This window comes from Bos indicus, chromosome 2, assembly GCF_029378745.1.
Source record: "Bos indicus isolate NIAB-ARS_2022 breed Sahiwal x Tharparkar chromosome 2, NIAB-ARS_B.indTharparkar_mat_pri_1.0, whole genome shotgun sequence".
NCBI lineage: Eukaryota > Metazoa > Chordata > Mammalia > Artiodactyla > Bovidae > Bos > Bos indicus.
Genome location: NC_091761.1, coordinates 5266282 through 5409131, shown reverse-complemented (window position 1 = coordinate 5409131; position 142850 = coordinate 5266282). Strand labels below are relative to the sequence as shown.

Below are 142850 nucleotides of genomic sequence, written 5' to 3'. Positions count from 1 at the left end.
GAGTCCTTACAAACGGCCACCACTCGGCCCCACCAGCCCCACCAGCAACTCTTACTGTCCCTGCCTCAATCTCCACTGCAGCCACCTGGCTGCCTCACTGCTCCTGGGACACCCAGGAACACGCCCACCTCCACGTCTCTGCACCAGCTGCTCTCGATCTGGAACATTCTTCCTCCAGAAAATTCCTCAATGAGGCCTGCCCCAATTGCCAAGTTGGATCGTGCACCCTGTCATCTCCTTGCTGTGCCAGGATCTTCCCTTGCATGGGAGATCTTTAGTTTTGACACAGGATATAGCTCCCCAGGGATGGAACCCGGGTCCCCTGCATTGGGAGTGCGGAGTCTTAGCCACTGGGAAGTCCCTCGCTCTCCTTATTCCTATCACTTTTAACACTTTTGAAAGAAACTGACTACAGTTACTGTCTACCGCCCTCTGCTGGAACCTGGGCGCCTGGACAAGACTCTGCACCTGATTTTTGTTCCCTGGTTGAACGCCAGCCCGGAGAACAGTAAAAGGCCTGCAGTAGGCACCCAGTAAATATTTGTTGCATGAATGAATGAATGAGATGATATTGCTTCCTCTGTTCACTGTGAGGTGTAGACACGAAGGCTGAAACGCGCTCCCAGCCTGAAAGGAGCTCCCAGGCTTGCCAGAAGGCAGAGCCAAGACAACAGTGGAGACAAGCTGAGCCCGACGCTGGACAAGTCACCCCGTTGCGCTGGGGAAACCGCTGGAGATGGGAGTTTCGCTACTAGCAACTACGACCCTTCTGTGACAGGAGGGGAAAGCAGTTGTCCATGAAGGCTGCAAGAAATCGCTCCAGAGGCGTATGGAATTATTATTAAAGTTGTGATTGACAGCTGGTGGGTGGGGCTGAGTTGCCTACCACATCCGCCTGTGGGGCCCCCAAGGTTTACTTTCTCCTGCTGACTTCTCTCATCCTCCACACTGCGGGCTCCCACGCAGGATTTGTTCTGATAACATCCTGTGTAAACAACAGCCCTCCTTGGCCTCCATCCCAATTAACAGGCAGGCAGCTGAAAGTAACCCCCACACCTGCCGTTCAGGAAGTGCAGCCCAGAGGACTCAGGTCCGCAGCGGATGGGGACACAGGCAGGCAGTTCCTGGAGGGCGCTTCACGCGTGCGGGCATGGGCTCCTCGTGAAAGCCCTCCACACGGCTTCTCTCCTCTTCATCCCACGGGCCAAGCTGGTGACCCTTCCCCACGTCCTCCAGCCTCTCAGCCTGCACACTGCCCCCACTCCCACCCTGGCAGAGGCCTCCTACCAGCCCCCAGCCTCAGGGTAGGTCATCCGGATCTCACACACTCCTCACCCCGCAGCTCAGCGCTCAGAGACCCTGGTCCCTAGTTCTGACTCCTCCCTCTCCTCCTGGCTGATCTGAGGTAAGCCCAAGCCCTTCTGTGGACCTCCCTTTCTCTCCTGTGACATGGACATGAGCTGAGATTACCTCGGCAGTCTGTTAGTGCCTGGTCTCCGCGTGGCAAACCTAGAACTGATTGGACAGTTTGATCATTCTGCTCCATCAGCTGCGCTTCCAGTCTAAGCTCCTCTGCCACATTTTGAGCCACCCCTGACTTGGCCCTCCCTGCCGCCCAAGATGGGCACACACACGCATCCTCCCCACACTCAGCCCAGGTCCCACCACTGCCTGCAAGCTATCTCTCTCCCTTCGACCAGGCCTGGCCCCTCCCAGAACACTCACCCCTCCTTTCTTCCTCCCCAAACACCAACCGTCTTTCTCCCTTCAGGGTTCCCCTCATGCCCTGCTTCCTCCAGAAGGCCCTCTGCTCTGGGCTCAGCCTGAGCTCTCCTTTCTCCCTATTAGACTCAGGCCCATCCCCCCATATCTAGATCACTGTCGATGACAGCATAAACCCTCCACTTACGTCAACTAGTGATGTGCCTGCAGCTTTCAGAAGTTTGCCAGTGGAGGGGTGGGGCCCGCACAGAGGGAAGGAGAAAAAAAAAAAAAGAAGTTTGCCAGTAAGGCGGAGCAGTGTCGTGACCAGAACAGAGGCTGTGTGATCTTGAGGCAATTAGTCAACGTCTCTGAGTCTCAGTTTAGTTGTCAAGAAAAACTAGAATAACATGGGCTTTGGGGGACGTTATGAGAATTAGATGAGACTATATATATGAAGTACCCAGTACAGTTTCTGGAACCCATAATAAATGGAAATTAATGTTCTAGCGACCATTGAAAGGGGCTTCTTAGCTGTGTCACAAAAAACTATATTCCAAGTGTTTTTCCTGGGCTGTGCTAACAGATTCTTTGGATAAAAAAAATATTCCAGCATCTACAAAACTGCCTCTTTTTATGATAATTCCAACTATACAAGGATGTCATAGAGAGAGCACAGCCCCCACCTCCGCCCATCGTCACACTCTACTGAGCCTGAATCTAGCCTCGGAAACTTTCTCGGCACAGTTTTAGAAGCAGCCGCTAACGCATCAGAATGGGCACACGTTGAAAGAAAGTTGGTTGATCATTGTCTTAGGTGTCTGGGAAGTGACATCCTCGGGATTTTCTGAGAAGTAAGAGCATCTTGGTTATTCATGCTGAGTCCAGTAGTTTATGCTAACAAGGTTAGTCATGTGGGCCCTGAGATACCTCAAGTTGAGGGAAAGACCAACCCTGTGATTAGGCTTTGAGCCTTGTGTGATTAAGGGGCCATGTGCAGCAAGTTCAGCCTTGACTCGGGTTTGGCCGTGACTCAGTCAGCTGTGCCTACGTAATGAAATCTCAGTAAAAACTTACTGCGTGGTGAACACACTGATGTGCCAGGAGGGTGGCTCAGCCCGGGGGAGCAGAGGCTTCACATGTGAGGCCCTCCCAGACCTGACCCTACATGTGTCTTCATTTGGCTGAATTGTACCACTGAAAACAAAACTATATTGATAAATCTAGTACTTTCTTGAATTCTGTGGGCCATTCTAGTGAGCTTTTGACCCTGAGGTAGTCACGAGAGCTCCTGAATTTGCAGCTGGTTGGTCAGAAGCACAAGTGGCCTGGTAGCCCCAGAGCCTATGGCTGGTGTCTGAAGAAGGGGGAGTCTCATGGAAGAGGTGCCCTCAGCCTGTGAGGCCTGTGCTGAGTCCAAGTGGTTAGTGCCAGGACTGCATCACACTTCAATCAACCAAAGGCAGATCCTGTGGGCCTGGTGTGGGCCAAGCTACAGCCAGACCAGGGACCTACAGTGGAGTCAGAGGAAGACGATGGGGAGTCCCATTGTCCTGCCCAGAGGTGCTCAAGTACAAAATCCACCCTCAGTCACAATGCTCCACGTGCAGAGTGGGTACCAGGCCTGAGCCTACAGGAGAAGCCTGCATGTCTGACTCTCTTTGCCCAGGTTCTTAATGGTCCCAGGGACCACCCCAGCCCACGGGGGACGAGGGTAGTCAATACTTCAGCTCCTGACCTCCCAATGGACCATCCTTGGCAGTGATCCCATTGCTCACAAAATCCTATCTGATGTGGGCTTTCTCTGCTTCCCAATCTTGGTTTGCCTCATCCCTCTCTCCTGCTTCCCTTTGGGGTCACCTCCCAAATAAAATCCCTGCAGAGTCTATTTCCAGGACCACACACATCACAGCTGGGGGCAACTCTGCAACGCCGTGCTTGGGAACATGTCAGGGCAGCCCAAAGCCTGGCCCCACCTCCATGCCATGAGAGTCTGGATGGACAGAGAATGGCAGTGTGGCCTTCCTGGGGACAAGACAGTCCTGGGCATGGGGAGCAGGGCTCCCAGAGCCAAGAGGGGAGTTCTGGAGACCCATGGAGCAGCTGTAGAGAGAGCCACAAACACAGTGGGAGCAGTCTCAGCCCCTTCTGGTGGACATGCGGGGCTGGACAGTCAGTCCCTGGGGGGTGGCTGGGGAAGGACACAGGGACAAGCAGGCCCTGCATCCTGGCCCCCACCCCTGGCAGGCTGCTTTGTCCTGGGGCCCATTGGGTTGGGCGCCACCCCAGGCTTGAGTTTTGACCTGCTGACCTAATGTCCTGGGACCCTTGCTTGACCCATCTGCAGGACACTGTCCAGCCCAGGTCAGTACAGACCACACTCTGCCCGAAGGTGCTATTACCTGAAAACTGGGCTGGCCTCTTGATGGGTGTCAAACCAATAGGTACAACCAAGCCAAAGATTGGGAGAAGGAAGGATGGAAGGATTTTTTTTTACTTGCAGCAAATTAGGAGAATGCTGGGGATCTTTTCCAAAGCAGTGTCTTCTTAACAGCAAAATCGAGGACGTTTTAAGCTAAGGGTCCTGGCATATTCATGGAGGGGCTCGAGCAGAGGATAATTCAGCATAGAATTGGGGCAAAGGTCAACAGAGTCCAAGCTTTAGTTGATTTAAGCCAGGAGGGTCAACACCATCATTCCATCCTCCAGCTGGGTGGGGGTTTTGCCGGGAGCCGGCATATTGCATATTGAGTGCATATTGCATATTGCATATTGAGTGCATATTGCATATTGCGTGCATATTGCATATTGAGTGCAGCACTTTCCACAGCATCATCTTTCAGGATCTGGAATAGCTCAACTGGAATTCTATCACTGCCGGTAGCCAGCAGGAGGAACTCCGCCCATGACAAAGGTCATGAGGAAGGAGGCTTGGCATATGCAAAGGCGGGATCAAGCCTCAGGAGTCTCCCTGGAAATTCTCGAGCATCTACCCCCAAAACCAGAGTCTGCCTACTTTCTGCTTTGTGCTTTCACCTACACCTCTGACTTTACGGGGGGCTGTCCCCCACTACCTCTCTCTGAAAAAAAAAGAGTTAGCTTACAGTTCCAGTTAATAACTCCTGGGTGTGACAGTGTTTAACCTACAAACTCCTTTGGAAGTCCTCTAGCCTGCCTGAATAGGTTTTTCCGGCCACATGTGATTGTTCAGAGCCTCCCAACTGTGAGAGGCATGAGATGTTCTAAACTGTCTAAATACAGATTCCTTTGAGCAGTTAAAAGATTGATTAGAAATTGTATTGGTGAAGGGATTTTCACTTGTTGGGCCAATGTTTGCTGCTAAGTTTCCATATCCCTTATCTGCTGTGTCCCTGGCAGTGTATTGATTAATATAATTGGTGTAAGTAGTAGCTTTAATGTTTGTAACCTGGGACCCTTGAGTTAATTCTTTTTCTTGTTATAGCCCACCACACCTTTGCTCTGTAGGAATGCAACTTTATCTAATGCTTTTTGGAGGCTGGCGCCTGACTTTAGAATAATCACCTTTAGAGAAAAAGGCCTCCGAGCCAGAAGATGATGCAAATCACCTAAACTTTTGCATATGATAAGTTTGCAGGAAGAAAGCCTGGCATACTGCATGACTCTACCCCTTCCCCCATTATCCTCTATGCATAACTTAAGGTATAAAAACTACTTTGGAAAATAAAGTGCGGGGCCTTGTTCACCGAAACTTGGTCTTACCATGTCGTTCTTTCTCTTACCTTCTGGCTGAATTATTCAGCCTCTTTTCTCCACTGAATTTCCTCACTGAGCTATCCTTATTTCAGCCTCTTTTCTCCACTGAATTTCCTCACTGAGCTATCCTCATTCTATTACTCTTTATATCCTTAATTAACGTTTTAAGCAATTGTTTCCTGATCTTCGCCTACGCCGTCTCTCCTTCGAATACCCTGGATCAGCCGGGGCTGGACTCCGGCAGGGCTTTGATTCCCCCACAAAAATATATCATTATGTATAGTCAAAGAGTCGGACACAACTGAGCGACTGAACTGAACTGAACTGAACTGAACTGAATCCTAAAGGAAATCAACCCTGAATATCCACTGGAAGGACTAATGCTGAAGCTGAAGCTCCAATACTTTGGCCACCTGATGCAAAGAGCCGACTCATTGGAAAAGACTCTGATGCTGGGAAAGATTGAGGGGAGGAGGACAACAGAGGATAAGATGGTTGGATGGCATCATCAACTCAATGGATATGAATTTGAGCAAACTCCAGGAGATAGTGAAGGACAGGAAGCCTAACGTGCTGCAGTCCATAGAATTGCAAATAGCCAGACATGACTTAGCGACTGAACAACAAAATTAGTCCCTAAGGAGGAACTAGGACACTGCTTTATCTTTGCATTATTGTTTGACTACCTTTTCTCTGTTCCTGCATTCCTTTGTTGCCTTAAGAGAGTTGATTACTAGGATCTGTTCCAGGTCAAGCACCGTGGCCAGGCTTAGATTCCAAAATGGCTTCTCTTACGTCAAGAAAGCCATGCCTTGTTCTTTCTCCCAGGACCCCCTAACTTACCTGCTTACAGTGCTTTCCGAGGGGTGGGGGCCGGCCCCACCCTGTCCACGTCAGTCAGCGTGCAGGGTGCTCTCCCCTCGCCCTCCTCTTCAGGGCACCTCATTCCAACTCACAGAGCAAGTGTGCCAGGAGAGGTCCTGACTCTCCCCACCCCAGAGGGGAAGACCGCCAGGTGAAGAGGCCCTGGAGAGTGAGGCCTGGGTCGGGGCCTGTCCAGCATTCGCGGCAGACTCAGGCCCGGGTAAAGTTCCAGCACGGGTTTTAGTGCTTGAGAGGGTGTAAGTGAGGGGACAGCTCTGTATGCCCCCGAGGGGGCAGTGGAGTGGGAGTCTCCCCAGACCCTGCCTCCCCAGCTGGCCTGGGGGCTCTTGTTCTCTGCGTGTGGGCACTCCCAGGGAGGGTGGGCAACCCAGCAAACACCTCGAGGCCTCAGTCTCCACGCTCACTGTGAGAAATCCAAGTTGCTGCGCAGGCGACCTGCAGTCTTTCTTCTTACACGGCCCAGACGGCGCTCCTCCATCTACATCTGCCCTGTCTCCTGTCTCAGGCTCCATTTCCAGCTTGCCCCCTGAGCACTGTCTTGGCCTTGCTTTCCTTCTGGACTTTACGGCACGAAATGAGCGCAGCCTTCCACTGAGACACTTCCAATAGTAAGGGGAGGGAGGAGGGGCTCTGTGGTGTTTCAGCTCTAAAGAGGCCCCTCATCCTGTGACAGAGTTAATGCAAAACAATAACAAACAAACAAAAAAATCCATGATACACAAAATATAAAAATTTCCATTAAAGACAGGATCAATATTACTGATTTTCCTTTTTGCCTCAGCAACAATATGATTTGGCACTAATGTTGTCTTTATTTAACACTTCAATATTTTTTTAGTTCATCTTGGAAATTTGACCTTAATTTTTATTATTTTTAACATTGCGTTAAAATAATACATTTCTTGGTTCCTGAGTTTTGGAGTGCCGTTTTAAATTTTGCACCCAAGGCAACTCCCCATTGCCTCACCCTAGTGCCAGCCCTGCCCCCAAACTAACATGGACCTTCCGATGAAAGGGGCTCTAGACCAAGCCATTCCCTGCCACGTTTTGTGTAAGAGGGATAACAAATCAACCTGAACCATGAACAATTAAGACAGTTTTGGGAGAGGAGATCAGAGAGAGAGAGAGAGAGAGAGAGAAAGTCACCGAGGGAAGTGGAGAAGATGCAAATATTAAAGAGAAGAGCAAGGACTGGGGCCAAGCCTATGACTTCAGAAGCTCATGCAAAGGACTCCCGGCCCGCGGTACAGCCTTGCCCTGATCTGAAAGCTTTCCCTTCAGACTGGTAATACTTGTAATCAGCCAGACACAATAACAGGAACATTTGTTGTTCTTGTTGTTTAGTCACCAAGTCATGTCCGACTCCTTGCAACACCATGGACTGTAGCCCACCAGGCTCTTCTGTCAATGGGATTTTCCAGGCAAGAATACTGGAGTGGCTTGCCATTTCCTACACCAGGGGATCTTTCCAACCCAGGGATCGAACCCTCATCTTCTGCAATGGCAGGCATAGTGAGTAATTTAATAGCTTCCAAAAACAAACCCCCTGTTTATCTTGGATGCCCTAAGGAATGGAAATGATCTCCATGGGGGCCAAGAGCACGTAGAAAACTTTTAAATACAAACTCATTCTGAGGACGGAAGCCTTGCTCACCTTCCCCACTGTCATCAGCTGGGAGAACAAAAGCCATAGTGTACAAAAAGGTCGCCTTCTGTGCTCAGGGTCACCAAGTGTCCCAGCTTCCACAGCATTGTCCCATTTGGATGTACTGTCCCTCTGTAATTATAAATATCATACCCTGTCACTCTTAAATCTGGCCCAGCTTGGACCAATGACCTATGTGAGTTACCTTATCCACACATAATGGCTGCATGAGTTGTGTGAGCCTCAAAGCAACCCTTCGAGGCAAACAGAACAAGTAAAATTATCTGTTTTATAGAGGAAGAGACTGAGGGTCAGTGAGGTTATGATCCTATTCACAGGACTCTTAAGCAGAGGAGCCGGTATCTGAACATTGGTCCACTGCACCAGGTAACCAGTACTCAGGTTCAAGGGACAACTTAAAGCCAAGAAACTTCAAAACCAGGTCAGAACTGCCACAAATGTCAATCCAGAAATACACCCTAAGGTACCAATGACATGTATGGCTCCTGAGATTTGCAAATAAGAAAAATGAGGCAATGGTAGCTCAGTTCAGTTCAGTCACTCAGTTCAGTTCAGTCGCTCTTTGCAACCCCATGAATTGCAGCACGCCAGGCCTCCCTGTCCATCACCAACTCCCGGAGTTCACTCAAACTCATGTCCATTGAGTCGATGATGCCATCCAGCCATCTCATCCTCTGTCATCCCCTTCTCCTTCTGCCCCCAATACCTCCCAGCATCAGAGTCTTTTCCAATGAGTCAACTCTTTGCATGAGGTGGCCAAAGTATTGGAATTTCAGTTTTAGCAACAGTCCTTCCAAAGAACACCCAGGACTGATCTCCTTTAGAATATACTGGTTGGATCTCCTTGCAATCCAAGGGACTCTCAAGAGTCTTCTCCAACACCACAGTTCAAAAGCATCAGTTCTTTGGCACTCAGCTTTCTTCACAGTCCAAATCTCACATACATACATGACCACTGGAAAAACCATAGCCTTGACTAGACAGACCTTTGTTGGCAAAGTAATGTCTCTGCTTTTGAATATGTTATCTAGGTTGGTCATAACTTTCCTTCCAAGGAGTAAGCGTCTTTTAATTTCATGGTTGCAATCACCATCTGCAGTGATTTTGGAGCCCCCCAAAATAAAGTCTGATGTGAATTTAGTTTGTCAGAATCCCATGGTCCCACAAATGGCAACCATCCTGTTTTCCAAGAGTTAGTTTGGTGATAATCAACCAGACACGCTCTCTTTCTCCTAAAGTTTGTATTCTAGGCTGGTACTAATTAACTCCCTTCTTGGCCAAGCCTGTTTTCCTCAGTGGAATAGAGTTAGTGCAGAGAATAAGACAAGATAAGGCAGGAGCAGTGGGCAAGTGTCAGACCACAACAGACCTTGAAGGACTTGATAGAAGCTATAGTTCCTAAAGGTGAGAGCAATGGACAGCTACTGAGGAACTGTTCCCAGAGGGGTGATGTAAAGAGATCTGTGGCTTTGGAAGTCTGTAGCAGACAGAAATGGAACAAAAGGGCAGGCTGGAAATAGAGCAGAAACTGATCAGACTTGGTTATGATTGACTCTGGGAGGGAGGAGAAGGAAAGAGAAGGAGGTAAAAATATTTTTAGACTCCCCCTTCTGGATGGAGAGGATGTCCGTCACTGAAGGAGGAGCAGGTTTTGGGGGGGCCTCAAGCTCTGTATTTTGTCATATGTGCTGGGTCCGATCTGAGGTGCATTTGAGAGATCCGTAACAGCAGATCAGGTGGGCACATTTATGTGTAAAGCTCAGAAGAGAAGTCTGGGCTGGAGGTGAAAAGGAATGGCTACTCAATAGTCACTGCACCTGTAGCAGCTCCCAGGATGCAAGTTCACTCAAGGCCATGGCCTCCAGTGGGGCTGGAGTGAGACTAGAGTCATGCTGATTCCTTTGCCCAAAGAATTGTGTAATGTTGCTTGGAATTTAAAGAAGTTATTACCCACCAAAATGTAAATTGGTGCAGCCACTATGGAAAACAGTATGGAGGTTCCTCAAAAAACTAAAAATAGAATTGCTGTATGATCTAGCAATCCCACTCCTGGGCCTGTATCTGGAGAAAATTACAATTCAAAGATACATGCACCCCAATTGTTCATAGCAGCATTATTTACAATAGTCTAGACATGAAAGTGAAAGTCACTCAGTTGTGTCCGACTCTTTGTGATCCCATGGACTATATAGTCCATGGAATTCTCCAAGCCAGAATACTAGAGTAGGTAGCCATTTCCTTCTCCAAGGATCTTCCTGACCCAGGGATTGAACCCAGATCTCCTGCATTGCAGGCAGATTCTTTACCAGCTGAGCCACCAGGGAAGCCCAGACAAGGCATGGAAGCAACCTAAATAGCCATTAACAGATGAATGGATAAAGAAGGTGTGGTACATATACAGTGGAATACTATTTGGTCATTAAAAAGAATGAAATAATGCCATTTGCAGCTACATGGGCAGTCCTAGAAATGATAATAGTAAGTGAAGGGAGAAAGACAAATACCATATGATACCACTTATATATCGAATCTAAAATCTGACACAAGTGAATTTACAGACAGACTCACAGACATAGAGAACAGACTGCTGGCGGTGGGGAAGAGGGTGAAGGAGGGAGGGACCGGGATTTTGGGGTTAGCAGATGCAAAGTATCACATACAGAATGGATCAACAACAACATCCTACTGTGTGGCACAGGGAGCTGTATTCAGCACCCTGTGATGAACCACAAGGGAAAGGAAGATGAAAACGAATGTGTCTATGTGTAACTGAGTCACTTTGCTGTGCAACAGAAATTAACACGTTGTAAATCAACTATAGTCAATAAAATTAATTTTTTGAAAAAATTTACCCACCAAAACAAGCACTTCAGATACCCTCTCTTTGCTCAAACTGTTTAGTCTTTCTGGGCTATAGTAACTATTTCCACAACACCTCTCAGAGCTGTCCAGACCCCTCCAGCCCTACTTTCTCTCTTTTGGAAATTCCTTCAGTAGAGTTTGTTTTATAAGTACTTTCAATGAAGCTGGGAGCTTGAGGAAGTTCTGGAAGCAGGGTACACACCCAGCCTGTCTCATTCAGGGTAGAGTCTTCACCCAGGGCCTCTCAGGGCCAGCTTACAACTGCTTTGGGTTTGCAGCATCAGTTCATTTACTCCTTGCTATCTCCTGGGAGACCACTAATCCCCCATTTGACAGATAGGAAGTCAAGGCACTTCCCTGGGACACAGCTGGCAAGGAAACAGCTCACACTGGGACCCAGCACCTGGGACAGGAGATGAGTGAATCTTGGAGAAACGGCCCTTTGTAGCCACTTGGCAGTGGCCAGGAAGCAAAAATGTAGGACTTTGGCTTTGTTTTCAAAAGGAATTTTTCCACTTTCATTTTCAAAGGGAATTTTTTAGAATTCTTACATGTAAAGTCGTGAGCACTCAAGCTGTTACTCAAAAATACTGACACCAAAAGGAAAAAAAGTCCACTAAAAGTGAACTTGCTTAAAACAGAAACTAAAATTTAGAGGAAATATTAGGAAAAAAGTCTTCTAGTTAGATTTAATTTGAAAAAATAAAGCTAAAAATTATAAAAATAAAATTATTTCATTTTATCTCAAATAAAACCTAGTTTACAATCACAATGACTCCTTCTGAGGATTTTTTTTTTTTTTTTTTACTTTTTATTCTGAAAAATTTCAAGCAGAACAGTAAACAGACTGGAATAACAAAACTCCATGTATCCATTACCTAGACTGAATCATGGTTGACATTATTTTATGTTTACTTTTATTGGCAAAGGTATTTTGAGGTCAGTTACAGGTATTGTAACATTTTGATGTGAATCTTTTTAAACAATGACATCTACCTACATAGACACAAAGCCATCATCACACCTAAGAAAATCAACAAAAATTTCCTAGTATCATCTTATAACCAGAACACGTTTAAAGACCTCCCTTTTATACCTCCCCCAAACGTCTTGCAGTTGGTTTGTTGAAATAAAGATCCAATCAAGAACCACTTGTGGACAGGAGAACAAGGTGGAGGAGGAGTCGGTGCACGTGGAGCACATCTCTCTCCACGGATACATCAGGAATACAGCTTCAGACTCAGAAGTGCTGCAGAACACCAGCTGAGAGCAGACAGGAGTGCCTGAACAGTGGAAAAGAATATATAGAACTACACCAAACTCAGGAGGATGAAAGAACTAGGGGGAAACCAGGAGTGTTAGTAGGACTGACCTGCCCTTGGCGGGTGCGGGAACTGAAGCTGGCATCGGATCCCACATCAGGGCAATTGTCTGAGGCAGAGGAGAAACATATAAGGCTGAGAGTGAAACAGCTGCTCCGTGGCAGCCTAAATGGAAGGAAAATAAGATATTCCTTGCCACAGCCGGGGATAGGGATGCAGTTCCCCTAGAAGGCGCAGCAGCTGGGAACTGGAATTTATATTAAAAAGCAGAGACATTACTTTGCCAACAAAGGTCCGTCTAGTCCAGGCTATGGTTTTTCCAGTAGTCATGTATGGATGTGAGAGTTGGACTATAAAGAAGGCTGAGCACCAAAGAATTGATGCTTTTGAACTGTGGTGTTGGAGAAGACTCTTGAGAGTCCCTTGGACTGCAAGGAGATCCAACCAGTCCATCCTAAAGGAAATCAGTGCTGAATATTCATTGGAAGGACTGATGTTGAAGCCGAAACTCCAATAATTTGGCCACCTGATGTGCAGAACTGACTCATTGGAAAAGACCCTGATGCTGGGAAAGATTGAGGGCAGGAGGAGAAGGGGATGACAGAGGATGAGATGGTTGGATGGCATCACCGATTCAATGGACATGAGTTTGAGTAAGCTGTGGGAGTTGGTGATGGACAGGAGAGCCTGGTGTGCTGTAGTGAATGGGGTCGCAAAGAGTCGGACATGACTGAGCAACAGAACTGAACTACCCAGGAAAATGGAATATCACTCCATCTCTTTATGTCATCTTTGATTTCTTTCATTAGTGTCTTAAAATTTTCTGTGTACAGTTCTTTTGTCTCCTTAGATAAGTTTATTTCTAGATATTTAATTTTTTTTGTTGCCATGGTAAATGGGATTGATTCCTTAATTTCTCTTTCTGATTTTTCATTGTTAGTATATAGAAATGCAAGTGATTTCTGTGTATTAATTTCATATCCTGCAACTTTGCTAAATTCACTGATTAGCTCTAGTGACTTTCTGATACTATCTTTAGGGTTTTCTTCATACAGTATCACATCATCTGCAAACAGTGAGAGCTTTACTTCTTTTCCGATCTGGATTCCTTTATTTCTTTTTCTTCTCAGATTGCTGTAGCTAGGACTTCCAGAACTATGTTGAATAATAGTGGTGAAAGTGGACACCCTTGTCTTGTTCCTGATCTTAGGGGGAATGCTTTCATATTTTCAGCATTGAGAATAATGTTTGCTGTAGGCTTAACATATCTGGCCTTTACTATGTTGAGGTAGGTTCCTTCTATGCCCATTTTTTTATGAGTTTTAATCATAAATGGGAGCTGAATTTTGTCAAAGGCTTTTTCTGCATCTATTGAGACTATCATATGGTTTTTATCTTTCAATTTGCTAATATGGTATATCACATTAATTCAGTTCATTTCAGTCGCTCAGTTGTGTCCAAATCTTTGCAACCCCATGGACTGCAGCATGCCAAGCTCCCCTGTCCATCACCAACTCCAGGAGCTTATTCAAACTCATGTCCATTGACTGGGTGATTCCATGCATCCTCTGTCATCCCCTTTTCCTCCCGCCTTCAATCTTTCCCAGCATTAAGGTCTTTTCAAATGAGTCAGCTCTTCCCATCTGGTGGCCAAAGTATTGGAGTTTCAGCTTCAGCATCAGTCCTTCCATTGAATATTCAGGGATTGATTCAATTCAGTGTGAATCAATCACATTGATTGATTTGTATATTTTGAAGAATCCTTGCATCCCTGGATTATACCAAACTTGATCATGGTGTATGAGCTTTATGATGTGTGCTGAATTCTGTTTGCTAAAATTTTGTTGAGGATTTCTGCATCCATGTTCATCAGTGATATTGGCCTGTAGTCTTCTTTTTTTGTGTTGTCTTTCTCTGTTTTTGTTTCAGGGGATGGTGGCCTCATAGAATGAGTTTGGAAGTGTTCCTTCCTCTGCAATTTTTTGAAAGAGTTTTAGAAGGATAAGCATTAGCGCTTCTCTAAATGTTTGACAGAATTCTCCTGTGAAGCCATCTGGTCCTGGGCTTTTGGGGGTTTTTTTGCAAGATTTTTTATCACAGCTTCAATTTCAGTGCTTGTAATTGGGTTGTTCATAATTTCTGTTTCTTCCTGGTTTAGCCTTGGAAGATTGAACTTTTCTAAGAAGCTGTCCATCTCTTCCAGGTTATTGATTTTATTGCCATATATTTTGAATGAGATCCTTGCTGGGTACAGTAATCTTTCCCTTTCAGGACTTTAAATATATCCTGCCATTCCTTCTGGCCTGCAGAGTTTCTGCTGAAAGATCAGCTGTTAAACGTATGGAGTTTCCCTTGGATGTTATTGTTGCTTTTCCCTTTCTGCTTTTAATATTCTGTTTTTGTGTGTTTGGTCTTTGTTAGTTTGATTAGTATGTGTCTTGGCGTGTTTCTCCTTGGGTTTATCCTGAATGGGACTCTTTGCGCCTCTTGAACTTGACTATTTCCTTTTCCATGTTGGGGAAATTTTTAACTATAATCTCTTCAAATTTTTTCTCATACCTTTTCTTTTTCTCTTCTTCCGGGACCCCTATAATTCAAATGTTGGTGCATTTGATATTGTCCCAGAGGTCTCTGAGACTACCCTCAGTTTTTTTTATTCTTTTTAGTTCATTCTGCTCTTCAGAAGTTATTTCCACCATTTTATCTTCCAGCTTACTGATTCATTCTTCTGCTTCAGATATTCTGCTGTTGATTCCTTGTAGAGTATTTTTAATTTCAGTAATTGTGTTGTTTGTATGTTTATTTTTTATTTCTTCTAGGTCTTTGTTAATTGATTCTTGCATTTTCTCCATTCTGTTTGCATGGTTTTTGATAATCTTTACTATTATTATTCTGAATTCTTTTTCAGTTAGTTTGCCTATTTCCTCTACATTTATTTGAATTTCTGTGTTTCTAGTTTGTTCCTTCATTTGTCTAGTATTTCTCTGCCTTTTCATTATTCATTTTCAACTTATTCTGTTTGAGATCTCCTTTTCCCATGCTTCAGGGTTGAATTCTTCCTTCCTTTTGGTTTCTACCCTCCTAAGGTTGGTCCAGTGGTTTGTGTAAGCTTCGTATAGGGTGAGATTTGTGCTGAGTTTTTTTGTTTTGCTTTGTTTTTCCTCTGATGGTCAAGGCTAAGTGAGGTGGTAATCCTATCTGGTGATGATTTGGTTTGTATTTTTGTTTTGTTTGTTGTTTAGATGAGATGTCCTGCACAGGGTGCTACTGGTGGTTGGGTGATGTTGGGTCTTGTATTCAAGTGGTTTCCAAAACAATCCAACAAAAATAAAGTACAGTAGATTGACCCAGCAAACAAAGGAAATAAAAAATTATATCTACCAGTTAAGAACAAAACTAACTAAAGCACAAACTGGAAAACAAAACTAAAGCAAGGTGCCAAGTGGGAAATAAAGCAATGAACACAAAACCAACAAATATTTTGAGAGGAAAGGAAAGAAAGAATTAATATGCAAAGTTAAATAGAGGTAGATAAAGAAGATTTGTATACATCAAAGATTAATTGCAAGGGCAAAGAACAGTAGGAAAAGCAAAAAAAAATAAATGTAGAAAAAAATATAAGTTTAAAAAATTAAAATTAAGAGGGGAAAAAAAGGAAGAATTTAAAAAAAAGAAAAAGGAAAACTCCACAGAACTGCAAAAGCCCAACATAGAGGCAGAAGTTTATAACAACAATAAAAAATGTGGCTGAGAAAAGAAAAAGCTCAGAAGCTTAAGTAGATTTCATAGTGCCAATAAAATCGACAACTACAACGGGGGGGGGGGGGGGGGGGGGGAATCCAAATGAATCTACAGAACAAGTCAAAACATAAGAATAATGAATGTTTTTCTTGAGTCACTGCTGTCAGAGTCCTTTCCCTCGCTGGGAGTCACAGTCCAGCTCACCTCCCTAAGACGCCCTCCAACACTGTGCTGCTGTGGGGGCAGCTCAGAGTCTAATCTGGTCCTACTCCTGTGTGTTCTTGCCTCCAATGTCACAGCTATCAGAACTAGTGTATTTTCTTTTGTGGGAGCTCTCAATGACCTTTTATATAGTCCACAGACATAGAGTTTGCCTAGTTGATCGTGTGGATTTAATCTGCAGTTTGTACAGCTGATGGGAAGGTTTTGGGTCTTCTTCCTTAGCCACACTGCCCCTGGGTTTCAACTGTGGTTTTACTTCCACCTCTGCATGTGGGTTGTCCACTGGGATTTGCTTCTGAGGCTGCCCTGAAGGACTTGGGTCTGCCCCAGTGAGGATCAGATGTGGAGGTGGTGCAGCAGCTTGGGTAGCAGGGATTTTGGCAGCTCTCAGGAGAGTTGGCAGCTAGGGCAGCAGGAAATATAGTGCTCTAGAAGGGTATGGCAACCAGTATTGGCCAATACACTCCAGGATTCTTGCCTGGAGAAGCCCCCTGATGGAAAAGCCTGGCAGGCCACAGTTCACAGGGTTGGACATGACCAAAGTGACCCTATCTGCATAGATGCAAGACTTTTTTTTTTTGGCCTGTGGCAGCTCTGCCCCAGTGAGAGTTGAGTGTGAAGGTGGCTCAGCTGCTTGGCTTGTGAGGATCCTGGCAATGCCAAGTGTGCAGGCACACGGACTGCCTCCACTGCAGGAGTTATGGCCCCATCAGAGTCTTTTCAAGCCTCTTGTAGCTGGTGATCAGAAGGCCTCTTTGGCTACTCTTTCTCTGTAGCTGCTCCCATTCAGGCACTTGGAGGGCTCCCTTGCCTGGGGTCCTTCGCTGTTGTTCGATGCATCAGGCACATAGAGGGGCACCCCCTGGCTGGGGTCTTCTCTGTAGATTGGCAGGTCAGGGACTTAAATGGGGCACCCTGGGTGGGGGTCCTACTCTGTAGTTCAGTGCCTCAGGCATTTTATGGGCCAGCCTTTCTATTGTTCAGCTTCCCATTCTGGCCTGTGGGGAGAGAGAGACTATGGTGATGGCTCCACCCCCTATGCATTGTCGTTTTTCTTCCAAGGAGCAAGTGTCTTTTAATTTCATGGCTCTAGTCACCATCTGCAGTGATTTTGGAGCCCCCCAAAATAAAGTTTCTCACTGTTTCCATTTATTCCCCATCTATTTGTCATGAAGTGATGGGACTAGATGCAATGATCTTAGTTAATCAAGCTGATCACATGGACCACAGCCTTGTCTAATTCAATGAAACTATGAACCATGCCATGTAGGCCCACCCAGAATGGACAGGTCATGGTGGAGTGTTCTGACAAAACGTGGTCCACTGGAGAAGGGAATGGCAAGCCACTTCAGTATTTTTGCCTTGAGAACCCCATGAACAATATGAAAAGGCAAAGAGATAGGATACTGAAAGATGAACTCACCAGGTCAGTAGGTGCCCAATATGCTACTGGAGAAGAGTGGAGAAATAACTCCAGAAAGGATGAAAAGACAGAGCCAAAGCAAAAACAACACCCAGTTTTGGATGTGACTGATGATGGAAGTAAAGTCAATGCTGTAAAGAACAATATTGCATAGGAAGCTGGAATGTTGGGTCCATGAATCAAGGTAAATTGAAAGTGGTTTAACAGGAGATAGCAAGAGTGAACATCAACATTTTAGGAATCAGTGAACTAAAATGGAGTGGAATGGGTGAATTTAACTCAGATGACGATTATATCTACTACTGTGGGTAAAAATCCCTTAGAAGAAATGGAGTAGCCATCATAGTCAACAAAAGAGTCCAAAATGCAGTACTTGTATGCAGTTTCAAAAACAACAGAATGATCTCTGTTCATTTCCAAGGCAAACCATTCAATATTACAGCAATCCAAGTCTATGCCCAGATCAGTAATGCTGAAGAAGCTGAACTTGAGTGGTTCTATGAAGACCTACAAGACCTTCTAGAACTAGTACCCAAAAAAGATGTCCTTTTCATCATAGGGGACTGGAATGCAAAAGCAGGAAGTCAAGAGACCCTGGAGTAATGGACAAATTTGGCCTTGGAGTACAAAATGAAGCAGGGCAAAGGCTAGTAGAGTTTTGCCAAGAGAACACACTGGTCATAGCAAACACCCTCCTCCAACAACATAGGAGAAGACTCTACACATGGACATCACCAGATGGTCAACACTGAAATCAGATTGTTCCTACGTAGGAAGAATCAATATTGTGTAAATGACTATACTACCAAATGCAATCTACAGATTCAATGTGATCCCGACCAAATTCAGTTCAGTTGCTCAATCATGTCTGACTCTTTGTGACCCCATGAACCACAGCACGCCAGGCCTCCTGTCCATCACCAATGCCCAGAGTCCATCCAAACCCATGTCCATTGTGTTGGTGATGCCATCCGACCATCCATCCTCTGTCATCCCCATCTCCTGCCCTCAATCTTTCCCAGCATCAGGGTCTTTTCAAATGAGTCAGCTCTTCACATCAGGTGGCCAAAGTACTGGAGTTTCAGCTTCAACATCAGTCCTTCCAATGAACACCCAGGACTGGTCTCCTTTAGGATGGACTGGTTGGGTCTCCTTGCAGGCCAAGGGACTCTCAAGAGTCTTCTCCAAAACCACAGTTCAGAAGGATCAATTCTTCAGCACTCAGCTTTCTTTATAGTCCAATTTGCACATCCATACATGACCACTGGAAAAACCATAGCCTTGACTAGACGGACCTTTGTTGGCAAAGTAATGTCTCTACTTTTTAATATGCTGCCTAGGTTGGTCATAACTTTCCTTCCAAGAAGTAAGCGTCTTTTAATTTAATGGCTGCAATCACTATCTGCAGTGATTTTGGAGTCCAGAAAAATAAAGTCTGACACTGTTTCCACTGTTTCCCCATCTATTTTCCATGAAGTGATGGGACCAGATGCCATGATCTTAGTTTTCTGAACGTTGATCTTTAAAGTCAACCTTTTCACTCTCCTCTTTCACTTTCCTCAAGAGGCTTTTTAGTTCCTCTTCACTTTCTGCCATAAGGGTGGTGTCATTTGCATACCTGAGGTGATTGATATTTCTCCCAGCAATCTTGATTCCAGCTTGTGCTTCTTCCAGTCCAGCATTTCTCATGATGTACTTTGCATAGAAGTTAAATAAGCAGGGTGACAATATACAGCCTTGACGTACTCCTTTTCCTATTTGGAACCAGTCTGTTGTTCCATGTCCAGTTCTAACTGTTGCTTCCTGACCTGCATACAGGTTTCTCAAGAGGCAGGTCAGGTGGTCTGGTATTCCCATCTCTTTCAGAATTTTCCACAGTTTATTGTGATCCACATAGTCAAAGGCTTTGGCAGAGTCAATAAAGCAGAAATAGATGTTTTTCTGGAACTCTCTTTCTTTTTCCATGATCCAGCAGATGTTGGCAATTTGATTTCTGGTTCCTCTGCCTTTTCTAAAACTAGCTTGAATATCTGGAAGTTCACGGTTCACATATTGTTGAAGCCTGGCTTGGAGAATTTGGGGCACTACTTTACTAGCGTGTGAGATGAGTGTAATTGTGCAGTAGTTTGAGCATTCTTTGGCATTGCCTTTCTTTGGGATTGGAATGAAAACTGACCTTTTCCAGTCCTGTGGCCACTGCTGACTTTTCCAAATTTGCTGGCATATTGAGTGTAGCACTTTCACAGCATCATCTTTCAGGATTTGAAACAGCTCAACTGGAATTCCATCACCTCCACTAGCTTTGTTCATAGTGATACTTCCTAGTGAAGTGAAGTTGCTCAGTTGCATCCGACAATTTGCAACCCCATGGACTGTAGCCTACCAGGCTTCTCCATCCATGGGATTCTCCAGGCAAGAATACTGGAGTGGGCTGCCATTTCCTTCTCCAGGAGATCTTCCTGACCCAGGAATTGAACCCAGGTCTCCCGCACTGTAGGCAGACGCTTTACCGTCTGAGCCACCAGGGATGCTTCCTAAGGCCCTAACTCCCTATCAAATTACCAATGGCATTTTTCACAGAACTAGAACAAAAAATTTCACAATTCATGTGGAAACACAAAAGACCCTGAAGAGCCAAATCAGTCTTAAGAAAGAGGAGTGGAGCTAGAGGAATCAACCTTCCTGACTTTATATTATAGTACAAAGCTATAGTCATCAAGACAGTGTGGTACTGGCACAAAAACAGAAATATAGACCCATTGTTCCATTGAACAAGATAGAAAGCCCAGAAATAAACCCATGCACAGTTTGGTACCTTATTTTTGATAAAGAAGGCAGTAATACACTATGGGGCAAATTCAATAAGCCTCTTCAATGAGTGGTGCTGGGAAAACTGGACAGCTACATGTAAAAGAATGAAATCAGAGCACTTCTTAAGACCATACACAAAGATAAACTCAAAATGGATTAAAGACCTAAATGTAAGACCAGAAACTATAAAACTCTTAGAGGAAAACATAGGCAGAATGCTCGATGACATAAATCAAAGCAAGATCCTCTATGACCCACCTCCTAGAGTAATGGAAATAAAAACAGAAGTAAACAAGTGGGACCCGATTAAACGTAAAAGCTTTTGCACAGCAGAGGAAACTATAAGCAAGGTGAAAAGGCAACCCTCAGAATAGGAGAAAATAATAGCAAATGAAACAACTGACAAAAGATTAATTTCCAAAATATACAAGCAGCTCATACAACTCAATGCCAGAAAAACAAACAACCCAATCAAAAAGTGGGGAAAAGACCTAAACAAACTTTTAGGTCTGTATGTTTTCCAAAGAAGACATACAGATGGTTAACAAATGCATGAAAAGATGATCAACGTCACTCATTATTAGAGAAATGCAAATCAAAACTACAATGAGATATCACCTCACACCAGTCAGAATGGCCATCACCCAAAAGTCCACAAACAATAAATGCTGGAGAGGATGTGGAGAAAAGTGAACGCTCTTGCACTGTTGATAGGAATGTAAATGGATACAGCCACTATGGAAGACGGTATGGACATTCCTTAACAAACTAGGAATAAAACCACCATATGACCCAGCAATCCCACTCCTAGGCATATACCCTGAGGAAACCAAAATTGAAAAAGACACAGGTATCCCATTGTTCATTGCAACACTATTTACAATAGCTAGAACGTGGAAGCAACTTAGATATCCATCAACAGATGAATGGATAAAGAAGTTGTGGTTCATATACACAATGGAACATTACTCAGCCATAAAAAGGAACACCTTTGAGGGAGTTCTGATGAGGTGGATGAACCTAAAGCCTATTATACAGAGTGAAGTAAGTCAGAAAGAGAAAGATAAATATCGTATTCTAACACATATATATGGAATCTAGAAAAATGGTACTGAAGAATTTATTTACAGGGCAGCAATGGAGAAACAGACATAAAGAATAGACTTATGGACATGGGAAGAGGGGAGGAGAGGGTGAGATGTATGGAAAGAGTAACATGGAAACTTACATTACCATATGTAAAATAGATAGCCAACGGGAATGTGCTGTATGACTCAGGAAACTCAAACAGGGGCTCTGTATCAACCTAGAGGGGTGGGATGGGGTGGGAGATGTGAGAGAGGTTCAAAAGGGAGGGGATATATGTATACCTATGGCTGATTCATGTTGGGAATTGACAGAAAACAACAAAATTCTATAAAGCAATTATCCTTCAATTCAAAAATAAATAAATTAAAAAAAAGAAGAACCACTCATCACATGCAGCTGCAATGACTTCTAGGTATCTTGTAATCTAGATGTTGCCCTGTCCAAAATGGTAAACACTGGCCACATGTGGCTCTCTGAATTAATTGAAAATAAATAATAACAATGAAATAATATTTTAAAAGAAGCTCCTCAGTCCAGTGCTTAATAGTCGCATTTATATGAGAGAACATTCCCATCACCACAGAAATTTCTACTGGGCACTGCTAGTCTACTGCTCACTCTGTTATCTTTTTATATGTTATATTGACCTATATTGGGACATAGATGACCCTCGTTTCAGAGTTGTCTGTTGCTTTGTGGTGTCGTTTAATTTGTTCCTCTGCCCCCCGTTTTGCCTATAAACTACCAATTAGAGCTAAGAGCTCAGTTAAATTTAATTCTTAGAATCAGTAGGGTGGAGATGGGGGTGATTTGCCTACAAAGTGTGTGCTGACAGTATTGTCATGTGACTAGGCACACTTACCTTCATTCTGAACTTGTCCAGTACAATCATACACGATCCTAGAGTCATGCTTTTGATATTCAAATATTCAAATTGTTCTACTTACCATACATAGGAACTTTCCAAAGTCACATTTATAAAATTTTCCAGAGTCACATCTATAAAATTTGTATCTTCTGCACGTGTACATGCTCAACTGCTTCAGTTGCATCCGACTCTTTGGGACCCCATGGACTGTAGACTGCCAGGCTCATCTGTCCAGGGGATTCTCTAAGCAAAAATATTGGAGTGGGCTGCCATTTCCTTCTCCAGGGGATCTTCCTGACCCAGGGATTGAACTGTGTCTCCTACCCTGGCAGGTGAATCCTCTACTATGCACCACGTGGGGAGCCTAAATGGCAGGGGGCAGAAGCGAAACTTCTCAAACGGCTTTAGAAGCCTGACTCAGTGTCTTTTTGTGTGTTTTTCTGTCTGCGTGCTCTTCAGGGAAGACTACCTATCCCAAAGAAAGTGAACCTCAAGAAGGATGGCAAGACCAAGACTGCCTCCGTAACTCCACCTGGAAGCAATGAACTCCACTCCCCAAAAATCAGTCACCTCCACTTTTTTTAATTGCCTCCATTTGCATTACATATGGTACAATGGTATTGGTGAGGTCATGGTATCATATATGGGATTTTTTTTTTTTTCTGTGCAAATCATCAAGTACAAGAAGAAACTATGGGACTCTTCTTGGCTTTAGAGAATTTACAGTGGGCTAATAATTATCATCAAACCAGTTTTTAATCATTCTGACTCAAGTGAAAGTGCTCAGAATTTCACACTGTGAATACACAGTTACAACTCTTACAGGCACTATTTTCTTGCTCTATTTACACAGCGAAATACCTATCCTTTTTTTTTTTTTAATGGTTATCTATTTGGGAAAAAAAGAAACAAAGTAAAGGGAAAATAAAGATATTATTTGCTCGGCTCCAAAACCACTGCAGACAGCGACTTCAGCCACAAGATTAAAAGACGCTTACTCCTGGGAAGAAAAAATATGACAAACACAGACAACCTATTAAAAAGCAGATAACACGTTGCCGAAAAAAAGTCCATATAATGAAAGCTATGGTTTTTCCAGTAGTCATGTGCAGATGTGAGAATTGGACCATAAGGAAGACTGAGCATTGAAGAATTGATGCTTTCAAACTGTGGTGCTGGAGAAGACTCTTGAGAGTCCTTTGGCCTGTAAGGAGATCAAACTAGTCAATCCTAAAGGAAATCAACACTGAATATTCATTGGGAAGACTGATGCTAAAGCTGAAGCTCCAATACTTTGGCCACCTGATGAAAAGAGCTGCCTCATTGGAAAAGACCCTGATGGTGGAAAAGATTGAGGACAGGAGGAGAAGGGGATGACAGAGAATGAGATGGTTGCATGGTATCACCAACTCAATCAACATGAGTTTGAGCAAGCTCCAGGAGATGGTGAACGACAGGAAAGCCTGGCGTGCTCGGGGTGGAAAAGAATCAGAAACGACTTAGTGATCAGAAACGACTGAACAAAAACAATGGAAGCAAGACTTCTGTGAGTGCAGCTTGTTAAATAGTTTTTTCTTTGAACTTTAAATATTCTATATAATTTTTAAAATTGTAGTCACAAAAGAAAATTTCTCTTAAAATTTGAAAGTAAACCAAAATGAATTAGACTGACTGCATATGAAGTGTGGCTTAACCACATAAAGAAAACAGTTACTTGAAGTGGCTTTAAAACACAGCATTTTTGCTATATATCCCAAGAAGGAAATATTCTATGGATAATAAAAAGGAAAATTATGGGCTTTATTCAATAGTATTAATGTTTTTATTAAGTGATTATTTTGCTATAATTAGGAACCATAATTTTCACCATAAAAATCATACAGTATAAAATCAAGGAAGCTAGGCAAAAATCCCAGGCACCCAAAGCAAGTGCTCTGGGACAACCCAGGGATAGGGTGGGGAGGGAAGTGGGAGGGGCTTCAGGATGGGGGGACACTTGTATACCTGTGGTCAATTCATGTTGGTGTATGGCAAAAATCATCACAATATTGTAAAGCATTTATTCTACAATTAAAATAAATTAATTAAGAAATAAATCAGAAACAGCAGTATGAAATCATAGAGTATTTTTCTTTTAAAAAGTATCTGTTTCCTAGCTCCATCCACTAAAAAGGTCTAGAAGAAATGCCCATACACTATTAGTGAGTGCACTTATGGGGCTTCCCTTGTAGCTCAGCTGGTAACGAATCTGCCTGCAATGTAGGAGACTCCGATTCGATTCCTGGGTCAGGAAGATCCCCTGGAAAAGGGATAGGCTACCCACCCCAGTACTCTTGGACTCCTCTGGTGGCTCAGTCAGTAAAGAATCTGCCTGCCATGCGGGAGACCCCGCTTCGATTCCTGGGTCAGGAAGATCCCCTGGAGAAGGGGTAGGCTACCCGCCCCAGTACTCTTGGACTCCTCTGGTGGCTCAATCAGTAAAGAATCTGCTTGCAATGCGGGAGCCCTGGGTTCGATCTCTGGGAAGATCCCCTGGAGTAGGACACTGCACGGAGCACACTTATACCGAGGTCGTGGTCTCCAGACAGCATTTACTAGGGGTACTGACCAATTACAGGTCCAGGACTCAACATGTAAAAAGTGAGACTGAGTCATCTTGTAACGGAAAACAAGGGAAAAACTAAAAAATAGAACTACTGTATGATCCAGCAACCCCACTCCTGGGCCTATACCTGGAGAAAACTCTAATTTGAATAGATGCATGCACCCTAGTGTTCATAGCAGCAGTACTCACAATAGCCAAGACACAGAAGCAACTTAAATGGCCATCAATAGATGAATGGATAAAGAAGATGTGGTACATATATATAATGGAATATTACTCAGCCATAAAATAGAATGAAAAATGCCATTTGCAGCAATAAGGATGGGACTAGAGATGATCACACTAAGTGAAATAAATCAGAAAGAGAAGGACAAATATCATATGCTATCACTTACATGTGGAATCTTATAAATGATACAAATGAACTTATTAAGAAAACACAAATAGACTCACAGACATAGAAAAGAAACATGGCTATCAAAGGGGACAGGGGTTGGGGGAGATAAATTAGGCATTTGGGATTAGCAGATGCCAGCTACTATATATAAAACAAACAAGATCCTACTGTATACCACAGGAAACTATATTTAATATCTTTGTAATAAACTACTGTGCTGTTCAGTCGTTCAGTCGTGTCCAACTCTTTGCGATCCCATGGACTGCAGCACACCAGGCTTCGCTGTCCTTCACCGTCTCCTGGAGCTTGCTCAAACTCATGCCCATTGAGTCGGTGATGCCATTCAACCATCTCATCCCTGTCGTCCCCTTCTCTGTCTGCCTTCAACCTTTCCCAGCATTAGAGTCTTTTCCAATGAATTGGCTCTTCGCATCAGGGGGCCAAAGTATCAGAGCTTCAGCTTCAGCATCAGTCCTTCTAAAATGAATATTCAGGGTTGATTTCTTAAGATTGATTGGTTTAATCTCCTTGCAGTCCAAGGGACTCTCAAGAGTCTTCTCCAACACCACAGTTCAAGAGCATCAGTTCTTCGGTGCTCAGCTTTATGGTCCAACTCTCACACTCATACATGACCACTGGAAAAAACATAGCTTGGACTATACTGACTGTTGTTGGCAAAGTAACATCTAGGCTTTTTAATATGCTGTCTAGGTTTTTATAGCTTTTCTTCCAAGGAGCAAGTGTCTTTTAATTTCATGGTTGCAGTCACCATCTGCAGTGATTTTGGAGCCCAAGATAATAAAGTCTGTCACTGTTTCCATTGTTTCTCCATCTATCTGCCAGGAAGTGATGGGACCAGAGGCCATAATCTTCATTTTTTGAATGTTGAGTTTTAAGCCAACTTTTTCACTCTCTTCTTTCACCTTCATCAAGAGGCTTTTTAGTTCCTCTTTAGTTTCTGCCATAAGGGTGGTGTCATCTGTGCATCTGAGGTTATTGATATTTCTCCCAGCAATCTTGATTCCAGCTTGTGCTTCATCCAGCCTGGCATTTCGCATGATGCACTCTGCATATAAGTTAAACAAGCAGGGTAACAACATACAGACTGATGTACTCCTTTCCCAATTTGGAACCAGTTCCTTGTTCCATGTCCAGTTCTAACTGTTGCTTCTTGACCTGCTTACAGGTTTCATAGGAGGCAGGTAACATAGTTTGGTATTCCCATCTCTTTAAGAATTTTCCAGTTTGTTGTGATCCACATAGTTAAAATTTTTAGCATAGGCAGTGAGGCAGAAGTAGTTGTTTTTCTGGAATTCTCTTGCTTTTTCTATGATCCAGTGAATATTGGCAATTTGATCTCTGGTTCCTCTACCTTTTCTAAATCCAGCTTGAACATTTGGTAGTTCATGGTTCATATACTATTGAAACCTAGCTTGGAGAATTTTGAGCACTACTCTGCTAGTGTGTGAAATGAGTACAGTTGTATGGTAGTTTGAACATTCTTTGGCATTGCCTTTCTTCGGGACTGGAATAAAAACTGACCTTTTCCAGTCCTGTGGCCATTGCTGAGTTTTCCAAATTTGCTGGCGTATTGAGTGCAGCACTTCCACAGCATCATCTTTCAGGATTTGAAAGAGCTCAACTGGAATTCCATCACCTCCACTAGCTTTGCTCTTAATGATGCTTTCAAGGCCTACTTGACTTCACACTCCAGGATGTCTGGCTCTAAGTGAGTGATCACACCATTGTGGTTATCTGGGTCATGAAGATCTTTTTTGTATAGTTCTTCTGTGTATTGTTGCCACTTCTTCTTAATATCTTCTGCTTCTGTTAGGCCCATACCATTTCTGTCCTTTATTGTGCCCATCTTTGCATGAAATGTTCCCTTGGTATGTCTAATTTTCTTAAAGAGATCTCTAGATCCCATTCTACTGTTTTCCTCTATTTCTTTGCATTGTTCACTTAGAAAGGTTTTCTCATCTCTCCTTGCTATTCTTTGGAACTCTGCATTCAGATGGGTATATCTTTCCTTTTCTCCTTTGCCTTTTGCTTTTCTTTTCTCAGCTATTTGTAAGACCTCCTCAACAACCATTTTGCCTTTTTGCACTTTTTTTCCTTGGGGATGGTTTTGATCACCGCCTCCTGTACAATGTTACAAACCTCTGTCCATAGAACTTCAAGGACTCTGTTTATCAGATCCAATCCCTTGAATCTATTTGGCACTTTCATTGTATAATTGTAAGGGATTTGATTTAGGTGATACCTGAATGGGCTAGTATATTTCCCTACTTTCTTCAATTTAAGTCTCAATTTTGCAATAAGGAGTTCATGATCTGAGCCACAGTCAGCTTCCAGTGCTGACCGTATTCTCCATGTTCGGCTGCAAAGAACATAATCAATCTGATTTTGGTATTGACTGTCTGGTGATTTCCATGTGTAGAGTTGTCTCTTGTGTTGTTGGAAGAGGGTGTTTGCTATATCCAGTGTGTTCTCTCGACGAAACTCTTTAGCCTTTACCCTGCCTCATTTTGTACTCCAAGGCCAAACTTGCGCATTACTCCAGGTATCTCTTGACTTCCTACTTTTGCATTCAAGTCCCCTGTGATGAAAAGGACATCTTTCTTGGGTGTTAGTTCTAGACGGTCTTGTAGGTCATCACAGAACCATTCAGCTTCAGCTTCTTCAGCATTAGTGGTTGGGGCATAGGGTTGGATTTCTGTTATACTGAATGGCTTGCCTTGGAAACGAATCGAGATCGTTCTGTCATTTTTGAGATTGCATCCAAGTACTTAATTTTGGATGCTTTTGTTGACTATGAGGGCTAGTCCATTTCCTCTAAGGGATTCTTGCCCACAGTAGTAGATATAATGGTCATCTGAATTAAATTCACCCAATCCAGTCTATTCTAGTTCACTGATTCCTAAAATGTCGATGTTCACTCTTGCCATCTGCTGTTCAACCACTTCCAATTTGCCTTGATTCATGGATGCAACATTCCAGGTTCCTATGCAATATTGTTCCTTACCGCATTGGACTTTACCTTCACCACCAGACACATCCACAACTGGGTGTTGTTTCTGCTTTGGCTCAGCCCCTTCATTCTTTCTGGAGCTATTTCTCTGCTCTTCTCGAATAACATATCAGGCACCTACTGACCTGGTGAGTTCATCTTTCAGTGTCCTAACTTTTTGCCTTTTCATACTGTTCATGGGGTTCTCAAGGCAAGAATACTGAAGTGGTTTGCCATTCCCTTCTCCAGTGGATCATGTTTTGTCAGAACTCTCCACCATGACCCATCCGACTTGTGTGGCCCTACACGGCATGGCTCATAGTTTCACTGAGTTAGACAAAGCTGTGGTCCATGTGACTAACCAAACTAACCACAGTTTGGTTAGTTTCCTGTGGTTTTAGAATACGACTCAGTCATAAAAAAGAGTGAAATAATGCAACTTGTAGCAACAAGGATGGAGCTAGACAGGAAGCAAGTCAGGAGAAAGACAAATATGATATCCCTTATACATGGAATCTGAAATACAATGCAGTAAACTTATCTGTGAAACGGAAACAGACTCATAGACACAGAGAACAGACTGGTGGTTGCCAAGGGGGAGAGGTATGGGGAGGGATGAGTTAGAGGTTTGGGGTTAGCAGATGCAAACAGTTATACATAGAATGGACAAAGAACAAGGTCCTATGGTAGAGCACAGGGAACTATACTCAATATCCTGTGATAAACCACAATGGCAAAATAATACCAAAAAGCATGGATGAACGTATACCTGATCACTCTGCTGTACAACAGCAATTAGCACAACATTATAAATCAACTATACTTCAATGAAAAAAAAAATCCAGGCTGAGACTCATTGTGAAGACTTCCCACGGAAGCTAATTCCAGGGCCTTGGTGATGGCACAGGACAAACTTACGGAGGCCTGTAAATTAACAAACTTTCTTATTGCGCCTACATAAATAATCAGGTCAACCTGAATGAGGCCATAGTTTTGTGATCAAGGGGAGTTGGGGTTGATGATTATGGTCCTGGAGGAGAAGATAAGACTGTTTAAAAAATTGCCAGAAACTTTATTGCACAAATAAATACTTACTGATGGAATTATGGGTGTCACCCAGGGGGTTGTCTGATTATAAGGGGTGCATGCCCGTGACTAACCGTGGCTGCTGTTCTGGGGAGATTGAGTTAGCTTGTACAGGACAAACAGAGATACATGTGATTCCTGGTCCCAGGGCATGAGAATTTTGTCCAGGAGAGACTGAATCTCTGTGAATCTAGTGCCCACTGAAGCTACCTGGTAGCATCTCACCAGTTCCTTATTAACTGATTACATAAACTGTGTTGCTTTTTATTTGTCCGATATGCAAATATATATGTATATATGATTTTACCTCTTAAAAATATTCTATAGAATATAGAAGTGTTATAACACTTCTTATTTCATGCAACAACCCTGCCAATTAAGGACTGTCATCGCTATTTCACAGGAAACAATCTGAGGCTCAAGGCAATGTCCTTCCATCAAGGCCACAGGCTTGGAGTCCGGAGCCAGGCTGGGAGCAGCCTGGCACCAGCTTGTGGGGGCCTGAAGGCCACCCAAACATCTGCCTTGTCAATGCCCTGGGCCCCTGCCCCTTCTGGGACCACCCTTTCCTTTGCTCCCAAGTGGAATGGCCCTCTGTTCCTTCCTACCTATTTTGAACATTTCAGACCCTGCCTCATCTTCACAGGGCTGAGGACTTGAGGGGAGACGGCCCTTTCCTCCAAGCTCTGTTCTCGGGACCTCCTGCTCCTGGATTTCCTCAAAGCAGACTTGACACACAAAAGGTTCAGAATGAAAGGCAGGATTTTCAGCCCAGCGCACAGAACTAGAAGGGCTTCCAAGCTAGCTCAGTGCTAAAGAATCCGCCTGCCAATGCAGGAGACAAAGGAGATGTGGGTTTGATCCCTGGATCAGGAAGACCCCCTAAAGGAGGAAATGTCAACCCATTTCAGTATTCTTGCCTGGAAAATTCCATGGACCGAGGAGCCTGGCATACTGCAGTCCGTTGGGGTGGCAAAGAGCAGACGTGACTGAGCACGCACACACAGAATTAGAAACTAATTGAATGCTAGTTGTCAGTGTCTCACAGATGCAGGATTCGCTGCCAAGAATGTTCTTGCCGCTGGTTCTTGGGCCTGACTTCCCTCCGTCCTCGGGCCCCTCTCCCTGCAGACCCCTCCCCGCCTCTGTCCACCATCCCCTCCTGAAGGCTTGCCCCCCCATCCTCCTCCCCCACAGCAGAGGGAAAGCACTTCCTTGTGCAGAACAATTCACCTCTTTGTTTCTTTCCTTCAGCCTGTGAGTGAGGGGAGAAACCATGGTTAGACCCAAGCAAACCAAACATGATCTAAAGATGCTTTTTCCAACAAAGGACCTTTTTCCTCATTCAGAGGAATTTTTTGCTTTCTCTTAGTTTAATCATTTCCAACTGCTAACTGTAGACAAATTTTCTGATGGAAATTGTTTTCTTCCTATCACACAAAAACTGCAATTCCCCAAAAGAGGATAATCTTCCAACACAGAAAACTTCCACTCATGTTTCTGTGGTCTGAACATGCTCCCCGAGAGGAAATCCCAGAACATGCTGAACAAGTATAGTCTTTTTTTTTCATTGCAGTATGGTTGATCCACAATGTGTGTTAGTTTCTACTGTATAGCAGTGGTTCATTATACATACATACATTCTTTTTTATATTATTTTCCTTCCTGTTTTATCACAGAATACTGAATATAGTTCCCTGTGCTCCACAGTAGGACCTTGTTGATCTTTTCTATATATCAGAGCCTGCATCTGCTAATCCCAAACTCCCAATCCATCCTTCCTCCCCCTCCCCCCTGGCAAAACCACAAATCTGTTCTCCACATCCGTGAGTCTGATTCTGCAAAACACACTATTTTCAAAGATAAATGTTCACTTGGATGAACTGTTGGCTGAAAAAATTATGGACACACATCTTAAAATTCAATCTTTGCCTTAGGATCTCATGAGCTCTCAAGAAATCCTTGTGAACAAAATAGAGAAAGATTAGCAGATGAATGGGGGTGTCAAAGAGGAGAAGCCAGCCTTTCGGAGGAGACCATCTGAGGAGCGTGGAGCTCTGCAGGCAGCTGGCTTTGTTTTTGCTGTTGGTCATTTGCTAAGTTGGTCTGACTTTCTGTGACATCATGGACTGCAGCATGCCAGACTTCCCTGTCCTTCACCAACTTCTGGAGCTCACTCAAACTCATGTCCATTGAGTAGGTGATGCCATCCAACCATCTCATCCTCTATCGTCCCCTTCTCCTCCTGCCTTCAATCTTTCCCAGCATTCAGGGTCTTTTCCAGTGAGTCAGTTCTTTATATCAGGTGGCCAAAGTATTGGAGCTTCAGCTTCAGCATCAGTCCTTCCAATGAATATTCAGGGTTGATTTCCTTTAGGATTGACTGGTGGGGTTCAGAAGTTTTATCACAACCTCCTGACTTAAATATGGAGGAGCTGGCTTCAAAGCCTCTAAGCAGAGGAGAGGAGGTCCCCTGAGGGTTCTGAGCAGATCGGAAGTTGCTTCCATCGCCCTGTCTGTCCATCGCCCTGGGTGCCAGGCATCACTCATGTTAGGACACAGGCTGACATGGACAGAAGTCAGCCGCGGCAGGATCAGAGTCCACCAAGAGCTGAGACATCTCAGATGTGGTGACCAAGGCCACGAGGAATATGTGGCCAAGAGAATCACCAGTCTGCTCTGGAGTTTTGAAAACCACAGATCAAAACAGGCAAAAATTGAAACAGGTGGCCAGGCTAGGGGGGTGAGAGTATGACTCATTTATTCCAGGTTTACTAAACAATGAGCTGTGGCTTCTGCAATAGAAGATGTGGCAGTTGCTTGGCAGGCACTGAGCGGAGAGTGGGGAAGCCCAGCACTCTGAACGCCCCAGCCTAGACCTCGAGGTGAAGCCTCAGGCAGAGAAGCGGACAGTTCCACCCCCTACACATGGTGCAAGCGCCAAGGGCCCTGACGGACAGATGGGCAGGTGGGGTGGGGGCCGAAGCTCAGAGGAGGCAGTCAGCACCTAGGACTAGACACGCAGATGCTACAGGCTCAGCATCGGTGGAGGGGGGTGGGAGAGCACATCTCTGCAGGGCACTGGGGCACAGCAGCGTGGAGCGGAGTTAACAGCCAGAGAGGCCAGGCACTTTGCCTGTGTTCCAGGGACAGCAAATTCAAAGCAGGGAGCTGAAGAAGATGGGGTGGAGAGATGGTCAGGAATCAGACCCTAAGGGACTGGGTGAGGGATTGGGTTTGTGGGAAAAATGGAGACCACCAGGGACTTTAAACAGGAGAGTGATTTGACCAGAAACGAACTCCTGAAAAATCGCACTGGCAGCCCTGGTCTGCTTCAGGCATCAACTAGAGACAGCAAGGTGGGCCAGGATGCTACCTGTCACGTTCCTGCAGCAGGAGGTGGCAGGCCTGAACTGGGGGCAGGGTAGGGAGGAAAGGGGTTTAGAGCTGTTTAAGAGGCCTGCAGGGGACTTGGTGACAGACACAGGAGCACCAAGCCACCAGAACCATCCTGGTAACAGAAGCCCCACCAACGCAATGGGCTTGCTTCATTACAAGCAAGGAGAGAGGCAAGGGCCCTTCTCTAATTTTTCTTTTTTTTTTTTTTCGGGTGTGCCTGTAGCCTGCAGGACCCTAGTTCCCTGACCAGGGATTGAGCCCGGTAAGATTGCCAAGTTCTAACCACTGGCCCACCAGGGAATTCCCAAGGGCCCTTCTCTTAAGAAGGCTTTGACTTTGGAGAGAAAAGATGCCCTCCCTCATCTCGTTGGCCAAAAGTATGTTGAAAGGCCACCCATAGCTGTGAGGAAGGCTGAGTGACTTCAGGGGAGTTGACTGGTACCCTGAACACAATCAGAGTTCAGTTGGGGAGGAAGAGCAGCTGAGTATCGGGTGAGGACCCTTCAGCGTCTGGGACTGGACCGACCCGGTTTAGAGATGCATAGCCATCGCGAAGGTGGGCAGTTAGACATCCGCACCTGAAGCTTGGGTACGGACACTGGCCTGAAGCCACAGAGTTGGGTTTGCCAGCTCACAGTGAAGGATGACCTGTAAGTTTCCCAGCCCATTCTGCCCTGTAGACCCACTAGAGTAAGAATGGGGCATCCTATCAGGCTTCCAAAGGAGTAATTCCACTGCCTTGGCTCTCGGATGGTCTGTGTGTGTGAACCTTGACCCACCACGGGCTTATCACCTCCTCGTGGGAAGAGCTGGACCTTCTTCCTGGTCACCCCGGCAGTTCACACAAGGCAAGGCACAGGGATGTGAGTTGACAGAGCCTTTGCCCACCCTGAGATTCCAAGGCCTGGCATCCATATCTGCCCAGGGTGAGCTGACCTTGGCTGTCTGGGTACCAGAGAGGTCTCTTCCCCACTTCTCCCCACCAGCAGTCAGGATGCTCATCTGTAATCAGGGGTGTCCAGGAAGGCGGCTTCCTGGCTCACTGTTAGTTACCCTTGTCAGTTATACTGAGAAGGGCCTTCCTCAGTGATTTGTCCGTCTGCACAGCCAGAGCCAGGCCTGGACAGGCAGCAGTGGCCCGCCTGTGCTCTCAGGCAGGCTCACAGCGGTGGCTCCCCGGACCCCCAGGGATGCAAGGGCAGGCCAGGCCAGGCCAGGCTCTCTTGCCTGCTCTTTCCATCCTCTCTGGCCTCACTGGCCACAAACGTTCTTTTTTTTTAACTGGAGTAAAATTGTTTTACAATGTTGCATTAGTTTCTGCTGCACAAGGAAGTGAATTGGCCAGATGTATACACATACCGGCTCCCTCTAGCACCTCCCTCCCCTTCATCCCCCTCATCTAGGTCATCCCAGAGCACCAAGCTGTGCTACACACCAGCTTCCCACTGTCTGTTTTACAGATAGCAGTGTATATATATGGAGAAGGCAATGGCACCCCACTCCAGTACTCTTGCCATGGACGGAGGAGCCTGGTAGGCTGCAGTCCATGGGGTCGCTAAGAGTCAGACACGACTGAGCGACTTCACTTTCACTTTTCACTTTCATGCATTGGAGAAGGAAATGGCAACCCACTCCAGTGTTCTTGCCTGGAGAATCCCAGGGATGGGGGAGCCTGGTGGGCTGCCGTCTATGGGGTCACACAGAGTTGGACACGACTGAAGTGACTTAGCACAATCCCTCAATTCACCTCACCCCCTCTTCCCCCCACCACAAGTCCACAGGCCCACTCTCTACATCTGCGTCTCTATTTCTGCCCTGCTAATAGGGATCTAATTAAATTTAAGAGCTTCTGCACAGCAGAGGAAACCATAAACAAGACAAAAAGACAACCCTCAGAATGGGAGAAAATATTTGCAAATGAAGCAACTGACAAAGGATTAGTCTCTAAAATATACAAACAGCTCATGCAGCTCAATATCAAAACAATAAATATCCCCATCAAAAAAAAAAAAAAAAAAAATGGGCATAAGACCTAAACAGACATTTCTTCTTACAGGAAGGCATTTCCCAACTCCTCAGCATCCCATTCCCACAACACCTCCTCATCCCCCTCCACTGGATGCTATGGTTGGACTGCCCCGCCCCAGGGCTCTCCCCTCTCCCAAGTGCCCTCTTCTTGTCCCTGGCCCATCTCCACCCCCCTGCCCCTCAGTCTGGCCTCTCTCCTGAGCTCCAGGCCCCTCCAATCCCACTGATCTGACCCCCAGACTCACCCACGCTTCCGCCTGCTTCCGTCTGAAGTGGGCCTCGAGTGCCTCAGCTCCCAGGGACCTCCAGCAAAGATGCCCCCTCCCATGTGAAGCCAGGTGGTGCAGACCCCCAGCCTCAAGTCTCCAAATGGCTGGCGAAGGTCACAGTATGCACTGTCTCCAGTGGCAGGACAGACAGGTCCTATCTCTGGGGCTGCAGGGGAGGGTCAGGTGAACATTACTCCTTGAATACGAACAGCCTTTCATGGGTTGTGTTTGCCAGTCACATGCTGACCTCATTGAGATCAGCCCGAGATAGACTGGATGGGGTGAATAAAAGCCAGGATCTCGCAAGTGTCAACTACTCTCTCTCTCTCACACACACACACACATTCACACACACACACACATTCACACAGTCACAGATTCACACACATATTCACAACACTCACACACACTTACACATTCATACACACACACACACACATTCACATTCACACACACATTCACACACACACACCTGTGGTCTCCATCCAGGCACGTTTCCTGGGTCTCATGGGAAGCCACCACAGAGCGCACAGTCAGGGCTTTGAGCTCCCAAAATCCATCCCTCTTCTTGGAAGCTATATCCAGATTTTTTATTCGAGTGTCCTGTCTCCCCTAGCCCAGCCCCACTTCCATGTCCAGGCCATGGAAGTGGTCCACCCCAGAGGTCCCACCCCTGGTTCAGCACTGGGGACCTGACCCAGTTCAGGCCAATGAGACAAAGGAGATTTGCTGGGGGCTTCAGGGAAGGAAGTTCCCCCAAAAGCATCTCAGAGGGCCTGAGCTGCAGCCCAAGTGCCCAGCCACCTCGGACACTGAAGACAGCCAGTCGAGGCTTGCTGAGCCAACGAACCCGAAGTTCGGTCACAACATCCCTGCATAGTGAGAGCCTGGTGTTAGTGGTGGGGGAGGCTAGAGGTGTGAATACTTAAAAGTTCCAGAGGCAGGCCAAGGCTCTGCAGGCCAGTGGAACCAAGGGGAGTAAGTCCAGCGTGGTTACCAAATCCAGCCAAGAATGAAGAGAAGGGGGCCAGCAGGCTGGACAGTGTCCAAGTCACTGTGGAAGGCCTGGGAGCTGGCTGGAGGGAAGTGTGGCTAGGGGAGGCCCTGAGATGGACCAGGGGCATCTGTGGCCTTGAGAATGGGGAGAGAACTCCAACAAGTGTGACCTGCCCACCTCTTAGCTCTCTTGGACTGACACACACCTGGAGATGTACCAGCTCCCACACTCGGTGCAGCTCAGACCTCTAGCCTGCTAGTTACTCAGTTGGGTAGGATCACCACACCAGGTCCTACCCCTGGAGCTCTCTCTGTAGAGCCGGCTCCCACCCCCCTCCCACAAGATGCTCCCTGCAAGCCCCACCTGTGACAGAGCAGGGCTCTCCCGGCATAGTACCCCACCAGCTGATACATCTTTGAATCTCATCTTGTAAGAAACCTAATGTGAATATTTGCTACTGAATAAAAATTCCTCATCATGACATAAAAGTGAAGACTCTCATGTTGGCACCTTGGAGGCAGATCCCCCACATACCCTGGGGCATGGCGCCCCAGGTTTGGAAGCTCAGTGGAGATTGCTAGGTCTGGGCTTCAAGCTTGATTCCACCACCAATGAGCTATGTGGCTTTGGGCAAGAAAATTAACCTGTCAACGTGGAAAGAAGGAAGGAAAGGAGGGAGGGAGGGAGGGAGGGAGGGAAAAGCTAAGTTTTCTAACAGGGACACCTAGAAATGAGCTCCCCACGCCCCCTTTCCTAACTGCTCTGCTCACAGGAATCCTGGCTGTCAGAGCCAACACTGTCGGCCACAGGACAAGGCAGAGCTCCAGCAGTAACAATGCTGCCACCTGAAACAAAGCTCAGGATAAATAAAACCAAGACTCTGACAGGCATCCCCTTCACCTGCTTTTCCCATAGAACAGATTTATGCAGACATAAATCCCTGCCACTGGAAGCCCAGGCTGGCCCCCGGGCCCAAGAGCACAACTCCATGACCCCCAGAAAGGACGCAGGCCGCTGCTGTGTGTGCAGCCCAGGCACCCCGATGGCGCTGGAGACCCGGGATGCATGCTGGGAAGGGAGGCAGGTGGGGAGACAGGGAAGCTCGCCCATCATGCCCAGGCCTTCTTGCGCCTGGGGGCCAACTGTCCAGGTTTATCCCCGCCCCTCCTTGGGCCTGATGCCACATCTGTGAAATGCAGTCCTGGGACTGCCTCCTGAGTTCTCCCTGTTAAATAATGTTACTGAGGACAGCACCCAACAGCCTCCTTGGCACCCTTATCTGCCCTTCCTGTCACCTGGTCCCCATGCCCTGCACCCCAGCCAACCACCAGCGAAAACATCAGTGAATGGGGCTGAAGCCCAGGGGAACTCAAAAGGAAGTGGAGGTCACACGCCGGTGGGGGGCTGTCCAAGACATAGGGCCTGCCGGGTGGGCCGTCCCAGGACAAAAGCGCAGATAACCACAGCTCCACTGCGTGGCAGGCGGAAAGTGGAAGTTGCTCAGTCGTGTCCCACTCTTTGCGACCCCATGGACTGTATAGTCCATGGAATTCTCTAGGCCAGAATACTGGAGTGGGCAGCCTTTCCCTTCTCCAGAGGATCTTCCCAACCCAGCGATCAAACCCAGGTCTCCTGCACTGCAGGCGGATTCTTTACCAGCTGAGCCACAAGGGAAGCCCACGTGGCAGACGGAAATGGAGGGGAAAGAAAATAAACACACACCTTCTGAGCGCGTCTGTCAGCTTTTGTTGGTTTCGTTTTGTTTCGAACACTAAGATTTATTTTCAAACAGCACACAGACTCCTGCGGGGCTGGGCCAGGCCAGGCTAGGCTGGTGACTGGGCCCGAAGTCTCTGGAGACCCTGGACCCCACCCACGGCGGCTGCCAGGAAAGGAGAGCCTGGCCCAGGCGGCACGGCCCAAGCTTCAGGCAAGCGTGGTGGCTCGGTGGCCCCCAGGCCCCGTCCCATGGCCGGCGGCGGTGACACCAGTGGGCGAGGGTGGGGGAGGCGGCCGGGAGCTCAACTAGGGAACACAGCAGCTTTAGGAACACTGGCGACTCTGCCGGACTCGCCGAAACCAGGCTCTTTGGAAAACAACCTCATCTTTGGGAGAACACCTCCTGGCTTAGGTCTCTCCTCTCAATTTCCCTTTTACTTCTCAAAAGTTTAAAAACAAAAACAAAAACAAAAAAGAAAGAAAGAAACACACATTTTTCGGGAGAAGGTGCTGTTCTTCACGCGCCCAGAGCTCCGCCAGCTGCACTCTCACTGTACTCGCTCGGTAAAGTTCTCAGGGAAGACGCCCCGGCATTTCTCCAGCTCCTTGTGCTGGTTCCAGTCACTCTCCTTCACGCCCATGAGCCAGCCTTCATCCTAAGGGGAAGTGAGCAAGGTTGCAGGGGGAGGAGGGCATTCACACCTACGGGCTGGGCCCTCCTTCTGCAGGCTGTTTCTCCTAGGCTGTCAGACTTAAAGACTCAAACTGACACCTCCTACCCCAGGAGCCATCCCGGCCTTCAGCAGGCAGATTTAACTCTTTGTTGTTTGGTGAGTCCTCCTCACTGCAGAAAGACAGCTTGACTGCCGCACTGGTCCAAACGCCTCTAAACAACTCCCTCAGTCCCCACCACAGAGCTCCTCACTGGCTGGTGCCCACCGAGGACATCACCAAGGAGCATATCAGCTGTCCTTCCGGCCTACAAACAATGCACTGACCACTTAAAAGCTTCTAGAGTGACCTGAGGTGTTCCACCAAGCCCTCCAAGCCGAACCTGACCTTTGCTTTAATATTGACCCCTCACAGGGATCATCCATTCAAGCCCTGACAAGCCTCGACCCTGGGCCTGCGGTGACCACACACCCTGCCTGAAGCCAAGGCCATTGCTGCCCCTGCAGCTGGGCCATCCCTGGGACCTACCCACATGATTTCCTGCCTTGTCTGACACCCTATGTGGGTCCTACGTGAGCCGCGTCTACCATCACAGACGGCTCCCGCTGTGTGCTAGGGGACCAAGACTCTGCTCCTGAGAACCCCACCCAGCCCAGGGCTGGCCCATCAGGGAGATCAGCGGAGACCTGGGGCTTTAGGAGAAGTAACTAATTCAGCACCAGGCCCAGGAAAGCCTTCTTATTCAAACCTCCCAGCCCACGGTGGGCTCAAAAAGTACCTAGTAGCCTCAAGTTCCAGCCCAGGACGCCCCAGCCAGACTGGCCTCAATCCACACCCGGCCCTCCTCCCCGACTCAGTCACTCTGATAATTAGATCACACAGACGTGTTGACGACTAAAAGCTTAGGAATCCCGCCAGGTCTGCTCCGCACCATCGTTGCCACCTGGATATCCACATGGGCACCCGCACGGCACCATCAATGCCCCACAATCAAGAGCTCCTGCTGAGGGGCCACGGCAATCTGAACTAAGCAGCCTGCCCAGAACCTAGTGGGGGTAGTTCTGTCCCACGCTGAGCCTCCCAGGATCGGTGGGACCCTCTCTGAGGACATTCACTAACAAAGCAAGGCCGCAGCAGAAGCGTCTGGGATGCTTCGGAGTGAGGACCAGCTGGGGACAGGGCTGGAGACTCAGGGGTCTCTCCCTGTGGGCAGGGACGTGTGCGGTCCTTGTAGACAGGGCAGGGCCAGCCTGGGGGGTGGCACCCAGGACCAGTGGGAGGCTGTAGAGCAGGCTGGGGGGTGGGGGAGGCCCATGGAGTGGCAACCAGGGGTCCTGTCCTGGATGAGAGAGACCGCGGAGGGGCAGGGAAGGGAGAAGATGACGAAGGAACTGAGATGCAGAGAGCCCAGGGGAAGGCAGACCGAGCCTGAGGAGAGGAGGAAGCAGGAAGCAGGAAGTGAGAGACTGAGGTGGGAAGAAGAGTGAACAGCCAAGGGGAGCCCTGAGGGCCGCAGGGATGGAAGGGAAGGAAATGCTCGGTGGTGGGCAGAGGCCACGGATTGGCAGGCGGGGCTCTGCTGCCCCCTGCTGGCCGCCGTGCCTCCCGCAGAGCCGGCCTCACCTGCTCCTCCGGGTTCTGGAAGGGGATCACCAGCACCACATCCCCAGCCTTGAGCTGCAGCTCATCCGTGTCAGTGGCCGTGTAGTCGTGCTGGGCCTGCACCTGCAGAGGATGGGGGAGAGCTGACACCCCCTCCCTCAGCGACCTTTTCCCCCCCTGCAGTCCCATGGGCACCGGGAGCAAGTGAACATAGCAGGAACTGGGCTGGGACACCACCTCACACCTGGGGAGCGGGGGGTGGGGGGGGAGAGGCGTGGGGTGGGCATGGGCCACCCCCATAGCCCAGGGCCCAAGGAGATCGCAGGTCAGGAGGCCAGACTCACCTTGAACATGAACCCCGGGGGCAGGTCCAGACGTCCTGCCCCACTGCCGCTCTCCACCGTGCCATTCACTGTTGCCGAGAAGGTCTCCACGACCACCGCGGGCAGAGAGCTCTGGCGGGGGAGGAGAGTAGGTCAGTGACGGGGGGAGGGGGTCCCGGAGGGCGGGCCGCGCCGGCAGAGGAGGGGGGGTGTCTGTGCCTGACGCCAGGCCAGCGGGCCTCCAGGTTCCTCGACAGGAACTGTGACCTGGACCAGCACAGAGCAAGACACGGGCTAGGGAGCCGCGAGTGGCGGGGAGGAATCACAGGGCCTGGGTCCCTGGCATCTTACGGAGGCTGCTTCACTTGTGGTCGTCTCCCCAGGCTCCTGGGCTCCAGCCGCCTCCGAGGCCTCCGCTGGCTGCAACATAAATGCCACGTGGGGTCAGACGCAAGACAGGGTGTGCCGGCCAGAACAAGGAGACGTTGCAGAGGGCCAGTGCCTCTGTCCAGTGCAGGGAGCCCCGGAAGGAAAGGCCCTGGGCGTGGGAAGCAGCTGGAGAAGGCGCTGGCAGGCACACAGACCCCGACCCCAAAGTGAGGAGCTGCTGAGAAGCCCAGCACAGGCCCCTGGGCCCCCTCACAGGCTCTGCCTTCTAAGCCCAAACCCTGGTCGAGCCTCGGCTTCCTTCTTCCCACCTGCTCAGCCCCATTGGCCCCTCACAGGTGGCTCCCACGGTGAGGGCCCAGGCAGGGCACCGCGGACGCTGCTTGGCTGCAGTCGGGCCGAGCTGGGTCTGCCCTGAGACTCAGCCACGTCTGAGCTCTGGGAGCAATCACTCAACCCTCCTGGCCCCCAGGAGGCAATGTCTAGGTTAGGCTGAAGATTCAAGGAGAATTCTAGAAAGTGCCCACTGTAAACCAGGAGGTCATCTCAACACACCTCCCTCCCACCGCGGGGGCCCTGAGCTGGGAGGCTGGTGCTGGCCAGCAGACGAGGGCTGAGCGGATCTGCGCCCCTCCGGCACGAGTGACAGACAAGCCCTGTGCAGGGGCCTCCTGGCTAAAGGCTCACCCTCAGTCCCACCGTGACCCCTCCTGTGCCCCTTCCTCCGGCCTCTTCCTCTATGCTACACCCTCAAGAGGCAGGGAGGGTGGGGGCGCTGACAGGGCACTTACTTGGGCAGGCCCCGGCTCGGCCGTCTGGCTGGGCCAGGCCACAGCAAAGGTGCCCTCGGCAGCGCTGGGCTCCCCGGAAGGCAAGCTGCCAGCTGGACTCTCTGTGGGCTAGTGACGGGCCAGCGCGGGGAACGGGGAGGGAGGGCCGGGGCGGCAGGGGGAGGTGTCGGGCGGGGCAGGAGACAAGAGAAGAAGGTGGTGAGCCGCCAGCATGGGCCAGCTGAGTGCCCAGAGGGCAGGGAGGTGTGGATGCCGCAGCAGCGCAGCTCCTGCCAGGGAAGCGGCGCTGCCCGCCGGCGCCAGACTTCCTCGGGCCTCCTCCGGTGGAGCTTCGCAAGCCCCAGGCCTGGGCTGCCGGCCTTCACGCCAGCCCCTCCTGCTCCTGCAGGAGCTCCATCGCCGGCTGCGGGGCGTCCCCTGCCCCCCGAGTCTCCGTCCCTGAGCCCCCAGGTGACGGCGGCTCCCGGTCCAGCCTCAGGCAGCTTGTCCTGCTCCTCGAGTCGCCACCCCTCTCTCCTGTGTCCCACCAGCTCGCTAGTCCCACTGCCCTAAGGGGCCTCTGCTGACAGAAAACCCCTCCACCCCGAGGTCCCCCTGCTCCCCAGACCTGGGCCCAGTACAGGGACACCCCATCCACCCTGGGGACCAGCTGGTCACTGTCTAGGGCCATTCACAGCCCCTGAAAACTGGGCTGCACCCTGGGGAACTCTTCAGAGGCTGAACTGAGGAGCCCTGTCCCAAAGGGCCTGGCTGAAGGCGCAGGGTCCCTAACAGCGGGAGGCGCCGCCGTGCGTGCCCGTGCACCTGTGAACGGTGCGGCACGCGGTGGGCGGGGCCGCACACACAGCACAGCGGCTCCCCTGCGGGGCGGGCACAGCGCCAGCACAGCTTACCTCCCAGAGGTCCCATGGAATCGACTGAGCGCAGAGAGGGGAGAAGGACAGTTAGCACGGAGGTTAGAGACAGGCAGGCAAACAGTCCCCAGGCCCACCCCAGGCCCACCCCAGGGCCCTCGAGCCCAATAGGTGTGGGGCAGAGCAGAACTAGGCTCTGAGGCCTCCAGAGGACCGAGTCCTGGACACCTTCAGGAGACCGAGACCACAGGCCAGGGCACACCCACATCCAGGGCTGCCACCGGGAGAGGAACGGGGTGCTCAGATGGATGGACTATGTGAGCTGCCAGTCAGGTATGCAGCTGACCTCCTGAGGGGTCTCTCGCTGACCTGTGGTCAGGACCAAGGGAAGTGACAAGAGTGGGGACCAGGGCTCCAGGGGAAGGCAGGTGAGTGGAAGGAGAGCCGGGGACCCCAAAACCCCCAAAGGAGGTTGGTGGGCAGACATGAACCCAGGCCCCGGTGCCCAGAGGCCAGTGGGCCCGTGGGCGGTGGTGGGCTCACACCAACCTGACCAGAGGGCGTGGGCGCCTTCACAGGGCTTGCCACAGGCGGGAGGGGGTCAAAGTCCAGGTCCAGCAGACTGGCCTGCTCCGAGAAAGGCCCCGGGGCCTCAAACTTGGCAGCAGTGGCAGAGAGGAAGGCGGTTAGTGACGGGCAGCAAGCGCTCAGCCAGGACGCGCACAGCAGGCTCCTCTCCCAGGCAAAACCACTGACACAATGGCAGGCCCGTCCCACACACCTGGCACCGGCCCCACCCTCACAAGAACACACCTGGGGCCAGCTCAGCCCTCAGCTGGGCAGCCACCCCCAGACCAATGCCCAGCCTCTAACGCTCTCCGTCCCACGGGCCGAGAAGATGTCCCAGTGTGCGCGCCCAACAACTCCCCTGATCTCATGTTCCTTCCAGCAGCGGCCCAGCCAGGTGCGGCCTGGACAAGACCACACAGCGACAAGACCATGCAGCCCCTCTGGCTCAGAGGAGCCCTACACAGGCACGGGCTGTCCCAGATGGACAGGTGGTCCCTCAGTGACCCCCACCCCCAGCCAGTTCAGGGCCGACCGAGCCAGCACACCGTGCCCGGGAGCCCCATCGTAAACACAGGGGTCCCCAACATTGGAGCACCTGTGTTCACAGTGCAGGGCCCTCTCCAGTCACCCCACGGTCCCTTCAGCGGGGCTGAGCGCAGCCCAGGGATGTGCATGGAGCAGGCACGGCCCCCAGGAGACCGCAGCGCAGTGGCACTGCCCACTGTGAGAAGCCAGCTGCTTAGTAAGCGGGGCCAGACGACCACGGAAGACATCTTCCCAGAGCCGGCCCCGGTCCAGTGGACACACTGCCTCCCTACGAGGATGGCTTGCTCAACTGCATCCCCGTCTCATACCAGGGGCTTACCCCGGGACCAGGAGTACTCTGCCTGCCCTGCCTTGGCCCAGGGTGCGGTCCTTAAAGCAGAGCTGAAAGGGCCACAGCCCCACAAGCCCAGGGCAGCCAGCTCCCTCCCTACCCCCTTGATGGTGCCCAGAACTGATGGGACTCGCCCTCCAGCCCAAGGCACCAGAGATCCTCCATTTAGAAGGGCCCAAGACCTGGGAGAAGGCAATGGCACCCCACTCCAGTACTCTTGCCTGGAAAACCCCATGGACGGAGGAGCCTGGTAGGCTGCAGTCCATGGGGTCGCTAAGAGTCGGACACGACTGAGCGATTTCACTTTCACTTTTCTCTCTCACGCATTGAAGGAAATGGCAACCCACTCCAGTGTTCTTGCCTGGAGAATCCCAGGGGTGGGGGAGCCTGGTGGGCTGCCGTCTATGGGGTCGCACAGAGTCGGACACGACTGAAGCGACTTAGCAGCAGCAGCAAGACCATGGGCAGGGCACTCCTGGAGGGCCTTCCCAGCTGAGCTGTGGCCTGTCCAGGGAGGCCAAGACCAGGGTCCTGAGAAGGACTGGAGTTGCCAATCCACAGCTCAGGGGACAAGGGGCTGAGCTCAGAGACGTCACACCAAGCAGACTCACTCCTGCCCCACAGTCACCCTCAGCCACAAGACTCTCCTTTAGGTCAAGCCCTGTCCAGTGAGCCCAGAAGGAAGGTCACCGCTGTCTCTCCAGCATCAGTCCAAGACACTGTGGAGGCTGAGCTCTGGGTGCCCTCCGGCCAGGGACAGGTAGCATTTCTCTCCCCAGGGTCGCCCCACCGCCCACCCTCTCTCAGAAGTCAGCCAAGCCCAGACAGAAGCCCCCTCAGATTCCGAGTGGACAGGGTCACCAGGCTGAAGGCAGGCTGCATCTTCTCTGCCCCACCTCCCAGCATTTCAGCCTTCCCCACGCAGGCTGGGAGCCTTCCCCTGAGCATAGGGACACAGGCTACTCAGCCCTGGCCAGCAGAGCAGCCTAGTCAGCACAGCATCATGGATGGACCAGTCCACCCCCACCCCAGGCAACAGAACCCATGGGGGCACTGCCCACCCCACCAGGCAGGGCCTCAGCTCCCAGGAGTGTGCAGAGAGACAGCAGGAGAGGCATGCAGGGACCGGGGGCAGGGCAGACCGCCTGGCTGCAGCTGAGGCCCACAGTTCCTAGCCGGTTCAGTGGGAACAACCCCTCCCAGAGAGGACTGAACACTGAGCCGGGCCAGTGGGTCAGCGGCTGGCTGCGTTCCCTGTGTAGCATCTACCAGCCCTTACGTGCCCGAGGCGGAGGCAGGCTCCAGGCAGCGAGCACCCCAGCTGCAATCCGCCCGGAGGTCGTGGTTTCCCCAAGACCCCAGGAGCACCTTGAGCCAGTCTCAGCCGTACTCTGCAGAGGGGCTCCCGCCCTGGTCCCCAAGCCGAAGCACCACCCGCCTGCCCCCAGCCATCTGTATTGAAAGTTCCAAGCTTAATCCAAAGTCCTCCTGTGGGGGCTTGAAGCCCACTCAGCCACGGCCCCTCGTAGCAGGAAACGCTGTCTTGTGCTCCCAACTGCCTCTTCGGCCACATGCACACCCTCCAGTCCTCCCCTCCCCTCCAGGCCTCTGAGCTTGTGCAGAGGAAGACCCCTGGCAGGGCAAGCCCACAGGAGCACTGCGACTCGGGGCCCAGCGCAGGTTGGGACTGGCTGGCCTACACAAAAGGTGAGCCCGGCACAGACAGGGAGGCCTGGAAGCCAGGCTTGGAGAGGTCGGCATACTGTGGCCTCTGTGAGCTGATCTGACTGCGGGCAGCCCGCCTCTTCTGCCACCAAAGCGACCTTCCCTGCTCCGCCCTCCCTTCGTCCTTCTGGGAACGGGCGTTGCACGCCTCTGAGGGCGGGTACAGCAGCCTCTCTGCTCTGTGACCCGGCCACTGCCGCACCTCCGTGTGGTGACGGCAATTCTAGAAGCTGGAGTCTTGGCGCCTTGGAGGGCTCCCGAACCGGTCAGGTGGCCTCCTCACCTGACACTGAACTCCTGCCCCTCCTGAGCCTGCCTCCCGCCACTCCCAGCCTATATACGAGCTACCGCCTCTGAGCTACCTCTGGCTACAGCCTGCGTCTGCTCACAGCCACTTGGCAAACTTCACCTGCTCCAGGAAGTCTTCCCTGATTGGCCCAATTCCTCTGAGCTGCCCAGCCCTCTGGGCCACAATGTCAACGGACTCTGGAGGCCACTGTTGAGTCAGCCATCTCTATGAGGACCATTTCCCCTTGTCCCTCCATTTGGCCACATGCTCAGAGAGAAATGAAGAATGATGGGCGGGGGAGTGGACGGATGTGCGAGAAGGAGGCTCAGAACCAGTCCCTGCAGTCAGCCTCCTGGGTCCTGAGGCACAGGCACAGGGCATGGGATGGAGGGGAAGGCCATGCACGCCCCGAAAGAGCAAGAGAAGGCAGAGAGAGAGCTGGGCCGCGGTGGCCGCGGCTGACCTGGGAAGGGGTGGTCACGCTGATCTCAGGGACAAACGTGTCGTCAAACAAGCTGAGGATCTGCTCCTGCTTGACCTCCTTGGACGGGGTGTGTTTGGGAGGCGGAGGGACTGGTGGGCCTTTCCGAAGCTGGGGGTCGGCGGCAGGTGAGGGGGCCGCGTGGAAAGGTGCAGCGGAGCGCGGGGGTGGGGGGGACAGAGACAAAGCCACGGTTAGTCACCTCCCAGCCACGGCCCCACCAGCAACCAAGGAACACAGACAAGGAAAGCCATCACCCCCAAGACACCGACACGGAGACCACAAGGGCCCCTGGGAGCGGCCGAGGCCCGGCGGTCAGGAGCCCTGCACAGAGAGAGGTGGGTCAGAGGGCAAGGGAGTGAGACAGGAGAAAGGGAGAGAGCAAGACAGAAAAGAAGGCAAGACGGGCCTGCCGGGCTGTCAGGGCCACGTCAGAGGGTCCGGCTCCTGCTGCCCTTGGTGGGGAAGCTGAGGAGAGAAACAGGAGCTGAGAGAGAGCCAGCACCCAGGCCCCCTGCCCCTCTGCCCAGCCTCCTGCCCCCGCCCCCGGAGGAGCTGCAGTCCAGACTCTGGAGGCCACCATGCAGCCAGGGCCCCGCCGAGGGCCACACATCTGCCCACCAAGCCTGGGTTTCCTCACTTGTCAAGTTGAGGCGATAAGAGTATCCACCTCACAGGCTGGTGTGAGGACAATGAATGAAAATACAGAAAGGCTGGCACAGGGTGCGGCCCAGAGTAAGTGTCCGAGTGTGGGCTCTCATCACCCTCTCAGCATCGCTCTCCTAATCAGCTGTGAAGCGGGCCTGCAACCGGCTGCGGCCGGGAGCCCAGTGGCTGGTTGTGGGGGCGGGGGGTGGGTCGGTCAGCCCATCAGGGTTCAGATGGGGCTGCACAGTGGACCCCACTCCTCCTTTCTCCCTTTCCGGCTCCTGGGGATGCTGCAGAAACCTGGAAGAAACTGGATTGGGGGGAGGGCCCTCACCGAGCCCCTCCTCTCGCCGGCCCTTTCAGGGTCCTGGGTGCCCCCCACCCCCACAAGAAAGGAGGTGAGGCAGAGGGAGAGGCGGCCACCTTGGCAGACCCAGATGCTCTGGGGGCTGAGGGCCCTGGAGCCTGTGTCTCCGCAAGAAAGAAAGATGGAGAGAGTTCAGCAGCCCGGAGGCCAGGGAGAGGGAAGAAGGGGTGCCGCAGCAGGGTGGGGGCACCAGACTGTCACAGATGCCCTGGGAGGGGCCGAGCCCGCAGGGACAGGGGACTGGAAGGAGCCGGGACGACGGCAGAGCAGGAAGAAGCAAGGGAGGGGACAGGCCACCAAGACAGGCACCTACCTGAGACGGGGACTTGGGGAGGGTGGCCCCGGGGGTGGCCGCACCAGCCGGCTCGGGCTCATGGTTGACTCTGATCTCGGGGGTGGCAGCAGGGGAGCCATCAGGCGGCGGTGAGGGGCTCTTGTTCCCTTTCGCAGGCACGTTGTCACTGCAGAGAGAGAGGAGGGAGAGAGAGCCCGATGGAGGGAGGCTGAGGTGTCCAAGAGGGAGAGAGGAAACGTGTGTGTGTGTGACAGGCTGTGTGCACGCACCAATGCCCTGGGGACCTGTGTATGGAAATGTGCATGCACATGTGTGTGTGTCCATGTAGATCCTGGGAGACTCAGGGTGCTTGTGTGTCCACAGACTCACTGTGAAAATATGACACCCACGTGTGCATGAGTGCATGTCCCCACACATTTATGTGTGAATGTGCATAAGAACAGGTGGAAATGAGGCCACACAGGCATGAGCACTGGGAACACGCAGGCATCTGCAGCAGGGCCTGCCCTGGACACAGTGACAACCCCACCCCAGCTGGAGGAGCAGGGAGGGTCCCTGGGAGGCATCACCAGGCGGGATCCCCAGCCTCGTGCAGGGGCGCTGAGCCCACAGCAGGAGAAAGCCAAACATCCTAGAAGCAAAGAGAGTATCATCCGACATGGCCCGCAGCAGCCCCTGTGCTCAGGGCGAGCCTGCTCCTCAGCCTGACCCCAGGGGCCTCCGGGCAGGCCTGCCTGCCATCTGCCCTCACCCCAGCCAGCCCCACCTCCGGGGCCCGGCTCCCCACCACACCAGAGTGGCTGGCTCCAAGCTCTTGCTCCTGAGGGTCCTCCCAGGGAACCTGGGTGATCAGCAGAGGCCACAGGCAGAGGGGATAAATAAAGGGGGTGCTTCAGAGCCTGGATGAAGTGGGAGAAGCCGTCAAGTCTCAGTACCGACAAGGACAAATGACATGCACAGCCCACCACTTGGGCACAAAGGGGCAGAAATAGACATCTATGTTGTACTTGCCTGGAGAGACTCTAGAACAGTGCTGACCGAGACCAGCCCCACCTACAGGGGGCTGCTTACACTTATGTTTGAAAAGTGAAAGTGAAAGTCGCTCAGCCGTGTCTGACTCTTTGCAACCCCATGGACTATACAGTCCATGGAATTCTCCAGGCCAGAATACAGGAGTGGGTAGCCTTTCTCTTCTCTAGACAATCTTCCCAACTCAGGGATTGAACTCAGGTCTCCCGCATTGCGGGCAGATTCTTTACCAGCAGAGCCAAGGGAAGCCCAAGAATACTGGAGTCGGTAGCCTATCCCTTCTCCAGGGGATCTTCCCAACCCAGGAATCGAACCGGTGTCTCCTGCATTGCAGGCGGATTCTTTACCAACTGAGCTATCAGGGAAGCCCATATTTTATGTTTATATTAAATGAAAATGCAGCTCCTCGGTCACAAGGGCTACATTTTAAGTGTCCCCTGGCCACATGGGGTGGACAGACACCATGTTGGATAGGGCAAGTCCAGAAGGACAGACAGAAACTAGGAACCCTGTCACCTGCCCGGGGTGTCTTTGCCTCCTTAAAGACTGCATATACATCCAGTACATGAACACGCACACACGCACGCAAGCACACAGAATTCCTACAATCTGGCATGCTGCAGCAACGCTCTCCCCGAGCCTCCCAGGCCTCCCTTCTGGCGGATTCTCCACTCCTGTTTGGGCTGCAGCCCGAGAGGAACGTGCTAAGGTGGTCTGCCCACCCTCCCCTCCGCCCGATTCCCACCGACACCTCTCTGCCCTCTGCCACCCCAAGACACACCACACACGGGAAGGCGGGTTAGGGGTTAGTGGCGCCCTCGGCTGGGCCAGGCGCATGCATGGGGGTCTGGGGGCTGTCCTCAGAGGCCCCCACAGCACAGCACTCCCTACTGGTACCTGTTCTTCTTTCTGCGCAGCCGGGAGAACAGTTTAGTTTTCTTTCTGTGGGGGCGGATGGGACGTGGAGGCCTTCATTTGGGGGAATGAGGATGTGGGACTGGCCTGACCTCTTCCCTCGCCGGCAGCCCCTCTGCTTGGAGGAAGACTAAGGGCTGAAGCACCCCCGACTCCCTGGGTGTGAAGAGGCCCCAGGCCTGCCCACGATCCCTGCTGTCCAGGGCCAAGGCCTTGGCATCCGGCCAAGCGCCCTGAGGCGGTGTTGGCAGAACGAGCAGCAGACGCCCCCTGAGACAGAGCTTGGTGGGCGGCTCTCGGCGGGACAATGCCAGCCGCCCTCTCTGCCTGGGGTCCAGGCACAGGAGCTCAGGACCCGGGAAGGAGCCGGGTCAGCGGACCAGCACGGGGCCCCGGGAGAAGGCCACTGGGCTGCCCTGGGGGCCACTCTGGAGTAAAGGAGACATACGAGCCTCCTTTGCAGCCCGTCCTCTCCTCTCAGACCAGCCTTTTCCCAAGGGCAGCCTGGCCCCACTGCCTGCACGGTCCCCCTCCTCAACCACCCTGCGAGTGCCGCCCTGACCTCCAGGCAGGAAGGTGACCTGTGAAACCGACGCCCCTGGCCTTCATTTCCTGCAGGGCAGCCTGTGGGCTGCTCCCACACTGTGTTTTCAGCGGGGAGTGGGGCAGTGACAGTCACGGAATACTGACTGCCTTCCTCCTCCCCAGGTACCCCAAGAACCTGATGCAACCACCCTGCGTGGTTGATAAGGAAAGCGAGGCGCACCGCAGCGCTCCACGCCATGCCGTGACGCACGGCACCTCAAGGACAGAGATGAAGGGAAGCCCCAGACTCGCTGTGGTTTCCTGGGGGCTGCGGGCCAGGCGCATCCCCTCCTCCCTTGAGGTTCCCCTCAGGAAGCAGGGCTCTCCTCCGTGCCGTGAGTGGTGGAAGGGGGCTCCCCGCTGCGAGGATCCCCTGAGTCCTTCAGCCCTAGCCCTGCCTGCAAAGCAGTGGACGCACCGCTTCTGGGCTCCACAGTGGAGGAAGCCAGGCACGCACTGGGGGAGCCACAGACTGCCCGGGGTCGCTCCTTCTCAGATGGGACACAGCCAAGGAGAACGGGCGCCTTCGCCTGCTCCCCTGAGCACAAGGGAGGCCAAGCCAGAAAGGCCAAACCCACAGGGGACCGCAGGAAGATGCCTTGCCCCAGCGGACACCTCCCGCAGCCCCCCAGCGCCCTCAGGGGACTCACACACCTAGGCTGGGCCTTGACTGTGAACGTGTTGCTCCCGTGCTGCTTCTCCAGACTGATGAGCACATCGTTGAGGTTCTGGTTGAGCTGCAGGAGGGACAGCAAGCATGTTGGGTGGGGGCCACCAACCAGCCCCACCTCCCAGCGAAATCCCTGCCTCTCTTCTACCCTGGTCCTGCCCTGTGCCTCTGCTTGGACCAGGAACAAGCTCTTGTCTCTCCATCAGTGGGAGCTGGGAGCCAGCACACCAACCCCAGAAAGAAAACCAAAGAGGAGGAAGTGGGCTGCGCTGCTTAGCATCACGGTTTCTGCGGACCATCTTTTTCTTCTTTCTACTTATAGGCACTTCCTAAAATGCCACACAAAGCTTGTACTGTTTTATTTTGCTTGTTCTTTTTTTTTTTTTCCAATTTTGCAAATGAACTGTTGATCCTAATTGCTGAAGTCATTTGCCAAGATGCTTTCAGGCCACGTTACAACTGACAGAGATTTCACCAAAAGCACCAGCAGGATGAGGGACTGACCCCATGCATCTTGTGGTTCTGCTTACTGAAAATATTTCCCTCTCCTTCAGCCACTAGGAAGCCCAGAGCTGAATCTTCCTCCTGACTTTACAAATATTTTCTCCCCAAAACACATCTCTGTTTTTTTCTTTTAATTTTTCACAAGTTGTCTCATACTGAAGGGAAGAAGGAAAAGAAGGAAGGAAAAGGGAAAAAAGGAAAAATCAGGCAGAAAACAATACTCAGGGTGGTCCCTCAGGACAGGCCCCAAGGTGGCCAAAGCCTTTTTCCTGTCCTGGGCTTGGAATCCCCCATGATCTATAGCTTCATTCTTCTGGGCCCTGGAGACAGTCAGGCCCACCCACGGCACAGGGAAGGAGGAAGTTGCCAACATGAGGTTTTTACAACTCAGCTTTGCAGTTTAACTGCCATTTTCATCAAAATGAAAATAATACAACATAGGAATTTAAGCTAATCAGACCCCATCTTACATCAGATTCCAGTAGGTAAGGCAAATCTGCTTTAATGTCTTCAGGAATATTAAAAATTTTTTTTAATTGGAAAAATTTTACTATTTATCATCAGCCTACAAATTGGGAAACCACCACCATTTTCTAACACTGAGCTCCCTGGGCCAAGGCTGCCTGAGAACATTTCTCCAGTTTGAGGGCCGCTGGCCCTGCCCAAGCAAGGAGGAAAGAACTGGGAGCAGGGCAGGGGCTAGGGCTAGACCCGTGGGGCTGGCTTGCAGCCTCCCAGTGCACCCAGCAGCTCCTACTGGGCCCTGACCCTGTTCCTCAAGGGCAGAGGCTCAGAGGGGGCGCTGCGGTAACCTGTGTCTCTAACCCCCGCAGGGAAGAGGGAGCCGGGCCAAGTCTGTGCCTCTGACCCTGACCCTCGGCAGGTGGAGCATGGCCCTGGGTGAGGGGGTGAGGGGCCTGCGGGGGAGGAAAGGGACCTACCTTACTCATTTCCTTGTGGAAGTTTTCCTCCAGGCCCGCAATGCTCTGAAATGTGTTGACATAGAAACCCACACGGCTGCAGTACACAGGGAAGAAGGGCCAGGTGGATTACAGGTCAGGGTGGGCAGCCCGGGAGAGCCATACCTCCACCTCACCAGCCCCAGCCCCGGGAGGGCATGGAGCAGAGCAGCACAGCCCTGCAGCCTCCGGAGGGTGGCCGAGGCTCTGCCCGCCCCCTCCCACCCCTCACCTGTTCCACAGGGATGGCAGCTCCTCCTGCAGATCCACATTCATCTCCTCAAACACCTTCTGGGCTTTGATGAGCTCCTCCTCAGCCTGGGGGGTGGGATGGGTCATTCCCCTCTGCAGGGCCTGTGTCCTAGCCAGCCCAGGCTAGGCCAGGCCCCCACCAAGACCTACTCTCTCCAGTGCACTGGAACCAGGGCTCCGGGCAAGACAGGCTGAACTAGCTGTGGACGCCTGGGCAGACCTCCCCGATCTCCTCCCCCGCAACCCCGGGGTGCACCGGGCAGGGGGCAGTAGAGCAGCCATGGCCAATGAGAGAACCCCCATCTGGTCCAGGTGCCTCAGGGGGGACCCGAGGAAAGAATGGAGCACACGAGAAGGCGCCGGCCAAGGGGACAAGGGGGCTGAGGCCCAGGCAGGCCACGAGGCCCCAGATCCAGCCAGGTGGGACCCTGTCCTCTCACACTGGAGCCCCTCTCAGGCTCAGGGTCTGCCTGCTGCCCAGCACTCTGGCCCTGGCCCATGCTGGCCCCTCTGACTTCTCCTTCTCCTTTCCCAGGGCCAGCCCCTACTCAGCCTCCACCACCAGGCTGACTTCACTTCCATGGGAGAAGCTTTCCGACCCTCTCCTCTGACCCCTCTCTCCTGACACTTCCCCAACAGAGGCAGGAGCTCGGGGACATGCGGAGAGGCAGGTGAGAGGGCAGGCGAGGAGTGGGCTGGGCTGCTGGGCAAGGTGCCTGTGCCCCCTCCCAGGCCAGACCGCGCCCTCCATGCCTGCACACACACACCAGTTGGTGGCACTAAGGCCCCATGGCAGAATCCTAGAAAGGCGGGAGCTGGGCGGAGGGCGGAGGTGAGTCACAGACCCCGGCCCCAGAAAGGGCTCTGCTGGCTCATTCTGGAGAGCGCTGCAGGAAATGGTGACTCAGGGGGGTGACTTGGATTCGGGGTCTGAGTCACAGCCCAGGAACGTGGTGGCCTCGCCCAGGAGAAAACTTCCCTCCAGCAGCCTCACGTTCTCAGGCCAGCTGGCCTGAACGCCACACTGCTGCAGAGCACACCAGAGCTGCCCGTCCCACTTAAGCCCACCCGGCTGTCCACGCAGCTACAGACACCGGGATCAGCCCAAGTCACATCCTATTCCTTCTGTGTCTGGCCCAGCCAGGATGACTAGGGAACCGGAGGAGAGAGGGGTCACCACGCTCCTGACTCCATCACCTTGAGGTTGTTGGAACTTGCTAGACTGAGCATGAGCGTCTCATCTAACTTTTTTAAAATCTCATTTAAAAATTAAAGGGAGTATAAGAAATCAAAGAAATGTCTCTAAATATGCATGCCTCTGGCCACACCTAGAATGGATTAGACCTGGGGTGCCCTCCAGGCCAGAAGCCAGATCATCCCTGTCTTAATTCTCTGAGAACCCCAGTGCCTGAAAGGGGCTACCACCCTCAAAACAGTGACTCCCACACTTCCAGACACCAGAGCCTCACACGTCACGTGTACTTCCCATTCAAGTGCCCACTGGCTGGTTCAAGTCCCACTTCCTCCAGGACACTGACCTCCCCGGCTTCCGTACCCACAGAGACCACCCCTCTGGTCCCCACGATGCTGGTCCTAACTCCTCGAGTGTACAAGCATGGCCAAGACGGTGTGGACGGCACAGCAGTTCACAGCTGGACACCAAGCCCTGTTCACAGAGCTCAGCAATGCTGCAAAGGGCAGGGTGGCTTTGTTTTAGAGTTCCTAGAAGTCAGGGCCTATCCTTTATTTCCTTTGAGTCACATTCTTCATATTCTGGCTCTTTCAGAAATACAAGGGGTGGCAGGAGGCGGGGGGAGAGCTGTCCCTTGCTGGGGAGACCTTGCAGCCCCCGTGGCTCCACTACACGCCTCCGCACACGGGGAGCAGCGACAAAGTGACGCCCTTGCCATGCAGCCTGTCACCAGGGTCCTGCAGGCAGCTTTGGGGAGACCATGACACGTGTGGAGAGCAGCTTGGAACCAGACCAGGGAACACCCAGAGCTGGACGGCTCAGGAGAACACAGGCTCAGGAGCTGGTGCTGTCCCTCCAAAGTCAAGTCAGCCAGCAAAGGTGGCACAGGGCCCCAAGTACCCCAGCTCACTGCCAGCCAGTTGCCTGAAGGCTCCCCAGCCCCTGGCCAGGGGTGAGGCAGGGTGAGGAAGAAAGAAGAGAGGCTCAGATGAAAACTGGATCCAAATGGGAATGTAATTTGGCCAAAAGGCAAAACATCTGCCGTCCAACATCCAGAGACGAGATCCCGTGCCCTGGCTTCTCCTGCCAATCCTCCAGGGTGGGGGGTGAAGGTGGGGGATGGGACCCTCCCAGCTGGATCCCCAACCACACCCATCCCAGGAGCCCCAAATCGGCCATGGCCACCACCCTGGCCCCACAGTCTCCCAGGAGCTTATCCCACTGGACTAAAATGTTCACCTGGCATCCTCCCAAACCCATTTCAGGGAAAATTATGCAGAAATCCTGGCCCTGGGTCAGTGGCCCCATTATTCCCCCTCCAGCCCGAAGTCCTGAACTCTACAGGCGGGACAGGCCAGTCCCTCAGCACTGCCGCAGGCTGACCTAACCCAGGCCATCTCCCCTAGACCAGAAAGAGGTGGGGCTGTCACTCAGAGCCTCTAAAGTCAGCCCACAGCTCTGGCCTAAGAGAAATCAGGCAGCAGGGTGAATAAGAAATTGGGCCACGAGCCCCTGCTAAACCCAGCGCTCTCCACATCACAGGTATCCAATACATGTGAGTTGAAGATGATGAAATCAGAAGTGGCCCAGAAAACATGGGGCAGCTGCCTGGAGAGAAACCGAACCTCCTCAGTGGGGCCTGTCTCCTGCCCCCTCCCGGGACCACAAAGTGCTGCTACAGTCATGTCAGTGTCAGTGACTGAGAACCATGAGGCTACCTCTCCCAGGGCACTGCTTCATGGTCCTTACCAGGACCCAGCCCACTCCTATTGCCAGGATAGTAGTATCACTTTGTGCAAAGAGCCTCCTCCAGGAAGCCCGCTGGGACCACTGTGATATAGACTGTTTGCCCTCCGTGGAATTCCCAAAGAGCCAGTCCTTTCGGCCCAGGTCTCAGTATCCCAGCCAGACTGAAGAGCCTTCTCAGCGTCCCCTCAGGGGCACCCTGGGGCCTACAGGTCCAAGGGTCACCATGACTCTGACCAGTTGTGGCAGGACCACCCACAGGGACCCCCAGTCTAGGGAGCTAGGAGAATGGCTTGAGGTGGGTGAGCCCCAACTCAGTCACTAAATGGCTCTGGGAACTGGGCAGGAGATCTGGCCTCTCTGGACGGGTTTGTCTCCTCAGCAAACCCAGGTTAACCGCACAGTTCTTATGAGGTTTGAAGGACAATGCACTAAAGACACCACATCTGTCCCTGCAAGAGCCCTCACAGAGGACAAAGAGTCTGAGGCTTTCCTGGGCTCCTGGAGGCTAGGATTTCAGAGTCGGAGCCGGGACGACCAGAGGTCCAGGCGCTAGGACAGAGATGGCCATCCCAGGTTAACCGGAGCCCCAGCCCCCATCCACATCCTCCCTTTGAAAGCAGGAGGTCTCCCAGCAGAGACATTTGAAAACAGCCCTGCCTCCCAACCAGGGAAAGAGTCGAGCCCTCCCCAACCCCCCAGTGGGGCTGGGCAGACGGGCACCCAGCACCACCCAGCACCAAGGACAGGACGACAGACCAGAAGGCGCCAGCACGTGCAAGGTTAGAAGCCAGTGTCACCTGATTTCGGAGCAGGTTAGTTTGAGCTACGAGATGAGCCTGCAGTTTGCCTTGGCACCACTGGGGGGCGGCTTTCTCAAGCAGCGAGACAGGCTAGGGGTGGGGAGGGGAGGTCAAGGCCAAGGAGAGTAGAGAGAGAGGAGGGAGACGGGGAGAGAGAAACGACACAGACATTAAACACCACATCCAAATGTCTCCAGGGCAGTGACGGAGCCCTGCCACCCTCCAGAGGGCCAGCCCCCACAGCAGGTAAAGGCCCCTGAGGCTGAGAGAATTAAGGGGAGCCCCGAGGAAGGCGGAGAATTGGGTGAACTCCAGCTGCAAAGCAGAATATGAGAATCGTTAGCAAGGGCAGACAGACTCAGCAAGCAGCTCCTGCCCTGGGGGCACTCACTGCGGGGCAAATGTGGGTGCACCCCCCACCCCCACCCCGACCCGGCTTGTTCCAGCTGAGACAGGTTCACATTGGATCCGGTGATGGAATTCCACTCGGAGCACACCAGGCCAGGAGGGGCTGGGCCAGTGAAACCCAAGCCAGGCCTGCTCTCATCCTGGAAAGTGGCCTCAGGACAGGCGGAAGGGCCAGGCGGGGGCCCCACCCATTAGGCCCACGAGGCCTCCCACTCACTCGCCCTGGACCTGTGACCCGGAACTAGTCACCGGAGGTGAACCCCCCTGCAAAGGGGGCCAAGGAGCCCTGCCCGCCAGGGCGCAGTGACAAGCCTGCAGAGGGGGTGGTGGACCAGGAGGAAGGCACCCTGTGGAGACTCCCGAGGACTCTCCCCCAGCAGCCACCACGGCCAGCCTTACCTTAGCAATTTTGGCTTCATCCTTCTTTTTGGCGGTTTGAAGGGACTCGTAATGGTGCCGGGCACTGTCGTAGTCCACCAGCTTCCGCCCACGCTTGGCAATGCGTGACTGAAGTATGGAAGGAGGAGGCGGCTGAACAGGGCCTGACGCCCATGCTGAGATGCTGACCCAGGCAATGGGGACTGGATGAACCCGGAGGGCTTAGGGCCGCCGACCCCAGGCTCAGCAAGTCTGTCTCACAGATGCCCGAGACACTCGAGTGAACATTTCTGGCAGCAAAGAGCTCACCCCTTGAAGGCTTCTCTCCTCCTGAGCCACCCCACCAGCCTCCCTCCTGCACTCCCTGTAAAACTCCTTCAGGAGCCTTTGCACTGTGTGGCCGGGGGCCAGCATGGAGTGTGAACCCTCCAGAGGATTGGGCCCAGCACCACGGTCACTACCTGAGCTCTAGACAACTGTGCCTGTGTGTTGGGGGCACCTGGGCTCCCAGCTGCCTCCGTGGAGATCCTGACACACCGACCAGTCCTCAGTCCTAACTCACCTGGGCCCGGCAAGGGCAGCTGGTGTTTTGAACACACGCAGTCACACAGATACATCCAGATAAGAGGCGACGCACACAATGATGCACACCTTCCCTTGCAAGCACAGAGTCTCATACAGGGCATACAACGCCAGGCCTTCCAGCCCCTTAATACACGTCGTCAGCCCTAGAGTCACTCCACAGTTACATGGCCCCACATGCACATGCTCCACGAGGTCTCTTTCCACAGCCCAGAGACCCACAGGTACAGGGTTTCCAGCTCAGAAAGGCCCAGGCCTGGGGACTGGAAGGCCAGCCTCAGAGGGAGCAGCCCCAGAGGATGAACTGGGAGGCGAAGGGGAGGCCTGCCTCCAGCCCTGGGCTGCCTGCACGCCCCCGCACCCCTCTCCCACTCCCGCCCCCCGACACAGGCTGCCAGGCCGCAGCAGGATGGAGGGCCAGAGCACCGCTCACCTTGATGTCAGGGAACTGGCCCAGGTACGTGTCCATGGTCAGCAGCGCCTGGTCCACCAGCTTCTGGTGGTAATCCATCCAGAGCAGGTCATTGTTCTGCAGAAGGCGAGAGCACAGGCGTGCACACTGGGGCGCTGGGCTGCAGCAGGGCCAGCTCCCCCTCCCGGGGACCCAGGGGCCAGCCCCGTCGCCCCACAGCTGGGCGGCACCTCAGAACCTCAGACTGGTGGTGGTGGTGGTGGCTTAGTCGCTAAGTCGTGTGCGACCCTTACAACCCCATGGACTATAGCCCACCAGGCTCCTCTGTCCATGGGATCCTCCAGGCAAAAATACTGGAGTGGGTAGCCATTCCCTTCTCCAGGGGGTCTTCCCGACCCAGGAATCGAACCCGGGTCTCCTGCATCGCAGGCAGATTCTTTACCAACTGAGCGATGAGGGAAGCGCAACCTCATCTATAAAACAGGGTCACAAGTCCTGCCTTTTCACAAGGTGACCTTGAGGATGAGATACGCCCAGGGCTGGTGGGGTCGGGGAGGGAGGCTTCTGGAGCCAGGCGATGCGACTCAGAGAGGAGAGATGCCTCCAGACACCACAGGAAACGCATCTCAGCGTGACGTCTCAGAGGAGAAAATGACCCCCAGAGAGGGGCAGGGCCTTGCCCAAGAGCACCTGGCATGTGGGAACCGGAAGGGCTGTTCCCAGAGGGTGCAGGGTGCGATGGGCGGCCAGCTGAGGTCAGAGGCCCCTCAGGGCAAGGACCAAGGCCGCTGGGCCCACACTCACCTCAGCGATTTTGCTTGCTTCATCCCTGCCAGGCCAGTCGGGCTCGTACACCTCCTGCAGACACTCGTTCAGCTTCTTGGAGGCCTCATGCATGGCTAGTGGGAAGACAGGCCACACTGCAGGCAGGGCTGGTGGCGGGGGCAGGGGGCGCAGGGGCTACCCCTTCCCCCACCCCTGAAGGCCCAGGAGGTGTGTGGACATACCTGGCAGCCCTGCCCCCCTCCCAGCTTTGCACCCATCAGCTCCACCTGGGGAAGGCCCCGCTCGGTGTCCCAGGAAGCCCACCCGTCCAGGCCGGGCCTGCCCCTTACCTTTGACCGAGGCCAGGTAGGTCCGGAGGTCCTTCTGCAGGCGGGTGCCCTCGGTCTACAAAGAGAACGACAAGGAGAAGGGGAGGGCCTGGAGCACAGCCCACACCTGCCCCCTGCCTTCCGCATCCTGGGGACACCTGCCACGGATGGGCTGTCTACTGCAAAGCATCGGGTCTACGGGAGACTAGATAGGAAAACACCCTGGCTTTGGGGTATGGCGGCTACTGCCTCTCTGGCCACAGACACACACTGGGCTCCCACCTGGGGAGCCCTGTGCCTGAAGGGACATTCACCTTCTCTCCCAGGCACTGTTCTCAGCCCTGGAAGGAAGGCAGCAAGACAGGGACCCTCCACCCTGGACGAGACACTGGAGCACAGCCCGTGTGTAAGATGGGACCAGTGGGTGGCAAGCCTGCCCTCAGGCAACCATGAGCCAGGTGACCGACAAGCACAGGAAGATGATGGGGGTACAGGGACCACCCAGCACCTGGTCCTGAAAGCTTGGGTTCTGCCTGAGGCCAGCTGGCTCCCAGCGCATCCCACCGGAGATGGGGGGCCGGGGGCAGGCCTTTACAGGGTCAGGAGGGTTCTGATGGACAGAGGACGACCTGCTGGGGAGAGGAGAGACCCAGAAGGGGGGAGGCCTTTGAAAGGAGTGCAGAGAAGGGTGGGGTCGTGTCCAGGCTTCTCAGGACACCGGCCCTGTTGAGAGGGAAGATGCAGGGGAAAGGGGAAAGGGGGGAGTGGCCCAGGGAATGAAACCCTCGGAGCTGGGAGGGCAGCCCCAGGGGCTTCCTGGAGCAGTAGGGCCAGCAGAACGGTAAAACCATGGGTGCAGCCTCAACTCCCTCTGGCGTCAGCAGGAGGCAGGAGCAGGAAAGCTGAGCTCCAGGTGTGAGGACGGGTGAGCTGGCTGAGGCCAGCAAGGAAAGTCTGAGACTCCCGCCAGGGAGATGCTGAAGTTTCCAGAAGCCGTGTGGAATGCAGGAGATTCCACACACAGGCTGTGGGGCTGTGGAGACCCAGCTCTGTCTCTACTAGACACATGTGTTCAGGCACTTCAGTCGTGTCCAACTCTGTGCGACCCCATGGACTGTAGCCCGCCAGGCTCCTCTGTCAATGGAATTCTCCAGGCAAGAATACTGGAGTGGGTGGCCATTTCCTTCTACATACTAGACACGTAACCCTAAGAAAGTTACTGAACCTCTTGGAGCCTCAGTCTCCTCATCTGTCAACCGGGTCAAATGACTCTGGCCTGGGAGACCACAAGCACACGGGCATGGAGCACCTGCAGGGCGCCCGGCACATCGCAGGCGCCGGGAGTGGCTTCACTGCGGCCGTGAAGAGCAGCCTCAGGAGGCGGGCTCTACCCTGGGCACCACGATGGGTGCAGAGGGGGACACAAGGGAGCCCGGCTTCTGGAGGGCCGTGAGTGGCTGAGCCTGGGGCTGGCCTCCTGGGCCCCCGCCAGCCCATGCCTCAGGGACACCTTGTGTGGAAGTCTCGCTCTCTGAGGGAGACCTAAACAGACCACGGCAGCAAGCCGTAGTCCCGGAAGACCTGCGCCCCTACAGGGCTCCACCTGCCAGCCTGGAGCTCCTGCCTGAGACAGAAGTGGTCTCCACCCCTGCCAGTCAAACAACACCCCTGCCAAGAGCAGGCCAGGACGCGGGCCCCGGGCATGGGCCCACCCCAGCACCCTCAAATCGTTCCTGTCCCCCTGCAAACCGGGCCCCTCCTCCTGGCCAGAGCCCTCTCCTCCTGCCCTGAAGTCCTCAGAGTTGGGGCACAGTTCCTCACTGGGCCAGAACGTCCCACACATAGCCTCTCGACGCCACTGCGCCACCTGAGGAGAAGGAAGCTGAGAGGTTCCGAGACTTGCCCAGGATCACACTGGCACAGGGAGAGCTGGTGAGAACCTCCACGTCCCGGGCACGTGGGCCCCAGTTTGCTGAATTGGTCTTGACAGGGCCAGGAACACAGGCAACTGCCTATTCGTTACGACAAATGCAGCAATGGGACAGCAGACACCACACAGAGAGGGTTCCAGGGCATCACGTTAAAAACGGAGACCCTCTCCCAGACTCCTTCAGTCCCCATGGAGTATACAACCCTGGCCACGTAGGAATCTCCCAAACATCCAAGTTCAAGGCGTGCTGATTAGAGTAGGAAACCAAGGCCAGCCCACAAGCACTCACACCTCCCTGGAAGCCCATCGGGGCCATGCGTGGTCCCGAGATGGGGGCAAGAGGAAGGGTCTACCCCACTCCCCATGTAGCCTCCCCAGTCTTAACAATTAAGTGCCGTGGTGGTAGAGACGAGGATTTAAGTGTACCTATGATGCGATGCTCTTGTATTCATCCGATGTCAGAATCTTCCAGACCCAGCTTCTCTTCCCACCAAGCCTCATCAGCTTGCTCCCCTCCCCACTGTCCCCCAACATCTGTCTACAAGGCACCCAGGGAAAGGGGTCACCCACAGGGCGGGCTGCTGTGTTTGCCCAGGCTTCAGGCTGTACCAGGGCCCCTTGTGCTTCCCAAACAAGGCCACGCTGTGAGCAGGCACACTGGGCACAGATGTGCAAGGGCCGCCCGGGGCCCTGCCTCCCCTGTGCCAACTGCAGCTGGTCCCCAGTGTCGACGTCCCCCTCCTGGGGCTCCCAGCCAGCTGCTTCCTCAGGCGGCCCTGGCAGCAGGCTACCCTCCACCCTGGCTCTGAGAAACATCTCTCCGGAGGTCCCTGGGCTCTAACCATATGCCTTTCAGAGCAGCTGGGGGAAGGAGAAAGTTCTGGAGCCACTGCCCTCAGCCTGCTCTCCTGGCAGCCCAGGACTAACACCAGGTGTGGCCCCACAAGCCGGCCAGCAGGCACTCCACACCCCCCACACCTCCCTCCAAAGGCTATCCCCCAACTCCCTGACGTCAGCCCCCATCTTCCCAGGGAAGTGCTCCCTCCACCAACCCCTCTGGCTCCAGCTGGACTCGTGAACCTCTGTGGTCAGTGCCAGAGGATCTCCACGTGATAGCCAGGGATGCCCACTTGGAGGAGAGCCCTGGGTGGGCCCTGAAGAATAAGAAGGAACCAGACCTGCCCTATCTCATTGACAAATAGCAACTCTGAGCCCTGGGGAGCCAGGTCCAGGCGGTCCCCTAGGAGGAAGAGGCTGGGCCATCTGGAGGCCCCAAGAATGGCTCCAAGGATCTGAGCTGGATTTAAAACACTTGGGTGGGTGAGAGTGTGAGTGAGCCCTCCAGGGCTTCACAGAGAGGACAGGGCCAGGGATGCCAGACCCGAAGCTGAGTGGGCCCAGAGGGGCTATGTAAACTGGGTCCCTGTGAAAGCAGGCGACAGCAAGGCGACCCAGCCCCTCTCCTAGGGCCCACCCCCAGAGGAAGGGGTGGGGGACTCGTGTCCTTGAAGCCCAAACTCCCCACCATCCCTGGCCCCAACTGGCGCTGCCCACTAGGCTTGGCGTTCCCAGAGGAAGAGCAGGGCTCCCCATGCTCAAGCTTCACTTCGCCTTTCCCAGGGCTCCTCACACCCCGCAGCTTTCTGAATTCACTTCCCTGAAAAGAGTGATCCTCACTTAGTGACCCTTTCTAAGTCCTGAACCCCACCCCCAGGCCCCAGTCACCCCCACACACCAATCAAATCCAGAACTGTCCAGTTGCCCTAACTCCTAAGGGAGGGTTACCCTGAACCTCAAACGAGACCTCATATTTGCCCACTCCTGCTTCTACCCTCGGCCCCTGAGAAGCTGACCACACCACCCAATCTGCGGGCAGACAGAGCACCAGCTCAAATGACCACCCATATCCACAGCCAGGGAGCCAAAAGCACTGGCTATCTTTAGCCCTAGCCTCACTCCCCAGCCGCTCTGGGCAAGGATCAGTGACTGCCTGCCAAAAGCCAGGGAGCCAGAGGGGACTTCAGTGTTCTTCTTCAAGCCTCCACTTTGAAGGTGAGAAAACCGAGGCCCAAGGGGCGAGCGGTCACCCAGAGCCAAACAAGCCGTCTCTGCTATGGGCTTTGAAACACCTCCCATTACTGGCCTCGGAGGACAAGCAGCCATGGGGGCTCCCAACCCTGCTCTGAGGAACCCCTCAGTTGAGCCTCTCTGGCAGGTGAGGGTGACTTGGCCCTGGGCCCTCTCCCAGCACGCACACTTGCCCTATCCCAGCATGCCCTCTGATCCTCTCCCAGCATGCTCCCCGGCCTTCTCCCAGCATGCTCCCTGGCCCTCCCCCAGCATGCTCCCAGCCTTCCTACCATCATGCTCCCCGGCCTTCTACCATCATGCTCCCTGGCCCTCTCCCAGCATGCTCCCCAGCCCTTTCCCAGTATGTTCCCCGGTCCTCTCCCAGCATGCTCCCTGGCCTTCTCCCAGCATGCTCCCTGGCCTTCTCCCATCATGCTCCCTGGCCCTCTCCCAACTGCTCCCAGCCACGGGCCAGTGAGCTGTCAGAGTTGTTCAAAGGAGGCCCCTTCTCCCAGAGGTTCCCTTCCAGCCACAGAAGCACTGGTGGGTATCTTCTGTGCTTTCTGAGGCCTCAGATGTGGACCAGGAGTAGGAAGAGGCCTGGTCCCTCCCAGCCCCCAGTCTAGGCCCACCAGCCCCTTTCCTAGCAAAGCTTAGATCTTGACCTCATTGCCAACACCCATGCCCACTCCTGTGGCCTCTTCTGGCCTCCATTCCTGTCTGTCACTCACTGGGACTGGTCTGCAGAAGCCACAGAGCCATGGCCCAGCTCTCTGTCCCTGCTTCCTTGGCCTTTCCCAGGGAGGAGAGAATCACCAGAGTCATTTCACTCCCAACTTCTACTATCTTCAGATACAGTCACCAAAGTGGCTTATTCTAGACTTAGCAGATCTGAGGGGGGAATGTCTCGAGCACAACCCAGTCAAGGTATTTAGGGCCCTTTGGGGTCAGGACATCCTCCCTTGGATAAAACCACTGCCCCCCAGGCTGTCCACATAATTAAGGCCCTTCTGTCACCAGCCCTTGGTCTATAAAAGAAAATGCTAAGGATGTCCTTTAATTCATTTGCAGTTTTTAGAACCAGAGAAGTATGGGTCTGAATCCACTCCCAAAGCTGGATGGCCTTGGGCAGATTACCCAACTTCTCTAAGCCTCAACTGCTTCATCTACGAAAGGGGAGCACTGATACCAGTTGCCTTACAGGGGTGTCGGAGGGATCCACAAGCCATCTACAAATGGCCCGGCCTGGAGCCCACCACTCAGCCAGGCACAGTCGACACTCAGCGGGTACCCAATCAAACCCAGTCTGCTCCGCTCCCGTATTAAACCTTGCAGATACCACTCTCCTCACAGGACACTTCTAGAGAGCCCACCTGCCTCGACACTGAAGGTTGCACAGAATCTGGCCGTGATCTAACACTCACTCCCACTCCCACCCCGCCCCACCTTACATCTTACCTAAGGTAAACCCCCACACTCCCCCTCTTCCCCTAGTCCATAGCCAGTGCCAGTGCCCCCTCCTCCAAGAAGTCTTCCATGACATGCCAGCCCACACTAATCCCTTCTCAAGCTCTTCTACTCCACAAATTCAGCTCTTGACATTTTCCACCTGGCAGGCACAGTTCCATTTTTCACAAGCTCCCGAAGGCCAAGGGCCACCCATACTCACCAGCTGCTTGTTGAAATTCTGGACACACTGTTCAAACTGCTCATCCTTCGTCTCATCCGCCTTCCCCAGTTTCTGGAGGACCTTCCAAGGCAGAGGGAGAAGGGAAGAATGTTACACTGAGAAGGAAAGTAGCCAAACCAAGAGCACCAGATCATCAATACCACAGACTCCTCTCCACCCCAGCAGGGTTCTGGGAGGGCCATGGCCAGGATCACCCAGCCCAGGCCACCAGGACCACCAGAGGTCTTGTGGTTGCTGTGACCCCCAAGGGCCTGAGGGACTGAGATCTCTCCCTCCTCTTCTCAGGGCTCACCCATCTGTCAAGAGGAGGAGCTTAGGACAGGCTTGCTGTAGTGACAGAAACCAGGAGTACGAGGGGTTTGGTGCCCCTCCCAGCTGATATCACACCGCAGCCCTGGCTGCTACACCCCAACCTGGCAACTGAAAAGTGAGCCAAACACCAGGGGGCCGGCGGGGGTGGCCCCACCTCCCCACAGGACTCCATTTCTTGGGCCCACTGCTCACAAATCCTAGAGGGAGGGGCAGGGAGGTAATCACTCCAGGACCAGGAGGGAAGGGAGGGCTGGCGGAGGGTCAGGCTCTTGCTGTCACTAGGAGTCAGCTTCCAATCTGCCTAGATTTCCAGTTGAGACCCATTCTAGCCCGTATCTAGACGCCCTCCCACTCCTGTAACTGACACCAGCACACACACATTCATGCACACAGAGGCACCCAAAAGCACGTACACACGGGCTCACAGACACACACCCTATTCCTGACATCTCAGAGGCTGACTCTCCCCTCGATGAGTCACGGCTGTCCCTTCTTGGCGGTGTCAAAGAGAAGAAGTGGCAGGCACAGGTGGGGAGATGGATGGGTGAAGGCAGAGAGAGACCCAAAGTCTGGAGAGGGAGAAAGCTCTAGAAAAAGAAGAAAGTGGACCAGGAGCCTGAAAGCCCTGAGCAGAAGGGCTGGCCCACCAGGTTCTCCCAGACTCCCATCTCCCAGCTCCCGCTGCCTCCAACTCCAGAGTTCTCTTTGGTTAGAAAGAGAGGGAGTTCAAGAAGCAAGGATGGGTGAGGGCAATAGGGGAAGAGCAGAGAAAAATAAGAGATGGGGTACAGATTAGGCAGAGAGAGGGTGAGGTGTGCAGGGAGAGAGGGAGGCAGAGGCTCCCCTCCACAGGCCTGGGCAGGCACCTCCACAGGAAGCAGAAGGAACAACATGGAGATGATGGTCAGCAGAGAGTGACCAAAACCCAACAAGAATAAGAAGGAAGCACGTGGCTCTGGTTAGGGGTGGCAGGTGGAAGAGAAAAACAGATGAGCTCCCAGCAGGGATGAGCTCAGATGGGGTTGGAACACCAGGTCAGGGTCCTGGACCGAGGGATGCCCGGTCTCAGAACAGAGCCTAGACCCTCCCGAACCCCGACTGACCCTAGGATGGCCTGCGCTGCCCTGCTCCCCCTCCCCCACCTGCCCAGGAGCCACAGCGAGGCCAGTCAGCTCTCTGACTCTCTCTCTCATCGTGTAATGAATTTGGCCATCTCTTGCCAGGCACTTGCTCTGTGCCCTTGGCATCTCTACTGGGGAAGCAGATCGATCAGACAAGGGTCCAGTGCCAAGACAGAGGGAAGTACATGAGACTGTGGGAGCCCAGGATGGAGATCCTATCCAGCCTGGGTAATCAAGGAAAACTTCCTGGGAGAAGTGGCAGCTCAGACTGAGAGGAGCGCTGGCAGCAGGAGGACCAGAAAGATGAGGTCCATTGTTAGGGAATTTTAAGACGCTCAAGGTGACTCGAGGTCGCACAGGAGGGAGAGGGAAGGCGGTGCGGAGCAGTGCACATTGGGGAACGGCCCCCAGTAACCCTGTCAGGACACTGTCCATCAGGCAAGGGCAACCGGATGCCAAGTGTGGCAGTGAACTGAGGAGAAAAGCAAAACCAAACCACCATAAGCAAGAAAACGGGCACTTCCCTCAATCTGGGCTCCCCCTTCCCTTGGCAGCCACATCTGGCTGGCCCCATGGGAACAGGGTGGAGCTTCGGGGGTGCCTGGCCCACCTGACACTGGGCACGGGCAGGTGACTCACCCCCGTCCACGCCAAGCAGAGAAATGGACCACCAGGCGGGAAAGAACTTCCAAAAGCCAGCACGGCCCACCGGAGCAAACCAGAGGCTCCTAGGGAGCAGAGCCCGGCCGGCCTTCAGGCAGGGGGACTGGGAGTGACGCTATCTGCCCACTGCCTCTCCTTCTCCCTGCGGAGATGCTCACGATCAGCGGAGCTGCCAGTCCCCTCCCCGCCATCGGGGTCCCGAGGAGGCCCAGATATCCACACCTGGCTCCAGGCATCAAACACAGCCGCGTGGCTCACCAGCCAGCGGTAGCTACCAGTGAGACCTTCAGGCCTTGAGAAAGAGGCCAGCCATGGTGACATGCCAGGCAGTGAGAAGAACCCTGAGAAAAGGGACTCTTACTGTCTCTCTGAATCTCAAGCACCTTGTCAAGAAACAGAACATTAGCGTCCACCTTAAGGCTCACGTGAAACATGTCTCCACATGTAGCCCATAACAGGTACTCAAGTACAGGGCTTTCAGAGCTGTCTTTACACAGCTGAGGGCTGGGCCTGACATGAACCCACCCTCCTAGTCCATACGGATGGCATCCCAAGATGCCAGACAGAAGGCAAGTATGCACACTCTGTACTCGAATACATAGGCAGGCAGGTGCACACAGCCAACTCCTGTTTATCCTTCAAAACCTTGCTCAGGCGACATGTCCTCTGAAGCTGCCCTCTCCGTCCTCCCCCGACTCTACCACTTAGGGCCTGGGACCAGCTCTCCTCATTGCCTGGGGGTCTGCCTCTGGCCCCACCAAGCCTGCACAGCCTGAGGTCGAGGACAGTGTCCAGCTTTCCTGCGTCCCCAGCTCACTAACAGGGCTGAGCACAGGGTCAACACACAACACGTTCTCATCTGAGCTGTGAACTTTGAGGTCAGAGTCACAACCTAGAACAAAACAGCCCGTCTCTCAGTTTCCTGTTATGTAAAATGAGAGGGTCTATATGGAGAACCGAGAAGGCAATGGCAACCCACTCCAGTACTCTTGCCTGGGGAATCCCATGGTCGGAGGAGCCTGGTGGGCTGCAGTCCATGGGGTCGCGAAGAGTTGGACATGACTGAGCAACCTCACTTTCACTTTTCACTTTCATGTACTGGAGAGGGAAATAGCAACCCACTCCAGTATGCTTGCCTGGAGAATCCCGGGGCAGGGAGCCTGGTGGGCGGCTGTCTATGGAGTGGCACAGAGTCGGACACGACTGACGTGACTTAGCAGCAGCAGCATATGGAGAATACTTGACCTGACACGCAGAGAGCTCACCATGAAGGTAGCCATTAGGATCAGGGGTTAGAACTGGCATTCACACGAATCTGAGGTCTGGTCTCAGAATCTGGGGAAGTAGTTGGCTCCAGTGGGTCCCACTGGGCCCTGCAGGATGCTGCAGAGGGGGATGACCAGCACGGCTCTGCGTGAGCTCCAGCCAGCTGCTCACCTCGCCTCTGATAGCTCAGTGCCCACCTGTGCCACAGCACGTGGAGGCTCAGGCCTTGTCTCCTCCTCACTGTACCTGCCTCGCTCCCCAGAAAGGAGGACGAGGGCACACACCCTGGGGCCCTGTCCTTGGGGGAAGCCCCCAATGTGGCTACAGTGGGGAACAAGCTGGGTACCACCCACCCCAGGACAGAGACCGGGACTAAACTTGGCGCAGTGAAACTCCACAGCCCTGACGGCTACCTGTTTCCCACCCTCCGGAGCACGGCTCCTGCTGCACCCCAGACACTGGGAAAGAGGCCCTTCCCACTGGCCCCTGGGGCACCTGGACCCCACCGTATCCTGCCCTGCCACCCAACAGCTGCTGAGCCCTGCCCAATCTGTCCCCACACTCAGAGACCGCAAGGCAGCTCTGTCCAGCCGCCACCAGTGCCCTCGCCTGGGACACACACACATGATCAGAGCCCTCTCCATGCCAAAAGGGGAGCCCTGGCCACAGGCCTGGGGGACACAGAGGTCACACTCAGTGCGTGGGGCCACCCTGCGTGGAGCTCAGCCAGCCACTGCGAGCAGCGGGCGGGCCGCCGGGGTTCAGGGGATGCCTGATGGCTGAGCCAGGTATTGGAGAACGGGCAGGAGTCAGGTGAGGAGGGGGCCTGGAGGCAGTCAGGCTTCCCAATCCCTGCCTGAGGCTACAGAGATCTGTGGTGGGGGCGGGGGCGGGGGCAGCAGACACCCCTATGTCACACTAATCTCGCATGTCTCCCTTGTAATAAACAAAGGGACAATGTGACAATGTGACAGAGGACAGGTCACAGCCCCACCACACCAAGGTGGGAGTTGCTCAGCCCAAGCTCAGCGCAGTCCGGGAAGCTTTATCGGTGGCCCTGCTCCTCTCATCACATCCTCAGTGCAGCCACGGACAAGAGGGGCTGAAAATCTCGGTAGGACCAATCCCCAGCAGGGCCAAGTGAAGGAAGCTGTTGGCAGAATGAGCCTCCTCCTGACAGCATCTGCGGGTCGCCCTGTCAGAGCCTGGGCTGTGACTCAGGCGAGGCAGGAGGCCCGCAGGACACGGCTGAGCACCTCTGAGTACCAGGGCTCAGGGACAGCTTCCTGCCTGCCCCTCCCCAGCCTCTCACAGCCCAGAGGCCTCGGTTTCGGGGTCTTCCCAGGCCCACTCCTCTGCTCCTGGCCAGCCAGTGAGCCAGGGGACAGGCCACCCATGGTGACAGCCTCCACACAGCTGGGCCGCGCACCCAGCCACCAAACCCAGAAAGGGTGCCCAGGGCCAGTGTCCTTCAAAACAGGAGCAAGTTATCACTCACTGCTGACCCAGCATAGCACTTTACAGGCCCCACACACTCCTCCTCCCAGCTGCGGTCTCTACCTTCGTGGGACAGACGGCAGGCAAATCAAGACACCTAGGGCCTCACACTCAGGAGCAGGCAAAGGGCTTCTCCCAAGCTCCAGACTGGAAGAAGGGCACCCAAACTGGAGGTGGGGGGGGCACCCAGCAGACCTGGCCCTCTCCACGCCACCCCAGCTGGGCCAGCAAGGGCAGGGGAGCACGCCCACAGGCCCTTACCCCTAGGCTGACCCCAGGAGCCCTCTGGGACCCCTCTTTCTCCCCAGAGCGTGGCCAGCCCTGTGTGGGAACACATGCCCACATCTGAGCATGTGGCACAAAGTAAGAATAAGCACTTTCTAGAAGCCAGAGTTGGGGAGAAGAGCGGAGCCCGGAGGCCCAGGAGGGAAACCCCGGACAGGAAAAGCTCTTCTAGCAACCAGCAGAGATGAAAGACCACCCCCATCCAGAGCATCCCCAGCACCCCCATCCACCCTCTCTCTCACACACACACAGACAGGTCCCCGGCACCCACCACCCAGCGGCCGAGACCCCAGGGGGCCTTCACCTTCCTCATCATCTCCCAGCACCCCAAGGTCTCGGCCTCAGTGGAGGTTGGTCGCAGAGCGAGCTGCGCCGGGCGGCTGGGCGTCACTGTCGTACTTCCTCCTCCCCCGCCGACACCAGAGCCTGCGGTCGGGACCACAGCAACAGGATGCACGCCCTCACAGAGGCTCCCAGGTGGGCAGGGGCACACAGACACACAGGCCGTCTGGGTGACAGGTGGGCAGGTGGAAGGCTCGCCTTTCCCACGGGTCACACAGCTGGGATCCCTGTGAAGGGAGACACCTCAAGAGGCAAGAGGGGCCATCCGAATTGGACCAAAGGCCACCTGGTGACCGGAGCTGTCCCCTCCTGGTAGACATGCCAGGGTAGGGCACTCCGCCCCGACTGCCCACAGCCTCAGGGGCTCTGGCTCACTCCCTGACATCTGAGGGGTCCCCCTGTCTCCTGCCCACCGGCTCAACCCTCCCACCCACACACAGTATCAGCCATGCCCCAGAGCTATGCTCGCAGCTGGCCTCACAGTCCTCCTGCCCAGATGGTGCCCAAGGCACCTGGCCCCCATGATGGACACTCGGTCCCACACTCCTCCCAGCTTACCAATAACCCAGGAGCCAAGTGGGCAGGGCCTCAGCAGAGCCAGGAGAGAGTGGGGAGGGGTAAGCCCCAGCCCACCAGGCACTGCCACATTGCATAGGCCCCCTCCCCAACTTCTAGTCTGAAATATAAACCCTATAAACCACAAAAGAAGTTGAAAGAATAGTACGATAGACTGCCATCTGTCCTTCCCTCAACTCACCAATTGTCACCATGAGGCCACCTTTCCTTTCTCTCTTTCTCTCTATTTAAATAGTTTGGTTCGTTTGTTTATATGTTAGCCCAACCCCTGGAAAGGAGCTGCAGACATCATGACCCTTTAACCCAGTCCTTCACCCCTAACTACTTTGGCACATTTCCAAAGAATAAGAATATTCTCCTAAACCCCGTAATACCAGAGAACAGCCAGTGTTCACTCTTAACTTATTACTATTATCCAGCACATGCCCATGTGCAAACATGCCTAGTTGTCCCCTGCATCTCCCTTATGTTTGGGTTATTTGCTTTTTGATCTGGGATCCAAATGTGGTTCACACACTGTTTTTTTAATTGAAATATAGTTGATTTAATCCTAAAGGAAGTCAATCCTGAATTTTCATTTGAAAGACTGATGCTGAAGCTGTAGCTCCAATACTTTGGCCACCTGATGCGAAGAGCCGACTCATTAGAAAAGACTCTGATGATGGGAGAGATTGAGGGCAGGAGGAGAAGGAAACGACAGAGGACGAGATGGTTGGATGGCATCACTGATTCAATGCACATGAGTTGAGTAAGCTCCGGGAGATGGTGAAGGACAGGAGCCTGGCGTGCCGCAGTCCATGGGGTTGCAAAGAGTTGGACACGACTGAGCTACTGAACAACACAAATAGTTGGTTTACAATGTTGAGTTAGTTTCTGCTGTACACTAAAGTGATTCAGTTATACATATATATATGATTCAGTATATATATATATGGAGAAGGCAATGGCACCCCACTCCAGTACTCTTGCCTGGAAAATCCCATGGACGGAGGAGCCTGGTAGGCTGCAGTCCATGGGGTTGCTAGGAGTCGGACACGACTGTTTAACTTTCAAGTAGACAACCTGAGCGAGTTCACTTTCACTTTTCACTTTCATGCATTGGAGAAGGAAATGGCAAGCCACTCCAGTGTTCTTGCCTGGAGAATCCCAGGGTCGGGGGAGCCTGGTGGGCTGCCGTCTCTGGGGTCACACAGAGTCGGACACAACTGAAGCGACTTAGCAGTATATATATATATATGATTCGGTATATATATGTATATGATTCAGTATATATATATATATATATGTTTCAGTATATATATACATGATTCAGTATATATATACACACATACACGCACACACACACATTCCTTTTCATACTCTTTTCCATTCTGGTTTATCACGACATATTGTGTAGAGTTCCTTGTGCTATTCGTGCATGCATGCATGCTCAGTCTCTTCAGTCGCGTCTGCCTCTGTGCGACCCCATGGACTGTATCCCACCAGGCTCCTCCATCCCTGGGATTCTCCAAGCAAGAGTGCTGGACTGAGTTGCCACGTCCTTCTCCAGGCAATCATCCCAACCCAGGGATAAACCTGCATCTTTTGTGGCTCCTCCATCCCAGGCAGATTCTTTACCCACTGAGGGATGGCCCTCCGCTATACAGTAGGATCTTATTGTTTACTTATTCTATATATAATAGCTGGCCTGCTAACCCCGAGCTCCCGGTGGATCGCCCCCTCATGCCCCTCAGCCTCGGAGCCACGAGTTTGTTCTCTGAGTCTGTTTCTGTCTCACAGGTGGGTTCGTTTGTGTCGTATTTCACATCCCATACGGGTGATGTCACGTGGTATCTAGCTTTCTCTTTCTGACTTACTTCACTTAGCATACACACTGCATTGGGTTGTGTGTCTCCCGTCTCCTCTAATCCAGAACATTTCCCCACACCTATTCACTGTGCATATTTGTTTCTCTTTCATGGTGTTGACACTTTTTTATTGGACCATAGTTGATTTACAATGTTGTGTTAGTTTCAGGTGTACAGCAAAGTGATTTGGTTGTAAGACATATATATATATTCTTGCTCAGATTCTTTTCCCTTATAGGTTATTACAAAATATTGAGTATCGGACCCTGTGCCAAAGGGGTCCGATAAGAAAGACATTTTCTTTAAGCATGCAAACCAGTCCCGTGGAGCATGACCTACACTCTAGGTTCATCTGCTCACTTCCTCGTGATTGAGTCCAGATTAAACATTGTTTTGGCAAGCATACTTCAGAGGCAACGTGTCCTTCAACAGCAACACCTCGGGGCGTCTCCTGCTTCCGGTGCTGAGCTTGACCACATGCACAGGTTGGGCAGTGTTTGCCAGACCTCTGGTGTGACTAAGGTGACTTTTCTCTAGGTAACTAACCAGTCATCTGAGGGTCGATATATCATCCCTGCATAAATGTTTACAGCCCATAACTTTTTACCTGATGCCTTTATGTCCATTTAATACTCTACCACTCAAAGTGGGGTCCATGAACCAACAGCATCACAGCCCTTTGGTAATCTGGTAGAAATGCAGAATTTCAGGCTCTGCCCTGGAACTGCTGGATTTGACAATGCATTTTGACAAGACCCCTTATGCCCTATGTGCAAATGAAAGTCTGAGAGGCTCTGCATCTCTCATCTTTGCTGGGACTAACTGTTACCGAGGGCTTCTACCCTCCTCCGTATTACCTGGTGTTCTATACAGGTCATGTCTTTATAGGGACATCATTACTGTCATGTCTTTATAGGGACATCATTACGGACTCTCGCCTCCATTTTGCATTCAATGTTTTATAGTCTATTACTATCATTATTCTTTTTGATGTTCAAACTGTCCTAAATTTGGCCAGTGGGAGCCTGAGGACGTGTCTCCACTAGTCTTTGGGCATGTCCTTGTTTCCTGACACTGCGAGATGCTCCAGGCTCAGGGGGGTATGTAGGGGGTATTGTAGGCCCTGGGCCTACAATCAGCCATTTCTCAAAGAAGCCCGGGTTCCCTTTAAGGAGAGGTGTGTTCACTGCTTCTGGGCGTCCTATTCCTGGTCCTTTCTTGCCAATTTTATGCCTGGCCTCCTCTAAGTATTCTCACCCCTACTTTAGAGATGAGAAAAGGAAGGAATTTGGCCACAGCTCGACCCCAGGAGAGTCTGGTAGCTTTGTGGTTGCCGAGCAAGTGCGGCTCAGATCTCATCTGCTGTGGCAAGGGGGCTGGACTCAGGGCCCTAGCAGCTGCCCTCTGGGTCCGTCACTGTGTCATGGTTGAGGCCACACCGCCTGCTCACTGACCCCTGGGGATGCAGAGGCGCCTCTGGCCCAGGCGGCTGGCCTGGCTGACCCATTCTGGGCACTAAGCTGCAGTCTGGGTCCCTGGGCCTCTTCCTCCAGCAGGCTTTGGCACCCCTATTTTGAGTGAAGAAACTGTGGACAGGCCAGGACTGGACCCAGGGCTCCTGACTCCAGGGTCCTTTTCATTGAATGCCACTCTTGGGGTACGGCTCTTGCCTGCAGCCTGGCTAGTGACCGCACCAGGGGGCAGCTTCATCTTGTCATCCAGCAAGGAAAACTCTGCCTCTCCCTCTGAGGGCCTGTGAGCTCACTCACACGGACATGTTGGACATCTCTGCCACCAGAGCCACAGTATTTAGGCCTGAGACTGGTTATCTGCTGGCCAGGGTGACACAGTTCGCAGCCTGGGAGCTGTCGCTGTGCCCTGGCGTTGAGAGGGTATCAGGCAGAGAGGGGCTAGATTGAGGGGCCTGGCCTCCCTGGCCCAGTTGTGAACGACAGTGGGGAGAAGCAGCTCAGGCTTCTTCTGCCCAGGAGCAGAGCCCAGAACACACGACTTCCAGAAGGCACAGCAAGAGGCCTGGCCGATAAGACTCCTCAGCCCTCCTGTGGTGCCAGACTCAGCCTGTCGACTTCCCAAAAGGGCAATGACTTTTTAAGAAAGATAAATGTTAAAATGCTGGCCTTGGGCAAAAGGCAGGAACAGCATTCCACCCCCAGGAGGCAAGAATGTGCCCCCACGTAGGCCCCCCAAGTGGGCCTGTCTGCACCCTCACGTGTCCATACTCTGGTGCTCACCGACCTGTCTGCACAGACACACACATGCTCCCTGACACGGCTCCTGCCCACGACCCTTCGGTCGATTCCAGGCACAGTGGGAAGGTGGCAGGAACCATCCAGAAGCCACAGAGCCAGGCGAGAAGCTGAGTGGAGGCCAGGAGACCGTGTGGAAGAAGAATCCAGAATGCAGAAGGGAGCTGGAGAGAAAACCAGAGAAAGAGAAAAGCAACAGGCTCCCAGGGGAACCAGCCGGGCTCCTGGCTCGGAAAGGGCCGGCTCTGGGCAAGAGCATCTCAGAGGAGACGGGGACCTTCTGACTCAGATCCCTCTTCCTAATCCAGTACACACACAAAGCTGTCCCCAAGAGAGAGACGCCTCCCCTGATTCCTCTGCACCCCCATCCTTGGACCTCCATCTTCCCAGGCTGGTGGCTAGAAGGTGGTGACCATCATCCCGCCTTCCCCTTGGGGAAGTGCTCTGAGCTCAGCTCACACTCTTGAGGGGACCCCTCACCATGGGATGTCACCTCTCAGCCAGGGAAAGCTCCCCTTGGATTGCAGCTGCTCCTCCTTCAAAGCTCCACAAAAAAATCACATTGCAAGGCACAACCCCAGGGAGCTTGCACCAAGGATTCACCTTGAGGGGGCTCAGCACCCTTGACACTCCCTTACAGGTGGGCTCATATCACCAGGACATCCAAAGGTGTGACTTTGGGTGCTATTTTACAGATGAAAAAACGGGTTCAGAGGGATCGCTCAGCTAAAGAGCGGCAGAACAAGGACCCCAGGCGGGATGGATTTCTACGCCCAGACCCGACTGATGATTCTTTTTTTCTGCCAGGGGCTGCAGCTCGCAGTTTGTGCTATCTTAGTTCCCTAACCGGGGATCAAACCCAGGCCCTCAGAGCAGTGACAGTCCTAACCACGGGAGTGCCAGGGAATTCCCTCAACTTTTGATTCTTAAACGGGGATGACAGGCAGCATGTCTGCCCACTCCAAAAATTCCTGCCCCACCTGCGTTCCAAAGATTTAACTGGTGAAGAAACCACTTTTGTGCCATAAGCAACAAAGACCGTGTATTAGAATGCAAAGTGTGCAAGGATTTTTGCAATGAAATATAAAACTAAAAACAATCTTTCCAAGTCTCATCCACCCTGAATCTCCAAGGCCTCACCCCACAGTAATCTTTTTTTTTTTTTCCACAAGTCCTCGTGTTCTGGAAGTCACTGTCCCCTGACACCAGTCCACAGAGATTCATCATCCTTTCCCGTGGGCCCCTGGTTAAGAACGGCTGACCTACTGAGGAAGCCAAAGGGCCTTTCTTGGGAGACTGTCACTCTAAAATTATCTCCTTCCTCTTTTAGTGATTTTCCCTTTCCTTTTGAAATACTGGTGAGAGTAAACAGTGATGTTTGGTTTCCTTTTTTACGTCCTTAACTAGTACGTAAAGACCTGGCTGCCACGTACGTCTGTCCCGCAACAATGCCTTGAAATACAACTGCTTGGTCAAAAGCAGCCTCTCCCAGCCTCCCAGCCAGGCCCCTGGGAAAGGTAGGGACTGGGTTCAGGGGGTGCTGGGGGGTCTCCTCCTGCACACCCACTGCCAGGTGGAAGGGAAGGGCTCTGACCCCAGGTAAGAAGTTTCCAGATGATTCCAGCTGGGAAACCCTGCCCTCCTCTCCTTTCTCCCCCCTCCCCCTCCCAGGAAGCCTGACATTCCAGCCTGTTCAGCAGATAAGCTAGTGGCCAGCAGCCAGAGCAGGGCCACCCAGACCCCAGAGGAAGCTAGGGTGGGCTGCAGGGGGTGGGGGAGGCTGGAACGGCCGAGAACAGAGGCAGGGGAGCAGAGGGGCAGGGGCCAAAGTGGGGAAGGGGTTGGGAGTTCCGGGAGGGGGCTGGGCTGGGCCAGTGAGGTGAGGTGGCACCCACAAAACAGAAGTAGTCGCTAATCCACAGGCATCCCAAGAGGCTGCCAAGCATTTTCTAAGAGAGGGAGGTGTTCAGATGAGGAAACTTGAGGCCTACCATCCCCGGTCCCAGGGTAAGTAAACAGGATCTAGAATCTGAACACGGCCATCGGTTCCCAAACCCAATGGCGCAAAAGGAGCCCCTTTCCATGCGTGGGAGCCTGGGGAGGGGGGATCAGGCCAAAAGGGGTGCCCTAGAGCCCCAAGGGGGTGCAGGAGAGGGCCCAGGCTTGGTTGTGACTGGCTTCCTCCCCTCAGGGACCACCCATCAGGCTGAGTTCATTCCTAGATGTCAACAGACCCAGAACCTCCAGGAGAGGCCTCCATGAGGATAGGAGGGCTTCTGGAAGGGCCAGGGCCACCCAGAGCAGAAAGCCACCTCCTTCAGCACTCAGGCACCACCCTGCCGTCCAGACCCCACCCTTCCAGCCGTCGCCCCACCTGACCCACACTCCAGGGGGACAAAGGAACTTTTCACCAACCTCTCGGGATGGGCCCAGGCTGCCCCCTCCTCACTGCCCCCTCACCCCCCACCATCCCCACAGTTTTGGCCTTCACAGGGAAGGGGAAGTGGAGTCCCCACCCCTGGGCTCTGGGACCTGCCCCTAGGCAGCGAGGGCTGGGACTGGAGCTGAGGCTTCGTGGTCTGCGACACCCTCCCCCAGCTGCCCGGCTGTGCTCTACAGTGAGCAGAGCAAGGTCTCTGCCCTGGAGGGGTCAGTGCTCCAACGGAGCCATGTCCAGTGGCAACCGAACAAAAACACCGCAGGGCACAGAAAGGGTGGGGCTCAGGAAAGTGGCCTCTGTGACCCGATGAAGGAGAGAGAGCATGCCAGGCAGGGGGCACAGCATGTGCAAAGGCCCTGGGGTGGGACGAGCAAGGTTAGAAAGTGAAAGAGGACAGGAGGGTGGGCGGAGGAGGAAGATGCCCAGGAACACAGGAGTTGAGGCCTTTGCACAATTCCTCAAGCAATCCCCTCTATAACCTCACAAAGGAAGTACTACTGTTACCCCACTTTGCAGATGTGGAAACTGAGGCACTGCCTTAAAAACTCCACAGGGTCACACAGCCAGTGAGCCTGGCTCCAGAGGCTGTAACCACTGTATGAACTGCCTTGGCAGCCAGGGCAGGGCCATGGGGCTTTGAGACTCCAGCGGGGAGGAGGAAGTCTGGAGAGCTGTGCTCTGACTCACAGTTTTAAAGTCCCAGGCTGCCATGTGCAGACAGACTACAGAGCAGGTTGGAGCACGGAGCCCACTTAGGTGACTGTGATGACCCAGGTGAGGCAGTAATGGCTTATGGCCGGGACAGGACATGGTGAGGAAGGGTCAAGGATAGGATGACAGGGAGAAAAGTGAGGGGGACAGCGGGTGTGAGCAACAAGAGGAAAGGAACCTGAGCCACCCGAGTTGGGAACACCTGGGGGTCACTGTGAGCTGGATGTCCCCAGAGATGTTGGGAAGGGAGGTGGGGACAGGCAGCCAAGGCAGGCCCACCATGGGCTCCTGAAGCTCCCCTCCTCACCCACTACCCCCTCAGTGGCTCCCACCCCTGGCAACCAGCTCCATATCTGGTCTGGACAGTGAGTAAGAGAAAGGAAGGAAAGGAGGGCCCTCTGGACCCTTTCTGATGGGGAGAGTCGAAGGGGGGCCGGGAGACATAAGGAGCAGGTCCAGGCTGTGTACCCCTGGGCAAGGAGTTTCATCTTTCAGAGCCCTGAGTCCCATCAGTAAAACTGAGCCAAGACCTCTCCCTCAGGAAGTGTGAGGATGAACTCGGGCTGTGTAGGTTAGAGGGCCTAGCATAGAGCGGGGGCTGGCCTCCCCCCACCCCCCGCCCCCCGCCACCTCTTGACCCCTGATGACCTAGGACTGTGCCCACCCAAGCCAGTACGCTCTCCCTAACCCCCGTCCCTCCCCAGCCCAGCCCACACATGCCTTTCCGCGCTGGTGCCTGGTGCCCCGAGCTCCCCATGACTCATCCAGGCTTACATGGGAGACAACTCGCCCCACCGCGCCCCACCTCCCGCTCCTGGCCCCACCTCCCTCAGCAGACTCCCCCTCTGGCTCTGCAGGGGCCCTGCCAGCAGCCCCACCACCATGACCCTGCTCCTGAGCCCAAACAGCTGCTGGAAGTTCTGGCCTCTGATGCCCTGCAGCAGCCACCACACACGGCCCTAGGGCGCCCTGATCCCTAACCTCCCACACTGAGCCCGGGACACAGCCCACGCTACAGAAGGGCCAGGGAGGGCTCCCAGCCAGGGCACCCCGGATAGGAGTTCCACAAGCCCACCCACTGGCCGCTTGAGGAGGGGCTGGATGGGGCTGTTTGAGGACACCGCAGCCCTGCCCTCGGCCCAGCCCTCCAGGCCACCTGTTGAGAGATGTCAGCACCACGCCCCCCCCAGAGCCACTGCCTGCCCACCTGTCCCCTCCATGCAAGTGTGGGTGCTATTCTCAGCCCCAGGCAGGCGCCAGGACGCCGGCCATCAGCAGAGGGGTGGAATCTGCCCCTCTAGCCCGGCCACCTCCCACCAGCCCCTCATCAGCTGCTTCCTGGGCTGGGTGAGGGGACAGCCCTTGTGGAGCAGCAGCAAAGCAGGAGCCCACCCCCAGCTCAACAGAGCATGGAGCCAGAGCCTGGGGAGGGGAGGTGAAGGTCCTGCCTCCACGCACCAGCCTGGGGCCAAGTCTGACCCAGGAAGGACCACGGGCACCCCCACAATAGTCATTAAGAAATTTCTTCCCCACTGATGCCAGGCCAAGTCACCTCCTTCCTGCCACCTCCTCCAGGCAGCCTTTCCTGATCTCACCTCAGGCACATGAACTCACTCAGGCCTCTAAATGTCCTCAGCCCTTTGCCTATGTCTGTTCAACCTAATGTGGAACCAGGCTATTCCTTCATTTTACCACTCGGAATCGTCCATAGCCACATCTGTGAACCTGGAATGATTCACAAGTACCTAAAGGACATAAGCCGTGGTGTTTTTTTCCCCAACACAGTATTGCTATTATTTTGCTTATTATTGTTATTTGTGTCATTCACAGGAGCTGATGCCCAGAGTCAGCTTTAAATAGTTCCACCCAGTCCTGCCAAGCAAAAGTGCAGTCACACACCCCACCCACGACACTGCAGTGGGGAGGGCCACCACCCCTCCCCACCCTCGGTCCCGCGGTCACTCCCAGGCCCTTGGCTGCCCAGGGGGTGGCCCCAGTGGCTCCCCTACCTCTGCCCCTGGGCTGATTCCAAGTCCCCAGCACCTGTGAGGACCCTCCACTTCGCAGATGTGGTGGATCAAAGGGTGGGGACTCACTGGTTCTCACTGGTTCCGAACAGGGTGGTCCTCTCCCAGTCCAGGGCCAATCCCACTGCTTTCTCCTGGTTGAGGGTGGGGGAGCTGGAGGAAGGCTGGGAGGGGGCTGGTAGGGAGCACAGACCAAGCAACGGTGATGAGCATGAGAAACAAGAGCGGCCAAGAAGGGACGGGAAGCTGGGCGGTGCCCCTGCCCCTGGCAGATGCAGTGACTGTTCAGGGCACCAGGAGGGCTTTTCCAGGCTCTCTCCTGCTAAGCCTGCACCACTGTTCTTGGGCTGGGGGGGAGCAGAGAAACATGGTGGGCAAAGCGAGGCCTGAGGGGAAGACCCTGGTCCTCCCAGCCCAGCAGACGCAGGAAATCAGCACACAGTGGACAGGAGCTGGGGTCTTCCCTCCTAGCTTAGAGACCACAAGGGACGATGAGGGGGCTGCCAGAAGCCTGGGCAGTCACCACTCAGGGTCCCATCTCTACCCTCAAAGTGGAGAGGTGAGGATCAGCTGGACGCAAAGGGCCCCTGCATCTCTGACTTATCAGGACACAGGCCGAGCTTCAGCCCTGGAGTCTATCTTGCAGTCTAGAGAGGTCCTTGGGGTGAGACCACATCCCTCCCTAAGAGGAGGTGAGGCAGCGTGGACGGGGAGGGGTAGCAGAGGCCAGCCCCATGCCCCACACACACACCCACCAGAGAGCACTGGCCCCCAAAATCACAGCAAACACCAGCTCACCCCCTGGGCCCACTGCTGACCTGGCCCTTTCTTCCCCCAGGGCCCTGTTTCCCAAAAGAAACGCAGTTCAACAGTAAGGGGAAGCTAAGCTGCCAGAGTCACCAATTCTAAAAAAAAAAAAATCACAGGGAAGTGCCAAAGAACAGAAAAGAGTGGAGCAGGGCATGGCTTGGGGTGAACATCCAGGGCTAGATCCCTAGCCAGCCCATGGTATGACTCTGGACACTTGCGGAGCATCTGAAAGCTGGAAGGGACTCCTGCTACCTACAAGGAACTCGGGTCTGGTGCGGGGAGGTGCTGAGCATGAGGGGAAGGGGTCCAGGTGACACCTGGCCCCTGCCAGGCCCCCTCTGGCCCTCCCTCTCTCTTCTTCCCCCACAGCCTCACCATCTGGATCCCAAGCTGAGCCAGCACACCTCCGCCACTGCTGGGCCCAGGCTGGTCCAGACTCGGGTGAGAAGGTCCAGCAGGACCCGCAAGCAGAACGCCCCACGCCCGCTAAGGCGCCTTACACCCCCACCCCAAACTCCAGTGTCCTACGGCGTGAAATGGAGACACGTGGCCCCCATTAAACCCTCACACACAAGAGCACCGAGGCTCAGAGCGGACACGTAACTTGCCCAAGGTCAAGGCCTCGGGAGGAGCAGACCTGGGACCTGAACGTGGGCTTTCCACCCGCCACACTGTGCGAGGTACTCTGCTAAGGCTTTCCCAGTCCTGGGGCACAGAAGCCCCTCACCCCAACTGACTCTGCGCTAAGGGCCTACTATGCGCACTTAGGTGCAGGGTCACAGACTCCACCGTCCAAGGCTTGGGCCTAGCAGGGGGCACTGTCACCCCGTTTTATGGAGGAGCAAATCGAAACGAGGAGGTCAAGTAAGTGACCCAAATCCCCAGCGGAGGGGAGGGGAGGGGATCAGAAGTGATGTGCGCTGAGAGCCGCCCCACACCCAGGCCCCCACCAACCACCAGGCTCCGAAGAGCCCTGCGCTGGCTGCAGGCTGTGGGGAGGCCTCCCCTGGTCTCTCAGCGCACGCAGCAGGACAGGGTGACCTGAGAGTGCAGTGACTCAAGTCAGGACGCAGGCACCGGCTTCTGGCCCGCTGCTGACCACGAGCTTCCCACGGAGCTGACTCAGCTCTCCCGCAGGCCAGGCAGCCCAGCACCCACATCTCGGGGCAGCGTCCCTGCTGTGGCACCAGGCCGGCCCCCAGCTGGCCCACCAGATCCAGGGCAGCACCACGCACAGCCCACTGGAAGGGCCCTGACCCCTCTCAGCAGTGGCCCGCTCCAGGCCCACGGTCCACTCCATCAGGAGGCCTGAGCTGGTAAACTTGGGAAGACGGTGACATTCCAGCTCAGCCAGGCCCACTTCCAGAGCAGACTGCTGCACAGAGCCCACGGTGGAGATACACACACACACACACACACACACACTCACTCACACACACACACACACACACACTCACACACACACTCAAACACACACACTCACACACACACACACTCACACACACACACACACTCACATACACACCCTCACACACACACACTCACACACACACCCACACACACACACACACACACACTCACACTCACACACTCACTCACTCACTCACACACACACACCTCACACACACACACTCACACACACACACACACCCTCCTGGCTTAAGCTATATTTCAGGAGAACATTTTCACCTTGTCCCAGGTTCAGCAAATGCAGTCAATTAATTGCGGATTTCTGTTTCTCTTTAGATCAAGATTCAGCTTGTATTCCTGACCATTAATTCGTCCTCAAGTGTCCCTCCCCTCCCCGGCCCTGGGCCCCCCAACACACCTCCCCTTGCCCGCACGACTCCCGCACCCTCCCCAACTGTTTTCCCACACAGCTTTGGCGTCTGTGCCTGGAACTCTTTCTACTGAGGCCCCCTAAGGAGTGCTATGCCAGCCCTGTCCACATCCGACGTTGACCTTCTGGGGTCCCCGTGACTCCTCTGTGAAGCCACGTTCCCCCACCACCATGGTGGAGTCATAGGGGAACCAGGGGCCATGTGAAAAGCTCCAAGGTGGCTTTTCTGCAGGGTCACCTTCTCCTCCAGTGTGTCAGCCTCCTCCCCAACCTCCTCCCCAAACACACACACACACACACACACACACACACACACACACCCCTTCCCCCAGGTGTTTGCCCCACAAAGGCAGCCCCCACACACTGGCTTTCATTTGAAAACACTTAGGCATTTATATTTGCACTACAATAATCTATTTCCGGCATCATCCAACCACCTTCTCCCCCATTCAGGGATGGGGGTGCTAGCTCCCAGGAAAGGCCAGCCTGGGGCCAAGTCGGAGAACAGAAGGGGGAAAAAAATCCCAGGGCTTGCTTGAGCTCCAGTGTTCTCACCTCCCCAGTGGGACCATAATCCAGTCCTGCCGACCGCACTGGTCACTGAGAAGAACAAACGAAAAATGGCAGGTGGGAAGGCTCTGAGTAAACCCACGAAATGCCGCAGAGATGCTCTCCTGTCCTCCCTTCCAGAATCATCCAGACCCAGCTGCATCCAGTAGAACTCTGTTCTGCCAGGGGAATCTCATGCTTCCCTGTTCCCAGATGAGCAACTGAGGCTCGGCGGCCAAGGCAGGCTTCCACCCAGGTCTCGAAGCTCCGGCTCTCCTTTAGCTGCGCCTCCGGCTCCTCAAATGAATGAGTGAATGAGGGACGGGAGACCCCTCAACCCAGCCCACCTGGAACCGATTGCCCTCCCCTGCCCCAACCCGCTCAATCAAGCTCTGGCTCAGGGGGCGCTTTGGCTTCCCTCCTGTAGGAGATGACACCACCCCTCCCAATTTAGCGTTTTCAGACTATACAGGGAAAAAGGGAACAGAAACTGCACTGCAGTTCAACTTCAAGAATCTGTTCATCAGCAAAGAGAAACAGCTCAAAACACAAAAGCCAGAACGGCCCCTACCTGTGGGTTCCCAGGGGTTCCCCAAGATGCTCCCTGGAACAGAACCTGCGTGTCCACCCCAGCAGGCCCTGATCATATCACATCCTCCTGGACTCTCGCCACAAGTCCATGGGCAGGAACCCCCGTTTCCACTTACAGAGGAGGAAACGCGGGCTCAGAGAAGGCATGAGTGCCCAGGACCCCAGAACAGGCGGGTAGTTCCTGGGATCAACCTCCTTCTTCCCCTTCCCTTGTTCAATCTCTTTCCCTGACTCTTGCCCACCTGCCAGGGGCCCAACCCAGGTCACCATCTTCATCCACCTTATCACCCACATCTGGTCCCAAGGTAGTTGTTGATAGGCTGGAGGGCATGTCTTGAGAGAGGTGATGCTGCCTCAGAGCAGAAAAGTGGGGGGTGGAGGGCCACAGGGGCCGGAGAGGGAGCAACAGGGGTCCCCTAGAGGGGCCTCTCCGGCCCCGCCCCCCGGGGCCAGGTCTGACCTCAGCGCGCAGTGCCGGGCCTTGGCGCGCCCAGGGCTCCAGTGTGCTGGCTGCAGTCCCGGGGAGAGGCTGAGCTGAGCACGGGTCCAAAGAAAGTAGCAGCAGCTGTTGGAAAAAGGGCTGGCTCTCCGCTCACTCCAGCCCCCTTCCGGCTGCACAGCCTCTGCAAAGCTCCTCAGGCACAGGCCTGGGTGGAAACCCGGACCCCTCACTGGCCAGCCGCTCATCCTGAGCCTCATCCTCACGACGTGACGTTACTGTCGTCCACTCCTCACCCGGCCATCTGCGCTCAGAGCCAGGATCCCAACCAGCTGGCATGACCCCTCACCCCCTGAGGACCCAGCCCGGCTCTGATCCAGGACCAAGGGGGCCCCCACTTGGCCATCTGGTCTGGTCTCAAAAGGCGAGTGCAGTGGAGTGCCTGGCCCTGGGGGTGAGCTGACCCACTGACCCCTCACAGCTGTCCAGCTCTGCCAGCTTAGCAGCATCATCCCCTCCAGGGTGCCACCCTGGGGCCTTGAAACACAGAAGGGCAGGTCTGCACGCAGTGGGAGGGAACGCAGGATGTAGAGCAGCCTTCTGGGAAGGCCCCGACCCCAGCCCTGACGTAGTGGACTCCAGGACGGCAGCCCTGCCTTCCTGGGCACAGCTGGATTCTGGCTGCCTAAGGAGGGCAGGCCACTTCCTCCAAGCAGTCTTTCCTGACTGCCCAGGCCTTATGGAAGGCGCCGGTGCCCTTCCCCCAGCTCTCCCCAATGCTGTGGTGGGCACGGAGTGTGGGGCTGGGAGCTCCTTGAGGGCAGGGCCCAGGGCCCGTTCCCCTCCTCTGAGTGGCCTCAGAACCAGAGAATGACAAGGGGGAGAGAGGCAACAGAACACCAGGAGTGAAGCAAGGAGCGGCACCAATATCCCTAGGAAGGTGTCCTGGGGGCTCCAGGATGGGAGGGCAGGCCTTGCAGGGGCCCTGAGAGCCCCAGCCCAGCCCGGCTGTGACAGCAGTGGCGAGTCCCTGCCCCCAGCGCTGCGGCCGCTGGAGGCTGCTGCCTGCCGTTGGCTGCCACCCACTCACTCCCCAGCCGCTGGGGCTCAGTTCCCACCCTGCTGCAGCCTGCACACTGCACAGGCTGCGGTGTCTCCAACTTGCATCCACCCATCCACCGAGCCCCTCGTCCACCGAGCGGGGCCAGCAGCAGGGACCCAGCCCATCAGCACAGGCTTGGGCACAGCATATGGCAGTCACTCAGTCGTGTCCAACTCTTTGCAGCCCCATGGACTGTAGCCCACCAGGCTCCTCTGTCCATAGGATTCTCCAGGCAGAAATACTTGAGTGAGTCGCCACGCCCTTCTCCAGGGGATTGTCCCAACCCAGGGATCGAACCTGGGTCTCCCGCATTGCAGGCAGATTCACTGCTGTCTGAGCCACCAGGGAAGCCCCTGGGCACAGCATAGGGGGATACACATGACCCCGCCCAAGGGCACCGTGGGCAGCACCAAGGTCAAACCCCAGCACCAGGCTCCAACCCCCACTGTCCATCCAAGCTGTGGGCTCGCTCCTACCCCGTCTGTGGTGGCTCTGGGACCTGGGTCACAGCCTGGGCCCGAAGGTGAGGTCCAGGAGGCCGGGGGGTCTGAGCGAGGCCATGAGTCTTGGGGCTGGCAAATCACAGAGACCCTCAGGTCAGTGAGTCCCGGGACCCCGGTCACCCCAAAGCTTTCTCATATCGGAAGAGATGACTCAGGCCAACCTCTCTTTGGCAATTGGTCTAAAGCCAAGGAGGGCTCCCCAGCAGGGCCCCAGCCCACTCCTAAGAAGGCCAGCATCTAGGCCCAAGCCCTCAACCCGTGGCTCAGGTCAGCACCATCACAGCCCTGAGACTACTGTGGGAGGGAGTTCTGTGTTTGATGCCCAGGCCCCTGGGGATGGCCTGTGCCAGGGCCATCATATGCCCCCCGAACCTGACCCCAAGACCTGGACTCTGACACCCCTTGTGCTCGCTGGAGGCGTGAAATCCTGCAGCCACATCGCCCCTACCCCTCCCACCCTACACCCTGAACCCATAGCCTCCAGGACCTCTGCCAGCCATCAACCTGTCTCCATCTCCCTGAAGAATCCGGGCATCCAGGCAACACGGATGCACTGAGCGCCTACTGTGCGCACAGCTGGGGGCACCGTAGTGACTGCAGCAGACAGCACCCAGCTGCACAGAGCAGATGTTCCAGGGGCTTGCGGAGCCACTGCCGAGCTTCGAGCGAGGACCAGAACAGCCAACCCACCCCAACTCCTGGCGGCCAGTCCACAGGGTAGGCAGCAAACTGCCCCAGGGCAGGAGGCCCCAGACATTTAGATTCCACACCAGGAAAATCTTCTCAGCTTGGGGGGGCAGGGATCAACATCATGACTATTTCCTCCCCAAGAACATAGGGAACAGCCAGTAGTACCATCATTTCATGAGAGAAACACTACTGCAAAAATATCAACAAAGTAGGTACAATCTCAGGATAAAGTGTGCTCCTTTATATTGAATAAAGTAGACACAGCCTACATATCTGGGAATACACACACACACACACACACACACACACACACCACCACCACCATTTGTCCCCCCTTGCAGGAACTCCTGTCCCTAGACTTGCCTCACAAAACCCCAGGCTGTCCCCTCACCTCGTCCATCTGTCCTAAGTCGCTTTAGTCATGTCCGACTCTTTGTGACCCTATGGACCATAGCCCACCAGGCTCCTCTGTCCATGGGACTCTCCAGGCAGGAAAACTGGAGTGGGTTGCCATTTCTTTCTCCAGGGGATCTTCCTGAATCAGGGATCGAACCCGTGTCTCTTATGTCTGGCAGGCAGATTCTCCACCACTAGCACCCAAGGCTGGAGAAGGCAATGGCACCCCACTCCAGTACTCTTGCCTGGAAAATCCGTGGACGGAGGAGCCTGGTAGGCTGCAGTCCATGGGGTCGCTAAGAGTCGGACACGACTGAGCAACTTCACTTGCACTTTTCACTTTTATGCATTGGAGAAGGAAATGGCAGCCCACTCCAGTGTTCTTGCCTGGAGAATCCCAGGGACGGCGGAGCCTGTTGGGCTGCCGTCTATGGGGTCACACAGAGTCGGACACGACTGAAGCGACTTAGCAGCAGCAGCAGCAGCACCCAAGGCCTACCAAATACGTCCAAACAGAAAGACCACATTCTGAAGTATAAACTTAGACGCCAGGTGGAGACCCAGGGACATACAAGCAGCCTCAGACCTCATTTAACGGGGGAGAAGGTCTTGGGACCCAAATCTATCAGCTGACACTCCTCATGCCGCCTCCTGGGTGGAGACCTACGTCTTACTTGCAGTGCGTGTCTCCAGGCTTTCCCCCAGCCTGAGGGCCTAGTCACCAAGGGAGACGCAACCTCCTAGACAGTGGACCAAAACAGCCCATGGGCAAGTGACACCACTGCTCTGAGCCTCAGTTTCTTCATCTGCCAAGTGGGAATCATGATGACCTCCCAGGCTGCACTGGGGATGAGAATCCTCACCAAGCACCTGGCACTCAGCAAGTCTGCAACAAAATCAGGTTGTTTTTAAGTTAATATTTGACAAAGGCTTCCCTCGGAGCAGGAAGAGCCTATCTTTCTCTTCTCAGTTCCCCAGCCCTGACCCCTGCCAGCCCTTGGCACTAAGCCAGCTTCGCTGCCCGGGCCAGAACCATGCGGCCTCTCTGGGAGCTGGCAACCTCGCTGGGGAGGCCCCAGGAGCTCAGGGTGCCAGCCAGTTCCCGGCACAGGAACCACCAGCCCTGCCCCTCACTTGTGTCCATTTCGTCTCACAGTATTCTCTGTGGCTCACACCACTGACTTCAGGTGAGGAAAGTGAGGCTCAGAGGTCAGCGCAACCTGCCCGAGGGAGGTAACCGGTGGAGAGGGATTCAAGCCCAGCTCTCTAGAAACCGAATGCTTGTCACTACCTTGCGTCACGACCCTGCGCTGCTACTTGATGTGGAAATTTTGCAAACGGTCCTCCACAGGCTGGGCTGTCTTTGGTGCCTCCCCCTTCCCTTTTATTGTTCCCTCCTGCCTCCCTTCTTACAACCCCCAAGCAGCCTGGCCTGCATTCTCAATGCCCTGCGGGGTGGTTTCAGCATGAGCGCCCTTTTCTTTGCACTTTTAATCCCAAAGGGAGACTTGCCAAAAAAGGAGCTTACGTATGGGTGACCTACCAGGGTGACATCCAACAGGAAGCCCCGGTCCCCCAAGTGCTCTCTCACCTGGAGACCAGAAGCTTTGGCTCAGCTTCTCCATGACCAGAGGCTTCCCTGGTGGCTCAGCGGTAAAGAATCTGCCTGCACTGCAGAAGCTGCAGGAGATGCAGGTTCAAATCCTGGGTCAGGAAGATGCCCTGGAGGAGGGTATCGCAACCCATTCCAGTATTCTTGTCTGGAGAAACCCATGAATAGAAAAGCCTAGCGCTACAGTCCATGGGGTCACACAGAGTCAGACGTGAGTGAAGCGGCTTAGCACACACCCACACCTGCACGCACACACACCCTCACCAATCCCTTACACCATGTGAGCACTGGCCCTGGGGTGCTCAGGAAAGACTGCCCTGAACCATCAAATCCCACTATGGAAAGGCTACCCTGCCCTGTATCTACCTGCCACCATACTTTTCGTTTCGTGTCTGCCTACACCCTGGGAGGAGGGGAGAGCATCCATGCTCCAGTGGTGGGGACTTGCCTTTGTTCAGCCCTCTCCACACAGTGCCTAGAGTACAGTGGGTGTTTAGTATTTGTTTTCCGAGTAAATGAAGAAGTAAACCCCGTGATCACTTTACTGATCGTCAGAGGGAAGCCTGGGGGTGGGGGGGTGGGGTGGGGGGTACACTTACCCAGGGCCACAGGATTTACACTTACATGAGTCCAGATCCCCACTCCCACCCCGACCCGGAAAACTGTGCGATTCCCTTCCCCATCACATGCTGCCCCTCTGCACACACACACACACACACACACAGGCACCCACACATGGACACACACCACCCTGGGCTGATCCATCCAGGGCTCAGCAGGGATTAGCTGTCTGCAGGGGCCTGTAATGGACACTGCAGGGAGAAGGGCAGGGAGGAGGGCTGGGGGAAGGCAGGCCTCTGGGCCACGGTTCGGCTCTGCCCACTGAGACTTGGTCTGTGACTGACTGTTGTCCAAGGTCCTCCTCTCCACAACAGGCGTGGGGAGGGGACCATTGTTATCCCCATCTCACACCGAAGAAACCGGCCTCAGGAGGGTCCTGAAACTTGCCCAAGGTCCCAGCTGGTTGGAGGAGCCAGGAGCCCTGCGTCACTGCTGCCTGCCTACCCAGCCCATGCCTGGGCTCTGTCTCTTACATACCCACCCCAAGATCCAGGGAGGAAGGACACAGGGGTTCTAGAACCTCAGGGAAAAAGTACAGGCAAGGCCAGGCTAAGGCAGGCAGGAGGATCAGAAGCACAATTTGTGTGGGCTGAGCTGAGCAGAGGGCCAGGAGCCTGGGCGATGCCAGAGAGGGGAGGTGAGAAGGGGACCCAGCGGGGTCATCTGAGAAGAAAGAAGTGAAGAGTCGAGGCCTCAGCCTCTCTGAGAAGCCATGGAATTCACAGATCCTACCGGCGTTCAAGATTCAAGCAAACCCAGCCCAAATTTATCCCCCAGCCACCTCCTGACACACCCCATACCTTCCATTAGTGACCAGCAGCTCACTCTCCCACTCCACACACACTCCCTGGCCCACAGCTGTCCCCCACCCCACCGCTACCCCAACACCACCCCCAGGCCCCCGGCAGCCCCATGAGCCGACCTGGGCAAAACTGCCTCTGCCTGCTTTGGGCCCTGCATGAACCAACAGCTTCGACAGAGGAGGGCCTCAGCTCATGCCTGGGCTCAGCCCAACCCAGCCTGTTGGGGCCCAGGAAGTCTGGAGGCCATGCTTACAACTTCCCCACACCCACGGACCTCAGCCAAATGTCCACTGAGCCCCCAGAAACACCCCACCCAGAGATGACGCCTGGCTGGAGAGCCTTCCCTCAAGCACTGGCAAGATGAACCAACGACATAAATAACTCGGGTTCAGAGAGAAGCTGATCCGAGCCTGGAGAGGTGCAGAGAAGCAGGTACAGGATCAGAGGAAAGAGACAAGAGCAGCGAGGCAGAGAGGTGGAGGCAAAGCCGACGTGGGGATGGACACGGGAGAGGACACTCGGGGGTGAGAGAGAGGCACCCCGATGGGGAAAGCAGTGGGAGTCACTGACTGCAGCCTGGGGCCTCAGACCTGGGCTCCCTGCCCCCCGCCCTTCCGTGTGGCCTGGCTGCTCTCAAGGCCACTCTGAGCATAAGAACTGGTCGCAAAGGCCTGGCTCCTACTGAGGAGGTCCATGGCTACAGCGTGGGAGACCTTGACCATCCAGATGAGAGTGGCACCATCATGGCCATGTGTCGGGGTCCTATAAATAACTGCCACTGCACCTTCCCTCTAGGGAGCATCAGCTGTGACCCGCCAGTGCTGTTCTGTCCACAGACAGCCCTGGGCCCTGAGCCTCCATGCCGGGCCTCCCCACTCCCAGCAGTTCAGGGCCGGCAGTGAGGGGTGGTGGGATGCAGAGTCTCCTCTCCTGCGCCCTTCATGGGTCCGGCTCCTCCAGCACGGGCTGGCCTCCCTCGCACATGCCCCATGAAGACTTCTGAACAGTGGAACTCAGGGGCAATCGGGCCAGATTCTACCCCCACCCCAGCTGTCCCTTCTCCCCAACTGTCCCATCCCCCGCACCAAGGACCCAGCCCGCCAATCCCTAATCCTCTCTGTCATCTGACACACGCTCCACCCCAACTTGACTCTGCCCAGCCACCTACTGAGGCCCAAAAATGGAGAGAGTCATTTATAGAGGGTCCGACAAGCCAAATGAGCGATGGGAAGATGACCTCAGGGTACTGAGCACCCTGCGGGCAGCTGGGGGCTGGGAGGTGAGCTGTGACAGTGCCATGCTGGGCTGGCAGACCCCAGGGAGCTCCCCAGTGTGGTCTTGTACACTCTTCACACCAGGGCCAGAGGCCACAGGCCCTTACAACAACAATTAGCTCCTTGATGGCCAGAGCCACAAGCACCCTGCTCCCCTCAGCACCCTGGGCCGAGCGAGGCCCAGGCGCTCCACACAAGTGGGATTTGCTGAATGAAGGAAGGCTGAGGAGCACTCTGGTCAAATCACCCACCCAGCATCAAGGCTCCCACACCAAGTCCCCAAACACCCCTGTTTGTTCCTAACCATCCCTCAGCACTGGCTGGGGCCAGGTGAATGTGGGGTGCACACATAGATCTGCCCAACCCCCAGGGAGCACCCAGACCAGTGGTGGAGGCTGGCAGGTGGAGGAGCAATGGCAAGCCCCTGAGGGACTCTGGACCGGGGAATAGGATAGCTGGTTCCAAAGGCACCAGCGAGCAAGCTTTCCTCCCCCACCCAGGCCCCCCTGAATCCTGGCGGACGGGGCTGAGAGGAGATGGGGGGAAATCAAGGCGAGGAAAAGGAGAGATGGGGCCCTTCTTCCTACGCAGATGTTGCCTAGGCCCTCCAGCCAAGCTCCTGCTTGTCCCTGGTCAGGAAATACCTTGCCATGGCAACGGGACAACTGGAATTGCCCCATTACTCATAGATTTGACCAAGGCAAGGTGGGGGTGGGGTGCCCATGAGACCACTGACAATGCGAATTAGATGTGGCCCTGAAGGCCACCAGAAGATGCTGAGGCGGCGGCCAGGCCAGCAGCAGCCAGGCTTCGACACAGACTGAGCCTCCGAAGGGCAGAGGGGAGAGACTGGTGTGGGTCGAGGCACCCAGCTTCCTGGACCAACAGGGGAGGCTACTTTTCCAGACTCAGCCAGGAGGCCTGTGCTGCCGCTCTGGCTTCTGGAGGGGAGGGTCTCCCCAACCAGAGCCCATGGGGCAAAGAACAGCCACAGCGCTAAGCAACTCCAGTCCCATGAGGCCCAGGCTCGGGCAGGGCCAGCCCTTGGCCAAGGCCAGTATCTACAGCTGAGCAGCTGTCAGCCAACGACCCAAGGCCACACAACAGAGGCTAAAGAGGGAGGGGCGGCAGCTCAGGGGGGTTAGTGGAAACATGTCACCACATACCCGCAGGGGATATGGCCCAGGCCTGCCACCCCTGAAATCCCTGAAATATGCTGCTGCAGAAACAAGGCAAGTAGGGCAAAGGGGACACAGCAAGAGCAAAGGGAGGGCTAGGACATCACTGGAATGGGGGCAAGGAAATTGTCTCAGCCTCATTCAGCTTCCCATTCATCTTCCTCAGCCCCTTAGGTACAGGAAGCAGGCTTAGACCCAGGCACCTAAACGGATTAGCCAGTCATGGGGGGAGGGGGGTGTGAAGGAGGAGCAAGAGCAGCAGCATCTGCCCCCCACCCCCAATCTGGGCAACTGAAGCCGTCCCAGCCTCCAGCCAGCTATCTGTGGGGCTCTAATCCCTCCGCCCGCCCTGGGGAGGGGAGGAGGACAGCTGGGGCAGGCCAGATCTGGAGTCTGGTTGAGGGCCCTTCCCTCTACACGACCCACCACCTCCTTAGCCCGGGACCACGGGGATGAGAGGCAGACTCTGAGGGAAGCTCGGGGGAAGCTCCAGCGGCCGCCGCCGCCCCCCACCCACGACGATCACGTGGCTGCATCCTTAGGGAGCCCGCAGGTCTCAGCTGCAAAAGTCATTGTTTATAAACAGCCACAGCCAGGCGGGGGAAGGCCGGCCGGTCTCCCGGTTCCCACCCGGCCGTGTGTCGGGCGACAGAGGGGACAGACCCGGCCGGGAGGGGCGCTGAGGGGGGCCACCCTGGTAGGATCACAGATTCTGCGATCTCAGATTTCAGAGTCGGAGTCGGCAGGGGAAGTGGCGTCAGCAACTGGCGCGATCCAATTCAATAAACCCGAGGTGGCTGGGGATGGAAAGCCGGCGCGCGCGGACCCCCGCCCCCAAACCCTGCATTTCCTGCACAGTCAGGTTGCCACGGGAAGCCCCGGCTCCATCCCCCAGCCTACGACCAGGGGCTCTCCCGGCCGAGGGGTCGTGTTTCCTGCGGCGGCCTGCCGCGCCTTCTCCGCTCCAGCTGGCTCCCCACCCGGCCGCGGGCTCCCAAAGCCAGAGCCGCCACCCTCACCTCGGCCGCCGGAAATGCGAAGCCCCTTCTCTGGCGAGGGCACTTCCCGAGGGGCCCGCAGCCCTCCCCTCCCGCGGGAGCCGGACCGGAGCTTCCAGGCCGCGGGCACCCCTGGTGAAAGGAAACCTGACCGCTCCCTCGGCCCGCGAGGACAGAAGGTGGAGAGGCGGGTGGAGAGGAGGGCACGGCGGGCGCAGGAGACGCTCAGAGGCCTGGAGCTGACGCGCCGGCACTCGCGAGCGGAGGGACAGTCTCGGGAATCCCGGATCTAAGCGACTCTAGGGACAAGGGGCATACGCCCTCCCGGCTAGCGCCGGCCCCGCCCGCGGGGAGGGCTAGGAGCGCCACCTCGCCTCCCAGCCTCCCGGCCTCGGCCTCCAGGCGGGGTTAGCCTGGACCTCGCGCCCGGAGAGCCGGGGCCGCCTCTCCCCTGCAGACAAGCAGCGAAGATACAAAGCGGCTGGAGCTGCGGGTGGAGGAGAGGGGGGAGGGGGAAGAGACAGCTGCGCCCTCTCCTGCCCCCGCCGGGGGTGAAAAGACGGAGGACGCGGGCGCGGGGGGACACCCAGAGCGCCGCGGGGCGCAGCCTGTGGACCCCCGAAGGTCCTCGGCAGCCCTCGTCTGGAGGTGACAGCGCCCGGCCGCGGACGAGGACCGGCCCTCGGCGCGGGGGTAGGGGACAGGTGTCCAGACGGCGCGGGGGCAGGGGCTCGGGCTCGCTCACCTTCTCTTGCGCCCGAGTGAGCTTCTTCTGCACGTTGCTGGCGATCTTCCCCGCCGTCACCCCCTTGCTGCCCATCTCAGCCATTGCGGCTCAGGCTCGCCGGGTGGCGGGCGCAGATCTCCCAGCCCCCGGCCCCGGCCCCGGGCTCCCGCTCCACGCCGCGCACTAGACCGCCGAGCCGACTGGTGGAGGCGGAGCGTGCGCCCGGCGAGCGAGCGAGCGACGCGGGGACCGAGGGAGGGACGGACGGATGGAGGGAGGGGGAGGGAGAGAGGAGGGGCCGGGCCTCGGGTGGCGGTCAGCGCCCCCCGCCCGCCCCCTCCGGACAAGACCCTGCCTTTTAAAGGGCCACCCCGGAGGCCAGACCCGGTCCGCCGGCGGTGGGGGAGCGGCGCCCACCGTCGCCGCGGCTGCAGCGGCTGGCCGGACTCCCAGGACACTTCGCTGACACCGCCCCGGGGCGGGAACTAGTACGACCGCCCCGGGTCCGACGCCGCCGCGAGCCCTTCTTTCAACCCAGTAGATACCTCCCGCAGCCCAGGAAAAGAGGCCAGATGGAGGAGAAAGGTCCTTTCACAAACCGAAGATAAAGTGGGTGGCGATTGCTGAGCGCCCCGGGAATCCGGGAGCCTGCGCAGGAGCGCGCTCACCGAGGGTCTCCTTCTTGACACTCAGCCTCTTCTTGGCCTCTAGGTTCACCCTTCTCGACCGGGGTTCTTGGGACGCCACGGGGGAACTGTTCCTCTTGCTTAGTGCCTTGCTAACCAGACGCTGGGTCTTCTAATCTGCGGATAATTATTATGATAACAACAGCCTAATGGTACTGAGCGCTGAGGAGTGCCTGGCACTCTGTTAAGTGCCCCCTTGGCAACAGCCCTATGAAGTAGAGCTATTATTTTTCACCTTTTACAAGTGAGACACGGAGGCCTGGAACCAGACCTCTGACTCCACATCCCAGGCTTTCCAAACACTCTATCCTGGGTGGTTGGTCTCCTATTCCGTGCTAGAAGAAAAATGAATGGTCATTATTCAAAGGAAAGAAGGTTAACCGATCACTGACAACTGTGCCAACAGACCAATGACACTTATTCGAAATTAATAAATATGCATTGGGTTTACTGATCCCACCCCCACGGCTCCCCAGAATCACGTCAGGGCCTTGGAAGGATGCCACAGCATTTTGTTGCCCGGGAGGCCAGTGCCTGTCCCAGGGATGTAGGCTGAACTGAGTAGAGAGAGGAGTCCTGGAAGCCCTGCTGAGGAGGCCTGGACATGTCCAGCACCCCACAGGAGCCAGGGTAGGGGGCACTGGCAAGCTTCCAGGAAGAGTAGCAAAGGCTTTTGCAGACCATCCACCAAGCCCACCATACACAGAGAAACTGAGACCCAGCAATAGAAGGTTTCTCCTGGGCTCCCTGGAAACATGTTCCTCTCTAGAGCCTGGCTTCTCCTCCACTTTTTCCTGCAAGACTGCTCAGCACCTCAGTCGTTCCAGCCTATTCTTATTCCTATTTTGCAGGCAGACAGACTGAGGAACTGCAGCTGCTGAAGGTCAAAGAGATAAGCAGAGATTCAGACCTAGAGCCTCCTGCACTAAAGCCCTCAGCTAGAACATGGACCTGCTTTCGAGGAAAAGCACCAAGCACACAGGAGCAGAAAGCATTTTGTCAAAATTATTATTATAAATTCATGCCTGATTCCTGAATTACAAAAACAAATAGTGCAGTTTCTCAGGCAGCTTTCTCTTAAATGCTCATCAGCTTTCACCTCATAGGTGTTCTCCTCCTAACTTTATGCATGGCACTTTTCTAACCATTCTCTAAAGAGCAATTTCTTCCAGCCCTCCTCTGACGAAAGGAGAAAATGTGCAAAAGTCAAATCAAATTACAGTCAGCCCCCAGGGAAAGTGGGAGATTCTGCTTCACTGGACTTGGGTCAGTTGACAGAAAAATTGGAAGCAACATGAATGGTTATCAATAGGATAGGGTCAGCTAGACAGCAAAGCAACCACAGAGACCATTAAGGGAATCATTTTAAACAATTAAGGAGACTGTGTAGCAACATGAAATAATGCTTAGGTACAATTATGAGTGAAAAGGAGAAGATAGGAAATTTCACATGTACTGCCTTCGCAACCACATAAAAATAAATATAAATGCTCATGATCAAAGACTGGAACAAACCATGCACAAGGAAATAGATATTTTAAGGTCAAGGCATTATGGCTGATTTTTTTCCCCTTTGTGGGCTAAGTCGCTTCAGTCATGTCTGACTCTCTGCAACCCCACTGACTGTAGCCCACCAGGCTCCTTTGTCCATGGGGTTTTCCAGGCAAAATTACTGGAGTGGATTGCCCTTGCCTTCTCCAGGGGATCTTCCCAACCCAGGGATTGAACCCATGTCTCTTTTGTCTCCTGCGTTGGCAGGCAGTTTCTTTACCACTAGCACCACCTGGGAAGCCTTTTCCCCCTTAACTTCCTAAAGATTCTATAATAAGCTGTGTTGCCTTCATAAACACATATGACTTTTATCTTTAAAGAAGACAATTCTTTGATCTGATCTCTAGTTTGGAAAGACTTTTTTAAGCACAAAACCACTGGAAGAAGTTTTGAAATAAAAAATACTTGTTTGGGGGTATGTAAAAATTCAATTTTTTTAAACCTCAAAAAGTACCATCGACAAATAGGATGAAATTTGGAAGGAAATGCTCCCAAGATATTATAAGGCCAAAGGCTAGGAATGTAGGGGATTTTTACTTTATGGTTTTCTATAGTGTCTGATTTTTTTAGCAGGACAGTCCATTGTTTTTACTATCAGGAAAAAAGATTACTTACATTTTGAAAAGAAAGTTGACATAAAAAAGCGTAAGAAGTTAGGGGAATATTTTTGAAAATAAAACTCTCACAATTCATAAGAAAAACACGAAGATTTTCACAAATAAATGGGCAAATGGTAAAAAAGGACAGTTCACAATGGAGATTCAAATGATCAATACATAGGTATTAAGAGTTCAGTCTTACCAGAAAAACAAAATTGCTTCTTAAATCAATGAGATACCATCCCTGACCTCATTTTCATCAAATCAGCAAGTCATTTTTTAAAATTATGTTATTTAAAACCAGAGAGACAGACACATACTGCTTCCGAGAATATAACAGATACAGGATTTCTGGAAAGCAATCTTGAAATATGTATTAAGAATTATCAAAATACTCTTCAATCCCAGAATCCCAAGTATAAGAAACATCTCAAAAGTTTAGCAAAGTTTAATTACACAGATGTCCATCCCATTATAATAGTACAAAATTGACAGTACATTGGCTATTATTATTGTTCTTGTTACTACGATACTAATATACATATTCCCCAACTCCTCCAGTCTCTTGACTTGCATTTCAGTCGTATCTGACTCTTTGTGACCCTATGAGCTATAACCCACCAGGTTCCTCTGTCCATAGGATTCTCCAGGCAAGAATATTGGAGTGGATTGCCATGCCCTCCTCCAGGGGATCTTCCCAACCCAGGGATCGAACCAGCGTCTCTCATATCTCCTGCATTGGCAGGCAGGTTCTTTACCAGTAATGCCACCTGGGAAGCCCCTACCTACTGAGCACCAGTCCTGGGCTTAGCTCTGCCAGTGGTGCATGCAGCGAATCCCCTCCCTCAGGAATTCACTATGTGGGAGCCGGGTGGGGGCTGGGAGGGCTGGGAGGCTCTTTGAGGGAGTGATGTTGACCACCGGAAGCACTTTCAAGAGAACAGGGAGGGAAGCCTGCTGCCCGGCAAAGCCCTCAAATACGGAGGCAGGAATAAAGGAACAGACAAACAGGCGTCTGGCGTGTCACAGGTCTGCCTTTCCTTCTGTTCTTTCGGCATCCAGGTCTCCCAGTCCCTGCTCCGCACCAACTCGCCACAACCCAACCCCAGGCCTCTGCACAAAGTCCTTTAACCAGATGTGATTAAGCTATAGAATAGCCAAACATGAAATGTTTACCAAAACAATAACACTCTTGCATTTTTGTGATGGGGAAATGCTATAATGTGTTGTTAATAGAATAATGCAGGATATTAATGCGTACAATGGTATAGTGTCAATGGATATTCAAATGTGGCTGGTATCTCTGGGTGGAGTGGTAAAGGGGTGGGTTTGGTCTTTTTATCTCTCTCTCTTCTTCCTTTTTTATTTTGCAAATTTTGTTCATGTACTATTTCTGTAATCATCAAAATCATCAGGGATAGCTGATAACTCAGTTGGTAAATGAGCTGCTGCTGCTGCGTCGCCTCAGTCGTGTCCGACTCTGTGTGACCCCATAGACCACAGCCCACCAGGCTCCCCCATCCCTGGGATTCTCCAGGCAAGAACACTGGAGTGGGTTGCCATTTCCTTCTCCAATGCATGAAAGTGAAAAGTGAAAGTGAAGTTGCTCAGTCGTGTCCGACTCTAGCGACCCCATGAACTGCAGCCTACCAGGCTCCTCGGTCCATGGGATTTTCTAGGCAAAAGTACTGGAGTGGGGTGCCATTGCCTTCTCCGGTAAATGAGTTACCTCCCTGCAATGCAGGAGACCCTGGTTAGATTCCTAGGTCAGGAAAATCCGCTGGAGAAAGGATAGGCTACCCACTCCAGTATTCCTGGCTTCCCTAGTGGCTCAGACAGTAAAGAATCTGCCTGCAATGTGGTAGACCTGGGTTCAATCCCTGGGTTGGGAAAATCCCCTGAAGAAGGGAAAGACTAGCCATTCCAGTATTCTGGCATGGAGAATTCAAGGGTTGCAAAGAATCGGACATGAATGAGCAACTTTCACAATCATGAAGAAATGCTATTAAAAACACAAATTGAAATGAGGACAGTGTTCCCTGGTTGGGAAACCACAATGTTGTGGCGTGTGTTCCATGCCTGCTGGTCTGCATGTCTGAATGGTGATACCTGGGGAAATTATTTTTTAAACCATGAAAGACTCAGGCTGGGGCAAAGGTCAGTCCTCCTGTCCCTTGGAGAAAAAGAGCACCACGAGATATTTTCCTTCCATCCTTCAAAAATCAAGTAAGACCCAATATCAACTTTTCCTGGGTAACTGAAAGTAAAAGTGCCGTGGGAACGTGAACACTTTACTTGCCCTTCGCCTTGTGGTGGCTCTCAGTCTTCTTGGGCAGCAGCACAGCCTGGATGTTGGGCAGCACACCACCCTGAGCGATGGTCACACGGCCCAGAAGCTTATTGAGCTCTTCATCGTTGCGGATGGCCAGCTCCAAGTGGCGCGGGATGATGCGGGTCTTCTTGTTGTCCCAGGCCGCATTTCCCGCCAGCTCCAGGATCTCGGCTGTCAGGTACTCCAACACCGCTGCCAGATACACCGGTGCGCCGGCCCCAACACGCTCGGAGTAGTTGCCCTTCCGGAGCAGGCGGTGCACACGGCCCACGGGAAACTGGAGCCCAGCACGCGAAGAGCGAGTCTTGGCTTTAGCACAAGCCTTGCCACCCTGTTTACCACGGCATGACATACCTGCTAGATCACGAAGCAAAATATTTCGCAAGGAAAACCAAACAGAAAATGACCCAATAAAAATAAATGACCCAATCAAAAAGTGGGCCAAAGAACTAAATAGACATTTCTTCAAAGAAGACATACAGATGGCTAACAAACACATGAAAAGATGCTCAACATCACTCATTATCAGAGAAATGCAAATCAAAACCACTATGAGGCACCATTTCACACCAGTCAGAATGGCTGCGATCCAAGAGTCTACAAGCAATAAATGCTGGAGAGGGTGTGGAGAAAAGGGAACTCTCTTACACTGTTGGTGGGAATACAAACTAGTACAGCCACTATGGAGAACAGTGTGGAGATTCCTTAAAAAACTGGAAATAGAACTGCCTTATGATCCAGCAATTGCACTGCTGGGCATACACATTGAGGAAACCAGAAGGGAAAGAGACACGTGTACCCCAATGTTCATCGCAGCACTGTTTATAATAGCCAGGACATGGAAGCAACCTAGATGCCCATCAGCAGATGAATGGATAAGAAAGCTGTGGTACATATACACAATGGAGTATTACTCAGCCATTAAAAAGAATACATTTGAGTCAGTTCTAATGAGATGGATGAAACTGGAACCTATTATGCAGAGTGAAGTAAGCCAGAAAGAAAAACACCAATACAGTATACTAACGCATATATATGGAATTTAGAAAGATGGTAACAATAACCCTGTGTACGAGACAGCAAAAGAGACACCCATGTATAGATCAGTCTTATGGACTCTGTAGGAGAGGGAGAGGGTGGGGAGATTTGGGAGAATAGCATTGAAACATGTATAGTATCATGTATGAAATGAGTCGCCAGTCCAGGTTCGATGCACGGTACTGGATGCTTGGGGCTGGTGCACTGGGACGACCCAGAGGGAGGGTAGGGGAGGGAGGAGGGAGGAGGGTTCAGGATGGGGAACGCGGGTATACCTGTGGCGGATTCATTTCGATATTTGGCAAAACTAATACAATATTGTAAAGTTTAAAAATAAAATAAAAAAAATTAAAAAAAATCAAGTAAGAGGCTCTGAGCTGGCACCGTGTCTGCCGTCATCACCAGCATCGTTCTGTCTTACAAAGCAAGACTTGTTGCTTACACTCATTTGACCGTCACAGTAATGCTGTGTTCAACAGCAGTAGGACTTTTTGCTGTTCTCTTTCAGGTGGGGACCTGGAGAAGACAGCTTCGCCTGAAGGCACAGGGTTGCTGGGTCCTGTGCTGGGGTCACCTGGCACCTGGCCTTCTTCAGAACTGGGAACAAAACATCTTCTTCCTTCTTCCTGGAACAGCAAGCTTCATCTTTTAGAGAGACAGGGAGCATGCAGAAGAGTCTACCGGCAGAACCAGAGGGGATATGTATTTCCAGAAGCATTATTTCTGGACAGCATATATGTGACATGGTGTCCAAGAAGGGCCCCCTGACTCAAATTATCCTCAGTCCTTCTCACATATAAAATGTGACCAAGATGTGGTGGGAGGGCTAGTCAGACCTGGAGTCAGAGGTCAGCTCCTCGGTTCACCACTTGGGTGTGTCATATACACTGTTCCAGCATCATCTGCATTATGGGGGTATATAACACTCTTTAGATTATTGTAGAAGTAGAGAACAATAGATATAAAGCCCCTGGAGTGTGAGAAGTGACTCTGTAAATGGTGATTCTATGTAGTGACTAGCAGATGCTGTAAATTTACTCTGCCTGGCTACTGCCCTTTGTCCTTAGGACGTCCTTCCTCGTTTGGTGTGGCTTGATGCTGCTGTTTTTTGGGCTAGAAAATCACTGCAGATGGTGACTGCAGCCATGAAATTAAAAGACGCTTACTCCTTGGAAGGAAAGTTATGACCAACTTAGATAGCAAATTGAAAAGCAGAGACATTACTTTGCCAACAAAGGTCCGTCTAGTCAAGGCTATGGTTTTTCCAGTGGTCATGTATGGATGTGAGAGTTGGACTGTGAAGAAGGCTGAGCACCGAAGAATTGATGCTTTTGAACTGTGGTGTTGGAGAAGACTCTTGAGAGTCCCTTGGACTGCAAGGAGATCCAACCAGTCCATTCGGAAGGAGATCAGCCCTGGGATTTCTTTGGAAGGAATGATGCTAAAGCTGAGACTCCAGTACTTTGGCCACCTCATGCGAAGAGTTGACTCATTGGAAAAGACTCTGATGCTGGGTGGGATTGAGGGCAGGAGGAAAAGGGGACGACAGAGGACGAGATGGCTGGGTGGCATCACTGACTCGATGGACGTGAGTCTGAGTGAACTCCGGGAGACAGTGATGGACAGGGAGGCCTGGCGTGCTGTGATTCATGGGGTCGAAGACAGTCGGACACGATTGAGCGACTGAACTGATCTGATGCTGTCTTGTCCCTTGTACCAGGATGAGTACATACTCCAGGTGGGCCATTCACCCAGGCCACACGATTGGCTCAGACACGAGCACATGAGCCCAGCAGAGCCAGTAGGAGTCTTCCCTGGCCTCAGAGGTGTGTATCCCTGTAAGACACAGAAGTTCCTCTTTCTGCTGGTGTTGCTAAGAAGACACGAGGTATGAGCATGGAGCTTCCAGAAGCCAGCTTGCTCACCGTGGGAAAGAGCCAGACTAGAAAATAAAGTCAAGAGTTGAGAGCTGGAGAGATGGAGACAGAGAAGCAGAGACAGAGAGGCAGATATACCAATATTGCTGGAGTGCATGGCTCAATCCTGCCCACTCCCAACCTCCCACTGTCCAGCTGAACAAACCAATGCACTTTTTTCCTGCTAAAGCTAACGTGAAGGCACCTGGAACTGTCATGACTGATATATTGTTATCAAAATGATATCCTTCTGAGAGACAACCCGATGAGTCCCTAATGCTATAAGTATCCTCGATGTAGAGTTTCCCTTGAGCAACTCTACCTGGCTCATCTGAATTAAGATGAAATGTCCAAACTCGTATAGTTTTGAGTGAAAGTGGGGGAAAAAAATAATGACACTGGCCTAAATGACATTAGGCCTAAACCAGGACTGTCCTGGGCAAATTGGGACATCCAAGTTCCTTGTTACAGGGTGAAAGTGAAAGTGAAAGTCGCTCAGTCATGTCCAACTCTTTGCGACCCCATGGACTATACAATTCACAAAACTCTCCAGACCAGAGTACTGGAGTGGGTAGCCTTTCCCTTCTCCAGGGGATCTTCCCAACCCAGGCGGCAAACCCAGGTCTCCCACTCCACAGGCGGATTCTTTACCAGCTGAGCCACAAGGGAAGCCCAAGTTACAGGATAGACACTCAGAATACAGGTGGCAAGAGGCTAAGGACGTGCCATTCACATGCTGGTCCTCAGTGCTGATGCCCTTTCATTCCTCCCTTCTCTACAAATGTCCCTTCCCGGATGGTGGACAGGTGTAGGAGAATGGATGGATCTTGCAGGGGACTTTTACACAGATGGGAGGGCAGCCCTCCAGGGGACCTTCTGAAAGGAGAGCTGTCTTCAGGCTCCACATCCTGACTTCCAAACCTACTGACCCAGATGGTCAGCTCCAGTCTTCATCCGGTCCGACCAGGGCCTGCAGGAGCGGTTGGGGAGCAGGCCAGTCACCAAGCCACCCACCAACTTCAGGATCTCTTCAAGACTTCCAGCAAAAATGCTCACTACCCACCAACCCCAGGATCTCTTCAAGACTTCCAGCAAAAATGCTCACTCCCTTTGGCCATAGGCAAATGAAGTCTTCAAGAGAAAAAAAATGTTAAGATAACTGACTTCCTTGTGTTCCTCCCCAGTATCTTGACACTTTCATTGACCGCCTGTGGCCTTTGGTGTGGCTGAAGGTAATAAAGAGCCCAAGAAGATGATGGCAAACAGCATAGGCTTCAGGGCCAGAAGACCCAGCTCTGTTCCTATTAGTGGTGTGACTGACCTTGAGCTTGCTCCTTTGAAACGAAGCAATAGGGACTTCCCTGGTGGTCCAGAGGCTAAGACCCCATGCTCCCCATGCAGGAGGCCCAGGTCCAATTAACTAGGTCCCACACGCCACAACTAAAGATCTTGCATGCTGCAACTAAGACCCAGCACAGCCAAATAAATAATAAAAAATTTTTAAATGAATAAATGAAACAAACATAGCAAGAGGCAAGGTTGCTGCTGAGGATTAGAGGTAACCTAGCTGTCCCTGGCCAAGACTTAGCGGCCTCGGCCAGTGGTTACAGTCATGACATACTGTCCTGAGGGTCAGGAACAGGGGCTCTGGTTTGGGGCCCTCTTTGCTAGTGACACACAGTAGGCTGACTTTTGCCAGCTTTACAGGTGGGTAAGCGAGGTGCAGAAAAGCAAACAGCCCTTGGCCCAGCAATACTTCAGTGAATCATGGCTGAGTTCCTTTAGAAGTAAGATACTGGGCTTTGGAAATATTTATTGGAAATTTTTTATAATTGTCTTTAGTGGGAAAATGTTTTACTAGACAAGTGTTATGACGAGATTGCACATGTATGTTTTCAAGCATTTCTAAAGATTCATTTATCGATAAACAAACTAGCATGCTATGGGAAAGAATACTAAGAAGACTGGACAGTTCCTTGAAACTGGGCTTCACTGACAGCATACTAGGAACCCTTCAGTAGTGTGTAACAAAACCCTTACAGAAGCTGGCGCTGTAAAATGCATCCCCACTACCCTCGGAACAGTTATACATATAATGACATTCCTTATAAGAAAAACAGTGAAAAGTTAGAACCAGCCTGAATGTCCAAATGTGGTTGATTAAATAAGTTAATTTCTAAAATTGTGGTATATTTTGAATATTAAGCTACCATTAAAAACTGATAAATAGAAGTTCTTCAAAATTTAAAAAGTCTTTTCTTCTAAAGATACCATTATGAAAATGAAGAAGTAATCTTCTCCGATAAAGCTACTCATGATACATATATCTAACAAAGGACTTGGATCCAGAATATATAAATAATTATTGTAACTCAATGACAAGAAGGCAAACAATCCATTTTATATTAAAAAACAAAAACCATAGAAAAAAGGGCAAATGATTTGAAGAAATCTTTGGCCAAAGAAGGTGGCAGTGGGCACAAGAGAAGATGCTAAACCTCATTAGTCTTTACTGTGGGCCATGCTTCGTTGCTCAGTCATGTCTGACTCTTTGCAACCCCACGGACTATAGCCCACTAGGCTCCTCTGTCCATGGGGATTCTCCAGGCAACAATGCTGGAGTGGGTTGCCATGCCCTCCTCCAGGGGGTCTTCCCAACCCAGGGATCGAACCCAGGTCTCCTGCATTGCAGGTGGATTCTTTACTGTTCGAGCCACCAGGGAAGCCTGCATTCGTCTTTCAGTTCAGTTCAGTTCAGTCGCTCAGTCGTGTCCGACTCTTTGGACCCCATGAATCGCAGCACGCCAGGCCTCCCTGTCCATCACCAACTCCCAGAGTTCACTCAGACTCACGTCCATCGAGTCAGTGATGCCATCCAGCCATCTCATCCTCTGTCGTCCCCTTCTCCTCCTGCCCCCAATCCCTCCCAGCATCAGAGTCTTTTCCAATGAGTCAACTCTTCGCATGAGGTGGCCAAAGTACTGGAGTTTCAGCTTTAGCATCATTCCTTCCAAAGAAATCCCAGGGCTGATCTCCTTCCGAATGGACTGGTTGGATCTCCTTGCAGTCCAAGGGACTCTCAAGAGTCTTCTCCAACACCACAGTTCAAAAGCATCAATTCTTCGGCGCTCAGCTTTCTTCACAGACCAACTCTCACATCCATACACGACCACTGGAAAAACCATAACCTTGACTAGACTAACCTTTGTTGGCAAAGTAACATCTCTGCTTTTGAATATGCTATCTAGGTTGGTCATAACTTTCCTTCCAAGGAGTAAGCGTCTTTTAATTTCATGGCTGCAATCACCATCTGCAGTGATTTTGGAGCCCCCAAAAATAAAGTCTGACACTGTTTCCACTGTTTCCCCATCTATTTCCCATGAAGTGATGGGACCAGATGCCAAGAAATGATTCTTCATTTTCTGAATGTTGAGCTTTAAGCCAACTTTTTCACTCTCCACTTTCACTTTCATCAAGAGGCTTTTGAGTTCCTCTTCACTTTCTGCCATAAGGGTGGTGTCATCTGCATATCTGAGGTTATTGATATTTCTCCCAGCAATCTTGATTCCAGCTTGTGCTTTTTCCAGCCCAGCGTTTCTCATGATGTACTCTGCATAGAAGTTAAATAAGCAGGGTGACAATATACAGGCTTGACGTACTCCTTTCACAATTTGGAACCAGTCTGTTTTTCCATGTCCAGTTCCAACTGTTGCTTCCTGACCTGCATATACGTTTCTCAAGAGGCAGCTCAGGTAGTCTGGTACTCTCATCTCTTTCAGAATTTTCCACAGTTTACTGTGATCCACACAGTCAAAGGCTTTGGCATTGTCAATAAAGCAGAAATAGATGTTTTTCTGGAACTCTCTTGTTTTTTCCATGATCCAGCAGATGTTGGCAATTTGATCTCTGGTTCCTCTGGGAAATGCAAATTAACACCATAATAAGCTAACACTACACACTCCCCAAAATGGCTAAAACTAAAACGACTGACAACACCAAACGTTCGTGAGCACGTGAAGCATCTGGAACTCTCCCCAGAACCATTTCTTCCCTTGTGTCAGATTTCTCCTCCATTTCTCACAGCAAATTCTTCTTTTTCTTCCTTTCTTTTCCTCCTACCTCTTCTTCTACTCGGGTTCATCGTTTATGCCTGAAAGCTAATTGTGGGCACAGCTGCGTGGTTCACCCTGTGAGTCCTGGATGCAAACACCTGTATGGAGAGCAGTTGCCCAGCTCATCCCAACTACGCCCATGCAGGCTCCAACATGCACTGGGTCTCTGAATGTGTCCTTCCTGAGGACTGGTACCCACAGACCCAACACTGCTGCCCTCGTTTCCTCACCTGGCTACCTGACAACCCCTCTTCACCCTTCAGTACCAGCTCATATGTCACCTCCTCCAGGGAGCCTTCTTCCACCCATTGAACCCAGGCAAGTTTAAGTGACTCGCCTCCAAACTCCCCAGAATCCTGTGCTTGCCTTCCCCACACACCTAGCATGCATGCGTGCTAAGTCACTTAAGTCATGTCTGATTCTTTGCAACCCCATGGACTGTAGCCTGCCAGGCTCCTCTGTCCATGGGATTCTCCAGGCAAGAATACTGGAGTGGGTTGCCATGCCCTCCTCCAAATAATTTTCCCAGCCCAGGGATCCAACCTGTGTCTCTTATGTTTCCTGCGCTGGCAGGCAGGTTCTATACCAGTAGTGCCACCTGGGCACCCACCCCTAAAAATGTCTTTCTGTGATAGTGAATGAAAGGCTCTCTGGGACCCAACTCTTCACTAACACAGTTAGCATCCAGTGTGCTCCTCCTGGCCCTGGTGCCGACCAGAGCTAGAAGAGGTTATGTTCTTTGGAGGGAAGAATCATTTCTGGTTCAGACACCAAATTGAGAAGTGACAACACCTGAATGAAATTGTGGTTGCCTTTGAGTGGACCTGATGCCCAGGCTGAGAACCATGGCCTCCAACTGAGGTTCCTGAGACTAGATTTAAGGAGCTCTGACCTCCAATGCCCTCCATCAGCAGAGTACAGATCAGTCACTCAGCATAGAGAACCGGGATGTGGCCACTGCAGTTGGCCCTGGGCACCGTCCCCCTATCCCCAAGTTCAGGAAAGGTGCTTAGCACCGAAGGGCAGAGACCTACCTGGAGCTGATGGCTCATCGGTGGACAGGCAGCATTTATTCAAAGTCCTCTACCTTTTTGACTTTCAACATATGCCCCGCCCTTGTCACCTCCTCTCTTTCTCTTACTGACATTTGCTTCATTAAGTACGTTGCATTTGCTTATGGTTATACGTCTTTGACTGTGTGTAATTGATTTATTTCCTCCTGATCTGTATTGCTTCTAAAGCCAGCTTCTGCCACTGCAGCCTGGTTCCTGGCCCCCGGGAGCTGGTGGAAGCAGCAGGGACAGGGCCGAGCTCTCACTGGTGGGCCTCTGGGGATACGGGTGTGGTGGACAGACAGTGATGCACATTCAGAGGGTGCAGGTGGCCAGCGTCACTCTTGCAATGAAATCATGTTTCTCGCATTTTATATTTTACAGAATAGGACACAGAACATAATAATAGTTTTTGTTCATTCTAAGTAAACATCTGACAATGTCCAATTCAATGGGTTCTGCCCCCCAAACACAACAATGCTTTCTTAAATAAAAAATGGCAGAAAAGATGTGCATTCAAAGGTAGTAGGGACAGATTTTAATCCACAGTCCTGCACGTGCAAGAAAGAACCAACATCCTTTAGACTTCTCTCCCAACCCTTCTTTCCCTGGCACATTCCCTGGCAAGTCTCCAGATATGCAAAGCTCTGGTCCTCACATGTGTCCTCTGGCTGCTTCCACACCCTAGCATCGCATTCCTTCCCTTCTCTCCAGCCTAGGGTCCTTATGGTGCCCACCTAACTGCATCATGTGTCTGTTCCAGGGCATGAGAGAAGCAGCCCCCTTCTCTGTTGACTGGATTTTAGGATACCTGGCTTTGGCAACCTCTTGGGGCAGACCTAAGGATTTGCTTTGCCTCTCCCTCCACGATGGGGCCGTGGAGAACCTTCCCTGGGGCCCACTGCCCAGACAGGACAGGCAGGTTTCTCCTGCCTTATGCATGACAGCTGAGGGACTCTGGGCAAGGTGTATTCTGCTCTTGGATTCTCCCAAACATGGCTTTCTGTCAGTCTCACTGTCTGCGCAGATGGGTCCTGGCAGCAGGGTCAGGACCTCTTTCAGAACCTAGATGTAGCCATGTTCCCTTCTGATTCTCCACAACCTCACCTTCAGATTAGCTTTCTGATCTGACAGGAGCAACGCTTGCTCTAGACTAATTCGTCCGGTACCATTCCAAGCCTACTGGCTTATGAACAGGTCCAGGGGCTTCCCTGGTGGCTCAGAGGTTGAAGTGTCTGCCTGCAATGTGGGAGACCCGGGTTCGACCCCTGGGTCGGAAAGATCCCCTGGAGAAGGAAATGGCAACCCACTCCAATATTCTTGCCTGGAGAATCCCATGGACGGAGGAGTCTGGTAGGCTACAGTCCACAGGGTCATAAAAGTCGGACACAACTGAGCGACTTAACTACAGACTTTTTTTTTTTTTTTAATGACAAGTTATTTAATTAGGTTCTTTGCAAGAAGTTCAGAATACTACTTTGTGAGGATAAATTCCATTTGTGAGAGCAAACACAGAGGGGAGGTAGCCCTGGAGCTGAGGGACAGCTTTGATTCTTCGCAGAATTTGTGAGTCCACAGCTTTCTGATCAACCTTGCGCTGCTCTGTGATCTCGTCTTTCTCTCTCTCTGTGTCGAAGATCTCGCCCTCCTGGTGTCTGGGTTTACGCAGCTTCTTCTTCTTGAAGTAAGCGTCAGTGAGATGTTCTGGGCTTTTCACACCACTGATATCGATTTTGGTGGAGGTGGCAATGACAAATTTCTGGTGTGTTCTACGCAGAGGAACTCGATTGAGGGACAGAGGCCCGTCACAGGCAGCAAGCCACGGCCCAGCTGCTTCAGGAAAACGACCCTCTTGCCTCTGTGGCGCCCAGTGAGGATGATCAGAATGGTCTCAGGAGTGAAGCTGGCACGCATCTTCCTCACACGCTTACTGAAGGGTTTTTTGCCATGACTCAACAGTTTCCGAGGCACGTCTTCAGTAGGGTAACACCTAGGCATTTTGAGAAGTTTGACCACTCAGGTACCACCATTCTTGTCTCCACCAACTGGTTTTGTGACAGTAGCAAGAACACGAACCTTCTTTTTCTTTTCGACCTTGGATTTAGCTGCTGAATACTTTCTCTTGTACAAGGCCTTTCTGGAGTACATGGCTGATGGGGAATATCTGCCAATTCCTCTGACCAGGACAGGATTTCGGCTGCAGTGGGGCTTCCCCTTCTTAACTTTCTTCACCTTTTTCACCTTTTTAGCCTTGTTGCCAGCATCAGCCTTCTTGGCTTCAGGTTTCTTCTCCTTAGTATCTGGCTTCTCAGCCTTTTCACCCGCCACCTTGCAAGATGGGAAAAGCAACTACAGACTTTTAAAAGTCAAAAGTCAACAGCCTAAGTGTTCATCAACAGATGAATGGGTAAAGAAGATACGCAATGGAATACTAGCCAGCCGTAAAAAAGAATGAAATAATGCCATTTGTAGCAATATCAGTGGACCTGGAGATTATCATACTAAGTGAAATAAGAGAACGAAAGAGACAAATACCATACATCACTCAGACCATATGGAATCTAAGATGCGACACAAATGAATTTATCCATGACACAGAAACAGACTCACAGACAGAACAGGCTTGTGGTTGTCAAGGGGTGGAAGGATGGGCTGGGAGTTTGGAATCAGCAGATGGAAGCTATTATATAGAGAATACTAAACAGCAAGGTCCTGCCGCATTGCACGGCGAACTGTATTCAGTATCCTGTGATAAACCATAATGGAAAAGAACGTGAAAAAGAATCTATATGTATAACTGAATCACTTCGTGCCATTAATACGACAGAAATTAACATGATATTTGTAAATCAACTACACTTCAACAAAATAAAAAAATTTTTTAGTAAAAGTCAAAAGCCAAAAATTTGATGCATTCCTTAAGGCGATGAAAACTCACCCATTTGAACCAGGGAAGGTAACGGGTAACAGAAATTGTTGATGAAAGAAGCAATGGTTGGCGTTCCAAATAGTATCCTGTGTGCACACACACACACACACACATATAATACAGTTTACATGAGCCCCATTGTAAACATGAAGCGGGGAGGTGTTTTTTATAGCCTAATACGGCCCCAGTACAGCCTACCTCTAAGTGCAGAGACAAAGGCTGCTGAGAGCGAGTTCAGCCTCCCAAGCAGTGAAATCTCCAGTCAGTGCTCAGCCAACATGGAGCCAGCAGGCCCTGGTTGCTGGGGGTTCACACAGAATCCTGCCCACACGTCCCTGCCCACAAGGAGTCTTCAGTCTGGAAGGAGACGAACAACACCCTATAAAGTACCCACAGGAGATGGTCATCTGTGACATTATAAAGCACTGTTGCCAAAATTGCTACAGGTGGGAAAGAAACCCTCACAAGGGTACACACACCCTTGAAAGCACTGCAGTTCATGGAGGTGGGGGAGTGCGAGTCCTAGCAGCAAGCATCTTGCTGGATCCACTCTAAAAGCCTGACCCCGTGCAAGTCATCTGCAGAGACTAAGACATTCCCAAGCAGTGAGCAGCCTCCTGGCCCAGCAGCTCAGAGGAGGCTATGAGGTAGCCCAGGGCTGGGTCCACCCTGCCCCAGGGTCCAGGCGGGGACAATTTGGCAGACCTGAGGAAGGAAGCTGAGTTCCAGACATTCTTGGAGGGGGCCTGGCCTGGGCTCTGGAACCACGGTATCTACGTTGCATCTACGCAGCCCCCCAGGTCTGTCTCCCTTTGACCCCTCCACCTGGTGCCCATAGCCTGCCCTCCTCCAGGGTCCCCACGTTTCACCTGCACTGTCCTCTGGCTTGGCCTTTCTGCCCTCCAAGCTGCCCTCTCCACTGCCCAGGGAGATTGTTTCTGAATTATTCATAAGATCGTGCCATTCTCCTGTCCTTTACTGCCTCCCCAGAGACTGCAGAATAAATTGCAAATCCCTTAGATTAATACACAGCTCCCCAGAGGCTCAGCCGCCACCTGCCTCCACACCTTCTTTTCCTGCATGCCCAGCCCTTTCCACCAACTCTCACCTCCAGGGCTCGGCCCCAGCTGTCCTTTCTAACCAGCAATCCTTTCTTTGCCTCACTGGTTCCAGCTCATCGTTCTAGAGCCAATTCAAGACTCCTGCCTCTCAGGACACCTCCCCAGGTCTGCCAGCTGGGCCAGTATCTGCATTCTGATGCTCCATAGCTCTTCTTCCACGCTGTAGTCGGCCCCTCTGAGGAGGAGGCCTCCGTCTTATTCATCACCGTGTCCAACAGCTCTGGTGTACTCAGTGCTTGGGAGGAGCAGAGGAGAGTGGGAGGCAGAAGACAGGGTGTGATATTACCCAGACTCTTCTGTCAAGACGGCACTCTCCCCTGGGGCGAGCACGCTTGACTGCATCAGTGCGCCCGCCAGGCAACCACACTGCGCCTGCGCCCAGTGAGACTCCATCCCAGCCCCGCCACTCCCTCTCCATGACCCTCCCCTGGAGGTCGTGGGCCCTAATACGTTCCATCCTAACAACTTTTTTCCCAAGTTTTTATTTTGCCATCATTTTTTCTTGACTTTTATTTTTTTTTCCTTAATTAAAAAAATTTTTTTATCAGAGTATACTTTTGCTTTACAGTATGTGTTAGTTTCAGGTTTATACAGCAGAGTGAATCAGTAATATGCATACATGTATATATACACACACACACATATATATATATATATGTCAGCTGTGTTTGAGATTTGTTTTCCATATAGGTCACTACCCTTTTTCAAAAAAACATTTCTTAAATTTACCTATTTATTTTTGGCTGTGCTGGGTCTTCATTGCTGCGTGTTCTTTTCTCTAGTTGTGGTGAAGGGGGATTACTCTCTAGCTGTGGTCCTCGGGCTTCTCTTGTTGCGGAGCAGGAGATCCAGGATGTGCAGGCTTCAGAAGTTGCAGCACGTGGGCTCAGGACTTGCAGCCCCCAGGCCCTAGAGCACAGGCTCGGTAGTTGTGGCCCATGGCTTTAGCTGTTCCACAGCTGTGGGATCTTCCCAGACCAGGGATTAAACCCCTGTTTTCCTCCATTGACAAGCAGATTCTTCACCACTGAACCATCAGGGAAGCCCCTAGGCCGTTACTCTTTAATTTTAATTTTGAAATAATAACAACTTCACAGAAAGTGACAAAGTAGCTGAGATCCCATGTACCCTTCACCCCATTTCCCCCCAGTGATATCTAACTGTGAGCCACTATAAAACCAGGAATGTGCCTTTTGTCCAATACATGTGTATCAGTTCAGTTCAGTTGAGTCGCTCAGTTGTGCCCAACTCTTTGCGACCCCATGGACTGCAGCACACCAGGCTTCCCTGTCCATCACCAACTCCCAGAGCTTGTTCAAGCTCATGCCCATCAAGTCAGTGATGCCATCCAACCATCTCATCCTCTGTCATCCCCTTCTCCTCCTGCCTTCAATCTTTCCCAGCATCAGGGTCTTTTACAACGAGTCAGTTCTTCACATCAGGTGGCCAAAGTATTGGAGCTTCAGCTTCACCATCAGTACTTCCAATGAATATTCAGGCCTGATTTCCTTTAGAATTGACTGGTTTGATCTCCAAGAGACTCTCAAGAGTCTGCATATACGGGTACAGCTCTCTGCCATTGCATCACACACGCAGATTCACAGTGACTATCACCGGGGGCAAGATGCAGGACGATTCCAGCCCTCAGAGCCCTCCCTGATTCTGTCCCATCCTGATCACGCCCTCCCATCACATTCCTCCGCTCTGGCAACCACTAACCGTTCTCCAGTTTCATGATATTGTCATTTCAAGAATGTTATATAAATGGAATTGCAGAGGACGTGATGTGTTGAGATGGGCTTATTACCTCCATCATTCTGTGGTGTTACCAAGGAGTATTCCATGACATGGATGGACATACCACACCTCTCTTGGCCTTTCTCTTATTAAGGGATATCTGGGTTTGTGGATATCCCTCCAGTCCAAACTGGAGTTTGGACTCCAGTTTGTGACGACTCCAAATAAAGCTGCTATGAACAATTGTGTACATGTTTTTGCATGAACATAAATTTTATTTCTCTGGTATTTATCCCAAAGTGTTGATACCTAGGGATGCAATTGACAGGTCATTTGATAAGAATATTTGTGTTTTCTTAAAAACCACCAAACCATTTTCCAGAGTGGCTGTTCCATTGTACCTGCCCACCAACAAAGTATGCAAGATCAAGGCTTTCTGTACCTTTGCCAGCATTTGGTGTTATCATTATTTTTCTTTTTTAAAAGTTAATTAATTATTTTATTTTTAGCTGCACTGGGTCTTCCCTGTTGTGTGCAGGCTTTTTCAGTTGTGGAGAGTGGGCGCTACTCTCTAATTCCGGTGCATGGGCTTCTCGCTGCGGTGGCCTGTCTCGTGGCAGAGCGTGGACTCGAGGTTGGCAGACTCAGTAGTTGTGGCACATGAGCTTAGTTGCTTTGCCATATGTGGGATCTTTCCAGACCAGGGATCAAACTCGTGTCCCCTGTATTGGCAGATGGATTCTTATCTACTGTACCACCAGGAAAGTCCTATTTTTTCATTTTAGACATTCTGATTGGAGTATACTAAAAGCTCCAATACTTTGGCCAACTGATGGGAAGAACTGACTCTTTGGAAAAGACCCTGATGCTGAGAAAGACTGAAGGCAGGAAGACAAGGGGACGACAGAGGATGAGATGGTTGGATGGCATCACCGACTCTATGAACATGACTTTGAACAAGCTTCGGAAGTTGGTGATGGACAGGGAAGTCTGCAGTCCATGGAGGCTGCAAAGAGTCAGACACGACTGAGCAACTGAACTAACTAACTAAATAGCTCATCATAGTCTTCATTTGCATCTGCCTGATGGCTAAACGTGTTAACATCTTTGCAGTGCTTCTCAACCATCTGTATATCCTCTTCAGTGAAACATCTCTTAACGTCTTCTACCTGTTTTCTAATCAGATTGCTTATTTTTATACTGTTGAATTTTGAGAGCTTTTTATATATTCTAGATAACTGTCCGTTGTCAGACATGTGGTCAGTAAATACTTTCCCACAGTCCATAGTTTGTCTTTTCATCCATTTAACAGGTTTTTTTTTAAGTCTTCCGTATTTATTTATCTGGCTGTGTCAGGTCTTAGTTGCAGCTCTCAGGATTTTCGCTGTGGTGCACAGGCTTCTCTGATTGTAGTGCGTGGGCTTCCCTGTAGCTGTGGCGCTCAGGCTCTAGATGCACCAGTCCAGTAGCTGTAGTGCACAAGCCTAGCTGTGCGTGTGAGATCTTAGGGCTTCCCAGGTGGCACTCGTGGTAGAGAACCCGCCTGCAATGCAGGAGGCATAAGAGATGCAGGTTCGATCCCTGGGTCAGGAAGATCCTCTGCAGAAGGGCATGGCAGCCCACTCCAGGATTTTTGGAGAATTCCACGGACAGAGGAGCCTGGTGGGCTACCATCCACATGGTTGCAAAGAGTCACCTGACTAAAGCGACTTAGCACACATGCACGTGTGATCTTAGTTCCCTGACCAGGGATTGAACTCCAGCCCCCTGAATTCAAAGGCAGATTCTAAACCACGGGATCACCAAGAAAGTCCCTTAACAAAGACTTTCAATTTTGAAGTTAAATTTATCCTTTTTTTTCTTTCAGAAATTACGTTTTTGGTGTTATATTTAAGTACTCTTCACCAAACCCTTAGTCTCAAAGATACCCCCCTATATCATCTTCTAAAAAGTGATAGCTTTATGTTGAAATCTACAATCCATTTTAAGTTACTTTTTGCAAAAACTGTGAACTGTTGGATTGCTATTGATATCCTATTACTCCAGCACAGTGAATACCTTGGTCTTTTTTTTTTTTTTTTTGAAATGTTGCCTTGGCTAGATCTTCCAGTACTATGCTGAGCAACAGTGGTGAAGGTGGACATCCTTGACTTGTTCCTTATATCCTAAGGCTAGGAGGAAAGCTTTAGTCTTTCACCATTAAGGAGAGATAAGAAAGCCTTCCTCGGCGATCAATGCAAAGAAATAGAGGAAAATAACAGACTGGGAAAGACTAGAGATCTCTTCAAGAAAATTAGAGATATCAAGGGAACATTTCATGCAAAGATAGACTCAAAAAAGGGCAGAAATGATATGGACCTAATAGAAACAGAAGATATTAAGAAGAGGTGGCCACAGGACTGGAAATGGTCAGTTTTCATTCCAATCCCAAAGAAAGGCAATGCCAAAGAATGCTCAAACTACCGCACAATTGCACTCATCTCACACGCTAGTAAAGTACTGCTCAAAATTCTCCAAGCCAGGCTTCATAAATACGTGAACCGTGAACTTCCAGGTGTTCAAGCTGGTTTTAGAAAAGGCAGAGGAACCAGGGATCAAATTGCCAACATCCGCTGGATCATGGAAAAACCAAGAGAGTTCCAGAAAGACATCTATTTCTGCTTTATTGACTATGCCAAAGCCTTTGACTGTGTGGATCACAATAAACTGGAAAATTCTGAAAGAGATGAGAATACCAGACCACCTGACCTGCCTCTTGAGAAACCTGTATGCAGGTCAGGAAGCAACAGTTAGAACTGGACATGGAACAACAGACTGGTTCCAAATAGGAAAAAGAGTATGTCAAGCCTGTATATTGTCACCCTGCTTATGTAACTTTGGTTACATCATGAGAAACGCTGGGCTGGAGGAAGCACAAGCTGGAATCAAGATTGCCGGGAGAAATATCAATAACCTCACATATGCAGATGACACCACACTTATGGCAGAAAGTGAAGAAGAACTAAAGAGCCTCTTGATGAAAGTGAAAGTGGAGAGTGAAAAAGTTGGCTTAAAGCTCAACATTCAGAAAACGAAGAATCATTTCTTGGTATCTGGTCCCATCACTTCATGGGAAATAGATGGGGAAACAGTGGAAACAGGATCAGACTTTATTTTTTGGGCTCCAAAATCACTGCAGATGGTGATTGCAGCCATGAAATTAAAAGACGCTTACTCCTTGGAAGGAAAGTTATGACCAACCTAGACAGCATATTCAAAAGCAGAGATATTACTTTGCCAACAAAGGTCTAGTCAAGGCTATGGTTTTTTCAGTGGTCATGTATGGATGTGAGAGTTGGACTATAAAGAAAGCTGAGTGCTGAAGAACTGATGCTTTTGACCGGAAATACAACTGCCTTATGACCCAGCAATCCCACTGCTGGGCATACACACTGAGCAAACCAGAATTGAAAGAGACACATGTACCCCAGTGTTCATCGCAGCACTGTTTATAATAGCCAGGACATGGAAGCAACCTAGATGCCCATCAGCAGATGAATGGATAAGAAAGCTGTGGTACATATACACAATGGAGTATTACTCAGCCATTAAAAAGAATACATTTGAATCAGTTCTAATGAGGTGGATGAAACTGGAGCTGATTACAGAGTGAAGTAAGCCAGAAAGAAAAACACCAAAAAAAAAAAAAAAAAAAACCAAAAAGAAAAACACCAATACAGTATACTAACGCATATATATGGAATTTAGAAAGATGGTAACAATAACCCTGTATGCAAGACAGCAAAAGAGACACAGATGTATAGAACAGTCTTTTGGACTCTGTGGGAGAGGGAGAGGGTGGGATGATTTGGGAGAAAGGCATTGAAACATGTATAATATCATATATGAAATGAATCGCCAGTCCAGGTTCGATGCAGGATACAGGATGCTTGGGGCTGGTGCACTGCGATGACCCAGAGGAATGGTACGGGGAGGGAGGAGGGAAGGGGGTTCAGGATGGGGAACACGTGTACACCCGTGGCGGATTCACGTTGATGTATGACAAAGCCAATACAATATTGTAAAGTAAAAAAAAAAAAAAGCAGAAGAAGAATTGATGCTTTTGAACTGTGGTGTTGGAGAAGACTCTTGAGAGTCCCTTGGACTGCAAGGAGATCCAACCAGTCCATTCTGAAGGAGATCAGTCCTGGGTGTTCACTTGAAGGACTGATGTTGAAGATGAAACTCCAATACTTTGGCCACTTAATGCGAAGAGCTGACTCATTTGAAAAGACCCTGATGCTGGGAAAGATTGAGGGCAGGAGGAGAAGGGGACGACAGACAGAGGATGAGATGGTTGGATGGCATCACTGACTCAGTGGACATGGGTTTGGGTGGCCTCCAGGAGTTGGTGATGGACCGGGAGGCCTGGTATGCTGTGGTTCATGGGGTTGCAAAGAGTTGGACTCGACTGAGCAACTGAACTGAACTGAACTGATTAAGTATGATGGTAGTTGTAGGTTTCTTTTAGATGTTCTTTATCAAATTAAGGAAGTTTCCTCTATTCCTAGTTTTCTTAAAGGGTTTTTTTTTTTTAATTGTGAATGGATGTTGAATTTTGTCAAATGGCTTTTTCTACTTTAATTGATACAATCATGTACTTTCTCTCCTTTAGGTTATTAATGTGATTAAGACTGTTGATTGACATTTTTTTTTTATATTGAGCCAGTTTTGCACCCTTGGAACAAATTACAGTTGATCATGGTGTATAATTCTTTGTATATATTGCTGAGTTCTATTTGCTAATATTTTGTTAAAAACCTTTGCGTCTACATCATGGCACATGTGATAATCTATACATTGAGCATCAGTATATCCTGGCTGTTACAGCTCCAGTTTTAGCTGGGGACAATGGGAAGAGCAAACAGTAAAGGCCGCATGCTCCCCCCCCCACCCCGTATATCCCTTGTGCAAATGTTATCCAGAATCCCCACCCAGTGAATCATTTTACTTTCATCCCATTGGCCAGAACTGAGTCACATGTCGTGCTCACCAACAGGGAATTGGGGAAAGTGAGTATTCAAACTGACCCCGTGCTGTAATGAGTATGTTGATGGAATGAGGCCCATTGGGCAAGCCACCTGTGTTGGTGCCAGTATTACCTGCATGCCACCTGGTCACTTATGCCTTTCAGCCACAGCAGGCTGGAAGCTGTGTTCCCATTTAGGGTCATCCTGTCACCAAGGACTGTATCTCATGGTAAATGGAAAAGATTTTATACATCACTGTGAGCATCAGGTCAAGAGAAAGCCAAACAACTGCTGCTGCTGCTGCTAAGTCGCTTCAGTCGTGTCCGACTCTGTGCAACCCCATAGACGGAAGCCCACCAGGCTCCCCCGTCCCAGGGATTCTCCAGGCAAGAACACTGGAGTGGGTTGCCATTTCCTTCTCCAATGCATGAAAGTGAAAAGTGAAAGTGAAGTCGCTCAGTTGTGTCCGACTCTGTGCAACCCCATGGACTGCAGCCTACCAGGCTCCTCCATCCATGGGATTTTCCAGGCAAGAGTACTGGACCGGGGTGCCATTGCCTTCTCCCAACAACTGCATAATGCCCTGTAAAATGGTTTAACGATTGTTTGAGTAGAGAAAGTACTTGGACAACTGAGCCTTCTCATGACACTGAGTTCCATGGGCATGCAGCACCCAATATTAATATAGCACCAAGAGTGCTACCAAGTACTACCCTGCAAGGTATGAACATCCCTCGTCACATTGTCCGTTTACATTGTTACTTTGCTTTTACAGTTTTTCCAGCTTTTCTTAATGGAAAATTTCAAAAACAAAGAAAACTGGGAAGAATAATACCACAGATCCTCATATACCCATCACCTCAGTGAAAGAACTGTGAATACTTTGCCACATATATATGTAGTAAAAAAATTATATATGCATTGTATGCATATAATGTATACCTCATATATGAATTTTACATATAAACCATGTACATAATATTATACACATTATATATTATATTATATATTCAGTTCAGTTGCTCAGTTCAGTTCAGTTCAGTTCAGTCACTCAGTCGTGTCCGACTCTTTGTAACCCCATGAATCGCAGCATGCCAGGCCTCCCTGTCCATCACCAACTCCCGGAGTTCACTCAGATTCACGTCCATCGAGTCAGTGATGCCATCCAGCCATCTCATCCTCTGTCGTCCCCTTCTCCTCCTGCCCCCAATCCCTCCCAGCATCAGAGTCTTTTCCAATGAGTCAACTCTTCGTATCAGGTGGCCAAAGTACTGGAGTTTCAGCTTTAGCATCATTCCTTCCAAAGAAATCCCAGGGCTGATCTCCTTCCGAATGGACTGGTTGGATCTCCTTGCAGTCCAAGGGACTCTCAAGAGTCTTCTCCAACACCACAGTTCAAAAGCATCAATTCTTCGGCGCTCAGCTTTCTTCACAGTCCAACTCTCACATCCATACATGACCACTGGAAAAACCATAGCCTTGACTAGATGGATCTTTGTTGGCAAGGTAATGTCTCTGCTTTTCAGTATGCTGTCTAGGTTGGTCATAACTTTCCTTCCAAGGAATAAGCATCTTTTAATTTCATGGCTGCTCAGTCGTGTCCAACTCTTTGCAACCCCATGAGCTGCAGCACGCCAGGCCTCCCTTTTCATCACCAACTCCCGGAGTCCACCCAAACCCATGTTCATTGAGTTGGTGATGCCATCCATCCATCTCAACCTTTGTCATCCCCTTCTGCTCCTGCCCTCAATCTTTCCCAGCATCAGGGTCTTTTCAAATTAGTCAGCTTTTCGCATCAGGTGGCCAAAGTATTGGCATTTCAGCTTCAACATCAGTCCTTCCAATGAACACTGAGAACTGATCTCCTTTAGGATGGACTGGTTGGATCTCCTTGCAGTCCAAGGGACTCTCAAGAGTCTTCTCCAACACCACAGTTCAAAAGCATCAATTCTTCGGTGCTCAGCTTTCTTTACAGTCCAACTCTCACATCCATACATGATCACTGGAAAAACCATAGCCTTGACTAGACAGACCTTTGTTGACAAAGTAATGTCCCTGCTTTTTAATATGATGTCTAGGTTATATATTGGTATATATTATATATATATAATTATATATATGATATATTATTTTAATATATACATGATATATATGAACTATTCTAAATTTAGCTGAAGATACCATAGCACATCACTCCAAGAGACATCAGTGCTTCTCCAAAGGAAAAGCAATTCTCATAAATTACACTACCGTTGTCACACAGAAAAAAATTAACAATAATATGTCTATTTTCAGGCTTCCCTGGTGGCTCAGATGGTAAAGAATCTGCCTACAATGTAGGAGACACACGAGATGCAGGTTCAATCCCTGGGTCAGAAGATCTCCTGGAGAAGGGTATGGCAACGGACTCCAGTATTCTTGCCTGGAGAATTCCATGTACAGAGGAGCCTGGCGGGCTACAGTCCATGGGTTCGCAGGGTCAGACACAACTGAGCGACTAACACTTTTACTTTTTTACATGTCTATTATCATTTAATATCTAATTCATATTAAACTGTTTAATTTTACCAATTGTCACAGAGCCATATATGTACATATAAAGACATAGGGGGGTGGTTGTTAACAGGATTCAAATAACATTCACACTTTGAATTTGTTGCTGGGTCATTTTAGTCCACTTTGAAAAGGACCCCACCTTTGGATGGGGATGTCATATGCTATTGTCTGTCTGAAGAAACCAGGTCAGTTGTCTTATGGAATGTCTCATATTCTGAATTGTGTTTCCTCAGGGTTTGGTTTGACTTGCTTTCTTGAGCTTCTTATAAACTGGAAGCTAAGTCTTATAAACTTCCAGTCTCATAAGCCAGAAGCTAAGCACTCTTGGACAGGCTCACCTGACCTGTGCTGCTGTGCACTTCACAGCACACCACTACAGGAGGTGCCTAAAATATCAGCTGACCCCACTGGTTTGGCTAAGGTAAAGACAGCCTGCTCTTCCCAGTGTGAAGTTATGTTTTTGTCTTGCAATTAGCAGATGAGAGGCAAGATGGTAGTTTGGCCCCATGCAAGTCAATTAATGGAGATTTAGCATCTATTGATGACCCATTCCCAAATCAATTCTTTCACTGGGGACTGCAAAATAATTGTTTTTTTAACATTCTTTTTACATTTCCTGCTAAATAGATAGTATAAATGTTTAATTCTTTCCCTGTATTTCCAGAATAAGGTATTGGTAGAATAGTCATAAATGGTAGCAAAAGAGGTGTGTTTTTTCCTCTGTCTTTTTAAACGTTGCTATGGATTTAAATGCATGCTCAGTCACTCAGCCGTGTCCTACGCTTCACAATCCTATGGAACGTAACCCACCAAGACCCTCTGTCTCTGGAGTTTTCCAGGCAAGAAGATTCAAGTGGGTTGCCATTTCCTACCACAGGGGATCTTCCCTCCCCAGAGATGGAACGTACATCTCCTGCACCTCCTGCATTGACAGGTAGATTCTTTACCAATAAGTCATCCTGGAAGCCCATGGACTCATGAGTTTTTATTTATTTGATGTTTTTAACCAATTCATTTTATATTCTTTTTGACACTCAAATTGTCCCAAATTTGGCCAGTGGGAGTCCTTTTAGCCTTTAGTCCTTTAGTCCTTTTGTCCTTTCGATATCCTCTATTAGTCTTTCAAGGTGTATCAGTAAGGGTTATCCTGAGAAACAGAATTAATTATGTATATGTCTGATTTATTTTAAGGAATTAGTTCACATAGTTGCAGGGACAAACAAGTTTGCAATCTGTAGGGTGGGCAAGCAGGCTGAAAACTCGGGCAGAATTTTTATGCTACAGTCAAGCAGGTGGGATGCCGTCTGATCCATGTTTTGTTCTTATGGCCTTCAACTGGTAGGATGAGGTTACCCATCTAATCGAGGGTAAGCTCCTTAGGTTAAAGTGAATTGACTGTAGATGTAATTATTAATACATCTACAAGACAACTTCACAGTAACATCTAGATTAACATTTGACCAAACAAATGGGCGCCAGAGTCTAGCCAAGCTGACATATAAAATATACCATCACAAAGAAAGAGTTTCTTCCTCACGTAAGAAATTCCAAGCTCACCTTATATTTTCTCACTCCATTCCTAGAGTCAGTCATTTCTCTGAAAGTTCTAATTTCTTTCCATGGGAAATGGTATTAGAATCCAAAATCTGAGTGCTGGGTGTGTTCATTGCTACTGAGATATGATTGCTCCTGGGCCCTCTCAGTGGGCAGAGCTAGAAAATTCACATTTTTTAAAAAGCATATGTTCTTATTGATATTTTCAATTCAAATTTAATTTTAGAGGGTTTTTCCTCCCTCTTTGTTTTTAATTTGTATCTTTTCCCCTTAAACTGAAATTTTTAAATTTTATTTAGTGTATTTACTTACTTTCTCCTACAACATGCATCAGATAATTTCAAAATTACATTATTAGTAGTACTTGGATGACTAAAACTATTAAACAGAGTTTAAGATTTGTTTTCAATTCCTTTGTCCTTGGAAGTGTAGGCATGCTGAATGAGACAAAAACAAAAGAAAAAACAAAATAAAGCCAAATGTCCCCCAGTCCAAGTGATATTTTTATTAATTTTCAGGAAAACATTATCATCCCTCATGGTAAATTAATGGTATTTTTAATTTTATTGGTTTTGTGATGTTTATGTGTGATGTCCACATTTGTTTTGGTTTCATAATAGTATAAGAGTTATCAGTGTAGGAAGTTTATGCTTAATTTTATATTTGTGTATATTTAAGAAACACTATTCTCAAAACAATCTAGTCCTTAGTTTTAACTAAAGATCTTATAATGAAGTCAGTTGTAGGTTCTTCTTTTTTGAATTGCAAACAATGCTGATTTGATCCCACGATCAGGAAGATCCCCAGAGGAAGAAATAGCAACCCACCCCAGTATTGCTGCCTGGGGAAAATCCCATGGACAGAGGAGTCTGGTGGGCTACAGTCCATGGGGTTGCAAAGAGTCGGACATGCCTAAGGGACTGGGAATAAACACGCACAAAGTCACTGAACAATAGCAAAAATCCAGTTTTTATACTTTTCCATAATGAGTCACTTTTTTATAAGCCTATGTCATTCTCACAAACTAAGAAAATAATACATAAAAAACAAAGTTATTTTTTAAATATAATTTAGGCTCATGCCTGAGGTAAGGGAGAATTCCTTCCTTTGAAAGATGGCAAATCCTGCTGTAGGCCCCATTTGGCTTTTAGAAAAGGCCGAAAATGCAAATGAGCTCCATAAAGAGTAGATGTCCTTATTGCTTTAGAGCTAATGATAAGTGAGTGCCTGCCTAGCTTGAAGGGGCTGGAGGGGGAAGTCCAGAGCCCCTGACTCATTCCTCGGGACAGAAAATGAAGGGCTGACCCATGCCACCTTCTCTGCCCTACATTTCGGTCCAGCTAGGGAGCTGGAACCATCTCTGAGGCCCAGGTACCACCTGCCTTGGGGTACTGCCCACCAGGAGGTACTGCTCACCTGTGGGTATTGCCCACCCGAGGGCACTGCCACCTCAGGGTGCTGCCCATGGAGAAAGTACTGCCCACCTGGAGAGCACTGCCTGTCTGGGCCTACTGCCCACCCGGGGGTACTGTCGCCCACAACAGCCCACTTTCTCACGTCTCCTTGGCTGGCCCAGGGCAGGGGATGCTTCAGTCCAGCATTTCAGTCCCTGTCCCTACACACATGTCTACAGTTCTGCACACCTATACACACATATTTGTTTCTAACTTTGATTTCCCCCACGTGCTTCCTTCCCCTCTGACCTTCACACGATGACCTCACAAAGATAGATCATGAGAGCTGTAAGGCCCTCAGACACCACCTTGTCCAGCCACCTCACCGAGGAGCCTGGAAGCCCAAGTCCAGAGAGGGCCATGGGCTAGCCAACAGCCACTCCTCTGGTCACACAAACCTCCTGTCCTCAGGCCTGGATCCTGCTGCCGACTTTCCCTCTTTTGTACTCCAGACACAGTACTCACAAAAGGCCTCTGTCTCACAATCCCGTCAGAAGGAGGAGAGCGGGAGGAACAGGACTGCGGTGGATCGACATTGACTCTCCCATTAGGGGTTTTCCCCTTGCTTCTTGCTGCCTCCTTCACAGAGCCTGGGAGAGTTAAATACTTACTTTACCCCTCCAACTGAGTGGACAGTTGACACAGAAATGGGACATAAGTGAAAATTTTCTAAGATTGATAAGTTTTCTGCTTTTCTTGATTAAAGGGAAATATGCAGGGCTTCCCTCATAGCTCAGTCGGTAAAGAGTCTGACTGCAATGCAGGAGACCTGGGTTCGATTCCTGGGTCAGGAAGATGCCCTGGAGAAGGAAATGGCAACCCACTCCAGTATTCTTGCCTGGAGAATCCCACGGACAGTGGAGCCTGGCAGGCTACAGTCTATGAGTCACAAGAGTCGGACACGACTGAGCTACTAAGCACACACAGGCAGGGCTTCCCTGGTGGTCCCGTGGTTAAGAATCCACCTTGCAATGCAAGGGACACCAGTTTGATCCCTGATCCGGGAAGATCCCACATTCCTCAGGAAAACCTGGCCTGTGTGCCATAAGTACTAGCCCACTCAGCACAACTACTGAAGCCCGTATGCAGGCCCTAGAACCTGTGCTCCACGACAGAAGTCACCATGAGAAGCCCTCACACTGCAACTAGAGAGAGCCCCCACACAACAGTGAAGACTCAGCACAGCCAAAACCAAAAATAAATGAAAAATGTTTAGTGTTTTTTTGAAATGGAAATATGCAGCTTTTCCTCCTTCATGCTGCCTTGAACACAAAATGTCTGGAGCCACAGCAGCTGTCTTGTAGTCATTAGACAATAAGCAAGAGACTTGCTGATAAGCTTGCACAGACATCAGGAGTTGTTAAACCATTATAAGCAGTTACCTGATCTGATGAATCTTGCTATATGACTAGGCCTCTGTAAAGAGAATTGTCTGTTATTTATAGCAAAAAGCATGCTTAATTCACAGATAAATAAACCACTTACAAACAGTTTAATCCAACAGATATTTACTGAGCACTTATCATGGATCTGAATCTAAGGATCTAGATGAGGATAAGACACTGCTCCTGACCTCAGAGGATTCACAGCACTGAGATTATACTTCTGCTCTTCACATAAATCTGTAAGATAAACACTAATGTCCGCTTTTGGCAGGAGGGATGAATAGAGGTTCAGAGAGGTTGCAGGAATTTGCTCAAGGTCACAAGCACTTGGAGTGAACACCTGGCCCCTGTGGCACTTAATCCACCAGCAGGCCAGCAAGCAAAGACCTGATGGACAATGACAGTCAACGCATACAGCGAGAAGTGTTCCAGACCCCTCCCTGGACAACGCGTGCAGCGAGAAGTGTTCTCAGACCCCTCCCTCCAGGGTTCTTTTCCCTTGGAATTGGGAAACCCAGACAAGATCAGCTGGTCAGCAAGAAATGCTGAAGTGAAAAGTGTGAGGTGGAGAACCTCCAGGAATGAGTTAACATATGGGAGGCAGAGAGAGATAGAGACAGATACTGAGACACTGAGAAAAAGACTAAAGGAAAGGAGGTGAGTGGGGAGGGAAGGCACTTATGCAAGAATGGGGCCAGCCCCAAGGACCCAAGCCCCACTCCTGCCCACTGGCCCTGGCAGGGGGCAGCTGGACAGACAACAGTCACAGGAGAGGCAGGAGCTGTAGTGACAGGGTAGGAGGCAAAAAGAGACCTGGGGCTTAGCCCCAGAGCAGGGTCACCAGGAACCCACAGTGGGCCCCTTTTCAGTCTGTAGGAACATGGACCGGGCACTGCTCCCTGAAACCCAAGCAACTCCATCCAAGATTCAAATAACAGAAATGAGCTGAGAGCAACTCAAGCAAACCAGGAAAGTCCATGATGCCTTCAACTGGGAATCAAGAGGCCCTCCTGCCCCTGTGCTCACCACCCCCAACCCCCTGACTCCTCACTGCAGCCCCTCACCCGCTAGAACTCATTGAGCAGGGACCTGGAGGAGGAAAGTTCTGAGAATAAGGGTCCCCAGGACCTAGTACCCCAGGCTCCGATCCCCATGAAGACAACCTTTAGTCCCTGCACTTACTTCATGACCTACATTGACTCTTTTGAAAACTGGGACTTCAAATAGGCTGGAAAAGCCACAAACACAAAATATAACCAAGACCTCTGTTCTGCTTTTTAAAAATCCCCTTTCCCTCTTTCGATTTCAACAGAAGAGGACTAGGGAAGAATGCAAGAGGAAGGAGAAAGGAGAGGGGAAGGGAAGAGGAAGTCTGTGTTCTGGCTGGGAGCCCCTCATCCTCCTCACGGTCCTTGGGGCCTGAGGGAGCCACCCCCACGGAGCTGGCACCAGCGAGGCTGCAGAGGCTGCTCCTGGCGGGGCGGTCCTCACTGCCGCGCTGCCCCCAGCCCAGGCCCAGAGCAGACATCCAGCACTGTGATGAGACAAAGCATCATTCTGAGCAGGGGCTGCAAGGAGCCGCTGTGCATGATCCTTGCCATGAGCTATCTGTTTAAGCCTCATACCATCCCTGCGAGGTAAGTAGATCTCACCCCGGTTTATAAAGAGGGAGGCTGAGGTTCAGAGTGGTTGAGTGCCTTGCCCCACATCTCAGCCAGTGGAAGAGCAGGCTCTACATCTGACTCCAAAGTCTGTGTTTTGGACCCCATGTCAAAGGCTGCATACTGGTGGCCCCCTGGGCAGATTCCAGCCTGTATACATTTTGTTTGACTCACACAACTGGGGCCTGCACAGTGCTTTAAGTGTGATTAGTTGTCAACATTTAATAATCAGGAAAGTTTACTTTAAAACTCACATTTCTGGGTTCTCGGAAAAATTAGGATATCTCACCCACCCCCAGGGCCACATTTCCTCTTGGCAATAATTAGCTGAGCTGACCCCTTCTGTATTAGATCCTGCTGCCTATATTCGCTCAATCCTCATCAAAGCCCATGGTCCTCCTCCTGATCTGTTCCACTACATGTCCTGTGGACAGCTACAACAAGCTACATGGGTGGATGGATAGAAGGAAGGAGGAATTGATGGATGGAGAGAGTGATTGGTGGATGGAGGGATGATGGATTGAGGGAGGGACGGATGGATGGAGGGATGGATGGATGGTTAGAGGGAAGGAGGGACAGATGATGGAGGGAGGGAGTGATTGATGGATGGATGGATGATGGAGGGAGGGAGTGATTGATGGATGGAAGGATGATGGATGGTTAGAGGGAAGGAGGGATGGATGATGGAGGGAGGGGTGATTGATGGATGGAGGGATGATGGATGGAGGGAGGGAGGGATGGAGGGATGGATGGCTAGAGGGATGGAAGGATTGATGGATGGAGGGATGGATGGATGGAGGGATGGATGGTTAGAGGGAAGGAGGGACGGATGATGGAGGGAGGGGGTGATTGATGGATGGAGGGATGATGGATGGAGGGAGGGAGGGAGGGGGAAGGGAAGGTCTCAGTGCCTCTGAGCTGCCTGCCCAGGAAGTATCCATGGACAATGGCCCAGCATCCTGTCAACCACTTCCTCCATCCAGAATGTTTGTCATAACAAGTCAGCCTGTGTTTTCATCCCCTCCTCCCTGAAACCCAGGCATTAATCATCCCCACTACCATGGAATGATCTGCCCCTCTTTCAGGCATTCTTGTGGCAGCCTCACTGTGTGTCAGAGCCTGGGCAGAAGCCCTGGAGAAGCCCACATCCACAGGAAGGCAGATGTTCATTCACTCATGCAGTTGTGCCAGCTCACAAAAAACACCTACTCATGAGTCTGTTCTGATGATAAAGTGAGATAAGGCAGGCCGGTGCCCGGCCCTGCCCATTGCCCAGTTACAAGTCAGCCCCAGAAGGTCCAGAAGGAGTCCAGAAATGGTGAGGTGAGTAGATCCCTGACGTGCCCCCAGGATTGGCACAGGTTTAAACAGAGGGACCAAGGTGTCAGTGAACAGAGAAGGGCTTGAGTTTGGAGAACGGGGGAGACAGAGAGAGGAAGGGACCTTGGGAGAAGAGGAGCAATGGAGGAGGAGAGGTGAGGGGAATGGATCAGGAAGGAGGAGAAAGGGCCTGAAAGGGGATCTGATGGGCTCTGTGCGGGGGGAGGTGGGGGAGGGGTGGAGCAGGGCTGGGAGGTGGAGCCTTGAGATCCATCCGCTGTGGGGAGGAAGGGACGGAAGTTAACCCAAGGTTAATGACGTAGGCACGGCGCATCTTAGCAACAGAACAGGAACTGAGAGGAGGGGGCGTGTTAGCACCCCCAGGGGAGGGAGAAGGCCTGGTGGGGGAGATAGGTAGAGAGGAGCAGGGTCTGGACACCGCTCACCCAGAGTGGATGGGAGTGAGAGGCACAAGGTTGAAAGAGGTCACCTGCCAGGGGGTGGGCGTAACTAACTGCCAGGATGAGCCGGTAGATCCCCTGGTCTGGACGCCGTGACGGTGTTGGCAGTGCCCAGAAGCCTCCTTCTTGCACCTTCCTGAATGCCTGGCTCGCTCACGAGGCTCAGTTTGAATGGAAGTGAGTCTTGAGGCAATTTTCCCTTTGGTCTTGGGTGTATCACCTCCTCCTGCAGAATCAGACTGACGCTCTCTCCTTCCAGAAAAACAAGAGGCAGTTTGAGAAGGCACCTGCCCCTCCGTTCAAGAGCCAAAAATGAATGGTCCTTTTGTACAGCTCTTGTAGAACAGAGACCTGAGCCTTGGGGAGCTGGAAGGGCTGGAGTGGCCCTGGGAGCTGGTGAACGCACCATGTGGACCTGGTCTCAGCCAGGTGCCCAGAGGCCACCCAGTGCCACCCAGTCCCAAGTGCAAGGAGAAAATGTTGCCAGCCATTCCAGTTCTACAAGGATCAGGTCATCAGCCACTGCAGTTGCCCACCTATAGCATGCCTCGAGGGGGATTCAGGATGGAGAAAAACAGAAACTTTTTCTGCTTTGGTTATATCGACTCCTCGATAGTTAAGATGTATGTGTGTGTGCTCAGTCGCTCAGTCATGTCCAACTCTGTGATCCCAGGGACTGCAGCCTGCCAGTCTCAGCCACATCTCCTGCGTTTCCTGCATTGGCAGGCGGATTCTTTACCACTGAGCCACTTTCTATGTCTGGGAAGCCTTTTTCATACAAAGAAAAGGGCTCAAATCATCACCTTAAGATATCTGTTCTTGGTGATTAGCAGTAATCTTTTGTTGACTACATGTCTTCCCAGCAGAAAAAGTTCATCCATATCCTGGCTCCTCCCTTGTCTCTTGGGAGCAGGTCCTCAGAGATGCTGAGAGCTGTCTCCCAGGCTGTAGTCCTCAGTAAGTTCCCCAAATTAAACTCAGAACTCATCATTTTTACATGTGCGTTTTTCTGTCGGTCAACACTGGGGACAGGCCCAGTGGAGCCCTCACAGATGCCAGTGCTAGAACTGACAGTGAAAACCTCAGCTGCCAAGAGCCGCGGCACCCCTCCCTGAGGCTGGCACGTCCCCGCCTGATAGGGCATTGCTGTGGGAAGCCCAAGGTCTTCCCAGAAGTTCTGGGTGACGCTGGCTCAGTGCAAAGGGAAATGGCTGGCCAAACTCAGCGGGCCTCATCCTTGAGCCATATCACTGGGTCCGCCTCTCAAGTGTGGCCCTGCCCCGAGGACCGGGAGGGCAGGCTTGTAGGCCAAGGCTCCCCGTGACCCCAGCCAGAGCCTGATGGCTGATCTCCCCTTTCTGACCATGCCTCTGGCGACACACACTTTCTCCAGCTGATCCCACAGCGCTGGCCACCTTTGGGCAGGGTCTGGAGTACAGGGGTCCCTCTCAAAGGATCAGACCGCTTGCAGGATCTGGGGATTCACCTGGGCTTCCCCTGACATGGAGAGGTGCCATCTCTCCCAGGAATTCTCTCAGAGGAGAGCTATACTTTGTATCTCTATGGTAGAAGACACACAATGATTATCCTCAGTGGCATCTCACACACAACATTATGCAACCACCAGCAGGCCCCAGTCTCACATCAGTGTCATCAGCCCAGGAGACCCCGTAACCACCAAGCAGTCACTCCCCCACCCTCTTCCTCTCCCAGGCTTAGGTAACCACGCATCTGCTTTCTGTTCCTATAGGTTTGCCACTTCTGGACATTTTATGTGTGTAGAATAATACAGAATGTTCTTTTTGACCGGCTTTTTAAACTCTGAATCATATTTTTTGGGTGCATCCGTGTTGTATCATGGATCAGTTGGGACTTAAGAATCCTCCAGAATGACAGAATTTCAAAAGCCTCACCCCCAGAACTTCTTGCATCTCACTGGGCAGAACTGGGTCATGTGCCCATCTCTGAACCAATCACTGGCAAGGCCATTGGGTCACCCTTAGGTGGTGGCCGTCTGGGCTGCACATTGGGCCACCTGGGGAGCCTCAGGAAACCCTGAGCCCAGGGTCATGCCCCAGATATTTTTATTTAATTGGCCTGGGCTGCTGGTGTGGGCAATTGAAAATTGATTGTTATCATTAATGGTGGAAATGAGAAGATGATGAAAAAGCAAGTCGGGAGATGGGTGGAGGAGGCAGATGATAGGTGCCAGGAGTGGGGAGATGGTGTCACACATTTCCTAGTCTGTAGCTCAAGCAGCGGGACCCTGCCGTGGTCAGGGCAGCCCTTTCCTGAGCGCAGCAGGAGGCGCTCAGGCCCTGCTTGTGCATGACTCTGGGGCAGTGTTTCCCTGCTTTTCTGTACAGTGAGCCCCCCTGGGAGCTCCCTGAGGTGGGTTCCAGAAAGCGGGGTGCTCTGGCACCTGCATTTGGTTCTGGGAGTACCAAAGGTTGAGAATCACTCACTGGCTTAGGCATTAACCCTTCTGTTCCTCAGACTTTGCCCTATGCTGAGCTGTGACTCCTAGGAACGTGAGCCCTGGAAGCAGAGGCCCAGAGGAGAGGTGCTTCCCGCCATGGAGACCTGGTCCAAGGGGCCTGGTCTCTGGCTGCACCTCCGCTGGTCACTATTTAATCTCATCACTCTCTCTCTTGGCTTCCCAGCCCTCTTACTGCTGGCCAAGTGCTCTCTTGTTCTGCCAGTTCCGGTCTTGCCTGAAACAGCAGTTCTTCCAGAAAAAGGAAGATTCCAGGCGGCCTCAAGTTTGCCTCTTTGCCGTTTGCGCCCTCCTTCCCATCTGCTACCTCTACTCTGCAGAAAAGACATTCAGCTTGAGAGGTTAGGGATTAAAGACGGCTATCCCGGAGGCTTTCCTTTTAAAAGGGCAGCGTGTGAAGAGCATAAAATCACTAACGATGTTCTGCGATGGTGGCAGTGGTGGTGGCATTTTCAACCTGACTATTGATGGCACGCAGGGAAGGTCCATGTTACTTAAAGATATTATAATCTGACCAGCTTGCTGGATTTTAATCATTTGCCAAACAACTCTCTTGGGTTACCTAGGTAGAAGGTTGTACTATCTGCCAACAACAGTTTTGTCTTGAACTTTAATTCAAAAAGATACATGCTCCCCAATATTCATAGCAGCACTGTTTACAATAGTCAAGATATGTTTTTGTTCATGTCCAACTCTTTTGCCACACCACGGACTGTAGCCCGCCAGACTCCTCTGTCCATGAGATTTCCCGGTAATACTGGAGTGGGTTGCTATTTCCTTCTCCAGGGGATCTTCCCAACCCAAGGATCAAACTCACGTCTTCTGCATTGGCAAGTGGATTCTTTACCACTGAACCATCAGAGAAACCCCAGTCAGGATGTGGAAACACCCTAAATGTCCATCAAAAGAGGAATGAATAAAGAGGATATAGAACTTATATACAATGGAATACTATTCAGTCATAAAAAAAAAGAAATAACACATTTACAGCAATATGGATAAACCTAAAGGCTATCACGCTAAGACAGAAAGAGAAAGAGAAATATGATATGATATCACTTATAAATGGAATCTAAAGTACGAAACAAATGAGGTTATCTATTAAACAGAAACAGACTTACAGAGAACAGACGAGTTAATTTTTGCATATGCTTCTTAAATCCTGTAGCTTTCTCTTGGAATTATTTTTGTATTGGAACATATCATCTCACAGGTAAAATTAAAGGTGATTTATCATCCTTGGCTGCCTGAAATTGTCTTCATATATTTGCCCCACTCTGGAACGAAAGCTTGACTGGTTCAAGTAAACGTCCCTCGGCCTTCTAAAGCTAAGCCAGCATGCAGTGTTGCAGCTGAATCCAATATTAATCTGCTTTCCTCCTTTCTCTCCTTCATGTTCTAAGTGTCATCATGACATATCTATTTGTTATCTTATTTTCTGTTCTGTTGTCATGTGATGGGCCCTTTCCTTATGAGAACCTTTGTGTTCATTAATTTGGGAAATTTCCTCCTGTATTTATTCCAGCATTCTTCATTTCCACTTTCTTTATTCCCTCTTACTGAAACTTCTGCATAATGGACATTGACTTTCTAAATCGTTCCTATGTCCTAACTTGTTTTTCTCTTTTTCTCTCCACTGTATCCTAGAAGTTCTCAACTTGATTTTCCAGCTCATTTATATGCTGTTACTCATATGTATCCAACCTCTTTGCAGCCCACTTATTGACTATGTTTTTAAGTCATTTGTTATTTCTGGGTTCTCAGACTGTTTCTTCTAATAGCTTTCTGAGGAGGTTCATGCTTATTCTAAATGTTACTCTGTCTGCTCTGTTCGCTCTGTTTCTTCGAGTGTCAGTTCTTCTGTTCATTCTGCTCTGTGCCTCTTTCATGGTTGTGTTCTTCCTCCGTGTTTAATGACCCTTGGTTGTGTGCTTATCTTGGATTTGGGGTACCTTTTACCCATTCTATGGATAATGTTTCCCAGCATGGTGTGAGAGGCATGACAGTGGGTAAGGAAAAAGCTGATGGGAAGCGTGCCCTTACCCAATGCCCATTTTTCCTGTTGCCTTGTCTCACTAGCCCAAGTGCCCACGTCTGCATGATGGAGGCAGATATTTCTGTTGCTGTTTGGCTAAGGGGAAGATGGGCTGGGAGGAGGAGGTTGCTGGTTGTCTTGGCTTTCCCTACTGCAACATCTTAAGCCATTACCCTACCAGTTACCACCAGCCCCACCCACTGTCTTCAAGCTTGAAACACCTTCAAAGCCATCACACTTTGTTAGTAGGTCCCTCCTACCCACATTTTAGGCAATAGTTTCTTTCTTCCAACTCCACCATTGCTCTTCTTTCAGGAATTCCTTACAATTTCAAATCCTCTGAAGTTACTGCTTCTTGTTTGCCAGAACACTCATGGATTATATGTATTTATCTTTTCTGATGTTTCTAAATATTTGGGATAGGGAAAAGTGGCTGGAATTCAGTCTACCATTTTGAACTGATTTCTAAACTGATTATTCAAATGTTATTCTCATTTTACAGGTGAGAAAACAAGCTTCAGTTCAGTTCAGTCACTCAGTCATGTCTGACTCTTTTCATCCCATGGACTGCAGCATGCCAGACTTCCCTGTCCATCACCAACTCCCAGAGCCTATTCAAACTCATATCCATTGCATTGGTGATGCCATCCAACCATCTCATCCTCTGTCATCCCCCTCTTCTCTCACCTTCACTCTTTCCCAGCATCAGGGTCTTTTCAAATGAGTCAGTTCTTCACATCAATCAGGTAGCCAAAGTACTGGAGTTTCAGCTTCAGCATAGGTCCTTCCAATGAATATTCAGGACTGATTTCCTTTAGGATGGACTGGTTGGATCTCCTTGCAGTCCAAGGGACTCTCAAGAATCTTCTCCAACACCACAGTTCAAAAGCATCAATTCTTCGGTGCTCAGCTTTCTTCACAGTCCAACTCTCATATCCATACACGACTACTGGAAAAACCATAGCCTTGACTAGATGGACCTTTGTTGGCAAAGTAATGTCACTGCTTTTTAATATGCTGTCTAGCTTGGGCATAGCTTTTCTTCCAAGGAGCAAGTGTCTTTTAATTTCATGGCTGCAATCACCATCTGCAGTGATTTTGGAGCCCCCCAGAATAGTCTGTCCCTGTTCCACTGTCTCCCCATCAATTTGCTGTGAAGTGATGGGAACAGATGACATGGTCTTAGTTTTCTGAATGTTGAGTTTTAAGCCAACTTTTTCACTCTCCTCTTTCACTTTCATCAAGAGGCTCTTTAGTTCCTCTTCACTTTCTGCCATAAGGGTGGTGTCATCTGCATATCTGAGGTTATTAATATTTCTCTAGGCAATCTTGATTCCAGCTTGTGCTTCATCCAGCCCGGCATTTCACATGATGTACTCTGCATATTAAGTTAAATAAGGAGGGTGACAATATACAGCCTTGATGTACTCCTTTCCCAATTTGGAACCAGTCTGTTGTTCCATGTCCAGTTCTAACTGTTGCTTCCTGACCTGCATACAGATTTTTCAGGAGGCAGGTCAGATGGTCTGGTATTCCCATCTCTTTCAGTATTTTCCAGTTTATTGTGATCCACACAGTCAAAGGTTTTGGCATAGTCAATGAAGCAGAAGTAGATGTTTTTCTGAAACTCTCTTGCTTTTTCGATGATCCAGCAGATGTTGGCAATTTGATCTCTGGTTCCTCTGCCTTTTCTAAATCCAGTTTGAACATCTGGAAGTTCACAGTTCACATACAGTTGAAGCCTGGCTTGGAAAATTTTGAGCATTACTTTACTAGTGTGTGAAATGAGTGCAATTGTGGGGTAGTTTGAACATTCTTTTGCATTGCCTTTCTTTGGGATTGGAATGAAAACTGACCTTTTCCAGTCCTGTGGCCACTGCTGAGTTTTCCAAATTTGCTGGCATATTGAGTGTAGCACTTTCACAGCATCATCTTTTAGGATTTGAAATAGCTCAACTGGAATTCCATCACCTCCACTAGCTTTGTTCGTAGTGATGCTTCCTAAGGCATTCCAGGATGTGTGGCTCTAGGTGAGTGATCACACCATCATGGTTATCTGGGTCATGAAGATCTTTTTTGTATAGTTCTTCTGTGTATTCTTGCCACCTCTTCTTAACATCTTCTGCTTCTGTTAGGTCCATACCATTTCTGTCCTTTATTGTGCCCATCTTTGCATGAGATCCAGTCTACCATTTTGAACTAATTCCTAAACAGATTGTTCAAATGTTAGTCTCATTTTACAGGTGAGAAAACAAGCTTAGAAAAAACATATATAATTTGCTCAAGATTTCACAACTGGCAAAGAGCAACATTGTGACTGTAATCCAAGTCTGTTCAATGCTAAGCCCAGGGTTCTAAACCGGCTTCCAGTGCTGGTGAGCTGAAGAGAACAAGAGACCAGTCTCATGATCAGTCATAGTATCCATAAAAGGTCCACAGCCTCCAGGTTTTCTGGTTCTGGACCACATTTGAAGACCACTGCTATAGGTCATGTCTCTGAAACTCTCCCACCCACCACGAGTCTTAATCTTGAATCTTCACTCCTCATTTATTTATTCACTAATTCACTATTTACTGAGTACAGACACTTCTGAAACAAGCTAGGCATGGTCTCAACCTTCACGGGCCTTCCTGTGTACCAGGCAAATGGCTCATGTGTCAGATGAAGATGTCAAAACCTAGAAGGAAAAGGATTTGCCCAAGGTCACAAATCAGAGGCAGGGCTGGCATTAGAGGATTTCCTTACTCCCAGGCCAGCACCCCCTTTCCTCTATATTTTTAAAGTAAGTAATACATGAGCATTGTGGAAAATTCAAGTTGGCAATCAAGAAGGGAGTAAAAATCACCCATAATCTCACCTTGCAAAAGCCCAAGACATTGGCTGGCATCATTCTAGACATATATCTATGTATACATAATTTTTTCTTAACAATATTTATAAGGTCCTACAACTTTTGCTTTATCTTAAAAGAGTTAACACATTATATAGACTATCCTTTTTTAAGAATATACATATATGCAAATACTCCCAAGTCAACAAATACTGCAACATCAATCTTAATCATTTTTATAGATGTGTTACGTGTTATTTAATTGCTGTCTTCTTGCTGGAAACCAAGGCTGATTTCCAGTTTTTCACAATCATACACCAGCCCTCCAATTAATACTCTCATATCTCATAATACTAATCCCCAAGCCAGACAGACTGTGCTCAATATTAGTTTTGCCACCTTGGACAAATGTTAACTTCTTTAAGTCTCAGTTTCTTCATTTGCAGAGTGAATTACATGACATATATTGCACTCGGTATTTTTAGTTATTAATGAGATAAGGGACAGAAAAAGCCAGGTATGGTTCTTCGTTCACTGTAGGTGCTAAATTCACAGTGGCTGCGTGATGTTTATCATTCACTGCTTCCTCTCCTAGGAGTCCTGCTTAGTATAAAGGGAACCCTTGGTCCACTTCAAGCATTCCCTAAAGGAACTAGTCTGTCCGACCCTAGTGTCCAGAGGATGTCCCAACATAGAGCCAGCTCCACGCTCGGTGGAATCCACAGTCGCTAGCTTTCCCCTGTTACCATCCCTGAGGTCCTCCAAAAGCCCTCCCACCACTAGAGGACACCTGGACAGGTGAGATTTCCAGGAGTGAGCAGAGTTGGGTTTTGGAGGGAGAAGGAGAGTCAGACTCCTCCACGCCAGGATGAACACAGCTGGCAGGGACCAGAATCTTGCAAGAATTAGTTTAAGCCTCATCATCCCCAGAATTCTACATGGAACTCAGAAAGGCCTGGTGGCTGCCCTCAAAGAGCCCAAATTCGAGATTAGGACTGAGGAACCCCAGAGCGGGAGGAAACATCCGTAATTTACAGGAAAAGGTCCTTTTCTTTTTCTACTTTTATTGCTTTCACTTCCTGTTCCTCTTTGGTGTGGAAAGTAGGAGGGTTGGGAGAGAAAGTAAAAAGGGAGATAGGGAAGGGACGAGAAGGAGCAAAAGGGGAACACACCAAGGCGCCCACAACGGACTGGTGTGCAGGTACACGCTTGCTCTGCCCGGGGGACAACAGTGAGCCCGGCGCCTGCCCTTCCCCCGGTGTCTAGTCCTCGCTATCAGCTAGATGATAATCCCATGTTAGAGTCGAAAAAGCGGTTCTAAGAGAGTAACCACTGATGCTAACAGCTATTATTTATGGAGGGTTAATCATATTTCACAATGCTACTGAATTCATTTAATTCTGATTATGAAAATAACTATTAATAATCTTGTTTTGCAGAGGACTTAACTGAGCCAGTGAGGGAGGCTCTGACACCGGGTCTTTTGCTCTCTTGTGTCTATGGAATCATGCTGTGCTGTTCTGTGCTTAGTTTCTCAGTCGTGTCCAACTCTGCAATCCCAAGGACTATAGCCCACCAGGCTCCTCTGTCCAAGGGGATTCTCCAGGCAAGAATACTGGAATGGGTTGCCATGCCCTCCTCCAGGGGATCTTCCCAATCCAGGGATTGAACCCAGGTCTCCCGCATTGCAGGCAGATTCTTTATCGTCTGAGCTATCAGGGAAGCCCAAGAATACCAGAGTGTATAGCCTATCCCTTCTCCAGGGGATCTTCCAGACCTAGGAATCGAACCTGGGGGCCTCCTGCATTGCAGGCAGATTCCTTACCAGCTGACCTACCAGGGAAGCCCCTACTGAATCATGCTCTCTTCTAAATCAGGCTTTGAAAGCCAAGAGCAGCTGGTTTCCTATACCTGTGCCATTGGCCCTTCCTTCCCCTCGCCCCCTCTCCTAGGGTCATAGGGCACATCCTGGGCTGTCTGCATATCTTCTCCCCTACATCCCCTCCACCTGGCCTCTAATGTCCACCCACCTTTCTAAGGCTTGGACTTCAGTGATAGATTCCTTTATCTCCAAGGACTTTGAAGAAAACTTGGAAACTGGCAGGGCCTATAAATTCATTCATTCATTTCCTCATTCATTCACTTATTCAGTATAGACTCAGTGAGAATCTAATAGGGATGAACCAGACATGCACAGAATTCCAGATTGCAAATTATTTTCCCCCAGAATTTTGAAGACATTGTCCCTTTGGTGTCTTCTAGTTACCAATGTTGCTGTCTGATGTTACTTCCATCTGAAATTTATTTATTTATTTATTTTCAAATCATGTGTCAATTGTTAAGAAGAAAGTACTCAAGTTATTTGGACCTAACTATCAGGTGCTTCTTTTGGCCCAGAAGGAGCTGTGAAAGAATTTCTGAGACACTAAAAGGACCAAGAAGTGAGAAAGTTTGGGAAGCTCTACTCTAAAATAAATTCCCATAACTGCATTTGCTATGTCAAAAGGTAGGCGAGGGGGGAAAAAAATAGGCAAGTTTGGTTTGTTGTGTGTGCATGCTAAGTCGAGTCAATCATGTCTGACTCTTTGTGACCCTGTGGACGCTGAGCCCTGCCAGGCTCCTCTGTCCATGGGATTCTCCAGGCAAGAAAACTGGAGCGGGTTGCCATGCCCTTTTCCAGGGGATCTTCCCAACCCAGGGATCGAATTCACATCTCTCTTGTCTTCTGCATTGACAGGCGGGTTCTTTACCACTAGCGCCACCTGGGAAGCCTTTGGTTTGTCATCCATAAATCCAAATTGCCTTCCAGAAGTGTTTCATTTGTAATCTAACCAACAGATTATGAGAGTGAAAGACAATTTAAAGGTAACAGTAGTGTAAAAGACTCCAAATATCTGATTTCTTTCCTCCAGGAGACTGCCTTGCACAAAGAATCCAAAGTCTTTCTTGGACTTAACATTTATTTCCATATATGCAGATTATGCATTTCAGTTTGTTTTACTCCATGGGATTTAGAGATTCGTTTAAAAAAGACATTAGTAGTAAAAGCACCAAGTGTTTCTCTGTGGATGAGGGATTTCCAGTAGTTATTGCTTTCTTCTTCAGAACTTTGTGTATTAGCTGTAATTTTTACAATGATTATATTCAATACTTTTAATCAGAAAAAAATTTTTCTAAAAATGAAGAGCTCTGAATATTTTGGATTAAATTTGCCCCTAAATTGCATTAGTATGAACTAAGGACATGTACTAAAAGATTTGCCGACTGTCATCCTCCTTTCATTTCTCAAATGAAACCTCTGGTCATAAAAATAGTCTTTGCTTGCAGTTAGGGGAGAGAGAATTTAAAAAGAAAAGCAGAAGGAAAGCTGTCTGTTAGCAAGTCTAAATTCAGACAAATGTCTGAGGGACAGAAAAATGTCTGGGTCCAGGCCCAGCTCCCCCCGAGTCACAAACCCTCAGTGAGGCAAGGAGGAGCCGGTGACTCTAAGTGAGGTGCTGATTTTAGATGTGGACACAGATTAATTTTAGAAGGCCTGACATTCTGAGTCATCCTGAGGTGGCCTGATTGGAACTGGTCGGAGGAGCTCGTTTCAAGCTGTCTTCTCAGCTGTCCCAGACCCCCGGAACTCTGCCAGCTCCTGGAACGGCAGGCCTTGTTCCCATTAGCAAGGGCCATCGCGCTGAACAGGGAAGACGAGGATCACCGTCTGAAAGCGGCAGACCACCTCCGCACACACAGTCCTGGCTGCTCCACTGCCAGCGGCAGCTCAAAGCCAGCCAGTATGATCACAACCGGAAAATGGACTCCCACCCTTTCCATGACACCAGCGGCTCTAAAGCACCTACCGTACACAGACACAGTGGGGCAGTGATTCCTAAACCTAATCATCCACATTCCCTAGGGAACTTATTAAAAATATAGACGGTCCGGACCAGCCCCAGATCTGCAGGTTCAGTATATTTAGGGAGGGGCCTGTAGGTGTTCTGCGTATCAGCTAAGTTTGGAAACTGCTGCCGTCGGGGCCCCGAGACCATCAGGGTGGCTGCAGGCAATGGACTATGTGACTGACCAGTATAGCTCTTGTGTCCCTGTCCTGGCTAGCATTCAGTTTCATCCCAGCACATGGGCTGAGAGCAGGAGTGGGGTGATTCCACAAAGGAACCTGGAGTCTTGCATGGAAAAGGGGAGTGAGTGCTGGGCAGGCAGAATAGCAAATGTCCCCTCTGTTGTCTATCCCAGCCACTTATCATCAGCATCAAAGAACCCAGTTAGCATCGTGTAACGGACATTGTCTGCCCAGTACTGCTTCCTCTATAAAAGGCACTTCCTTCATTAGAGGATTGCCCCTCCCCCAGGAGCGCTGTTTCTGGTTCCATCACCCCAGCTATTACCCAAGTTTGGGCTGGGTTTCTGTCACTTACAATCAAAGAGTTATAACTGGGAATTCCCTGATGGTCCGGTGGCTGGGACTCTGCACTTTCACTGCTGTGCCCCTGAGGCAAGCCCTGGTGGGGAAACTTAAATTCTGCAGACTTTGCTACACAGCCCCTCTCCTAAAAAAGAGTTATAACTAACGTTCATGCTATATCAATTTATCCAAAAAGAAGATAAATAGGCCCCAAAGAAAATGCCAGGGCCAGAGTCCTCCCTCAAAGCCCTACAGATGTCACCTACTCATGATCCATCCCTCAGCCAAATTCAAGTTTAGTCATTTGAGAAATTCAACCCGTAAAGTTTGGTAAGATATGCTTTCTGAAGGAGGGAAATCTAAGGCTGGATTTTGACTGAGAGACCACAGGACACTCTCAAAGCAGCTCTGAGGCTGAAGATCTCCTATTCCAGGAAGGGCTGTACATAGTGCCCACGCCAGAAGCACACATGCCCCACTCTCACTATTCTTAGCAGCCTGCCATGGTTCAGAAAGGGCTCAGGAGCCCTGCGGCTGCACGTCCTGGGGGAAGATGAGCTGGCACTCAGCTGTGCTGCCCCACACGGCGTCTGAGCTCAGCAGAGGGAACTTGATTCACGCTGAAGGGAGTTAGCGCCAAGGGCTCTGGGATACCTCTCTTGAGAGCGCCTGTGTGGAAAGTGTGTCCAGCTGACAAGCCTTGTAAAGCCCAAGGGATCCTGCTTCCTGACAGCTAGGAGGGACCCCTGATCCCATGGGCTGATCAACACTAGCATCGCACTAACCTTGCCTGGGATCCTGGACGCGCCTCTCTTCCAGCGAGGGTTACAGGACTCACAAAGTCTCTGCTGAAAGGTCTAGGAAATGTAGACTGACAGAGCACTCCACAAGGGCATGATTTCCTGGAGTCTCAAGTTTTCTCCTAAAACATGCATATGCATTTTTAACAGCCTTATTAAGATGCAATTCCTATAGCACACTATTTACCCAATAGTTTTTATATAGTCACATAATTGTGCAACCATCCCCACAAACAATTTTAGAATATTTTCATCATCCCCTAAAGCAACACTGCACCTTTTAAGGTGTTACCCTCACCAGCTGCCCCATCCCTGGCAGCCCTGATTTATTTTCTGTCTCTATAGGTTTGACTATGCTGGGCATTCTATTCCTACAAATGGAATTGTACAATATGTTCCCTTTTGTGACTGTCTTCTTTCACTGAGAATGTTTTCAAGGCTCATCCATCTTATAGCGTAAATCAGTACATTTTTATGGCTGACAATATTCCGTTGTATGAATATACCACATTTTCTTTATCTCATTCAACCATTGACAGATGTTTGGGTTGTTTCTACTTTTCAGATACTATACATCCTGTTGCTCTGAACATTTATGTACAAGTTTTATCTGGACATATGTTTTCATTTCTCTTGGATATATGCCTATTGTTGGGTAAAATGGTAATCCAGTCAACTATCCCAGGATTTATAATCAGGAGCAGCTTCAGCATCAAAGAATCCAATAAGGTCCATGGAATGGACATCATTTGTGTTTCTACTCAATGTTGCTTCCATTCCTCCAAGAAAGGCACCTTCTTCTTTGAAGGATTTGCTCTTCCCCTGACCTCTCTCAGCCCCGTGATTAGTTCAGAGGGGTCACCTGAATCCCCTGAGCTGCCAGAGTCTCTCACAGAGGCTGCCCGTCTACGTTCTCCCCAGCAGTGTGTAAGGATCCCAGTTTCTCCACATCCTCGCCAACACTTGCTGTTATCTGCCTTTCTTATTATAATGATGATGAATATCTTTTCTTATGCTTCTTGGCTATTTGGCTATCTGGAAAATGTCTGTTCAGATTCTTTGCCCATTTCTAGTTGGATTATGTCTTTTTATTATTGAGTTGTTAAGTCTTTATATAATCTAGATGCAAGTCTCTTGCTACATATATGACTTGCAAATATTTTCTCTCATTTTGTGACTTGGACTTTGCCTTCAAAGTGCCCTTTGAAGCACAAAATCATTCAACTGTGATGAAGTTCACTTTACTTACTTTTTATTTTGTTTCTTGTGCTTTTGATGTCATACTTAAGAAACCATCACCAAATCCAAAGTTATAAAGGTCACTCCTTTATTTTCTCCTAAAATTTGTATAGCATTATTTTTTTTTGCTGTTGCTAAGTCG

At 51.3% G+C, this 142850-nt stretch overlaps 2 protein-coding genes, 1 long non-coding RNA gene and 1 pseudogene across 23 annotated transcripts; all 4 read right to left on the bottom strand.

The window, feature by feature from the left end:
• Positions 1-11743: 11743 nt before the first annotated feature.
• Positions 11744-15994, bottom strand: LOC139186656 (uncharacterized). The gene is made up of 2 exons (XR_011570327.1): positions 12222-15994; positions 11744-12132 (listed from the first exon to the last, which is right to left on the bottom strand). It is a non-coding gene; the product is annotated as an uncharacterized lncRNA (long non-coding RNA).
• Positions 15995-37854: 21860 nt separating this feature from the next.
• BIN1 (bridging integrator 1) lies at positions 37855-94674 on the bottom strand. Of its 21 annotated transcripts, none has more exons than XM_070801922.1 (20): positions 94441-94674; positions 64915-64995; positions 59267-59321; positions 58956-59050; positions 58173-58268; positions 57179-57286; positions 56369-56461; positions 52611-52696; positions 52361-52436; positions 50900-50982; positions 49643-49687; positions 47735-47882; positions 46389-46517; positions 43014-43121; positions 42504-42527; positions 41611-41718; positions 40784-40852; positions 40454-40564; positions 40131-40232; positions 37855-38491 (listed from the first exon to the last, which is right to left on the bottom strand). In XM_070801922.1, the coding sequence occupies exons 1-20, from the start codon at positions 94522-94524 to the stop codon at positions 38384-38386; spliced, it is 1809 nt and encodes a 602-aa protein (XP_070658023.1). In that variant the 5' UTR covers positions 94525-94674; the 3' UTR covers positions 37855-38383. The 21 variants fall into 21 exon arrangements, with proteins under 21 accessions (XP_070658023.1, XP_070658048.1, XP_019824860.1 ...); XM_070801947.1 differs by lacking the exon at positions 94441-94674 and adding an exon at positions 93717-93966; XM_019969301.2 differs by lacking the exon at positions 49643-49687.
• A 275-nt stretch (positions 94675-94949) lies between these two features.
• LOC109576288 (histone H2A type 1-B-like) lies at positions 94950-100469 on the bottom strand. The gene has a single exon (XM_070802057.1). The coding sequence runs from the start codon at positions 100111-100113 to the stop codon at positions 99550-99552; it is 564 nt and encodes a 187-aa protein (XP_070658158.1). The 5' UTR covers positions 100114-100469; the 3' UTR covers positions 94950-99549.
• An 8652-nt stretch (positions 100470-109121) lies between these two features.
• On the bottom strand, positions 109122-110070 carry LOC109576278 (large ribosomal subunit protein eL6 pseudogene; annotated as a pseudogene).
• Between the last annotated feature and the right edge of the window lie 32780 nt (positions 110071-142850).

Coding starts and splice junctions, on each gene's coding strand:
- BIN1 (XM_070801922.1), bottom strand. CDS start 94,524: ATGGCTGAGATGGGCAGCAAGGGGGTGACGGCGGGGAAGATCGCCAGC. Junction 42,528..43,013: donor CGCCCACGCCCTCTGGTCAG/GTTGGTGTGAGC, acceptor CTCTGCGCTCAG/TCGATTCCATGGGACCTCTG. Junction 40,853..41,610: donor CCGAGCCGGGGCCTGCCCAA/GTAAGTGCCCTG, acceptor TTTATGTTGCAG/CCAGCGGAGGCCTCGGAGGC.
- LOC109576288 (XM_070802057.1), bottom strand. CDS start 100,113: ATGAGTGATGTTGAGCATCTTTTCATGTGTTTGTTAGCCATCTGTATG.